Raw genomic sequence first — 110,058 nt, forward strand, 5'->3', positions numbered from 1 at the left:
CACCTGCTCTTAACATACCACCATTCCCAGGGTTATTTGGGAGAGGGGATGCCATGTGCTTTAAATGTGTGGCATGTGACCTCTGTCAGCAGCATTGTGGGAAATATGGCTGGAGACACTTGTCTGTTCTTTGGTGTTTGATAAGTTTTCCAATGTCTTCAATTCTAGGGTGGCCCAGATTAGTTTCAAGCCTCTTTTACTGGTGAAACCAATACCAGCAGGGTAGCCATGTTTGATCTGTTTCAGCAAATGCCAAGAAACGTGCCTTGTCCTATGGCACCATAGAGACCAAGTGATTAACGGATTATCTAGAAAAAGACGAATGTCATTTGTAGATTGTCGCTTTTTTTGCAGGTGAGATTCAATGGAATAACAGCAGATGTAAAATGGATTTGGCACTCTTGTGCAACAAACCTGCACCCAGAATTAGCTCCTGGACTTTCTGCATTAAATGACAGGAAGGTGCACTGGAAAGTGTGCATAGGATTGCGCTCTGCATGGCAAGCGCACTCCTGCACGCGCTTTACTGGTAAGTAAGAATGGCTCCCTGCTTATTTAACTTACCGTATATTGTCTCCCTGCTTATTTAACGTATATGCAGAATTCATCATGCAAAAGGCTGGAATGGATGAATCCCAAGCCGGAATTAAGATTCCAGGAAGAAATATCAACAACCTCAGATACGCAGATGACACAACCTTGATGGCAGAAAGTGAGGAGGAATTAAAGAACCTTTTAATGAGGGTGAAAGAGGAGAGCGCAAAATATGGTCTGAAGTTCAACATTAAAAAAACCAAGATCATGGCCACTGGTCCCATCACCTCCTGGCAAATAGAAGGGGAAGAAATGGAGGCAGTGAGAGATTTTACTTTCTTGGGCTCCATGATCACTGCAGATGGTGACAGCAGTCACAAAATTAAAGACGCCTGCTCCTTGGGAGGAAAGCAATTACAAACCTAGACAGCATCTTAAAAGGAGAGACATCACCTTGCCCACAAAGGTCTGTATAGTTAAAGCTATGGTTTTCACAGTAGTGATGTATGGAAGTGAGAGCTGGACCATAAAGAAGGCTGATCACTGAAGAATTGATGCTTTTGAATTATGGTGTTGGAGGAGACTCTTGAGAGTCCCATGGACTGCAAGAAGATCAAAGCGATCCATTCTGAAGGAAATCAGCCCTGAGTGCTCACTGGAAGGACAGATCGTGAAGCTGAGGCTCCAGTACTTTGGCCGCCTCATGAGAAGAGAAGACTCCCTGGAAAAGACCTTGATGTTGGGAAAGCTGGAGGGCACAAGGAGAAGGGGACGACAGAGGACGAGATGGTTGGACAGTGTTCTCGAAGCTACCAGCCTGAGTTTGACCAAACTGCGGGAGGCAGTGGAAGACAGAAATGCCTGGCGTGCTCTGGCCCAGGGGGTCACGAAGAGTCGGACACGACTAAACAAGAAGAAGAAGAGCGGCGCAGAGCCAGCCCTTTGCGCGCAGGAAGCCCCTCGTTCAATCCCCAGAAAGGGCTGGGGGGGGGAGAGGGAGAGAGAGAGAGACCCCGCCTCTGCCTCAAACCCCGAAGAACCAGCGGCCTGACCCGGCGTAAAGCATTTCCCTGCGTTCCGACGTGCGCCAGAAACCCACCCACCGCCTCTTCGCGGGCAACTTCTCCTTGCCACTTCCCTCCCTCCCTCCCTCAGCGCACCACGTGTCCAGGGCGACGCTGCGCATGCTCCGTGCTCGCTCCTCCCGCCTCCCCCCCCCCCGCATCTCTCCCGCTCCTCCTCCTCCTCATCCCGAACGAGTCTGGCCGGAGTCTGTGGCTCAAAATGGCGGCCGCGGCGGCGGCCGGAGCAGACCGAGGAGGGGGTAGTAGCGAGAGCCGCTGAGGCGGGCCGGCCCCTGCAGCCCAGCCGGGGATCATGGAGGGAGCTCCGGGCTGCAGCTGAAAGACGCGCTCGGTGAGAGCAAGGAGGAGGGGAAGGGGGTCCAGAGGGGCACTTGCGAGGCGTGTGGATGGCGCGGAGGGGGGGGGGGTTGTTATGTAGCCCCCCGAATCTCCCCTCCCTTTCCCCGGGCCCTGTGGGGGATGCCCCGCTCCACCGCCGCCATCCTCGTCCTCCTCCCTCCGCTGCCTCTAGGCACCTCGCGGGGTCCTGCCCCTGCGCTCCTGTCCCCGGTGTTCGGGTGGCAGCGAGTTCCGCCCCGGTGCTTCCCTCCCTCCAAACCCAGGCGAGGGTCTGGGGAGACAGGCGACCCCCAAATGCCCGGGGCTCCAGGGGAGCGCTCGCCTCTCTTCTTCCGACGGCCACTTTACTTCGGCAGGCACACTTCGGAGCCTCGGCGGTGCGCTCCTTGACAGCTTCTTTCTTTTTACACTTGTGGCGAACGCCCGCCCTTTGAATCTTCCCCCTTTTATCCTTTGCCTCTTTATCCCCCGGGGTGACCCACAAGCTCATCCCCCCACTCCCTTTCACGTCCTCGGGCTTTGCTTTTTTGCCCGGCTCCCTTACTTTTTTAAAGGGAGATGGATCCTGAACATTTGACATCCTAAACTAGGGTTTGGTATGCTAATTCTTCTTTCTTTCTTTCTTTCTTTCTTTCTTTCTTTCTTTCTTTCTTTCTTTCTTTCTTTCTTTCTCTTTCTCACTCTCCCTCCTCCCCCCACCCCTCCACAACTTTCCCCTTTTCGGTATCCTTTGCAATAATTCGGGATTCATAGTGTTCGAATGTGGACCCGGGTCCAAGTTTTCTCTCTCTGCTTTGTACTTGCACAGGCTCTTCTTCCTTACTCTTTTAAGTTGGCACCGAAGTGCCAAAGCAGAGAGCTCTTCCCAAAAGGATATCATTTGTAGTGGGCCTTCCATAATAACATCGCAGCACAGGAAGATCCTGCGCCCGCTGCATTCTTTCGTCTGTCTGAAGAAGTCTGTAGCCTTTACACAGGCACATTGGACTAAGCCCTATTGAACGTAGTGGGATTTATTTCTGAATAAACACAGACATGATTGTGCTGTAAGTCTGCAAAGAACTGGCATGGAAGATTCTGAGTGTGATTTGTGTGTTCTGGATGTGTGTATCCAAAATGCATCCCCCCCTTTCTATTAATTTGTTCTCTTTCCTGTAGATTTAAGCTCAGAAGCATTAAGCAACTCATTATTTCTCAGTTCAGGTTTGCTTTTTAGAGTTGTGAAAATGAGTGATAAATTGAAAAAAAAAAGTAGACAGCTCAGTGTTTACTTGGAGCGAGTTTATTCTTTTAACCTCCCTGACAGAGGTAATTGTGTTTCTTCTGGATGACACCTCATTAGTTTTGCTTGTGTATGGTACAATAATGGTCTTGCTTAACAGCTTTGTGGTAATAACAACCATTTCACATCACAGCTTGGGTATTCTCTCTCTAGGGAGGCCAACATCTAAACTGAGAAAGTTTAGATGGCAGTGCAAAGACTGGTAAGATAGTTAGAGTTTATCTGAAAATTGCTGGTGGAGTTTGGAATGGATATGGAAGTTGTTGATCTCTTACTTTGTGCAGTATTTGTTAGGGGTTTTTTTGTATGTTAGCAGACTTGGCCATTACTAATTAAAAGTTGGGATAGAGATTGAATCAATACACCACACCATGGAGAGGAACTGCTGAGTTCAGTGATTAGAAATCATTTAGTATGTACCATGTAGTAAGCAATTACAGTCCAAAGTGTAGTGTAGAGAGAGAATCTTACTTAAAGCTTTTCTGCCTGTTGTGGACTTCAGAAGCACTGCAAAACTGAAGTCCCCTACCCTATTGATGCTTGAGAGGGCCTTATAGAGACTGATTTATTTCTTTATTTATTTCTATGTTTTTTACTATTCTCTCACCGGAGAGGTGCAATATATATGAAGCTCTAGTGCTACAATTTCAATTGTTTCAGGATCTCTTGGATCAGCTAATTTTTCACAAAGGTCACACTGTAGTACAATTATGTCACTGAATTAATCCTATCTTTGTCTATAGAGCTTTCTTGTTCTGTGATCACATAATAATTTTTTCTTCCTTGAATCAAGGTTCTAGGGTGACTTTTCTCATTTTGCGCAAAGTTTCTCATCCGTATCTGAGGCAGACTCTCTGTAGACTCTTGAGATTCTCAAGCATGAAAGGCAATACAGAAAAGCGGGCTATTATGCTGTTAGCATCCAGAAAAGCCGGGAAGGCTTATAGATGCAGACTGCAGATATAAACACCTTTTGGAATAGAATGGTGATGATACAGTTCATTTCTCTTGTACTGGATAAATTTTGCTGCAACATGATTTTTTTCCTGGGTGTGTAGTGGATAACACAATTACCAGTAGCATTTTCCATTGTCATTTATTGGAAGTAGTTAAAATATTTCATTCAGTGGAAGCAGCTGTGCTTTGTGTTGCTGTAATTCTTGCTCCCTTTGTAGTCTGCATTTATTAGTGGCCACTTTGTCTGTGCTCCCTAGATATAGTTTGATTTAAGGTGTTTTTTATATTAGAGGTTTGATATATGGTATTTATTGAAGATGTGGTAGCTCTCTGCAAATGTTAATTAATTCTCTCACCTTCTGTGTAACAGTAATTGAGTGCATTTTACATGGTAGATAATTTTTTTTATCTAGTAACTCTTTTTCTACTAATCAAGTTCTTGTTTGTTAAACCAAATCACATTTGTTTCCTAGGTAGGAATTTGTTGCCATGAAATTATTTCTGATAGTAGACTATACATTGAGAAAAGTGTGTCCAAAGAGCTTTTTAACAAACTCAGCATATCAACTCCGTTCAGAGATAGTGCTTACGCATGGTTTAGGAAACACTCTTGTAGCTCTTTATGCTCCTTCATCCCTGATTTCATAGAATCGTAGAGTTGGAAGGGACTCCAAGGGTCATCTAGTCGAACCACCTGCACTGCAAATCCATGACAGATGGCCATCCAACCTCTGCTTAAAGACTTCCATTGAAGGAGATCCCACAACTTCCCCAGGGGAGACCGTTCCACTGTGGAACAGCTATCAGAAAGTTTTTCCTGATGTTTAGTCAGAATTTCCCTTCTTGTAACTTGTAGCCATTGGTTCGAGTCATACCCCCCAGAGTAGGAGAAAACAAGCTTGCTTCATCTTCCATGTGACAGCCCTTGAGATATTTTAAGATGGCTATCATAGCTCCTCTCAGTCTCTTGTTGTTATGAATTGCCAAACAATGGTTATAGCTTGCCTCCGAAGCACAGTTTGAAGTTTCTATTTGAAAGAGGTTTGCAAACAATGGTTTTAGAGGTTAACATTAACCATAGTTTGCCAATTAGGATGTCAGGTTAACCTATAGAAGGAGAGACTGCTGTTGCATGCAGGTCCGGCTTGCAGGCTTCCTATAGGAATCTTGTTGACCACTGTGAGAACTGGATGCTGGACTAGCTGGACCCCTGGTTTGATTCAGCAGGCTCTCATGTTCTTACAGTTAGAGAAAACTAGTAGTAGGGGAGGTGGGAGAGGAGTAAATACGTGCTCACATGGAACTCTCCTTACCAGACCTGTCCTGGCATTACCTCTGGGTAAAGCTTTTTAAAAACCCTAGAAGAGTGTTATAGGCTTCTCTAACCGACACAAACACCATTTAAACGATTGTGTAAACTGTGATGGGACCACAAAGGAGTACATCCGTATGTCTTCCCAGCCACTTCTTGCAAGGCTGTGTGGTACATACAACAGGGATAGGAAACTAGTTCAGTGTGGCAGATTGCATCAGCAAATTATGCATTGTATATTACTAACTTTTCCTCTGCAATTATGAGGGCTAGACATTTATTTGAAAACACTTATTTTCCCTCAGGATTATATTCCCAGAGGTTATGTGAGGCCTGTAGGCTACAGGTTCCCCACCACTGCCCTAGCCAAGTTCAAAACTATTGCTCTTGCAAGTGGTGGGGGAGGGGGGAGATGAGCTCTGTGCTTGCTGTGAATAGCATTTCTGATAACTTGACTGAAGTGTTGATCTCACTGATTTTCACATGATGTAATTCAGAACATTATAAGTGATCGTTTGCTTGGCTAATGGTATGGAAGTGCAAAGTTTAGATTCATTTCTGTTCGCTTCTATTATTTTAGTATTCTTTTCGGTGCACAAAATGCTTAAAACATTATTCTCCTTCTCTCAACCTCTCTGGGGTATAGGTTAAGCTGAAATACAGTTTTCCACAGCATAATATGTGCTAGGTTTTGCCACAAAGTGGCTGCAGTACCCTATTGAGGGCACAATATTGTTTCCTTGTTGAGTTGATCTTACAGAATCACAGAATTGTAGAGTTGGAAGGGACCCTGAGGATCATCTAGTCCAACCCCCTGCAATGCAGGGCTATGCAGTCATCCCATACTGGCATCGAACCCGCAACCTTATCAGCACCACGCTCAAACCAACTGCACTATCTACGGTATATGATGTGTTTGTAGTATTCACCCTTTGTTTTTTAAGTGTACACAGACAAGTCTGTGACTGTGGAAGATCTGACAAGGAGTTACCTACATATTAATAATTATTCTGGTTTACCTTGATGAGCTCTATATTAAGATTTTTAAATCTCTCTTTGCCTTCTTTTTGATGGTGGTGGATAGGTACAGCACTGGTGATACAACACCTTGCTTACTCCTCCTGGTTGGGTTTCATCAGCATTTTACTCCTGGACTCCTGCAGCTCTGTCCACACCAATGGTGGGGAATACTTTGCCTATAGGCCTAATTATGCCTGACAGGCCTTGGATGATATTATTATTATTATTATTATTATTATTATTATTGATAGACCACTTCATTAAAGCAGTATACATGATGAAAACAGAATAAAACACACATATACAAGCTCTTGGAACAAAAATCAATTCAACAAAAATATCCTCCCACCTGTCAAGGTGGCCCGCAGAAGATTGACTATTTCTGGATCTGACACCCAGTTATACCTCTCCAGGTATCCAATTCTTTATCTCCAGCTATTTTATCTGTTCCTCCCTAGCTGTTCCATCACTATCTCAAACAGCTCACCCAGGCTTCCTAAGCTTTCCTTTCTTCTCTATGCATTGGCATCAATCCTATCCGGACCCAAATACATGGCTTTTGCTCCTGATATTCAGTCTTTTACTGAATCATGTCTCTTCCTCCTGTACAGCACAACAGATATCGACAACTTGCTTTTTGTTCTCTTTGTTGAAACTCTGGTCCTGGCTCTGGTTGTTTCTCACCTTGACTGCTGGAAAACCTTTTCTGGTATTCCTTTATCATATTTCTACCACCTCTATTTGAGATTCTGCTGTCCAGGTTATTTACCATTCTCACTGTTGAGACCATTTTGAGCTACCTTGTTTATTTAAACATTTTCTTTTCTACCTTTCTACTTGAAAATGTACTCAGGGTGTGCACTACATTGCAAACAATGTGTAATACCCCTGCTCAAATCCCTGTACAGGTCTTATTCTGAATCCAGAACAATTTCTTTTGCCTTACCTTTAAGGCTCCGCACTTACTGCCCCACCCTAACTCTTTGTTCTTATTTCCTATCCTGTTCCCTTCAGGTTCTGCCATTGCAGATTCTTCTGTCCTTTTAAGGGACTCTGTCATCTGTTATTTTCCCTCTTGCCTGGTCCACCTTTCCATGTCACTTTTGTCACCTCTCTTCCTTTAGTACCTGTCTTAAAATTCACCGTTTCTGTTAAATGTTTGGCTACAGCCCTTTTGTCCACTATCTGAAACTGTAGTGGTTCTGTAAATTGCCTAGAGTCCATCAGGGAAAAACACAGGAAATATTATTATTAATAATAATAAATAAATAAATAAATAAATAAATAAATAAATAAATATGATGAAGATGTCTCATATTCCTATCCTTTTGCTGTCAAAAGTTGTCTTGTCAGCTATTCAGGGTAGAGGCCAGTCCTTTTGTTTTGTAAAGTAGCATGTACTATAAAAATAATGAAAATGAATCTGCTCTTAATTACTCATGATGAGTAATTAAATACCAATTTTTGTATTTACCCAATTTTGGAAGAGCTTAATTTAGTCGCATGAGGTTGGTGGTTTTCCGTTTGTCCTCTTGGAAGGTAGGGCACCCAGCTTTTGCCAGTCACCTTACTTTCTGTACTGGAGCCCCCCCCCCCAATTCCTCAGGAGTGTCTCTTGGAAGGGGGTGCCACAGTAGATAGGTGAGATGGGAAGAATCTGGTGCCAGGCATTGCACAAGTAGAAGTATACAACCCATGATAACGGACATGTTGCACGTCTGGCTAGGTTTGTGTTCTTTTTGGTATGACAGTAGAAGTGGCAGATCTTTAGATGTTTCTAAAAACAGCTATTAATTTCAGTTGACTGAAATATAATCAAACTAGTTGAGCTAAAATTAATGTTTTAGGAAGGTTCAATTACTTTAAATGTCAGCTGATAATTACATATGCTTGAGAAGTGAAAGTTCACTTTTCGCCAAGCTTGCATTTTGGTACCTTGCCTCAAGTCAGGTAGAATTCAGCAATTTTTTTCCTTTTAAATATATTTTTCAGCACTTCAAATAATATTGCATGTCTGTTAATTTTACTGAAAGCTGTGGCCCAGCATTAATCAGTTGGAATGAATAAAAGACTTGGCACTGCCAAATTCAAATGTTCAAAGGATTGGGTTGTATCCAGTGAAGTTGCCCTGTTGGTGCATGGACTTCTGCTTGCCGAAAGAAACTTCCCCTCCCTCCCCTCCACCAGTTCTGTTCTGAGGGTTCCCCCAATCCTCTATAGCACATTGGGAGAGTAACAAGAAAAGGAGACAGAGGGGATGTTCTGTTCTGCAAATTGAAGGCATTGCACTAATAGGGCAACTTTATTGGATTACAACCCAGGGAATCACATTCTCAGATACATGAGTTGAATTTAAAATCATGACACTATTGCACTGTTTTATTTAGAATATTTATATGCTATTTTCAGCAAATGGTTATGAAGGCAGTTTCCTTTATAAAATTGGGCAACGGTTAAAACATCCCAACATGTATTTACTATAACTTTTCCAACTACTAGGATTTTTGTTTGGATTTCTGAGCTTCACAGATAAGTTTCTCTTTGTTTTGTTCCTTTTTTACTCAGACAACTAACCAGTTGAAATAGGTGATGGAAAAGTCCTCTCTCCTTTCCTAAGACTCTAGGGAGCTACTGTAAGTGAGCAGACAATGCTGGGCCAGACAGATCAATAGTTTGACCTAGTATAAGGCAGCTTCCTGTGTTTCTAGGAGATATGGGCTTGTGATTACAAATAACAGAAGTGATTCTTGATCTGCATGGGCTGTTATCTAATACATTTTTAATGTGAATTGTACTTTCTAACTGTGTGACTTGTGTCTTAATTAACTAGATAATTTAGAGTAGTTAATTGTGGACATCTTTTAAAAACTTCAACACTTGTCAAACAATTAACTTCCAAACTTAGATTGGTGGAATAGCAGTTTTACCACTATGGGCCATAATACAAAGAACCCGTCCTACATACATCTTCAGTGCATGAAAAATATCGTTTGCCAAAGCGCAGGAGAAATTTGTGCCTATCCAGAATAATGGTAAGGTGTGTTATGTGTTATTAGCTATCTGCCCAGAAGTAGAAAACCCATGTAAAAGGATGCTGCTTTTTCCCTTGGAGGGAACGGCGTTTACAGCCAAAAGTGCTAAAAATTATCTGGAGCTCATGGCTTCAGCATCGTATTAAACACACATGATCAAAAAAATAATAATTGTGAACTTGAAAACACATCAGTCCTCTTCATTTGTTCAGTATGAACTAGTCTTGTTCTGTAGTCATCAGCCTTGACGCAGGTGACATGCAGTCAGTGTTGGACTATAGGGGGCCCTAGATAACATGGATGTTTGTGGCTAGATTCCCTTCAGACAGGCACCAAGTGTATAATGGTCAAAGGGCATGGCTGGCTGGCATGCACATTGCTTAGTTTCAAGGAGCAAGACCAGTTGGGTACCTTGTCAGAAGCACCTTCATGGGTTTGGTAGTCATGGGTACTGAATGCCTTCTGTCTGAAGCCGAATTTTCATTTATAAACCAATGTTAGTTATACATAGCAAACTATTTTGAATTACAATGTGGAAGCAGGTCATTACGATTCACATTTTTTTCAGTAATTTGATACTAATATTTATGTATGCTTGACTACACAATCTACAGTCAGAACAGAATTAAAAACTTGATACTCATTTAATGTCATTTTAGCTGTAGGAACAGAACTCTATCCTGAAAGCCTCTATGATTAAATTCTCAGTTGTGCATGGAAGTTAAACATTGGTATCAAATTACTGGGAACCTTTTGTTTCTCTGCCTCTTCTCTCCTACTTTGAAAAATTTCTTAAATATACATTCTTCTGAAGGCAGCTCTGTATCAGGAAATTTTTAATGTCTGATGTTTTACAAATTTTTATATGTGCTGTAAGCTGCCCAGAGTGGCTAGGGAAACCCAGCCAGATGGGAGGGTATTAAGAATAATAAGAATAATAAGAATAAGAATAATATATTATTCTAAAGGGGTATCTGTGAATAACATAGAGAGTTGGAAGGCAACTTGAGGGTGATCTAGTCCAACTCCCTGCAATGCAGGAATCTCAACTAAAGCATCCATTAGAGATGGCCACCCAACGTTTGCTTAAAAACCTCTTCTTAAAAACATGTGGCATTTGTATACCACCAAGAGGCTTGTAAGGTAGACTGGTATGCTGTCCATGTTGCTGATGGGAAGTTGATGCTGAAATAATGCTTTGCCTAAGTGAGTTACTGGTTGAGGGGCCGTTTGTTCTGGGGACTTCCTGACTTGCATCTCCCACTTTTAGCCACTATAATCTGCCATAAAATCCTAATTTGACAAGTATTTGGTTTCTTCTCCTGTTTTCAATTTGCATTCATATTTCATCCCACCTCCAAAGCTACATGTTCAAACAGTCGCCCCCAGTTCTTGACTGGCCTTAGCAGTGTCAACCCAAAAGTTATGGTCAGCTGCCCCTCCCCTTGTTGGCTTGGCTGTCTCAGGTGAGTACTTGAGATGGGAAAATGTGTTGTAGAATTTGCCTAAGTGCCTAGTCACCTCAGTCACGCATTAGCAAAAATCTTCCACTTTCTCTACTTTCCTCTTCTCCAAAGCAGGCAAGGGTGACACAGACTGTACATTTGAGTTTTCCAAGCAGCCTAGTAGCTAAAGAGCTCGCAGCATTCCTCCCAACTTTTGAGCTGGGGAAGAGGCAGGGATTATTGCATACCTGCCAGAATGATCCCTGCCTATCTCTGCAACTTCAAGGCTGGAAGCAAAATGGCAGCAGCACACTTGCCATGGCAAGTGAGTACAGTCAAACCTTGGTTGTTGAACGGCTCCATTTTCGAACGTTTCGGCTCCCAAGTGCCAAAAACCTGGATATAAATGGCATTTAAGTAGCAATTTTTTTGTAGTACTGTATTGGCATATGTGAAAACGTTTCCCGTCAAGAGAAGATGACTGGAAAAAAGAGCTCGATAAGGAACTGCCCCTGCCAAATTAAGCATTCCATGTAAATATTTCTGTTGTCAACAAGCTGATTATATAGCATTTATTGCAAGCATATTGTAGGTGCAGCCAAGATGTTCCATGAAGCTTCTTACACAGTATGTAGAACATGAGCACCAGTTCCTGTCTTGTTAAGAAAACCTACTGATCCATTTCCAATAACACATTCCATTGCTCATTTTTAATCATTTGCAGCTAGCTGTCCTCCAGCCATCTCAGGCATGGAGCGTTGTTAGTTCCTTTTCTCTGCTTGTGGCTTAAATACTTTGGTATGTTGGTTTTTTCTTGATTGGTTGTGTCCAGTTGTGATGGCTGCTGAAAAGCAGCCACATGTGTGCTCAAAGACAGATTTTCCAGCACAGAATATGTGATGGTAGAATTGGAAGAGTGAAGGCAACAGGATGGGAAATAAGAAAAACTTCAATCATTCGTCTACTAAAACTGTCACAATTTTTTTAAAAATTGAAAAATTCCTCCCACTGTCAAGTATGAATAGTCTTAAACATCATGTATGTTAGAGAAGAGGAATCAGATTCTGACATTTGTGAGAAGTGTCTAGTGCCACAGGTTGCATTTCTACAAAATGGGCACAGCTATGCCTGCTGACATGAGCTTACTTTAATCAGTAGGCCAGTTTACCCTGACTAATATGGCTGCAATATTGCTGAGTTGGCTTTGGTCTCTTTGCTAGTCATATGGCATGGTCAATTCCCATTCCTGCTTTCCCACTCCCCACTGCAGTTGCTACTGACAGCTGCCGAAACATCCCATCTTTGAGAAGAGTTTAGTCACCATTATGGTAATCTACATCTTGTAATCTACATCTGTCTTTTCCTAAATGAATCATGACTGAATATTTGGCAATATGCATACCTGGGAGTAAACACCATTAAATTCAGTGGGATTTGCTTCTGAGTAGACATGTGTAGAATTGTGCTGCAAATGCTTTAGAATCTGACCCTTGCAAGATCTTTTGTGAGTGTCACAGGACTTTGTCACTACAGTCCTCGGAGCTGACAGAACTATAATTTTCAGAACTGGCGGAACTCCTCCAACCATTCTGTTTTTGACTTTCGGAAAACATCAGTACTTATAAGTGTCGGCTTTAAACCTAATATACTAAAGGTCTGGAGTTGGTTTCCTTGCTTTAAAACCCTTTAAAGAGAATGCAGACAGACAGAATGAGATGTCTTTGTCAAAACAGTCTAGTCTCTCAACTACGTGCTTCTAAAACAATTCTGACAGATTGTTGTAGAACTGTACGGTGTTTGATCGTAATTTGCCATGTTTAGTTAATGGGCTGGGAGCCCTTAATGTGTCTAGGGATCTTATCTGTTGAGTTTGTTCCTTCAAAGTGCCCTTTATTTGTCTATAAAGTTGCATATTTGTACTGAGAATTATTTTTCAAAGTGACAGGGTCTGAGCTAGTACGCTGAGCTCATACCAAGACAAAACAAAATGAGACATTTGGTATGCTAACAGAAAATGTCCTATTTGTTAAGTTTTTCCTCACTATTCCATTAAGAAAATAGCTACTAGATTGCTCTTTGAACTTGGATAAATGCAATATTAGGACAAGATTACTGAGCACCTTCTTACTGTTTCCGTGTCAGTTATAAGCACCTACAATGTACATGGTGCTTTAAGTAACATGAGCAAAAGACAGGTCCTGCCTCAGCGGCTTAATCCAGATTTTGTGAGTGTGGGAAGCAGCAGGGGAAGGGAAAATCAAGGCAAAGATAGGAATGCAATTATGTGTAACCCTCTCTACTTTGAGGTACAAAACTATACCCAGTTAGACCCCTTTGCTAAACCAGTGTCTGAAGCAATAATGGGTTGCATGAGAACCAACAAACTGAAGCTGAATCTTGGCAATATGGAGGCATTGTAGACTGGTGGTTCCCATGTCTAAGAATTAGGTACAAGATCTGTTCTCAATTGGGTTGAATTCCCCCTGAAAGATGAGGTCCATAGTCTCATGGTGCTCCTGGATTCCACCTTGTCGCTTGAGATCCAGGTGTCTTCAGTGGGGTGGAGAGTTTCTTTCTATTTGTGACTAGTTCACCTGCTACAGCTATTCCTAGACCGGGAAAGGGTGGCCATTGTGATCCACGCTTTAGTAACTTTCCGTTTGAATTATTGCAATTTGCTGTACTTTGGGCTGCCCTTGAAGACTGTTTGGAAGTTGCCCCTACTGCAAAATGCAGCTGTGAGAGACCATAAAACATTGCCCCTTCGACGTTTTTCACTGGCTACCAATTCAAGGTTTTAGTTTTGACTTGCATAGCTCTAAACAGGCTGTGCCCCACTTACCTAAGACAACACCTCTCTCCATGCCAGCAACTTGTTACCTTGGATCTGGTGAGGAGGCCTTGCTGGTAGTGCCATCCTTGGGGGAAGCTCAAAGAGCTATAGTTCATCATTAGGCCTTCTCAGCTAGAGCATGCAATCTGAAAATCTGCCCCCCTCTGCCAGCCTTTTAATATATGCCTGGATTACAGAAATTTGATAACTTACCAATTCTGGTGGCTATGGATGAAGGACAAGATATAAAAATAAAATGAAACAGAATAAACTAAAATAGAATTAAATGTCCAGCCAGAAGTTCACTGGCTTTTTCTGCCCATCTGTTTAACCTATAGGTTAAATAGCCTTTGGCCTGGCAACTTTCTGGCGCTTAAATCAATAAATTGTTCCAAATGAGTGATATATTTTTTTATACTTGCAGTTTCAGCTTAGTTTAATAGCACATCTCAGTAAGGCAAGCGAAGAGAAGAAAAGAGAAAACAAAGTGGTGTTCTGAGTTTCTCATCTCTAGCACCAGTGCAGCTAGGATTAGCATACCTATGAGGAAGTACCTTTAAAGTCAAGAAGATGAGCTTTCAAACCATCACAGTCCCTGAGGAGCCCATGTGAGTATCTTGGGAACTGGATGTTGCTGTTATGTGTCACATTGTGCAGCCCACGCTCCATACATAATACGTTTGTAAAAGATGTGTTTTTTAAGGTGAAATACCAATCTCCAGGTCTCGTGAACCTGACATTTAATAGGCCTTTATGCAATCTCTGTAGCTGTAAAGGACTAATGTGATGGCATCCAGAAAATGACTAGCAAATGGAGTCAAATAAACCATGGAGTCCCAAAGGATCCATATTGGGACCTGAATTATTTAAGTTATTCATAAATGAACTGGAATCAGGGGTGAGCAGTGAGGCAGCCAAGTTTGCAGATGTTACCAAATTATTCAGGATTAATAATAATAATAATTTCATTTCTATACTGCTTTATATTTTTAAGGAGGGTGGGAATCTCACAGCAGTTTACAACCTACATTACAATATCAAATAAAACAATCCAGAATCAAACATTACAGAAGAAAGTCACATATAAAGTACAGGAAATGATGGGGATGCTTTCCTGAACCCCGCGTATGTTGGCGGAGCACATGTAAGCCTGCCCTGCCCCATTACCTTCCCATTTCCACCACTTCCAGGTTGCAGCAGTGCGCACGTGCACAGGTGCACATGCTCTGAATACACATGAAACTGTTGTTGCCTGTATACATTTGCTACAATATTTTAGGAAACTAAATTTTTCACTTAAGGTTTCAAAATAAAACATTACAAAGGAGGTCAAGTGCAGAATGCACATTTAAAACAGCGTAATTAGCAAGAGAATAAAATATTACCTTAAGCAAGTAGTTTCTTAATAAACATAATGTGTTGCTGCTGTTGCCAGTCCTGCCAATGGTGGTTTCACGGTGGGCAGGGCTGTGGTCGCTCAGGTCCAATGACCTCAGTCTTCACTAAGAGACAGCCAAGGTGGTGTAACACAAAACAGACTGTGAAGAGCTCTAAAAGGATCTCTAAACAGTGCATGAATGGGCAACGGAATAACAAATGAGATTAAAAGCAAGTGTGAAGTGATATACATTTGGCCAAGAAATCTTAACTTCACATGTCCTGAGGGGGCTTAAACTGATTGTGAGAAAAGGCTAAAAGAGGCTGTGTTTTTTGTAGTGAGACTGTGATTTGCACTCCTTTAACCTCTGTGGAGGAAAGAAGTTGTTTCTCCAGCTTGTGACGACAGATCTTGGGGTCAACCAGTAAAATCAGTTTAGGGCAGATGAAAGAACACATAATTAATGTACAGAATGCACTTGTAGAACATGTGGTAGCTTTGAAAAAAGGATTAGAAAAAGAACAGTGTAAGATAGGCTTAATGGTAGCTGTTGGCCATGCTAGCTAAATAGAACTACCATGTTCAGAATCTTCAAATTGTAGAGTTGGAAGGGACCCTGAACATCATCTAGTCCAACCTCCCTGCAATGCAGGAATATGCAGCTGTCCCATACAGGGATCGAACCTGCAACTTTGCATTATCAGCACCACACTCTAACGAACTGAGCTCTCCAGGCTCAAGTTTGTTTTGGTGATAATGTGTTGCTGGGAGCCACAGGAGAGAGTGATCGCCTTTATCCTTACACTTGTGAACTCCCAGAACCTTTGGAAAATGAATGATGGATGAGATTGATCTTGCTCTTTCTTCCAGCAATGCCAGCCTATAAACCTCATGGAATATAGTTGCCTGGTTCCAACTTGCAAGACAGCACAATTCCTAATCTGCCACACCTTTAAAAGTGCCACCTCATGTCTAGTCTTGTGAGTTGTATCCAGCGTTAGTCAAACTCAGAGTAGCCCCACTGAAATTAATGTACTTAAGTTAGCCGTGCCTATTAATTTTAATGGGTCCACTCTGAATTTGACCAGTGTTGAATGCACCCCTGAGAATATTTGTCTCACAACATTTGCAGAATCACAATTACTGTGTTGTTGTGACCCACATTTTTTGAAATCCTGAACCTTGCCTGTTTATAGTCTTTTTTTCAAGTATGACTTGTAAATCAATTTCCACCTTGCTGTTTCTGAAGGGGTCTCCTTGACAGCTTGAGAAATATTGCTTTGCAGTGATAGAATGCACAAAGTGGTCAGTTTCTAGGTGTTTATTCTGAAGAGTTTAGCAGCTCCCAAGCCTAAATTCATTGGCTATGCAAGCAAGACAATTGAGATGACTTTGTATTTGAGCTGTACAAGTATACAGCTGTGCTTCTTACATGGACTAGGAATTGTTTTCATTTCACAGGATGGAAGAAAACTAGAGTAGGAAAGTGACTTGAACACTCTGAGAAGATAAGCAGAACTGGGAAGCTTTGTTGGTGGTGATCAAGTGTCCACACTGTTCAATTGAAACAAAGTTTATCTATTTAAAGATCACAGTAGCACTGCAAAAGACAAGCCAGATAATCCTCTGCAAATGGTAGAAATGTCTCTTATTTCCCACTGGTGACCAGTGGTCTGTAAAGAGCCATATGCACAGACTTCAGTGGATTAGCCATAAATCAGTCAAAATCAGCTATGCTTACTGTTTCTAACTTTACCATCAAAAAAGTGGGACATAAAGGGCTTTAATTTTGGTTGCATCAGTTCTGGAATTTTGAGATTTGGAAGGAAATATTTTGTGAACTATGCCATCACAATATTAATGTGAAGCATATAGTTTTACTTAAATGGAAAGTAGATCCATTTGTATGCTAATTCATAAATCATTTTCATTTGAGGTTTATTTTCCCAAGTATATTTTTTCCTTCAAGCTAAGGTTCATTTCAGAATTACAGGGAGGGCCACCTGATGCAAATTGAAAGATATAATTTCCTCTTGGTGGACCAAGAAATTAAACAAATATCCCGAGTTGAATTCTCAACGGGTAAAATTACTCTTTGGCTGCAATTCTATGCACCTTATTTATATGTAAGCCCCATGCAACTCAGTGGAGCTTAAGTAGACATGTAGAAGGTGGAACTGCTAAGTAATTCGTTTTTCTTGATCAGTGAATTCCTTTAGTTTCTTATTACATTGATTGTAAATATAGTTTCCTTTTTAAAGTCGTGTGTTGGACATTTGTTCCGCAGTCATGGGTACTTGAGTACCGAATCACTTACTAGTATATAACAATGATGTCATTTGTTGTCATACAGGCTTTTAAAACTAGGCCAAGATTATCTTTGATAGCTGATGAGCAATTCAAATGCAACAAAACACTGTGGTGCATGTGTAGGGAACCTCTGGACCTCCAGACATTCTTGAGCTACATCTTCTCAGGACATTGACCATTCTTAAACAACAGATATAAATGTCCAACCTATAGAAAATGAGTATGGGGAAATCATATAACATATACCATTACAGGGTCAATGTGCTAGGTAATGTGTAAACTGTGGCATTTTAAACTCTTAAAAACATGATTTCTCATCTCAGCACATTTGCAGCTTCGCAGTATTGAATTAGCATTTGGTAATTCTTGCAACCCCTTTTTGATGCAAGTGATAAACTTTGAAAGGAGCTCTCCCCCTCCCCCCCATGCTTACCATGCTTCTATATTATATCATACATGGTTTTTCAATTTCTGTGTGTATATTTATTTTTGAAAGCCACTTTGTGACCATCTTGGTAGTAAGCGGTAGATAAATATATAAATAATTATAAAAAGGAAACAATAGTCTTATAAGCTTAAAATGCTAAGTGAGTAACCAACTCTAGACTTGCACATTCCGTGAATCCTGCTTTCTGGTTGCAGGAGTTTGTTATGTGGTTAGAGAATAAATAAAGGCAAACTATGATCTGATTGCCAGTTTTGCAGTGTGTTCACATATGTTGTGAGCCATGCAGTTTCTGTAAAAGTTAAAATTTGTGAAGGAATCTTTAGTTTAAGCAATCTTCAAACATAGTTAAAATTAACTACGAGAGGCCAGTGTCTATGGATATCCAGGAAACACTGCATGAACACTATCACTCTGCCAAGGATTCCATGTGTTTAGTTCCAGAAATGCAACTTGAAGAAATGTAGTATCTGAATGGAACTCTGCTCCATATTGTCTAGTAAAGACAATGGGGGGGGGGGATAGAGAACTGGGTTGTAAATAGGATCCCCTGTCTTTAAGTGTTAATGGGTAATAAAAAATGATATTTGGGGGGCTGAAAAGTGAAAGATCACATAATGGAGATAAATGCAAGAATGCATTGGCACCCACATACAGGATTTGCATAGGACAAATTTCAGGAACATTTAGATTTTTAAGCAGAGAAATGGCACCCTCTACTTAAGGAAACTTGGGTTGTATACTGTAGGCATTGCGTGACATGAAACAGTAGAAAAGGTACTAAGATTCATTTCATTGACTTTTTAGTAGGGTGTACTGTGTGTGTGTGTGTGTGTGTGTGTGTGTGTGTGTGTGTGTGTGTTGCCTCACTCTAGCATTAATGAAGTGTTAAAATTGTTTGCTTGTGGGGAATGGGTTTGTTTAAGAAATATTTACCCATTGTACTGCTGTTTGTCAACACATTTATAAATCGGTGTGTTTATGCTAAAGATGTTTCTGCTAAAGAAGCATAGATGGAGTGTCATAGAAATATAGATGGGATGCTATAGAAATAAATATTGGCTCAGTGAAACTAAAATTCCTTTGCATAGATCTTATATACCATATACAGACTTAATGACATTTAATCTTTGAGACAGATAATTTTCTCTGACATGGAAAGTTGGCAGAGCACATGTAGTCGTGCATGTAATTGGAACAAAGTTATAAAAGGTAAAGATGCCTTTTGGCTGGTCTTGCAAGGAAGAAGAGGTTGGTGCTGTTTTATCTTATAGAAAAAATAAGAAATCACTGTCTCTTCAATCACACTAATAATTCACTTAGTTCATGCATTTTCTAACTTTAAAGAATTAAAGTGGATGCCAGAAAATAAAAATTCACATAGTTGAGTAGACTTTGAGGCACATTAGCCCCTAGTATTCTTATTCACTCCAGTGTGTGTCATGCCCTAGCTTCTACTTTGCTTCCAGAAATGTGAATCTTGTAAATGTCAGCTGAGCTTTAGTGGAATGGAGGGACAGGAAATTTTCTGAGACTACAGAGATGGTTTGAGTTCCAAGGAGGAATGAATGCACCTGATTATTCCCCAAGCTTCTTATCCACTTCTTATCCAGCTTTTTCTAGTTTAGTCAAACTAGAAAAATACAATCTTTCACTTTGTTTACACTGATCTTGGTTTTACTCATCTTATTGAATGTACTATACAGGCAGTATTCAACAAAAGTTGAACAAAAAAAGCTTATCTGGCAACCGTAAATTGCATCCATATCCTCACTAGACAGCACTAATTCAGGGCTTTCAAATCAGTAAGTTTTTTACTTGGAAAAATGTGGGCTAGGAAAGATGTGAGGCATTTGGCTCTCCAGAAGGTGCTTGCGACATTAGAGAATATTAAAAGATAATTTTAGATTGTTACCCTGCTGCATTTGGCCATACATTCAAATATACCATCTCTGGGCAATCTTGAAATATCTAGGCAGCTGGAAAAACAAATCTCAATTTATTATAAGCAGTTGAGGGTCAAATTATTCCCTCCACTAGAGAAACTGAACAGAATTTGGAGTGTGGAGGCATAAATCAATTCCCAACTTAAGTGAGGACAGAGACTAGTGGCATCAGTTCAAAACAACCACTATAAGCTAAAGTTATACCACAGTAGTCACCAGCCTTTTGGGAACATGTGTCTCAGGTCTATCGTATGAGAGTGTGAACAGCAAGAACATAAGAAAAGCCCTGCTGAATCAGTCCAGTGACCCATCTAGTCCAGCATCCTGTTCTCACAGTGGCCAACCAGATGCCTCTGGGAATCCCCCAAGCACAACAGCATTCTGCCCACCTGTGATTCCCAGCAACTAGTATTTAGAGGCACACTGCCTCTGATATTGGAGGTAGAGCATAACCATTGTGATGACGAGGAGGTCTTGATTTCCTTGTCCTTGAGTTTTGGCTAATCCTCTCTTAAAGGCATCCAAGTTGGTGGCCATCTACAATACACTTGCAGCTTTTTTCTCCAAGCTCTGAACCATGGAGGAAGCAAGAATGGTAGATCTGACCCTTGTCCTAGGGTCTTGCCCTGTTGGGCTTTACCCTTCTGTGACACCCCTGTATTGGCCAATTTGTGTTGTGTTATATGTACACAACAACAAGCAAAGCCGTGTATGTGTATGGGAAAATGTAAGGCTTGCAGAGCTATTATAATGGATATAGTCTGCTAGAAGAACACAGTGCTTGTTTTTTTGTTTTGTAATTTCTCAAAACAAGTTAATAACAGGAAAAAGTTTTGCAATTTATGATCTAGTGTAGTATATCTGGATTACTTTTCCCTCTCTCCCTTTTTGACTCTCACATTATTATAACATTAAAAGCCAATCTGTCTAAATAACATTAGTTCACACATTAACAGGCTTTGCATACTCTGAAGATTTGGCTGTTTCATTATTCTTCTGAGAATACCCATTTTGGGAAGAAACAGAAGTTTGAAGTATTTGGCTACACAATATTCATTTTTTGTTTTGCACCTTGTCATTTAACCACTTTGAAGTCCTAGTGGAAAATAGTATGAAAATGCTGGTGTTGAGAGGAAACTTGTATACAAAAGCATGGCTGTTACCCAAAGCCCAGTTGTACACAGAGCTTTTGTTAGGCTGGGGACTCCTGGCTATAAGCCCAGATGCCTCAGATTATTGCCAGTTTCCTTAGACATTCTAAAGTTGTGGAATGGTGGGAACCTGAGATGTTTGCTGTATTGCAGACCTAGGTGCTGACATATTACAGTTTGTCTTTCTTATTTAAATTCATCTTCCCCAAATAGAGATTTCTGCTGTTTTGCATGCAACTAATTTTTTTTAAGTACCACACTGAAAAGCTGTTAAAAATTTGTGGGAGAGTAATTTGCATATTTTTTGTGGCACGAAGCATGTACATTTGTTATGTGCTGAGTATTGTATTTGTTTGGGAGGAATTGGCACTTCCTCATGTTTCAGTTAGCAGTAAAAGTGAGCTAAAATGTTGGGTATATAACCATCATCTTGGAAATCAATGGAAAGGTACTAGCTGTGGTTCCCAAAACTGAAGAACGGAAGGAGGATAACTTTTAAACATGGATGCTAGGGCTCAAGAAATATTTCAGATTCCTTGGCTTCAGTACTCCTTGGAATTTTTTTTTTATGCTGCCAGGATTACACTGCACATAGAATTGAGTAAATGGTCAAAATTCCTGGGTGCTGCTGTTGCATTTCTAGGTGATCAAGCACATTTCATTTTTCCAGTGTTGATGTGTGATAAATGATAACTTTGGAGCAGGGATTTTGGAACTGGGGCTGAAGGCAACTTTACAGTTAGGCAGATGCAATTTTTGGTGTTTATCTCCATTTATAGTACTGTATGTCAAAAGCTGGGTTACACAAATTCTGGCTGGCCTTAATAGTTGAGCCAAGATGCTCATCTTGAACCTAAGCCTCACTGTGTTCAATGGGGCTTACTCCCAAATAAATGTCCATGAACTTGCTGCCTTAGCTTAGTCCATGAACTGAGGGAAGGCAGCATGAGCTTGTGTTCCTGCTGGCCAACCAAGCGTAATGTAGAGGGAAAGGCAGGATCTTGTTTGAGGGGTGGTAAGCTGCTGGCTGCCAAAATGGCCAGCACAATCCACATCTCTAACTTGAAGCTGGGGAGGAATGCAGATTGTCTTTGTTGTACTGAGCCCCAGACAAAAAACATCAGTGTAACAGTGTGAGTGATTCCTGCTTGGTCTGCAGCTTCGATATAGAAAGGGCAGCTATATCCTCTTGTCACCCTTATCATGTCATGGGGTGACAGAGGGGAAAGTGAATCGCTAGTCTAAGCTGTGTGTCTGGCGAGTTTCTCTGAAGAATTGCTCACCACATTAGTGAATAGCCACTTTAAGGCAAGCTTTCTGTATATTGTTATAGCGCTGCTATATAACATCAGGGACTAGTTAGTGAATAACTTTGGCCATGGACATATTTTCCTAATTGCCACAGGAATTGTAGCTATTGCTAATGTGACAGTGACGAATTCACTCTGGTATATTAACATTGTTTAGTGACTGGGCTAGATGGACCTTGATCTCGCAAGGCAGTTATCAGTGTGTTTTTTCACAGGTCTTTTATCACCATAATAATAATAATTGAAATAACCGTGCAAGGGGGGAGGGGATCAGCTCATCCGGCACACATAAGAGGTCCTTGTAAGAAGAGCATTGAGTTGAGTAGCCTTTCACCTTTGCTCCTTTTTAAAGTATTCAGACTGTAGCGGTGATAATGCTAACTGACTGTGTTGATTTCTTCCATCCAGAGAAGGGACAAGAGCATAGTTGAGTCATTAGCTTGGGAGTTTTTCTCAAACTAACCATGTTTAATCGGGGAACTCCTATTCTTTATTTAGCAAGAGGGGAAAAAACCCATCTTTTCAAAATGGCAAAAGGAATTTCCACCTGTATGAAATAGAGGTTACAACAGTGACTTTAGTTGTAAGTTAAAACTAAACGCTAGTTAAAACTAAAACTAAACATCTTTTGTATGTCTCCATGCCAACTGATGCTATAGCCTCCCATGTATTTGCAGAGCCTGGCAGGGGTGGTTCAATACATATTTCTGCCTACAATGGAGCAGTAAATGATGTCCTCCCCCAGTCAAGGTGCATAGTACCCAACCAAGGCTGGTCAAGCTACTTTGGCATTTCAGGTAAAAAAAATCCCAGAAGCACCTCTCTCTCTGGCAGTAAAAATAGATTAAATAATGCCCTTTCATGACACCCAAAATCAGCAGCCTGAGGCAAGAATCTCATTCTACCTAATGGGAGGTCTGGCTGTGAGCTGCCTTACCAGGACTTGAGCTCTGAGATCAGTTGCTGGAGGTAGGATGAAGGATTGAGGATGAGTCTAAAGTCCAACAGGCATAAGGTACTGATCTTATCGACTAGGAAATGGGCAGAAGCCAATGCACCTAGTATTTATACTCACACTAGCCATGTCAGAGCTTTTGTACTGCATGCTAGCCTCAGCAGCCGTTGTTATGTACCTGCATTGCCTTCTGAGCCTGAAGAGAGTTCTTAGGCGATGGGCTCTGCGGGGTGGTGAATGCTTGGGCGATGGGCTCTGCGGGGTGGTGAATGCTTCCCTCTGTGAGGGAACATTCCCAGATCCGCTGAAAGAGGCGGTCATCAAACCGCTTCTTAAAAAAACATCTTTAGACCCGGCCAGTATGGCCAACTATCGCCCAGTCTCAAATCTTCCATTCTTGGGCAAGGTGATTGAGCGCGTGGTTGCTGAACAACTCCAGGCACGCCTGGAGGATGTGGACCATTTGGATCCCTTCCAATCGGGATTCAGGCCTCATCATGGGACTGAAACTGCCTTGGTTGCGCTGGTTGATGATCTCCGGCGAGCTAGGGACAAAGGTGAGAGTTGTTTCCTAGTTCTGCTGGATCTCTCAGCGGCCTTTGATACAATCGACCATAACATCCTTCTGGACCGTCTAGAGGGGCTGGGAGCTGGGGGCACTGTTATACAGTGGTTTTGCTCCTTCCTCCTGGGCCGTGTTCAGAAAGTGGTGGTGGGGGGATGAGTGTTCAGACCCCTGGGCCCTCACTTGTGGGGTGCCTCAGGGTTCCGTCCTCTCCCCCATGCTTTTTAACATCTATATGAAGCCGCTGGGAGAGATCATCAGGGGGTTTGGACTGGGTGTCCATCAATATGCAGATGATACCCAGCTCTACCTCTCTTTCAAATCAGAACCAGTGAAGGTCCTGTGTGAGTGCCTGGAGGCGGTTGGAGGATGGATGGTGGCTAATGGATTGAGGTTGAATCTTGGCAAGACAGAAGTACTGTTTTGGGGGGACAGGGGGCGGGCTGGTGTGGAGGACTCCCTGGTCCTGAATAGGGTAACTGTGCCCCTGAAGGACCAGGTGTGCAGCCTGGGAGTCAATTTGGACTCACAGCTGTCCATGGAGGCGCAGGTCAATTCTGTATCCAGGGCAGCTGTCTACCAACTCCACCTGGTACGCAGGCTGAGAACCTACCTGCTCTGTCTCGCCAGAGTGGTGCATGCTCTAGTTATCTCCTGCTTGGACTACTGCAATGCGCTCTACGTGGGGCTACCTTTGAAGGTGACTCGGAAACTACAACTAATCCAGAATGCGGCAGCTAGACTGGTGACTGGGGGCGGCCGCTGAGACCACATAACACCGGTCTTGAAAGACCTACATTGGCTCCCAGTACATTTCCGAGCACAATTCAAAGTGCTGGTGTTGACCTTTAAAGCCCTAAACGGCCTCGGCCCCATTGTTCTGCCCGGACGCTGAGGTCCAACGCCGAGGGCCTTCTGGCGGTTCCCTCATTGCGAGAAGCAAAGCTACAGGGAACCAGGCAGAGGGCCTTCTTGGTAGTGGCGCCTGCCCTGTGGAACGCCCTCCCATCAGATGTCAAAGCGATAAATAACTTCCTGACATTCAGAAGACATCTTAAGGCGCAACCCTGTTCAGGGAAGTTTTTAATCTGTGATATTTTAGTGTATTTTTGGTTTCTATGGAAGCCGCCCAGAGTGGCTGGGGAAACCCAGCCAGGTGGGCGGGGTACAAATAATAAATTATTATTATTATTAGGCCCGAATGTGTACACAGCTCTAAATAACTGGTCTGGCTACATCTGAGCTTCTGGTCATGAGGTTTCCTGCAGACGCAGTAGCCATAGAAATAACTAGGGTAGTTGGAAGTACAGGAACAGGGGCAAGATGTAAACAGATGTGACCTGCTCCTGGAATTTAGGGTTTTTAAATGACAAGTGAAAGGAAAAAAATAAGGTACTTTATGGCTCATGCTGAAAAGAGGGTATTAGTTAAGTGTGTGAAATAGCTCAGTGGTACAACACACGCTGTGCCTGCACAAGGTCTCAACTTCAGACCCTGGCATCTGCAGTAAGAAGTATCAGCTGATTGGAAAGACCTCCTCTTGAGACCCTGGAGAGTTGCTGTCAGTCAGAGTAGAGAATACTTGGCTAGGTGAACAAATAGACTGTCCTGATATAAGGCAGCTTCCAATATTATTACTTCCTGTCTGTTTGTGGTGTTGCATCAGAAGCAAACCCTCATGGTGGAGCCATAAAAATGAAAATTGCACAATGCCAGGACTCAGTTCTAAACCTGCCCTAGCAAAGAAGTATGTTTTTATTTGTTATTCAAAAAGATCAAAGAAAAAGAATATTCATAAAATAGTATTATATAAATTATCTGTACATGAGACAATACTGTACTTAATCTTAAAAAAATTAATGTATTAGATACTGAACTGACCCTATTTATAACTGATAAGTATCAGTTGTGTAAATTGAGGTATATATGTTAAGATATTTTGTATTGCACTCTTGTCAGTCATTTAGAGTGAAAGAGTAAATGAAAATCTGCTATAAAAGCAAAGTTTCATGTTTCAAAACGTCTCCTAACAATTTACTGTATATGCATTTGTTTGTTCTTGCCCTTCGTTATTCCAATAAAATACAAAGAAGTTGTCTTCTATCTGCCTTCCTTCTCTTTTAAGTTTACAAGCTTAGACATATAACCCATTTCCTAAACTCTGGAGAGCCAGGAATTTATTGACAGCGTAGGGAATTTTTCCACTTTCCATCTTTGCTGATGTTACTGTTTCTTGGTTGTCTTTTGAAATTAGTCTTTTGCAGTATCCGGATACTGTTGCAAAAGGGTCTCTGTGGAGCTCTGACAAAGGATGTTCTTTATTTCTGTTAGTGCAGGCTCCCAAATATTTTAATTATTTTACATTTTACAGTTTTACATTTTCAACACCGGTTGCTTATTGCTGGGTGTTTTTTGCTCATGCTAGTTGGGCCAAGTTCCAGCGAATCATGATCTTATAGAAATTTCCCTTGAGATTCATGCAAAACTGTTAATTTGTAAAAGGAATGGTTTCATTTCAGCCAAATGTACCCCACAGATAAGAAAAAAAGATTGGCCCCTGTGGTTGTGGAGGCATAATGCACTGCTTATGATGCAGTACGGTATGTTGCAATTTGAGAAAGGTAAAACATGTTTTTCTGGAACAAGTTCATTTGATCTGTCCCCTTCACAGCATTGCTGACCATGGTCCATTTTAATTGAACTTAAGTAGATACTGTAACTGTTTTTCTTTGCAGACAGGACCCAACAAAAAGTGGCAACCCTTTGTCAAAGAGAGTTCCTACTTGCCCATGTGCATGGCTTGGGTTACTGGGGTCATGTGGCCAGAGCAGCACAGTATCTCAAGATCTGTCTGCTATTTTACTCACTCTCACACACCCAGTTTTTTGTTAGACTCAAAAGCGCTACAGGGAAGGGAGTGCCTCCCTTGCTTCACATACAAGATCCTACATGCAGCACATCTCATTTTGTAGGTTTACATATCACAACTCAGTTACATTGATTTACAACCACACGCATCTCTACTCTTTATTTTATTTCTGAAAATACTTCTGTACTGCTTCATGTGGTTTACCAAAGCAGCATACAGGTTGATCAACAATGTTAGGTTAAAACAAAACAAAATATACCAAATAAGTTGCACAAGCACAATAAATAGAGCCAGCAATTCCCAATCCACAAATTCCTAGGTGAACAAAAGTGTTTTTAATTGCCATCAGAAATATGTTACCGAGGTGCCTGCCTGGTCCCTGTGGGGAGACTGTTCTATAATGCAGGCACCACTGCAGGGAGAGCCCTTTTTCTGGTTGATGCCTGGTCAAGTAGAGCAGGCTGAGGCACTTCCAGGAGGGGTTCCTCTGAAGATTTGAGTGGCTTGGCAGGTTCAGGTGGGATAATGCATTGCCTTAGATAATGGGGTCTTAAGTTATTTGGAGCTTTATAAGTCAATACCAGAACCATAAACTTGGTTCACAAACAAATTGGCAACCAGTGCAAACTGCCAATCAGAAAAGGGTAAAGGTAAAAAAGGTAAAGGACCCCTGGATTATGGGGTGCAGCGCTCATCTCGCTTTAGGCCGAGGGAGCCAGTGTTTGTCCATAGACAGCTTTCCAGGTCATGTGCCCAGCATGACTAAACCGCTTCTGGCGCAGTGGGACACCATGATGAGTGCCAGAGTGCATGGAAACGCCATTTATCTTCCCACCACAGTGGTACCTATTTATCTACTTGCACCTGTGTGCTTTTGAACTGCTAGGTTGGCAGAAGCTAGAAGAGCAATGGGACAGAATAATAGGAGCTCACCTCATCATGCGGATTCGAACCAAGGGTATAGTGTACTAACAGCCTTCTTGGCCCCAGTATTTGGCCCCAGTTGTAGCTTTTGATCAAAGCCTAGGAGCTGATGCCCCCTATAGAGCAGATTACAGTAGTCCAATACAGTGGTACCTCAGGTTTAGTACTTAATTCGTTCTGGAGGTCTGTTCTTAACCTGAAACTGTTCTTAACCTGAATCACCACTTTAGCTAATGGGGCCTCCTGCTGCTGCCGCGCCACCGGAGCATGATTTCTGTTCTCATCCTGAAGCAAAGTTCTTAACCCGAGGTACTATTTCTGGGTTAGCGGAGTCTGTAACCTGAAGCGTATGTAACCCGAGGTACCATTGTATTTGTCCCAAAGGTGCATATTTTTAGGACCCATCTTATTTATATGGGTGCAAGTTGTTTTTAATGGCTTTTAATGTTGAGACCTGCCCTGGACCTTGGGGTGAAGGGCGGGTGATAGACAGACAGACAGACAGACAGACAGACAGACAGACAGATAGATTTGCAACAGCACTTTTTGGGTGTTCATGAGTTGCATAAAACCGCTATACCTTCACATCTGAAACGTTTATAGGAAGTGATTTTTTCCTCAAATGTCATTTCGAATATAAAAATGTACATCTAAACAACAATTAAAGCTGGGGTAGCATCATCAAAGGCCCAGGAGGGCCTGAGTTGAACAGATACCGTAACTTGGTATTAAATGATGGCATATTTTCAGCACAAGGAAAGTGTGCAGTAAGACCTGGTCCCTCATATACAGCACTTCATTGCCTTGATAACCCAACCAGTTAGAAACTTGGGTGTATATAAGCTAGGCGCCAAACAGCACCTTGAATCTAGGTTGTGGTTGCCCCAACAGAATATCTATTCACCAGGTGGTTGGATTAAATGACCCTTGTGATCCCTTCCAATGCTACAATTCCATCATTCTATGGTCTCTATTGCTTGACTGTAGCTTGCTCTTACAACAGTGTACTTGTCCCAGTATGCAAGAAGGAGAAACACACACAGTGGAAATGGAAATGGTATTAACTATGGAGTAAGGCAGAGGTTTTTAAACTGTGGTCGCTAACCTGGAACCCAGAAATCTCCATGTATTTGCAATTGGACACACGCCGATAGCAAAAAGCACCTGGCTAATTTTGAACACGGAACCCAATTTTTCACCAAGGTACTTAAGGTCCTGCATGGCAATCCCGTGTTGGGTTAAGCTGACGGAAATAGTGGCTGACCTAAGGCCATCCATTGAGCTGGGAAATAGGATTGTCTTGAAAATGTCCGTATTGGCTACCACAGATTTTGCGTTTATTTAAACTGCTGTGGTTTAAATGTAATGTGTGAAAACATTTAAAACATTTTAAAGCTGCACTATTCCCCACTGAATACAGTGGGATTTACTTCCATGCAAACATGCATAACATTGGGCTACCAATCTCTTAAACTGTAGCAGCACTGCTGATTTTGCTCTTGCATTCTAAATGTGTTTTTCTCACTCAGGCATTTGTCATAATGAATGTTCTCTTACTGAATTAAGTACAGTATTAAGTACAGCTGTGTACTTGGGAAGACAGCAGTGATTATGATTATTATTATTTTTGTTCAGAAATGGAGGCAAAGAACCTACCTGAGCCATGTCTTGAAGTTTTATAATGGATTATGGAACTGTGTGCTGATGAGCCAGCAAGTGGAATGCCTGAGTGACTGAAGAAAATGGGTGCTAATGCTTCGAACTACCCTCATTCGTGTTCCCCAAGGGTAGGGGGAAATTCTCAGGCACAACAGACATTCATAGGTAAGTTTCTCCTGTCTTTAAGTTTTAATTTCCAGGGCATAGGTTTTCTTGTGATATCTGTAAAAAGGAGAGAAAGAAAGAAAAGAAAGAAAGACTAGCAAGTTATATATATCTAAGATACTAGGATACTGTGAACTTTGTGGGTTCACACAATTTCCATTTATTACGTTTATGAGTCATTTTGTAACAATGTTCTCTGAGCAATGAGCAAATAAAAGGACTTAACAAAATCATAAATACTCAAGTAAACACTAAAAGCCAACAACCAGGGCAGTACAATGTAACTCTAAGCATATCCACTGACATAAAAGCAAAATAACAGTCTTATAAGGTTAAAACATGCATCCAACCAGCAGAGTTTAAAATTCTTTTCGGCACTAAATTAAGGTTATTCAACCATCAAACATCAAAACCTCATCAAGGCTGTGCAAAGTATTAGGCACTGAATTTTTTAAAATGTACGGTTAGGGAGAGCATCCTGTTATTGGGGGGGGGGCACAGTAGTGAAGATTCTCTGCTTGTGTAGCCAATCTCTAAATAGGATTAAGAGGCATTTGACAAAGGGCATTCATTGATGATGTTAGGTGTATATACATGCAGGTTTAATAGGTAAAAAACAGCACTTTGATTTGGCCCCAGAACTCAATCTGGAGGCAACCAAGGTGAAAAAGAACTGGTCTAATATGTTCATAATTGGTAACTACCATGGCAAAATGTGTTTTTATCTGCTTTGGATGTACTTTTTAATTATAACATTTGGAATACTTACCTTGAATTAAATGCATTGTAGTACTTATTCAAACTCCCTGGATGGCAAAATCAAAAAGTGTCCATACAAGGTGACAATGGTCTCAATGTAAAGAGAGCATGCCTAGCCTCTCCCAGACTCGCTCACTAGCTCCTCCTCTCAGGTGCAGCAGGAAGGTGTATGGAAGTTTTCACATCTCTTTTAAACCAGCCACACTTGTTGTGATGTCTGAAGCCTGACAAACCCATTGGCCTTCTTAAGTATGGTTAGCTGAAACACGCCAGCTTCAAGACATGGGTTATGCAGCTATCTTGTTCCAACTAACCATAGTTAAGACCAACCACAGTTTAGAATGTGGCCATAATGCTAAACTGTGGCTAATTGAAATCAGAAGTAAAAATTCCCAGATTGCAGACTTTTGATCCTAGAGATATATCATTCTATTGTTGTAGGTTCCACATGCATGTTACATCTAGGCTCATAAGCAAGCAGCAGGGTGGGCTGGCGCAAGTCCCACTGTAAGTAAAGTATATGTGCATTAGTAATAGGAGTGAACAAGGGTCACTTTAGCTTTATTGGGCAATCAGCTACCCCTTAAAATACAATTTGCTCAGCTGTGTGTGTAAGCTGTGGCATGTGGAAGTTGTTCTAAAGTTCAAAGTGTTTTGCAAGTCAGTTTCTCATGGATAAATTTTTTCTCTCGGCTGCCACAAAATAAAAGGCCAGATCAGATAAGGAGAATGCACTTAACAAAAATGAGTTTCCACCCCCCCCCCCAACACTGTGGGGCTGGAAACAGGTAGGAGACTGCAGATTTCAGAATTAAAAACTAGGCTTCCTGCAAGATTGGTGTTTGAACTCCATGATTTTGTCAGGTTTTGCCTCTGGCACAAACTTGGAATAAGTACACTATTAAAATAACGTCTCATTGTTAGCCCATCAGACTTAATAGCAAGATTGTTCTTGCTCAAGGTAAATCTTGGGTATTAATTAACCCTAAGTCCTTTGGAGGCTTTCCTTGAAGCCTCAATTACTACTTGAATATTTCCAACTTGCAGCAAGCCTGGTTTTTGTTCATTTTTCTCTGGAGCATTTTTTGAAAGTCATGTTAGATCTTTTTTGTTTGAACTGCCTTTTAGGATCCATGGTAAAATGGCCCCAGGTGTGTGTAGCAGGGACAAGGCAGGGTTGGGCTTCATTTTCAAGCTTTCCTTTAAAAAGTTACAACCAACTTGTGGAATTGAACAAGGAAGAGTCTGAATGCAAATCCATATTAAGAGGGTACTGAAAGTAATTATAATAAACTTGCAGAGTATCTTTAAAATGGATTTCAGGACAGTCCGAAAAGTATTGTTCTATGGAAATGTAAGAATTGTTGTTGAGTTGCTTTCTTGGCCCTTAATTAAAATGGAACAAGCATATCTATGTAGGATTTTATACGTAAGCAAAGCAGATTTGTTTCATGCATTCTGTGAAACAATGAAACTGTTGCAACATAACGTAATGTTGCCAAGATTCAGCATACCCTCCATCATAAAGCTTGCAGATTAGTGTAACCTAATCCTCTTTGTCACACAGCTGACCTATCCTCCTGGACCTCCCAGGTGGAAATGTTGATTTGTTATATGTTAATTTGTTACCTGGCAGGGCATCCTCTAAACATGTTCTGTCCTGGACTCACCCATTTAAATGGTAATAGCTGCTGCAGGACAAACTTCAGGAGACTTGATTGCATATGATGTCATCCCTGACTTGCCTAGTCTTGATTGGCGTTTCACATGACCTCCCCCTAGCAACAATTATTGGTTCATTTTGTAGGGGTGGAGCAACAATTTTGTCACATCAGCTGCAGTTTGTTTTAAACAGAGTGTATCATGGGGGAGGGTGCTTTCTTTTTTGCTCCCATGAGCCAGGCACCTTTTGGTTTGCTCCATATTTGAAATAGTTTAGAAAAATTAACGTTTGGAACTTACAAGCTTATATCTCCTGCTCAGTAGTATAATCCAATCCACCAGAGGAAGGATTTTGTCTAAGTGAGGGGTTTTTTTATGTTGTTCCTATTTACTTCAATCTAATATAATCTATTTATTTTAAAGAGTTCTTACTGACTAGTTATCAGTATTAGATTTCACCAATGTTGTTAACACAGTTATCTTAAGACTGCTTGATTATGCCCTTGACTTCATGCCCAGATCAGCAAGAGAGCTCAGAAACTTGGTTAGATGAGACAGGGCCAGAGACCTTGCTTCTCATGCCTTCTGTTTTTGTTTTGTCGCCTATCCAAGACACCATAAGGCGGTGGCAGCTAAGAAAAGTAGTATTTGCTAGTGGATTAAAACTGTGTGTTATACTTGGGCCAAGTATATGATACTTACGCAAAAGCACAAGAGAGTGAAAAGCAATATAGAAGCTGAATGAAACCATTGCATGAGGAACCTTTGCATGGAATCAATTTAATCAGATATAGATATTGTTACGTAAACATGCATCAGTTTGCCTTGAGGTGCAAACAGTTTAAGACAGAAGTGCTTTCTATGTCTGTCATGGGACTACAAACATTTCACATTGTTAGGTGCTAACTCCCTCGACCAGTAAAACGAGATGAGCACCGCAACCCCAGAGTCGTCCACAACTGGACTTAACGGTCAGAGGTCCCTTTACCTTTACCATAACATTCTTAAGAATGAGCCTCAGATTTTTAGATGCTAGGCTTACCCAGAAGATTATGTGCATAGAAGAAGGTTCTGAATTGGTCTGCAAGCTGATATTTTGACCTGACGGGGAGTCCAATTTGTCCCACAAAGTCATTTTCCTCAAACCACCTGCCCATCACCTTACATCACCTGTGTCCTCATTTAAGCAAGAGGGCAGGCGAGAAGACAACGGAGCCTGTACATTGCAGGCATCTTTCTCTTCTCCCCACCAATGCTCTCTTAAAGGAGAAGCATGGAACTTCTACAAAGACCACTTCTGCTAAGTGCCTTAAGGCTCCTGTGTGAGTCTTCGCAGGCTCATGTGGAAGTGTGGGGATTGTCTTAAAGGCCTTTGCAAACTTGCTGTTTGAAGCAGTCTCCTTCCTTTTAAGCATTGCTTGAGTGATGTTAAAAGGAGGGGGGCACTGCTTCAAAGAGTGGTTTTGCAAAAGGCTTTCCAACAGCCCCACCCCACTTCTGTTTCAGGCTCCAGAGGCTCACATGGGACTGCAGGAACTGTCTTCAATCCCTCTGCAGTCAACAGAACAGTTTTGCAGCAGTTGTATGTTCCCATGAGCCAGACAACCAGGGTGCATGGAAATCCCATGCAAGGGATATTGAAAAGTGGGCAGCGGTGCCCACCTGGCAGTTATGTACCACTATAATGGCATGTGATTGCCCGCTTGCCTGTCAGATTTGCCCTGCGAGGCCAATCCCAGTAATGATCTGTCCTGTGGAGCCACTTATCTCTGTGATAAATGATGCAAGCAGGATGCAGTTATCTTTAAAATAAAAAAATTATCTTTTGTAAGATATCTCACTGTACTGGCTTTCCAGAAGACCGTATATGACTAGCAAACATGGATAGTCCTCAGAAACAGGATAATGAACACATAAAATAGATAAAAATAGTGAAACCACAGGAAAGCAAGTGGGATTTTCCCACTTAGTCACATATTCCAGATAAATGATTATAGTTTCAGGCCAGTTCTCCTTTTCGTAGCTGATGTGAAAAGGAGGAAACTCAATCTTCGTGTTTTCTAAGGCATTGGTCTTTAACCAATAGGTTGGTACCCCTCTGACCGAAGACAGGACAACATTGCCAATGCTATTTTCTTTTTAAGAGAAGCAGAAAGAGGGGAAGGGGATCTGATGAGAGTGAAATGGGAACATTCATTGTTTTAAAAAGTGTCTCTGTACTACAGGTTAGGGCTAACTGTTGGTCCTAGGTCTGACAAGTAGAAGACTGCCAACTTAAAATTATTCCTGTGCATGTTACTGCTTTTGTGTCCATGGTTGTTGACTTGGTTGGTCCACTTTTTTTGCTCTACCTTGTGCCTTTATAGAAGGTTTTTGTTTTTATTATTGTGTTTTGGCAATTTGCTATTGTAAGTCACTTAATACTATAGATCACTTAGAGGTGTGCAGTATAATTGTATAGCCGCTAGCATTTATTATTATTATTATTATTATTATTATTACTATTACTATTACTATTACTATTACTATTTGTTGTTGTTGTTTATTTCATTTCTGTACCACTTTATATAACAAATTCATAGCAACATAATTTACAGGAAACTAAAATATTGTCTTAAAGATTTCAGACTAAAGCATTACAAAGGAGGTCATCTACAGAATGCACATTTAATGCAGCAAAGTTAACAAAAAAATAACATTTCAAAAGAAAACATTACTTAAGGAAGTTAAATATAAAATGCACCTTTTAAAAGAGCACAATTAGCAAGAGAATAAAATATTATCTTAATCATAGAACATGCTTGCTGCACACATTTAACTACCATGTGTTCCAGGGTTTTCCATATTAGATCCACACACAGTTCTCCTTTTTGTTTCAGGAACATCCTCCTATTCTCATCAAGGCTATGGCTGTGAATCCAAACTGTATAGCCTTGACCATGGCCATGAGAAACCTCAAGACAAGAAAAAGAAAAGCTCTGGGCTTGCCACCCTCAAAAAGAAGTTTATTAAGCGCCGAAAGTCTAGCCGGTCTGCCGATCATGCCAAGCAGATGCGTGAGCTACTCTCAGGCTGGGATGTTAGAGATGTCAATGCGTTAGTGGAAGAGTATGAAGGAACATTAGCCTTAAAAGAGCTTTCTCTACAAGCTAGTTTGGCAAGACCAGAAGCCAGAACGTTGCAGAAAGACATGGCTGAACTGTATGAGTTCAAATACTGTACGGATGTAGATCTAATATTTCAAGAGACTTGCTTCCCTGTGCATCGTGCAATTTTGGCTGCAAGGTGCCCATTTTTTAAGACCCTACTTTCTTCTTCACCGGAGTATGGTGCAGAGATTATAATGGATATCAACACAGCTGGCATAGACCTGCCCATGTTTTCTGCATTGTTACACTACTTGTACACAGGAGAATTTGGAATGGAGGACTCGAGATTTCAAAACGTTGACATCCTTATGCAGCTCAGTGAAGAATTTGGAACACCAAATTCTTTAGATGTTGATATGCGAGGGCTGTTGGACTACATGTGTTACTATGATGTGGTTCTCAGCTTTTCATCTGACTCTGAACTGGTTGAAGCTTATGGTGGAAGTCAGAGCTGCTTAGATGAGGAGCTCAGAGCGCACAAAGCTATAATTTCATCACGGTCCCCGTTTTTTCGACATCTACTACAGCGGAGAATACGGACTGGTGAAGAAATCACAGATCGAACGCTAAGGACTCCAACAAGGATTATACTGGATGAATCTATCATACCAAAAAAATACGTGAGAGTGATTTTAAACTGTATGTACACAGATTTGGTGGACCTTTCTATTTTGCACAGCAGTCCCTCAGTGGGGAGTTTAAGCGAAGTTCAGGCTCTTGTAGCAGGAAAGCCAAACATGACAAGGGCTGAAGAAGCTATGGAACTTTACCACATTGCTCTCTTCCTGGAGTTCAATATGCTTGCGCAAGGTATGTAGTAATTTTATACCTTTCAGAACCTGTTGCCCTACTTGAATCTGAATGCAAATTTTAAGTTCGTCTCTTGGCTGTAGTTTCCACATATTGAAGGCTGTGCTTATAGCCATCTCACGCTAGCTAGGCAAAAATGTCTAAGGTTAAACTTCTGTGAGTGATGCTGTCAAAATTGGAATTATCAACTGATTAAAAGAATCTTAAAGCTTGTATAATTAATTAACTAAGTTCATTCTTACTTGGAAGCAATTTGCTCTGTCTTTAATGGGATTTGCTCCCAGATAAATGTACATAGGATAGCAGCCTTAATATGTATAAAGTTGAAGAAAAACAATACTTCTTTCAAAAAAGGATAATTTATTTGCATTTAGATCATGCATGCATGTGTCGCAGCAGGCACCAACTTAAGAGCAATTTGTATATGTGTGTAAGAGAGAGGGTTATTATCTCTTACAAGATGGCACCAAGTTTTTAAAGTAATTTCACAAATATGTTTTAATGGTGCCGGCTTCCTGGCTGGAGCTCTTCAACTGATAAAAAGACTAATCAACTAAACAATTCCTAATGTGTACACGACAGCCTCCAATGGAAGATGGGAAGCTACCTTGTACCAAATCAGCCTGTTGGTCCATTTAACTCTATATTTTCTGCACTAACTGGCAGCAGCCCTGCAGGGTTTCGGGGAAGAGTTTTCCCAGCTCTATCTAGAGCAGGGGTCAGCAACCTAAGGCCATGGGCCACAAGCAGCCCACAGGGGTCATTTAACCAGTCCACAAGCCACCTCAAACCGAGCCGCCCACTCAACGAGTCTCGGCGCTAAACCGACGCACCATGGGGACTCACTTCTGCGGCACCAGAAATCGCGTCTGCACATGTGCAGATGCCGGAAATCGTGCGCACACTCACATGCGCACGCAGTCTGGCCCATAGAGGGATCTCTGCTGGAGCGAACCAGCCCAGGTGTGGTAAACCTTGCCAACCCCTGATCTAGAGACACCAGGGATTAAACACGGGAAGTTCTGCATGCTTAGCATGTGATTTAGCAGCTCTTTTGGAGGCATGCTACCTCCAAAACAAACCCTAAGTATGTGTGCTTGGGAGTAAGCTGCACTGAACACAGTGGATTTGCTTCAAAGTAAATGTGCATTGGATTACACTCTAAAAAAAAAACTACTTGTGCAAGGGCTTGCACATACCATGCTCTGTCAGTGTGGAAACAGCACTTCCTTTGACGGTTTTTAACATGTTCTTTCTAAATTACTTTATTTCGAACAAGAAACAGGAGTCTGGAAACTCTTCTCTCCCCTCTTTTTACATGGGCTCAAGAAGTAGTGTTGGGTAAGATCAGGACTGACTTGTTTTTATTTTAAAAACATGAGCCCTTCACAGAAATCCTTGCATGTTTTTGAATATTATCTACCAACATGTCCGTAGATTCTCAGGAATGCAAATTCAATGTCAGTTATGATTCCCTTTCAAATTATCCAAATTATTAGAACATCAGAAAATTATTAGAACATCAGAAAACTTTTTAAGCTTGTGAGGGATTTCCCTGTTGAAAGTATACTGTTTAAAGAAATTTTATAGGCCAGTGGGGAAAAAATGAAGGTAATATTTGCTTTACAGCACTTGTGAATTGCAGTGTTAATTGCTGTTCCAGGGTTAATCATGCTACAGCAGGTTCCCCATCAGGTTGGACAATGTTTTCAGAAGTGAATCTGCTGCTATAGCACAAGAGTGGCGTAGGAGGGGAATCTGTATTTTAGTTGGAGAGATTACAATGTTCATGCATGACTAGGGTTCTCTGTATAGAATGTTTGGATATTACTCTTGTCATGTAATGATTTAGATATACAACTCAGATTAGGAATTATGCCATACTCCAAGTATTGAATTGACCAGTGCTCGGGAATTCAACCCAAAATATGTGAGCAACAACTCAAATCCTACTTGAAAGAGGGTGTTCTGTGGTGAGGGTGGATTGAGCAGTGGTGGTGGTGGTGAAAAGCACTTTGTACAGTGGTACCTTGGGTTACAAACACTTTAGGTTACAAACGCTTCAGGTTACAGACTCCACTAACCCGGAAGTAGTCCCTCGGGACTTTGCTTCAGGATGAAAACAGAAATCTTGCGGCGGCAGTGGGGGGGCCCATTAGCTAAAGTGGTACCTCAGGTTAAGAACAGTTTCAAGTTAAGAACAGACCTCCAGAACGAATTAAGTTCTTAACCAGAGGTACCACTGTAATGATCTATAAATGCTTAGTATATATATTAATGCAAAATATTAAATGCCTTGGGCAACTCACTTGAACATCATCATCATAATTCTTGTTTTTTAGTGGAAGCCAGGTCCACAAAGGCTTTTCAATGATAATTGTTAGTCTTTAAGGTGAAAGTATTGTTTGCTTCGGATACAACAGACCAACCCTTTGGAAATTTTACAGTAGGGAAGCATTTAGGCAAATATGGACCTTGTTCCAGTGCTTTGGGAAAGGCTAATGAGAATAAAAATTATGTTTGAAATATGCAAGGGAGTTCTGTTTTTAATTTAAACATCTGCCACCCCCACCCCAATTTCATCATTTTGAGCATGTTGGTGACTATCTACGAGGGGTGGAGCTTGTTTTGTTTTTAGCCTCAAGTTGGATGAGAAAAAGAATTTATGCAATAGAACAGGGCTATAGTACTCTTTTTTAAAAATGCTTTTTTTGTGAAATGCAGCTTTTTATACAAATCTCATTAAGACAAAGCCCCTTGGCAAACAGGTGTATGTGGCTGTACTGGGAAAACATGTGATCAGCCACAGTCCTGTTTTGGGGGGTTAGTACAAGGAATCTCCAGAGCCATGCACTGTAATGTTGATGGCATTCTGCCAATTGACTATTTCTTTTCTGAGGGATTGATGTCTATTAGTGGAAACACCAAAGGCAGAGGGAAATTTTAGTTGCTATGGGAATAATACCTGAAATGCCCCTATGTTCAAGTCGTTAATTTGTCATCTATAACATCTGCATACTTTTCACCTCTCAATTTTATTTCAAATATCATTCTGCAATGTAATTCATGGAAACTCTTAAATGATTTCTTTCTTTTCTTTTCTTTTCTTTTCTTTTTCTGCACTTAAAATCAACCTTAGCTTTAAAAATAAAAATCACAGCATAACCCCCTCCAAAGAAACGCTGAATGATGTGGTACTTTATTATAGACTAAATCAACATAAGATATTAAAATGCTGTTTTTTCACTTCTGTGCCACAGATTCTTTGATCTGGTTATACCAGTACGGGACTGAACCCCATCCACCATTTTTGGGAACTCTTCCTCCACTACCACTCACTGTGCTTCTGCCTCTTTTCTGAGAAATTTTCAGGGGGTTGGCATGGCGCACACTACTCCGTGGCCAAAAGTGTGTATGTGTTCTTCCTTTAACTGCAAAACATCACCATGTGATCCTTGTGCAGCTCTTCCCCCACCCCCCAACTAAACTCTTTGAGCTCCAGAGGCATTCTTTGGAGCACAGCAGAGATCTTACTGAATATGCAGAAAATTTGGCCACAGTACTTCAGGACTTTGGGAAATGTTTTGGGGAATGTTTTGCAGGAAGGATGAACAACCAGTGAGTCTACAAACAGCCACACACAGATTGGGATTTTTGCAGAACACACATTTACCTTGACCACCTATTGATATTTTGTTTAGCCATGTCCTCCTTTTCCACAGCAAACTGTGCCCAAAATGACTCACAGCAAAACATTTAACACTATCAAAATGCCTACCATAGTGGAGTCGAGGAACAATAAGACAAAACCAACTGTCGATAAATGTTGGGGGGAAATCAATATTACATTGAAATAATCTAGACTTATAACAAATACTAAATCAAAATTATTACACAAGTGAATAATGTTAACCTAGTCCTGATGCACTCCAAGGGGCCACAGTCAGCTGGCTTACATACTGTTCAGAGTAGGCAGGGTCTTCAAACCAAGTGACTGCCCAGTAAGATTTCCTTGAAAGCTTTTATGATTTGGATTGTTCTGTACAGAACTAGAAGAAGCAGCCTGCTAAGGTATCCTGGTACCAAGCTGTTAAGTGCTTCAAATGTCAATAGCCACAATTTTGAACCTGGCTTAGTAGCTCATGGGCAGTCAACATAGATCATTCAGCCCTGTGTACAAATATGTACAAATCTGGCTGCTCCATTGTGCATTTTGTACTAGCTACAGATTCCAAATTATGGCTTATAAAGACATACTCACTCTCTTTTCTCCTTTGCTTCCCTGGGATGAATTATTTCCTCTCTTCCCTAGTTTACCTTAGATTTGATACCAACAATGATTAACTAATGTTTCCATGTTAACCAGATTTTGAAATCAAGGTTTGTCAAATGATGCTTAAGGGTGAACCCTGATAACATGGAAAGAATGATTGTTCTGGTTCAGGTATTTGCCCTGCATCTTCCAGAGTGAAGACAAAAATTACCGTATTTTTTGCTCTATAAGACTCACTTTTTCCCTAAAAAGTAAGGGGAAATGTGTGTGCGTCTTATGGAGCAAATGCAGGCTGCGCAGCTATACCAGAAGCTAGAACAGCAAGAGGGATTGCTGCTTTCACTGCGCAGCGATCCCTCTTGCTGTTCTGGCTTCTGAGATTCAGAATAATTTTTTTCTTGTTTTCCTCCTCCAAAAACTAGGTGCGTCTTGTTGTCTGGTGCGTCTTATAGAGCGAAAAATACGGTATTCAGCTTCTCTGATTCTCTAACCTCTTTTAAAGCACACCTTTGACTTCATTGTGCCTAAGTTTGTGTTCTTTTTTGTTCTCCTCATTTGGGTAGGACTTCATTTTTTTTAAAAAAGGATGTCTTCTTGCCTCTAATAACTTCCTTGACTCTACTCATTAACCATGTTGGCATCCTTGTGTGCTTGGTAGTATCTTTCCTGATTGTTGGTATACATCTGAGTCAAGCTGTTGTGGTTGTGGCTGTGGCTGGTAGCTCTGGACTGGTGTACTGCTAAACCATAATTAGTGCAACCAAGGGAAGAGTTGAGGACGCAGGTGGCATTGTGGTCTAAACCACTGAGCCACTTGGGCTTGCCAATCAGAAGGCCGGCGGTTCGAATCCCCACCATGGGGTGAGCTCTCATTGCTTGGTCCCAGCTCCTGCTAACCTAGCAGTTCAAAAGTACGCCAAAAAAAGTGCAAGTAGATAGATAGGTACTGCTCCGGCGGGAAGGCAAATGGCGTTTCCATGCGCTGCTCTGGTTTCAGTGTTCCGTCATGTCAGAAGCGGCTTAGTCATGCTGGCCACATGACCCAGAAAAACTTGTCTGCGGACAAACGCCGGTTTCCTCGGCCTGTAAAGCGAGATGAGTGCCGCATCCCCAGAGTCGTCCACAACTGGACTTAACTGTCAGGGGTCCTTTACCTTTAAGGAAAGAGTGGAGATTTCTGCTGGGGAAGTTCATTCCCTGTCTCAGTTATGCTGAAAAGTGCTAAACTTGCACCAAGCCTCTGTGAAAAATATGAAGGTGCTGAACATGCTTTTGAAATCAGTAAATGAACTCTTCGTGTCATTTCCCCCAGCCACAGAAGAGCTGGGTGCTTTAAAACAGCCTCATTCACCAAATTTCCATATGGAGGCATTGTGTTTCCTTGAAGAAGATTGGATTCTTTAAAAAAAAAAAAAAAGAACGATTGGCTATGCAGATTATGCAAAAGAGCTGACATAATTTCCTTGACGTATTGAGGACATTTTGGGAAACTTGAGAGCAGTAAGAGGCTTTTAAATCAACAGACACTGGTTGTTGCTACTTAAAATGCGGTGCAAGAAGAACAGTGCACTGGCAGCCTCAAAACTCCAGATGTCAATATCAAATTAGACTAGGGTGGGAAATCAATAAATAATTAGATTTGGGTGAGGAAGCCCTAGCGTTTGCTGGCTATAGCTCCTGAAGACTTCATGGATACGTGCAGATTGGTGCTGCTGATAATTCATCAAGGTGGACACATTAATTCATGAGATAGATTCTGTTTTATGTTCCACTCTGGGGATGGGTTTTGCAAAACCTAGTGCCTCATTAGAAGTTGCAGCGGTTGGCTGGAGAGAAGTGTTGGGCTCTCCTCCTTTGTGACTGTCGTCTTGCCTCTCGTTAATGGAGCTGTTATACAGGGGTGGGGAACTTTTAGCCTGTGGGCCTAATTAGACCCAGGCAGACCTTGAAGATTGGTTCAACAGTCTGTTTAGGGGAAACCATGGTTGCCTTTCCCACGCCTAATGTCAAGCTGTGACTTGAAACTTAAAACCACAGCTAAAGTGGATCGGGTACCTTCTAAGTACACTCCCTTTGAATCCCAAAGTTAGTGCTTTCTGAACTTGGCAACAGAAAATGGTGCCAAATTTTTAAAAATGCCAACTTCTTGATGCAAAGGAAGCATTGGCAGCACTCCCAAGTTTTCCTTCAAATCATTGACTTGAATTTGATGGCAGGAAGGGCTCTCTGGGAGAAGTGGCAGGAGGAGGTGTTGACATGGTGAGAACAGCAGCAGTATTAATTTTTTTTGGAGGGGAGGTGAAACTAAGAAGGGGCTGCTGGAAGGCATAAAGCAGCAACAGTTGTGGCTTTTTGCCACCTAGAGATTTTTGCCCACAACTCTAGGACTTTTGAGGTCTTGGACCACCATCTTGATTGAAGCAAAAAGTACTGAAAACCAAAACCATGTTTGTTAAGAACAGCAGGTATAAATGATGACATGCTGTGTGTTTGAAGGATCAGAAAACACAACTAGAGATTTAACATCTTGCACCATGCTGAGGGCAAGATAAGGTCTATTACTCTTTAAAGGGGTGGGGGCATGACTCAAGCTGAGAGCCCTGGGTTCATTCCCCGCCATCTCCTGTTGAAGTTCTTCACAGTTTTTAACATATTATGGGCTGGAAGGGAAGTTTTCATTGTTGGCAGTCCAGGATTTTGATTGAAGTATAGAATAATATAAGACCACTACAACAAATCTATTAACTCAGGTTGCATTAGAGCATTAAATTAGAATTGTGATACTTGTATCTTACATATATTCAGTTATAAGCTGCCCTGTGCTTTGATGTCTTCTGGAAAAAAAATATCAAGTTAATTTCTCTCTTGAGTGGGGAAGAAAAAATTATTTGACAGGTTTGAAAGAGGTCTCTGCCTGAGACCCTGAAAAGCTTCCATCATCTTAAGGCAGCCCTGTTCAGGGAAGTTTTTAATCTGTGATATTTTAGTGTACAAAAAGGGCGGGGTACAAATAATAAATTATTATTATTATTCCATCAGTCCTAGTTCTGGCATTAGGATTAAGGTACCAATGGCCCCTAGAATTTTTATTTGTATGTCTTATGTGTTTTAGTAAACGAATCTTGTAATCAGAATAACTATGCTATTTGATCCCTTTGTAAACTATCCTGTATTCTAATTTGAAAATCAGCAATATGAATAAAAGTGTCAAATGGCTTGTATCTTGATTATACTAATCAACTGATTAAGCGAGCATCCATCATTCTCTTAATTGTGTGGAAACTTACCCCTTTTCTATGCTAGAGGCCATTTCGGCAGCAGCTGAATGCAGAGCCAACCATTATGAAGCTTTTAGTGACGTTATTTCTTCCAATAGAAATGTCGCCTTTATAATGCCATTTGAGGAAGTGGGAATCCAAAGATCACTTAATTTGGAGACTTTATTAAACTGGTTTACTTGATCATATTAAGGTCATCTTTAGAGCTGCAAATGTAATATCTGTACGACGGCAAAGTTTACATTTGATATTCAGCCCACTTTTGCCTCATCACTGCATGTGGGCCCCAGAAGGCTGCTCAGGAGGGAACGTGGCCCTTGGGCTGAAAAAGGTTTCCTCATCCCTACCTTATACAGAGGGACGCGGGTGGCGCTGTGGGTAAAACCTCAGTGCCTAGGACTTGCTGATCATAAGGTCGGCGGTTCGAATCCCCGTGGCGGGGTGAGCTCCCGTCGTTCGGTCCCAGCTCCTGCCCACCTAGCAGTTCGAAAGCACCCCTAAGTGCAAGTAGATAAATAGGTACCACTTTATAGCGGGAAGGTAAACGGCGTTTCTGTGTGCGGCACTGGTGCTGGCTCGCCAGTTGCAGCTTCGTCACGCTGGCCACGTGACCCGGAAGTGTCTTCGGACGGCGCCGGCTCCCGGCCTCTTGAGCGAGATGAGCGCGCAACCCCAGAGTCGGTCACGACTGGCCCGTACGGGCAGGGGTACCTTTACCTTTTACCTTATACAGAGTCAGATCATAGGTCAATAGTGTGGAGCCTGTAGCCTTTAGATGATTGTTAGACTCCAACTCGCGTTGGTCCCAGTCAGCATGCCCCATAGTAAGGGATGTTGGGTGATGTAGCCTAGCAACTTCTGGAGGGCCACAGTTTCACCACCCTTGCCATAGGTCTGTGTGGTCTAGCATTGTCTACGCTGACTTGTAGCAACTTTGCTATGTCACTGGTACTGGCCTTTCCCATCACCTTTTACCAACAATTTAACTGAAAGGGCTGGGCGTTAAGTGTGAGACCTTCCGCATGTAAGATATATGTTCTGCATCTGATGTGTGGCCTTCCCTTTTCTTGTTTGATCATCCATAAAGCAATCAATGTTGTGTTTTCACAGTCTTTCCCCCCAGCTTTCCTCAGTTAGATAAAGCAAGTGTTCTAAACAAGTTTATTCAGACGTAAATCCTTCAACATTCAATGGCACGTACTCCCAAATAACTGAACAAGCTAGAACAAGGTCCTCAAGCTGACTCATTGTAACCCTACCAGGAAATTCCCAAATGCTGCCTACTCTTGTGGCCAATGAAACGTTATGGGGGAGACCCGGAGTTTGTTATAACACAGTGTCTTGAAAGATAGCCATGTTGAAATAAGGTGTTCTTTCCTGCACAGTTTCTTGTGTACCCTGAGAGAAAAGATCATATAGATATCTGTTTCTGAAATCCTGAGGAGAAATGAGTCACTTCCAACATAATTCAAAGAAACTAGCAATGTTTGTACCCAGCAATTATGCAGCCGAAAACAAATGACCTAACCTACAGCCTGTCCGATAAGAAAAAGGAAACTGCTGTTTGGCTTCTTAGGAAGGCATTTTATTCCTTCACTTTGCTTTTGTATTTTTTTTCTGCTGCAGTAAATATTAGATTAATTCTCTGCTCCATGCCTAAATCTATGGTAGGAAATGCTGCTTTGAAACAAAGGCTATGAGGCCAAAAGAAAAAGTAGAGCATAAACAATTTGCAAATACAGTACAAGCTTGTGTCTTAAAGTTGCCATAAAGAGGGGACTGGAAATGAGGTGAAAGAAAATGTGACAGTAAAAAAGCAAAGATTCTTGGTTTAAATATTGTCCTGCATTCTTCCTTAGAGAGCTGAAATTGGAACTGTTATGGAAACTGTGGTAGCAAACAAACTTGAAAGACTTGAAACATGACCTCAGTCTTGGAAGATCAGATAAACACTGCTGAAATATTATGGTGCATTTCTCTAGCTCTGCTGCTGAATCTCTTTCCTGTTCCCACTCCTAGACACACTGTCAAACTCCTGCCTTCCTCTCCCTCCCCAGCCATTCCATCATCCAGTTGTCAAAACAGTTGTTGGATGGCTACCGTTGAAGGACAGATACTGTATTTTTTAAAGTCTACATTAAACATGTTTGGGGTGTGCATATATTATACACCCTTCTGCAAATTAATTGAAACAAACAATGTAGTTTATTGTACAAAACTCACATATACATACATTAGTAACAGATATGGCCTCCGCTATTTTTAAGCAGCATTTGAACACGATTTGGCATGGAGTCTACAGTGGAACCTCATGTTACGTACCGTCCTCCTTGCACACGCTGCAGGTTACGAGCTCGGCTAACCCAGAAGTAGATGCTCCCAGTTGTGAACTTTGTCCCGGGATGCGAGCGGAAGTCGCACACCGGCCGCAGTGGAAGGGGCCATTAGCGGAAGCGCGTCTCGAGTTATGAACGGTTTCGGCTTAAGAACGGACCTCTCGAACGAATTAAGTTCGTAACCGGAGGTACCACTGTACTTGTTTCGAACAGTCACTGTTGATTTTCAGATCCCTGTACCACACTTGAATCAGCTCCTGAATGAGTTTCTCCATAGTTGTACAGTCTACAGCACGGAGGCGACTTTTGCATATAGCCACAAATTCTCAATGGGATTTACGTCTGGGGAATTCCCTGGCCAATCAAGTACCTGCATTTGCTGCTCTGTCATGAATTTCTTCACCACTTTCGATGTGTGACAGGGGGTAGGTCCTGCTGCAATATCCCAGTACCATCAGGATACCTATTTTCCAGCTCTGAAATAACTCTCTTTCGTAGAACCTCAATACTGTATTTATCGCTCTATAACACGCACCTGACCATAACACGCACATCGTTTTTAGAGGAGGAAAACAAGGGAAAAAACATTCTGAATGAAACAGTGGATGTATCATTTTTGGGCTTCATGCTGTGGCCACAGACATGTGATCTGATGGTGAATTTGGGGTGACCCAATGCAAAGATCCTGAGAATCCCTGTGGATCCATGCTTTGTAACCACATTTTTGCACCATTGCAGCCCCAGGCAACAGTGGGTGCGTGATTTTTTTGGTGCAGGCTGTAGCCATGGACATGCTATGTGATCTGATGGTGAATTTGGGGTGACCCAATGCAAAGATCCTGAGAATCCCTGTGGATCCATGCTTTGTAACCACATTTTTGCACCATTGCAGCCCCAGGGAACAGTGGGTGCGTGATTTTTTTGGTGCAGGCTGTAGCCATGGACATGCTATGTGATCTAATGGTGAATTTGGGGTGACCCAATGCAAAGATCCTGAGAATCCCTGTGGATCCATGCTTTGTAACCACATTTTTGCACCATTGCAGCCCCAGGCAACAGTGGGTGCGTGATTTTTTTGTTGCAGGCTGTAGCCATGGACATGCTATGTGATCTGATGGTGGATTTGGGGTGACCCAATGCAAAGATCCTGAGGATCCATGTGGATCTATGCTTTGTAACCACATTTTAAGTGGGGAGCGAAGGAAAAACAAAGAAGGGACATGAGAGGGGTGTGCAGAGAAGCAGCTGGCTAAGAATGCAGGAGAGGGATTTAACGGGAGGGAGGAAAGAAAGGCAAAAGTTTCCCCCCACCCAAGCCAGCCATCTCTCTCTCTCTCTCTCTCTCTCTCTCTCTCTCTCTCTCTCTCCCTCCCTCCCTCCCTCCCTCCCTCCCTCCCCCTCTCTCTCTCCCTCCCCCCTCTCTCTCCCTCCCCCTCCCCCCCTCTCTCTCCCTTCCCCCCTCTCTCTCCCTCTCCCCCAGCAGCACAGAGAGGAATTCCCCTCTGCTTGCCTGGAGGGGAGGGGCTTTCCCTGCTCTTTGTTCCGTTTCAGCAAACACAGCAACGAAACAGAGGAGGGTGGGCAGTAAGACCCTGAGGCAGAATGCAGGAAAGCAGCCACTTCCTCTTTTCAGGTTTCGCTTCTCCGTGCAGCGCCGCGATTTGATTTTTTGCCTGATTTTTGCCTGATTTTTCGGCTCCAGGGACCACACATTCGCTCTATAACACGCACAGACATTTCCCCTTCCTTTTTAGGAGAAAAAATCTGCGTGTTATAGAGGGAAAAATACGGTATATTGTGGCAAGTGCATCATTCCTTCGATTGGCTGCAGCCTTCCGACACCATAATGATCAACTGACTTTTCATGTTTGTTTTGAGCACAGGATTATGAGTAAAATAGAAAACATCATTTTTTCAATTAATTTGCACAAGTGTGTATATTATCGCAGATTGCTAGCTATACATCCTATTTTGCTGTCTGGGTCCCTACAATAAGAAAATATGCATTAAGCCATGTTAGGTTCCATTTTGCATAGTTAGACTGTTGCTTTCAGCACAGTAATGTATACTTGTTGCTGACCCAGTTTTCTCAAGGCAGGGTTTCTGTTTGGGGTATTTACCCAGCACTCAAACTAGTACTTGGGAGAGCCATGAAAACATGATTCCATCCTCTCCTCCAGCTGCTGCTACAGCTTTATCATATGAGGGGAAAAATGCGCTTTAATAACATGTTAATGATAGTGAACAATCTTTTTCACTCCAGAGCAAGGCTGTCCCCTCTTCTCCCTCCACCAGCCCTGTTTTATGGAGCTGAGAGAGTATAGTCCTCCCCAGTGCTTTTTTCTTAAAAAAAAATAAAAAAAATGGGGTACTCTCATTTTCCTACTCATATTGAAATACTGCCCCTCAGTGTGGCCAAACTTAGATTCACAAAATGTTTAGGGGTATGCATACCCCTGCATCCCCCAGAGAAAATAACAGCTCCTCCTTTAAAAGAGAGTGGCAGGAATATTGTGCTGAATCCAAGGAGAGCTGGTTCCAACTTCAATTTCAGTGAAGTTTTTCTGGAGCTATAATTCTAATGGGGAAGCTGCACTACATCCAGGAATTCCCAGACATGTCCTCTTTTGGGGGTGCTACATCCCCATCTGGGGGGAACTTTGCATTTTAAAGCAAATAGTCTGGATTTTTGGTTTCGTTTTGTTTTTTTAAAAAAAATTTTGTGTGTGTGTGTGTGTGTGTGTGCGCGCGCGCGTGTGTGCGCATGCAGCTCTGGTTCAGGCTCGGGATCTGGTGGGGGCTACCTGGGCTCTGGCTCAAACAGTAGTGGAGGGACTATCGGGCAATTGCCCTAAAAAAAACTCAACAACTTTTTGTGTCCGGATTTTCACCTCTTGAAATATGGCAACCCTAACTTCAGGTCTATAAAAGAATGTAAGTGGACCCATTCTGGATTAGACCAAAGGCCCATCTAGTTCAGCATATTGTTCTCACAATGGTCAGTCTGATGCCTATGTAACTCTCACATGCAGGATCAGAGTGCAGGAGCACTCTTCCCCACTTGCAAATCCCAGTAACTGGTATTCAGAGGCATACAGCACCATATAAATGCCTTAAAGTCCATTTTGATTAACACTCTACTCATAAGACTATTTACACAGAGTATATTAATTTCCAGTGGTTTCCCAATGAGTATGTTTAGGATTTCAGCCTAAAAATGATTGTATCGATTTGAGAAGCTTAAGTGTGTTTTGTGTGTGTGCAGAGCACACACAACGTAGTGGTCATGGCTGTAGCTTTGCCCAAGCGGGAATATATTTGCATTGTGCCACGTTAATGGAATTTCTTTTGACTGTCTGTGAGGTTTTGTCTGCGCTTGCTTTTGGCAGTGCCCTGTATGTGCTGCATTGCTGAATACAGAGGAACACAGCAAGAAACTCTGCCCGTGATTCAAACTTGTCGTGTAAAATGGGCTATGTGTCAAAAACACGTACAGCAGTGATTGTCACCATGGTTTGGCCCCCTTCTTTCTTAGCAGAAATCCTAAAGAACGTCTCCTGAGATCATTATATTCCAGAGTGGGCTTCTGCTTTGTTAGCTTCAGGTGCCAAATCCCAGCCTCCCACCGCATGCAAAGTGTTTCTTTGACAGTCCCTGCTTCTGTAAGTAGCTTATGCCTCATCTTGGATGACACAGAGAGGAAATATTTGTAACATGGTCTGTATAAATTTTTGAAGTATTTGCATTGCACCACTTCTAAGCAGTAAGTTTCTTTTTAGTATTCCAAACATTAAAATGAATTCAAAATTGGTATTCCAATGTTGTTTGCATTAATCATTCTTCATGATTTTCCTGCCGTATCTGTTTCCTCTGAGGCATTAACAATTTCAAATGTTCATTTGCATGCATGTATTATCTTGTACCCAAAAACTCACTGGATTTCACCGTGATTGAAACATCCAAACGTTAGATATCCCAGAGCAGAAAAGCTTATAGACTGAATCATTGTGCTGGCTTCAGAACAATGGATATATGCCAAAGTTGTAGATCACTGGAGCATGAATACTGAAATAGTCAAAGGACACATATCACAAGGCAGTTGTTTTTCTGTTTATTCCTTTATTCATTTAGTCTCAAGCCAGTTGCTGGCTTTAATCGTTTGCTTATCTTTTGAGATGCAGAAATAAATATGGTATACAGTAAATACACTAATGCAGTGAGAATGGAAGATTGGCCTGTTACACAGTCAAGTTATAATTGACATTTCAAAGAAATTGAACTCCAGCAGGGAAGCAATTTGAAAGCAATGACCTATTTTTTCCCCCTGCAGCAGCCTGTTTGTGTTCTAGGAATGCAGGGCTTCAAACAAATACTAATGATCATTGACAGACTGTGTCCCTGTTTGCTAACTCTTCTGCCTTCTTTTCTGCCCACTTTTAACATTTCCATAGAATCATAGACTTCAAGAGTTAGAAGGGACCCTGCAATGCAGGATTCTCAGCTAAAGCATCCATGACAGATGTCCTTCCAACCTCTGCTTTAAAACTTCCAAGGAAGGAGAGTCCACCACTTTCCAAGGGAGTTCATTCCACTGTCAAACAGCTATCAGGAGGTTCTTCCTGATGTTTAGTTGCAATCTCCTTTCTTGTAACTGGAAGCCATTGGTTCAGGTCCAGCTTTCCAGAACAGGAGAAAACAAGCTTCCTCCATCGTCCATGTGACAGCCCTTGAGATATTTGAAGATTGGTATCATCTCTTCTCTCAGCCTCCTCTTATCAAAGCTAAGCATACCCAACTCCCTCAACAGTTCCTCATAAAGCTTGGTTTCCAGACCCTTTATCATCTTGGTCACCCTCCTCTGCATACGTTCCAACTTGTCAATTTCCTTTCTAAACTGGGGTGCCCAGAACTTGACACGGTACTCCAGGTGTGGTCTGACTAAGGCAGAATAGAGTGGTGCTATTACTTCCCTTGACCAGGACAACTATACTTCTGTAGATGCAGCCTAGAATAGTATTGGGGGGGGGGTTTGCTGCTGCTGCTGCTGCTGCTGCTGCTGCATCACACACTGTTGACTCACGTTAAGCTTGTGGTCTACTAAGACCCCTAGATCGTTTTCTCCTATCTTACATTTGTGCAGCTGGTTATTCTTCCCTAAGTGTTGAACCTTACAATTGTCCCTATTGAAATTCATTTTGTCAGTTTGGGCTCAGTTCTCCAATCTGTTATCTGCAGCACTCCTTTAATTCTTTCCTTCATGTCATTTATAAAATATGTTGAACAACAATGAGCTCAGGACAGAACCCTTTGGCACCTCAATAGTCCCTTTTTTCCCAGGATGTTGAGGAACCATTAGTGAGCACACTTTGGGTTCAGCCAGCTACAACTCCACATAACGGTTACCTTGTTCCAGCCCACATTTTACCTACTTCTCCATGAGAATATCATGGAAGACTGTCAGAAACCTGACTAAAATCAAGATACATCATGTCCACAGCATTTCCCTGATCCACCAAGCTTGAAACTCCATCAAAAAAAGAAATGAGATTCATCTGGCATAACTTGTTTTTGAGAAATCCATGCTGGATTTCTTAGTAGACGCAGCATCCTTTTCTAAGTGTCACAGACCGACTGTTGAATTATCTGATACCTTTCCCAGTATAAACATCAAGCTCATGGTTTGTAATTACCTGGGTCTTCTCCCCATCCCCTATTTAACTCATGCAGAGGGTGGTGATCATTGTGATGTTGGAAACTTAAGGGCTTGCTCTGTCACACCCTTTCCTCCACAAGGGTGTTGTTGCAGTGATTCCAGAAGAGTGATACACGTGGAAGCTGTGCAGGAACTAAAAATCTGAATGCCTTTCTTAGAAAGGGCTCCTATTCATACAAGGTGCAGCAGTACAGTTCTCAAGCTAAGGCCTAATTTAGACACAACAACTTTGGGCCCAGAAACCATTGTCTATTGACTTGAATATGAGAACTTTCAAGTTATTGGAAAGGAACTCACAGCCACTTTGCTTCTCCCCAGGTCTTTTTGTCCAACCCCGGGCTTGTGGTTAAGTTCTCCCCTCACTAACCATGAGTTGTTAGTGGCTAAAGAGCTTTGGCTTCATGTGATGTGTAAACTAGCTCAGTCTCTTGTATGTTGCATTCTATTTTGAATTATTGCAATCGCAAAACTCATCTGTGGGAAAGGTGTTCTACTGAGTTTTTAAAGGATCAAAGCAACTTCTGGGTCTTGCAGATGACCAAGATGCTTCAGAGCTACATGTGAAGGGCTAACCTTTTTTTTAAAAAAAAAACAACTACATAAACTTTTCTCCCTCACCACTGTCATTACTTCATGCATAGCTAAAAGGCATAGCATGTTAAAGAAGCCAGTTGCTGAAGTCTGCAGTAACTGGAGTTCTAAACAAGTCTACTCTGTTTTGAATTTGCCATCATGTAATATATCTTGATATTATACATATATGAAGGGTGCTGTCCTGCTTGATTATTTAAAATTGGCGCCTTTGCTTTTGTTTTCAGAGGGTTGTAGATTGCACATTTGTTCCCAGCAGAGTTCATTAAGTTCATGATTGGATAATAGAGGCTTCTGTTAGCAAAACAAAAGCCTCAAAAGCTGAGTTTCTTTTAGCAACAAATGTTTGTCAAGGATGTACAAAGCATATGCTAAAAACATTAAAATTATGTGCCAGTATGAATTACGAAAGTGAAATAAATGGCCTCCCTCCCTATACTCATTTTGCATACTCTAGTCTATTTGGTTTCCTCTGGCTATGGAGAGAGGGAAGGGGCTCTGATGGACACTGATACTTTAAGGCTCTACCTAGTTCTCCGCACCACCTCCTGATAAGTCATCACATATTGGGTGAGTGCATTCAAGCCTGCCATCACAGCCATAAGATCTAGAAATTTATGCTTAAGAAGAAACAAAGCTGAGGTTCTCAGGATGCTGAATTGGGGTTCATCTATCATGCATCTTCCTTTTTGGGTGTTATTGTCAACGTGAGCCTTGCCACACATTCTTGGTTACTAAAAACATATTAGCTGGTTAGTAGCTTTGCATTAGTACAGATTTTTCCCTGTTAGCAATTGATTGTGGGCAAAGGCTTTTTCTTGAGGCTTTTTCTTCAGCAGCTTTTTAGCACAGGAGAAATTGCCACCCCATTTTAATCACTTCAAAACAAACATATTTAGAACAGTTGCAAGATTTCTCTTTTTGACCAGCTGTTTGTTCCATTCCTTGTGACCAAAAATATATGTTTTTCATCTGTCTCCTTCAAGACCTTGAGAGTTATTTGCCTGTAAACACGACAGTTTTACAACCAGCTTGTACACAATTGCAGTGGAATTAAGCAGAAAGAGAATCCTTATGCAAGATTAGATGCAGCATCGTGCCTTTGATGAAAATTCATTTGCCTTGTTTAGAAACGTTAAGCTGTTCCTCAAACATACTAGCACAAATCTCCTCCTGGGCCATGCTGGTCTAGTATCGCACTTGCCAGTAGAGCTTTTCTGATATTTTCCCTCTAAAGCTGAAAGGACTGTTACAGTGGAGGAGCGGGTTGTGTAGTTTGTCATAGTGGCTTCTTGGGCCTTATGCATCATGGTTAGGATTTTTTTTTTTTTTAAAAATGAGTATTTTAGAATAAAGTTGAAGAGCCTCTTTTTCAGAGAAAATGGGAGACGAGCCAGAGATGACAACTTGAATAAAATATTGAGTGCTGGGCAGGTAAGCCCCACCCTGATCATTTGCCCCTGCAGACAGTCCATTTGCCTCCATTGGTATCACTTCCCATCCCCAAGCCTGGCAAAAGAGCAGCGGTGGGCAGGGGAGGGAGGGAGCTGGGGAGTGTGCGAATCAGTGCTGGCTGGCAGCAGTGTTCCTTGAAGGCACTTTCTCACAGAGGAGGGGCAATGGCAATGCCCATAAACTTGGTGGGGGGCTGGCACTCTCAAATATTTCATTGGGGGGCAGAAAGGATGTGGACCCCTTATGAGTTTGCTCCCTTGAGCTGAGCTTCTATATCAGGGATGTCCAGCCAGATGATTGTGATCCACCTGTCGACTGTGGGGTGTCTGGGTCATGGTTGATCGTGTGATCCTGATCAATCCCCCCCCCCAAAAAATGCTTAATAACTTTTGCTCATCCTCCCCCCAAAAAGCTCAACAACTCTGGTCATTCCTCCCCCCCAAAAAGGAAAGGTCAACAACTTTGATGAAGCCTCCCCCCAAAAAGCTCAACAATTCTGGACAATCCAATGGGTAGATCACTGCTAGTTTTCTTATAGTGGGAGTAGATTGCTGTCTCTTGGAAGTAGGATTTGCCTGTTCTATAGGTAGCAAGAGGGAAGTACTTTAATTAGTTGAGGGTTAATAAATTAGATGCAACTATTGTCAGATTCTCCCCCGCCAAAAAATAATTATCATGAGAATTTAAAGTTGAAGGGATTTCATATTTATAGGACTTATGTTGATCTGTTGAGCTTCACAACCAGTAGACATGCCCTTGTCAACTGAAATTAGCAAATTCTAATGTCACTCTGCTCTAGTCCATTGTTCTTCAACTGGTGGGTCATGGCCTGATCTAAGGTGTCACAACAGTGGCACTCCCACCATGCAAATAGATGGTAAAGAATTAAGAAACAAATCCCATGTTTGTGTTTGTGTTAAAGATCTGAAAAGGTTAAAGGCTACTGGTCTAGTGGACCCAGGTTATTCTTTTAGGCTCCAGCCCATCTATGAGGATTAGAACTCATTCTATATTCATCATGAGGTATGCTCATTCTGGCAGTTTGTACCCAGAAGTTGGATAGGTTGGATGTAGTCTGGAAAAAGCAAGTAGCAGGTGTAGTGGTGTAGCGTGGGTTGCCAGGGCCGTGCGGAGAGTGGGAGGTGGGAAATGGATGGAGTACACGTGTGCATTGAACTCCCTAATGGCATTTGCATCAGGAGATTGCAGCTGTAGAGATAAGAAGAGTCATTCCATTGTCTGGAGAGGTCACTTCCTAGTTTGCATGGAGAAACCGTTTTCAGTGGAGTCCGATGATGGAAGTGTGCAGCTGTATTGAGGCAGCGCTGGGTGTTGAAATTTTGCACCCCTAAAAATTTTGTGCCTGGGGCGACTGCTCCCTGTGCCCCCCCCCACCAAATGCTATGCCACTGAACAGGTGAAACCTTGAGTTGTCAGCAAGCTTAATGCTGAAATGATCCGACTGTGAGATCAACATTTCTACAGTTTGACAAGCTGTCATGTGATTCTTTACCGTTGAAACCCTGCTATTCTCTTATCATATTTCTGTGTTGTGCAGTGGCTTAACTTGTCTAGAATATAATCTCTGTGACGGATGGATGGGACTCGAATTTGACTTTGAAGCCCAGCATGTTTGTAAGCATCCCACTGTCTTCATTGATAAGAGGTACATTGGTAGAGGCATAGTCATTGAAGGTATATACAGTCAAACCTTGGCTCCCGAACACCTCCGTTATCATGCGTTTCAGCTCCTGAATGCCGAAATCCCAGAAGTAACTGCTCCTGTTTTCAAACTATTTTTGGAAGCCAAATGGCTTCCAGGGAGTTTTTTCTTCTTTTTTCTCCATTGACTTTGCTGACCGCCCTTTGATCCTCAGTTGTCGAATGTTTCGAAAGTCGAACGGGCTTCCGGAATGGATTATGTTCAACAACCAAGGTTTGACTATGCTATATTGGTTCTTGAAAGAAGGAAAATAACAACCTACTGCAGTCCATTGTGTTTACAAGCAGCATTGTGACTTTGGCTACTGTAATGTAAATTTGCTGGGTAGACTTCTGATGCTCTTTTGGAAAGATTTTGAAAATGAGGTGGCTTGTAGGCAATTGATGTGCCATATGTGATTAACATAGATACTGATATGCTTATAAATAGTTTTAGAGGGTAAGCATTTATGTTGACTCTTTTTTTCAAACTCTGACTAATGTGTGTAAAATATTTGCATTCTATTGGAGCACACCATTCCCTATGCAAAATCTGCGTGTGATTTTGCTAAAAATGTGCTGCCTTTCTATTCCGCTTAATTCATTATACGCCAGCCCAAATGGATTAAATAAAACAGTATACTGTCTTGTTCTCATAAATATATTCTGTGTGTCTTTTGAACAATCTCCTGTATGGTATTCATGATCTCCCTGCTTTTCTCACAATTGAGTCCTTTTAAAATACTTAAGGGATTGAGCTTCTTTGATTTGCAAAATTATTGGCACTTTTCAAGGCTGCAATTGAAGAAAATGATGCGGTCTTCTGAATAGTATTCCCTGTTATCTAAAATATATGCATAATGAATGTATAGTAATCATGTTTTCTTAGCTGTGAATTCCAAATAACAATTGTCTGGCAAACTATTTGTGGCTGAAATATGTGTTTAATAAAAGCTTTCAAATGCTTAAAGTTTACCATTAGGATACTGCAGGACTGACAACAAATAATTAGATTAGGCATAATTCTAAGAAGTTTAACTGAAGTTTGGACAGAAATAGCATTTAAAACAGTTTGTGACAACATAGGTACTTGACTTCATTCCAGAAAGTACCAAAGCTGTAAGCTTTTATACAAAATAATTAAGGCAATTCTGAGTTCTTTGCACATGGTATGTGCCACTTTAGCACAAGTACCTGAAGGTAACTTAATTTACACTGAATGCTTAATTCAGTTCCGTGTAAAGTGAACTGCAGACACATTTATTGTTAAAAGAGAAGTGGCACTTACAGCATAGAGTTCTGAAGTGTACATGAAGAAGCCATAATTCGCTGTGCAGTCTCTGAATGTATGTAGCCCAGATTCAGTTTCAGTTCAATAAAAGGATCTCTAGTTATAAAGACCTCTGGCCAAGAGGCTGGGGAACTGCTGCCCACATAATTTACACTACAGGACGACACATCCCATGAATTGGATTCTTAGGCTGAAATTTTGTACCCCATTCACAACTGTGTTAAACACTAAGTAGATGTTGGTAGTTAAATCCTTTTGTAATCTTGCTTAAAAGGCAGGCGTAGTTCTATACACAGTGGCACTTCGTGTTCCTTCCTGAAGAGCTGACCTCACTGAACAGTATTTGGTGTTCTGCTCTTTGTAGGCTGTGAGGATATTATCGCTGAGAGCATCTCACTAGACACCTTTATTGCCATTCTCAAGTGGAGTTCTCAGCCGTACGGCTCCAAGTGGGTTCATCGCCAAGCACTGCATTTCCTCTGTGAGGAATTTACACAGGTCATGACTTCAGATGTCTTTTATGAACTCGGCAAAGACCACCTGCAAACTGCCATCCAGTCTGACTACTTACAGGTAATCATTTCTCCTTCTCTCTGTGTGTGTCAAATTGTACCCAATTATGTCCTGAACCCAGTTTTGTTAATCACTTACCAGTAGTACAGAACAGAAGCATGCTGATCTTCAATCTTAACTGCTGGGGGGGGGGGGGAGAGAGAGCCGTGTGTGTGTGTGTGTGTGTGTGTGTGTGTGTGTGTACAGAATGGACTCTTTCTCTCTTTATTCTGGCATATGTACACACAAGCCTCTAGCAGAGGTAGTGATTAAGAAAACTATTCTGCTTTCTTGGCACATAACCCAACCCAAACTGGCAGTATAAACTATTTCTTGAAAGCCTAATAATAGTCTAGAAGCAGTTGCAAATTACTTTAACTGAAACTCTTCTTGGTTTAATTTTTGCCTTGCCTGTTCAGAGGTTTATGGAAATTATATAGTAGTTCTCACGCTAAAAACGTATGTCTTGGGGAAGAAAAGGGAAAATCTAGCTCATCATTTAAACACTTTTCTTGCAGGAGCTGTACAAAATCCCTTTGATTTCAACTACTCAGTGCCCGCTCTCCCTCCCCCTCCCCCGGCCCCATTCTGCAATTTAATCAATGGAGGAAACACCATTAGTGTGTGTTACCTCATCTCAAATGAGCTTTATTTGCTTGCTTGCTTGCTTACTTACTTACTTACTTACTATTGCAGTTTCAATACATGCTTATGTGATTTGGGTTCTAGGTGTGTCATGGGGGTGGGAAACTGTTTTGGTCCATACAACTAGCTTATGCCAGAAGAGAATACCTGAGCATCCTTAATTAGAAAGGCAGACTGCTAGTAATATTTCCACACACATGTCTTAAAGTAGAGTTAGGGGCCCACAAATCTTTACTGGTCTTAGTAGACAGTCATTATCTGTTGTCAGTTCTTGCCCTTTCCCTCCCTGCTGTCCTTTGGCACATTCAGAATATTGGGGGGCGGGGGCGGAATCAGCTTCATGGTGTTAGCATGGTGTAATCTAGCTGTAGTGGTCTTGGCTTAGGATCACTGAGGTTAGTGACTAAGGTTAGTGATCATCTTATGTTTCAGATCTTCCTCATTTACTATGCCTTTCAGATACCCCATGAAGCATATTTTGATGTTGAAATTTTTGGTAACAGTATAATCTTATTTATAATCTTCAGTACCTATTGGCAAAAGTTTATAGTCTTAAGGATATGAGCAAGGATATGCTTTAAGATATCTGTTGCTTTATTTTTCCAAAAATTGTCATTTTGCAAATTGTAAGTCTAAATTTAAATTGAACAATTTGGTGTTGTATACCACCCACATATAAATTCTTCTGTGTTATAGGAATAATATTTTTGCTGCATTTTTATACAGTTTATCTAGAATTCTGAGAGGTCCCTCTTGTTGTGAGCAAGAGTAATAAATGCTGTTTGCTTTGAGCAATTTGGTTGGGTGTAATTCATTGATGCTCCAATGTTCATTTGTTGAATGTCTCTCTGAAAGGCGAGTGAGCAAGATGTCCTGAAGTATCTTGTTAAATGGGGTGAACATCAGCTGATGAAAAGAATAGCAGACCGAGGTAAGTACGGTACTTCTTAATGGGCATATCTAAACTAGTAATTAAAAGAGAAACTGATATCTGTAAGTTAAAAAGCTGAACAAACCCTGGATCCTTCACTGTAGAGATGTATAATACATATGAAGCTGCCCGATTTGTACTACCAGCTTTGTCCACACTAACTGGCAGCAGTTCTCCAGAATCTGAGAGAGATTTCCTAACTCTTTTACTTGGCATCTTTTTCACTGGAGATGCCAGAGAGTGAACCTGTCTGGACCGTTCTGCATGCAGAACATGTGCTCTGCCACTGAGTTATTTATGGCCATTCCTGTCTCTATTTTAGCATCTCTTCCCCATTTCGGGAGATGTTCCTGATGGATTATGCCTCGGTACCGAAATTCATGACATCTCTCTGGCATCTTGAGCCTTAAACTCATTCGCCCCGATCGCGCAGATTCCTCGCAGACATAAGAACTCCAGTGTTCACATAGAGCTTCCCTGCCCATTAAAACTCCTCCATTCACTTTGATGGGTGGTGATGGAGCAGCTCAGATAAGAGCACTGGAAAGTGCCTGCTGCACTCAGATGAATGAGGCAATCCACTTGAATAAAACTGTTCTTATCAAAGGCAGTTCCTCAAAGCAAGGCATTGTGAGCATGGTCGCTCAGAGAGCAGAGTCTGTGTCACTGTTCTCTTGGTGCAGCAGTGGCAAGATATTTAAAATTACCTTTAAAGGTAAAGATGCATTGTTGACTTGCACTCCTTTTCTTTTCCTAAGCACATGGTAGGATTTCCTTTGTAGAAAAGACTATTGTTTCTTAAAAAATCCTGGGATGATGTGCGAATGTAAAGCCCTGAAGAAGCTGCAAAGAATGGACCTACAGCTTCAGTAACAACCCCAGTCAGATAGAAAAATAGTTTTGCAATAAATGACTTTCTGTGAGATATGTGTCCTTGCTTTTTAAAATCCTGGTAGACAAGCCAGCTATATCAAACCGTATGGGAATCTCTCGTTAGCTTTCATCCCTTGCTGTAGAAGAGATATAGATTTTTTAAAAATGCTCAGGTGGAACTGTCTGCTTATTTCCCCTCCTGCAGAGCCCAATTTGCTGAGTGGCACAGCTCACAGTGTGAACAAGCGAGGTGTAAAGAGGCGAGATCTTGACATTGAGGAACTGAAAGAGATCCTTTCTCCTCTCCTACCGTTTGTCCGTATTGAGCATATTTTGCCTATGAACAGTGAAGTCCTGACTGATTCTGTGAGTGTCTCTTTAAGGTCACTGTGGGGCATTATATCACACAGATAAATGTCTTGTTTGTTTTTGAGGATGTTGCAGATGACTCTTACTGCAGACCTTCAAATTTGGTGTAGAAAAAAAGCTTAATTTGGGCTTGGTTGTTATTCACCAGCTTGCCCATATATGTTGCAAATGGTTTATTGTCTACAAAGAACGTAAACATTCCTGAACTCTTTTGTAAGATGCCACCTTTTTCTGTTAAAGATGAAGAGAGGTCTCATCAGCACTCCTCCTTCGGATATGTTGCCGACAGCGGAAGGTGGAAAGTCAAATGCCTGGCTGCGACAAAAGAATGCGGGCATTTATGTGAGGCCAAGGCTGTTTTCACCATATGTGGAGGAGGCTAAGGTAATAAGACTTACTACTTAGTAGGTTCTGATAATGTGTGCCTCATAACTCACCTCACAGTTAACAACCTTGCTTTGTAATGCGTCTGAACAAAGTGCTCTGGATGCATAGGTAAAGGGTAAAGGGACTCCTGACCGGGGGCCAGTTACGGACGACTCTGGGGTTGCAGCGCTCATCTCGCTTTACTGGCCGAGGGAGCTGGCGTACAGCTTTTGAGTCATGTGGCCAGCATGATTAAGCCGCTTCTGGCGAACCAGAGCAGTGCACGAAAACGCCGCTTACCTTCCCACCAGGGCAGTACCTATTTATCTACTTGCACTTTGACGTGCTTTCGAACTGCTAGGTGGGCAGGAGCTGGGACCAAACAATGGGAGCTCACCCCATCGTGGGGATTCGAACTACCGACCTTCTGATTGGCAAGCCCTAGGCTCTGTGGTTTAGACCACAGCGCCACCTGCGTCCTTATGCTCCGGATGCACAATGGTGTTCAAAAAGAGCTGAGTGTCTAAAAGCACTCCAGTGCCTTCCAGAGGTTGTGGACTACATGTCTCATAAAACCTGACCATTGGTTCTGGGAGTTGTGGTCCATCATCTGGAAGGCACTGCATTGGCTGCACCTGCAGAGAATATGGGCATCTGGCCAAACAGAAGACAAAAGTCCTTCCATCTATGTAACTCACCGATACATTAGTGCAGTTATCCCCAGCGGAAGAAGGTTTCAGCTCTCTTTTCCATGCCTGTTATGCTGCCCCCTTGTACATACATTGAAAGGGCTTACATTCTTTTTCGTTTCCTCTTTGGGTTTCCCTGAGTTTTATTCTCCTGGGCCATAAGTTCATATTTGCTTTCTAAACAAAAAGACATACTTGCTGTGACTCATGTTTATATGTTAGGTAACTCATAGGTGAACAAAAAGGGGCTGGAAGCAACAAGGGGGCTATTCCTTGGGCACAGAGAATGAAGTTAGGGTTCCCTTTTCCCACAGTAACTGTATGAACATGCTACTTGTGGTCTTGTATGTAGATGATGATGGTGGTGGTGGTGATTTATATCCCTCCTTTCCTCCCAAAGTAGCCCAGTGTGGCAAACATATCAATGACAATATCAGTAAAAACATTATAAAAGCAGCTAAAAGCAATCATATCCTCTCAGTCAGTGGATTCAGGTTTGCCAGGAACATTACCTTTCAGCCATCAAATGCCTGTATAAACTAGAATATTTTTAAATTCCCCCTGAAACCCAATACATGAGGGAGGCAGATGCAGTTCACTAGGGAGGGCATTCCACAAATGGGGGACTATTACTGAGAAAGACCCTTAGATGATTGTGCACCCCTCTTCCTTTCACAGAGAAGTATTCAGATGTGTTAAAGGCAAGCATTGCAGCCTCCAGCAATCTTTGTACTTAAGAGCTGCTTCAGGTTTTGCTCAAGTGGGAATGAGGTGTGGAGTTTTGCAGCAGTAGAAGTGGATCGTTTTTATTACTATTATTAATTTGTTTTTAGTACTAGTGCTGGGCTGAGGCTTTTGGAGTTTATGTCATTATTCTGATTAAGTTATGAGCATGGATGAGGATCAGTGACTGAAAAGAACACAATGTTTGATGTTTTTAAAGGGAACATGTGCTCCTGAACATGGTCAGGTCATTTTTATGTGTTTCATATCTGGAAAAGGAAGATAATGTAATGTCACACTGATGGCATTTATTGCTTTATGTTGACAGGAAATCAGAGAAAATGTTAAGTAAACTCTCATGTTTCAACCTGTGTTGTTTCAGTCGGTTCTAGATGAGATGATGGTGGAACAGACTGACCTGGTTCGTTTACGGATGGTTAGAATGTCCAATGTGCCAGATACTCTCTACATGGTAAACAATGCCGTTCCACAGTGCTGTCATATGATAAGTCACCAGCAAATAAACAGTAACCAATCCAGCGCTCCTTCAGTTGTAGCCAATGAAATCCCAGGTGAGTATGTAAGCTGATCCATAATAAATTGCTTATCGTTATCAATATTAAAAATGTTGTTAAATAGCTCAGAATCCGCATGATCAGAGTTTCACGAGCAAGTGATAAGATGCTGTCCAGGACCTTATGCAGAACCTAGTCCTCATGCTGTCAAAGGAAGAAACTGAGCATTTTGACTGTGGTGTAGAAACCAACAGAGCCCTGTTGATAGTGTTGACATGATGAACATGCTTTTGTTTCTAACATCTAAAACAGGAAAGCAGTTCTGGTGGGTGGGTGGGTGTGTTTTGTGATGAGGGGTGTCAACATGCTGATTTGTGAATCTTTGATGTGTGAATCTGTGAATTCTTGTTAGTCTGTCCAAGCGCCCAGTCTTAAAAAAGCAACAGCAAACTAATCCCACATATGTTACACGAATAGATTTTGAAAATGTGATGATAAAATAACTGATCCCCGTGACCTGCAAGGTTTTATCAGTGACAGATTTAAGATTTTTTTGCTTTCAAGGGTATCCATTTCCAAATAAAACCTTTGTAGAATAAAAGATACATGAATACCAGTTGGATCTTGGCATCTGACACAATAATTGAAATGGACTGCAAATTGCTTTTAATCACAGCCATCTAAATTACAGGAGGGGGGAAGACACTAGTGGAAATGAAAACAAAAGAACACTTTAGATCAAAAGTGCTGCAGTGATTGTTACCGTGAAGAAGTGAAGCTGTGCTGTCCTGGTCAATTGGCTTCAGCTTTGATGTTGAAATAAAGTGTGTCCTCAAAATCAAGTGTCTTAAAAGTTACAAATGCTTTAAAGCACTTAAAACGAGAGCTATGTCAAAAAGAGGGGGGAAAGGACACATTTTCTGGTCAGTAGTTGATACCATTCAAGGGCTCTAATGATGTCAAAAAAATGCATAGAGGGGTCTTCTTCCTTTAATTTAATTCATGCCATTTTCAGCTGCGTTTATTTATTGCATTCTGATCAATGTCTCTTTCCCCACAGTACATAGGACCTAAAAAGAACTGGTAAATGACCTGTCAGCTAAGCTGTATAGGCTGGTTATTGCTCAGGGCAGGTGTGGGGAATCTTCGGTTCTCCAGAGGTTGCTGAGCTGCAGATTCAATCATCCCTGGCCTTTTTGACCATGCTTATGGAGGCTGTTGGGAGTTGTAGTTCAGCAGCATCTTGGGGGGCAAAGGTTTCCCACACCTGGCCTAGGGCAGCTTGGTTGGTCTTTTTCTATTGTTATTTTTGTTGCTGCTGCTGTTGTTTACTAAAGCAATTCATAAATGAAATGCATATTGAAGCAATTTTTACAAAAGAATCAAATTTATGTACAACAATTGTGTGTGTATTTTTTATATAAAAAACCCCCAGTTAAAACAGTTACACATAGAAAAACAATTCCATTAGATACTGACTAGGATTAAAAATCTCCACCTTGAAGGCTAGTCGAAAGAGGAAAGTTATTTTCCAAAGGAACATTGGAATGTGTTTTTTAAACATTACAGAGATAGCTCAAGTCTCCAGTTTCAGCCGGGAACCTTCTTTTCTGTTCATGAATTAGCAGCACGGTCATTCATGGCCTCTGTAACCCATTTGCTATGTGCCCTATGGGAAACTGCTCTCGATGACTATCTGGAAGTTTGCTCTTTTCATTGTATTCTCCTAGAGTCAATTTTTAATGGCAAGGGCATGTAAAGAGACATTTAAGTAGCATCTCCCCAGCAAGAGATCTCCCTGCCCCTGGACAGTTGACATAGCCTAAACTTGAATATTTGATGGCAGTACAGTAAAACCAGACTCACTTTTCATGGTTGGGAAATAGGCAGCTGTATAGTCATTTTAGTTTCTTTCTTCTCTGATATATTTTAACTGGATATTTTAATCCGCAATGTCTTGTTGGGTTCTGTTCTTGCTTTTGGTGAAGGTGGTTTGGGATTAAAACAAATAAAACAATGCATACACAAATACTTTACTTTTGATTTCTAATTCCACAACCATAAATATTCCCTTTGGCCCTTCTGGGTTCAGAAATGCTGCTCCTCAAAGCATTGATAAGCGCTTGTCAAGAATTTTCCTGGGACATCTTAATAGAGTGTCTAACTAACTTTTCATGTGATCTCTTCCAAGGAGAGTCAAAATCAGATGAGTTCTCTAACAAGAGTGGAATTTCCCCAAGCTTCTGTTGGCTTAGAAGTTGCATGTTCTTTAAAAAAACAAAACCTAAAATTTCTGAAGTTATTACTGACTCTCCAGTGGTCTTGTGATTTCAGCCTTCAACCCAACCTATCAAGTGTGTGCCAATAAAACCAATCTGGAGATGGCTGGTTCCATCCGGAGGAAGTGTAAATTTGAGATTTTAAGATACTCTGCATCAAAACATTTGATAAGGACATGATAAGCGGGATTCACAAAGATAACTTGCTGACATAGAAGCAAATAGAATATTGCTTTAAACAGATGTTGGGTGGTCATCTGGCTTCTTGAGCTGTGATTCCTGCTTTGCAGGTGGTTGGATTAGATTATCCTTTTGGTCTTTTCCAATTCTACAGTTCTACAATGCTATTAAATCAGCATTCCAAGCAAATGGTTTTTCTGCTGCTGGTGTGTTTTAAGGAATAAGTTATCAAGGGGTGTTTGTGTGTGTAGAGGGGAAATGTGTCTTAATGAAAGCTGCGACCATCAAATATAATTCCCATCCTCTCAGCAAACATTTGAAAGTAGTACATACAGAAGGCAAGATTGGCTGGAGGGGTTAACTGGGAGGTTGCTGAAGGAGGGGAGATAACTCTTGAAAGAAGGGCATGCTAAATTATTATGGAAGGACAAAGCCAGAGGACTAGGAGCAAAGAGGGCTCTTGGGGCATGTTGGCAGGCAGAGGGAAGGTGTCAGGCTTTCGCTGGGCTAACGCAGCAGCTAGATTGGAAGAAAGAAGTGCCTTGTTGAATTAAACCAAAGGCACATCAAGCATCCTGTACTCACAGTGGCCAACCAGATGATTGGTTGGCTGGTTGATTTAGTTTACTTATATGCCTCCTTTCCACAGTTAGATGTGCCCAAAGCGGCTTACAACAGGCACCCACTTACTATGAAAATACAAAACAGGTTGCGAACGGGTAGTTCACAAGACACATCAACAATTCAGCAAACATGGGATATGCAAGGCAGAGGAAAGTGGAGTGCCTTTCCTTCAGCATCAGTTATTCATTGTTCACGCGGGGCTGGTGGAGGAGATAGGGTCCTGCTGCCCTGCCTTACCTACCTCTGCAGAGCTCAGTATCCCAAGCACTTGCGCTTCCTAACCCACTTTTCTGCATGGCTTTACTTAGCGCAAACAAGTCCCGGCTCAGTTCCTTAAAAGCCTTATCTTGTTGGCCCATGGAATCAGCTGCTGCTCATTCGAATAGCAAAGGAAGTCATTTCAGCGTGGGTTTTCTGTCTGTTGCTGTTTCTGCAGTTCCTCGTCTCCCTGTTGTGAAAGAGATGGTCAAGCGGCTGCAGGAGCTCCGCCATACCGAGCAGGTGCAAAGAGCTTATGCTCTGAACTGTGGAGAAGGGGCCACTGTCAGCTACGAGATTCAGATCCGTGTACTGCGGGAATTTGGACTTTCTGATTCTGCCGCTGAGCTCTTGCAGGTATGAAGCATGGACAGTAACCTCAGCAGACACTTGGCCGTCCTCAAGTTGATCGGCTATCATGATGATGGTGATTTATTTGAAAATGGGACTGTATATGTAAGCCTGTTTTAAGATGAAGTGTGCAGCAGTTTAGGCGTGAGTGGAGGAAGAAATAATGGGAATGTTAGGTAGCATTGCTGCTATATTTTTAGGCAAGGAAAGAGGAGGCTATGTTAGGTGACAGACACCCACCAAATTTCCTCATGTCTAATTAGAAGCCAGGAGATTATTCCTCGTACTTCTTGGTGCTGCTCTGCCCTGGATGTTCCAAATGAATTAGCCCCAGAAAAATAAACCCCACACCCAGCATGCAAATTGCTGCTGATCATAGTAAGTCTACTTTCTAGAGCTTTTAAACCACAGGCCTGCAAAAGGATAACAAGCTTGAGAATCTCAGTCTAAAGCCTGCATTGTCACATCAACATTCTCCCTGACCTTGCCAAACAAAAAAATTTGGTTCTGGAGAGGGGGGGAAATAAAAGTTAAAATCTAAAGATTGCTGTTCCAAGCAAGAAAGTGAGGGAGCTTTTGTTTTTAAGAAAACATACTTTATAAAAAGAAATCATAGAGGGAGCCACCCAGTGGTGCTTTGCAAAATAGAGATTTGTACAGAAGAGTTTTGTGCTGTTTAAAAACGGAACAGGAGCACCACAGCCGAGTATATTTTTGCACTCTCCAAAACTGTGGCCATATGCTGCAGAATGATTGCAACTGACATGTTGTGTATTTTTGCTTGCAAAATAATTATATAGTGTAAAACCTCTATTTCCATACCTGACTGCTGACGTGGAAGATCTGTAGCTTAGGAATTCAGCTGCATTAGCAAAAGTGGTCATGTATTAGGATGCCTAACTTAACTTTTTTTGCTGCTGCAATATGAGCTGAAGACTAGGACTCCAGAAAAGCACATTTATTTGTTTGTTTGTTTGTTTGTTTGTTTGTTTGTTTGACACACGCACGTGGCAGGGTCAGATAATGCAGAGTAAGCAATGCCCAGGCCTTGTAGCAGAAATTCCTATGGATTTTTCAGCCTCTTTTGTGTTCTCTCTTACTGTTGCAGAATCCTCACAAGTTCTTTCCAGATGAGCACTTTGGGGATGAAAGCCCGCTCTTGACCTTGAGACAGCCGGGGCGGTGTCGCGTGAACAGCACGCCCACAGCGGAAACCATGTTTACAGAATTAGACTCTTTTGTGGCCTTCCATCCACCGCTGCCCCCTCCCCCGCCTCCTTACCACCCGCCGGCTACTCCAATCCACAATCAGTTCAAAGTCGGCTGGAAGCAAAGGGCGCAGAGCCAGCACCCCTCGCGTTCCTTTTCTTACCCCTGCAACCATTCCCTGTTCCATGCCAGAACAGCACCGAAAGGCCCCCCTCCCATCTACCTGCCTGGTGTCAAAGCCACACCTCCCGATTGCACTAACACTACAGGACTGGGAAGACAAACAGTTGCTGCTGCAGCAGCTGTGATGGCTGCTGAAAAGCAAGTAGTAAGTATGCCACAGACATACACAAACTCCAGATGCATGGATGTTAAGGTAGAGTGATGCATTGCCCTGGTGAAGCAAACAGGCCTTTGTGTTTACAGGAGCTGTTTGGAATTTGCCGGTACAAAAGGCTTTCGGCTTTGTCACTGAGCAACTAGGTAGTTTTCTGGAAGTCTACCCATGGGTTATTCCATAGCGGTCACGTGCAACCATGATGCAGCTTCTGTCTTGTTTTGTGGGTTACAAATTCGCCCAACAAACCATCCGGTTGGGAATATCTTTGTAATAAACACAGGGGCATTCAGACCATTGGCTTGGCTAGCTCAGTGTTGTCTACACTAACCAGCAGCTGCTCTTCAGGGATTCAGACGGAAGGCTCTCCCAACCTTACCTGGATCTGCTGAGGATTGAACCTGGGAGCGTCTGCCTACAGAGCACATGCTCTTCCGCTGAGCTGTGGCCCTTTCCCCTAACAGCGTAATGCATTTCCTCTGGCATTTGCCATGCATGGTGCCCGTATGCGTAAAATAAAGCAAATAATTGCATAGTAAGAATCCACCCTTGGTTTAAATGGAAGGGGAAGATAGAGTAGCATAGATGGTAATGAAAGGAGTTCTTGCTCTCCTTTTATAATTTATTTTTTAAAAGAAACCATCTTCTTAGGGTTTCATTCTTTTCCAACCCCCTTTAGATGTCAAGGGACAAAAAACTCTGGTACGACAGAAGTCGATTTTTCCTACGGCACGTATCAGGTTTTTTCAAGCTTTGGAAACCAGCATAGATGGCATCCAAAGCTGAGGATTTTTGTTTCATGATCATACTTTTAAATCAGCTTGTGCTCAGCTGAATAATGCATGGGAAGGTTCTAAAGAGATGGGATAGGCTTAAGAGAAAATGCATAGCTTAATGAGTCAAGGTTAAGGCCTGGTTGTTGTTGTTGTTGTTTGTTTTAAACAGACCAAAACTGAGCTGTAAGTAAGGAAAATACAGTGTCCAATATAATCATTTAAAACTGGCTTGTTTTATAAATATGTCGCAGTGGCTTTTGGTTGCTGTTATATAAAACACACTGAAGACAACAATAATGGCTGGTCTGGAACAAATTAGAAAAGAAAGGCCATTGATACATTAGCCAGCTGAATCTGGTAACATTTGAGCAAAATGTGAATTTCCGACACTGAAAGTAGGATCTGTTAAGTTAACAATTCGTCTTCCATAATGGAAATAGGTCAAATTCACTTCCCGTCTGTTCCTTGAAGAATTGTCTCCTTTGTAATTATTCTTTAGAAAGCTGTGTACTAGTCTAGATCATTTCCTCCTGCTAAATCCATATTGTTTGCTTGGTCTGAGTAACAAGATAAATATTTTATTGGACAAGGCTGACTGTGGCTGCATGTTTGTGGTAGCCGGCTTGGAATCCAGCTGTTGTTAAATCATTTGGAGAAGGAAATGATCTGTCGTTACATGTTTAGACCTTCTGAGTGCATTGTGCACCCTGCAGCTGAAAAGTCTACATTGTCCCCTTTCAGGAGTCTGAAGGTTTAAGTATTGCTTAACTCGGATGACTCCATAGCTTTGGTCAAATCAGAAAGGAATGGGAGGTGATTAACCAGGATTGTTTATTTCCATGGATTTATTTTGCACTTAGTTGATAGTGTTTGGAAAAGAAACATGCAGAGGTCTACTCTATTAACAGCCTGGTGAGTGTTTGCTCTGTATCAGAAGGACTGACATTCTGTTTCTTATGCTGAAGCAAGCACCATTCCGTTCAGTGGGATTGACTCCCAAGTAATTTCGTATAGGATTGCAGCCTAAATTTCTAACAAATTGCGCTGAAGAATTTTTTTACAGAACTTGATTTTCATATCTGAGTTAGCTAATCCAGTATGAAACTCCTACCAATAATAATAAGTCCGAAATGCATTGCTACAGCAGGTGGAAATAATTCTAGACAACAAGCCCACACATATGAAAACAGTTTCTCTGATGACATTGACTCCTGCTTCTTCCACTAATATAAGGTTTGTTTATTAGATGGCCCAGTTGCAAAAGTCCTTCATGGAGTTAAATTCATCTGGCTTTGAGTCTTGTATATGCTTCAGTTACATAGATTTCTTGAACTGATATCAGTGTCTCTAGATTTGTTGTCAATCGTCTCTGATAACTATGTCACTGAAGTTTAAATGTCCAAAATAATTGGTTTTGGAAGCTAATCTGTATAGCAAACTGCTCTAAAGTTGGCCACTGTAAGCCCGAAGAGTGGCCTATAAAGATTTTGTAGCTCAGGACCACAGCACCTCAAGGACTGCCTCTCTCCATATAAACTGACCCGGACTCTGCATTCACTGTGCACCTTCATTATATAGCGCCTTCATTAGATAGGCAGCACTGATTTGTTGTGTGATTGTTTGTTCCCAACGGCGGGCAGGCCGTAGAGCGTTTGGTGGTGGTGACCCCCACCCCCCCAAAAAAGCTCAACAACTCTGGGCAATCTCTCCCCCAAAAAATGTTTGTTGCAGTTCCATAAAATAGGGAGTCTCCTTATACATGGGTGTGTGTTATACACGGGGAAATACAGTAAATAAAATAAAATAAAACTCCTTTTGTAGTTGGAAATGCTCTTTAACCCATCTGTTTATGCTGATAGTACAAAAAACCCACGTAAGAGTGTGTGTGTGTGTGTGTGTTTTTAAGGGAGCATGTTCTCTTAACATGTAGCTGTGGCCTGTGGCAAGCTTGGACTTTCTTAAGCTGAAATAGTTCTGGGGGAGGCGAAAGTATGTTGCTTATAGCTGGAACACAGGGGAATAAATAGCACAAGTAGAAATGGGTGTTCTCTTCTCTTTTCCAGGGTACTCAACCTGTGCTCAATGAACTGATGCCAGATATCGCTATGGGTGTGTCGACAATGTCTCTGAAGGACAGGAGGCTGCCAGAGCTCACTGCTGACACAGAACTGAGCCAGCCTGTTCTGGAGGTTGGGCCAGGAGCAGCCCAGCACATTTCATGCCTTCAGACAAGGCACATGCACAGTTCCCGGAAAAAACATTCAGTTGAACAAAAACTGGATTCGAGAGAGAATCCGCAGGAATACCCAGATTTCTATGATTTCTCCAACGCTGCATGCAGACCGTCTACTCCTGCCCCCAGCAGGCACACTCCTTCACCTTCTCAAGGTATCTATTTTGGCCCAGATTTGTACAGCCACAATAAAGCATCACCCAGCGGTTTAAAGGCCACCCACTTACCTAACCACATCTCTCCAAAAAAGCTTGAAGACTCTCGGAGGGAGTATGCACTTTCTCAAGAAGGGCATCCGCATAGACAAAAGAATGAACCAATACACCTTGATGTCTTAGAACAACCTCCCCAGCGATTGGACTTGGCATTGGCTGCCCAAGAGAATGCTGGAAATGGCCCAGTTCACGCAAGGGGGCGAACAAAAATAGAAACTGACTTAACCTATGGGTTAACCTCTGGCCGGCCTTCTCTGCCTGCATACAGCTCAGAGATCCATGAAGAGCAGTCCGGCCGGAGGCTGGCAGACCTCGAGCCCTTGGAGCATGAAGCACAGAGAAATGTGGATTTGGAAAGGGAAGAGGCAGTAAGCAGAGGAAGGAGGTCTCCCAGCAAACCAGACTTCCTGTACAAAAAATCTGCCCTCTGAAAACCACCTCCACTTCTTCTCTGTGCCTAAGAGTCATGAAATATCCAGTCTTTGCCACCTCTGGCCTGACTTTGGTTGGGCAAGTTCATTTATTGCCAGCTGCCACATCACTTTTTTAATTATTATTTTTGTACATACATGGCTTCCTTAGAGATGGCATGCTACCAGTTTGTTTGGAATGCCGCTCCAGAGTTTGTGTCCGGAACAGATTTTGTTAAGCCTCTTAAAAAAAAAAAAATAGCCGGCACCTTTAACAAAAAATGAAAGGTAGCCTTTTGCACCTGTACATTAATTTTATTTAGTTTTTGTACTAGTATGTTAAAACTTGCTGTTATATTTAAAGGACAATGTTCATGCTCTCTTGGGTGGCTTTTAAAAAAAGAATTCACCTTCCGGCTTCCTGTGCGCATTGGGTTTGCGCACTGAGATATGTATTTTCTTATCAAATGGTGACAATGTCTGTCTTTATTTTTGAATGACTATAGGAATTCCAAAGAACAGCACATCTAAGTATCTGCTCTGGTTCAGTCTCAAGCCTTCCTGGTCTACCACTAGTGCAAGAATCCAGCCTAATACGTTTGTTCTGTTTACCAAGTCCATGGCAGCTGGCCTTCATCTTGATGTAGCAAGCCCTCACTGATTTTTGTGGCCGAGGTTTTCTGTGGAAGTGAGGAGTATAACTCTCTTTGGGTTCCTTGAAATCTCTCTCTCTCTCTCTCTCTCTTTTGCAGGCCTTGGGGGCTGACATAACACCTCTGAGAAGCACTTAGTTAACTCCTTTTGTTGGAATACACCTGGTACTGCAAATTGTGACAGTACTGTAAACACTCTCATCAATTTTTCCTTTGAGTAAGGATATGCAGGTATGGGGGAAGGTTTTGTACCAACCCAGGACAGTGAGAAGATGCTGCATAACACCTGACTTTGGTGTTAACGCTCCATCTCCTTAGAGGAAGCTGCCTGTCTCCAGTAGAGGCACCCAAAGGAGTGCTTTCTGCCTTCTTTCTTCCACCTGTGATTAAGCAACCACAAGGGCTTCAACCTTAGTGATGTCACTGAGGGCTCCTGGACCCCGTGAGTCTCTTGCTTTGTGGACGGAAATCACAAATTGAAGAGGAACGCCTAAGGCTGAAATTAGCTGTAAGCAATTTAGCACTTAATTTCTTCATCCCAACCTCTTCCGTGTGTGCACGTTTGGTTTTGTCTTTTTTAAAAGACTCTGGGGACTCCGTGCTTTTATGAACACAAAGTAAAGAGACGGGGCTGATTGCTTAGAAACGCCCATTGCTGCTAATGATGGCCATTTGGGCTGTCAGCAGTTGTATGCACCCACCATGTCTTTTCTCATGCAAGTATTGGGGAAAGCTCCAGTGCTACTGTGTGGCATCTCCTAATACAGGCTTGACAGGGTGGCCAGCTCTAAAATGCAGATCTTCCATCACCAGAAGACCTCAGTCAGAATATTAACTAAAGGCTGTTCTAACCTTAAACCTGACTCTTGATTTTAGATACTTGACACTGTTTTAAATGTACACTTTTTCAATGTTTAATCACACTTTTGTTTTCAGCTCTAACAAGAGGACCAGCTCCTGCCTTTCAGTTGCTGTGTCCTATTTATTTTAGGGGGCAAACACTGTTAAAGCAAACAGAAGTTCTGGATCCTTGATGGATAGTGTATATGAGTGAGAGAGTATCTTGTCCAGAATTTTCACACTACATTAATTTTGCTACAATGGTGCAAATGCATAAAGTCTTCTATCCTCTGCCTTTTTAATTTTGAGGACAAGGGAAGATGAGAATCTACTATATCATCTTGTCTAGTGCTTTTTAGCTGTCTTTCATGGTATTGGAAAAGTTTGTGAGATTGGCTTTGCCTTCCAGAGAGTTTTGGGACAAGACTTACCTTTGATCCACTTACTCATGCACACCGAATATATCTTTAAACCTACTCTCCCAAACAAGAGCACACAGAAACATCCATATTGTAGGTTTTAGATATTGTGTTATTTCAAGTAGGTCATTTTGTCCATGTCTGAAACAAAGCCTGTTTGCTTCAGTACGTTAGTAGTGCAATGTGTGCCTAGCTCTGTCTGTGAGTTACCCGAGGGGTAAATTCTTGATCTCAGTAGTGGCTGTAGAGTTGGCTGAAATAATCCACCCAGGTTTAGTTTACACATGGTTTTTACTGTGGAATAAGCTTTGTGAGAAGCTATTTAGGTGCATATTGGCTCCCAGCGAACAACACGTACCGCTTTTGAAGTCAGGTAGTTGCCATTTCAGACCATGGGACGGCGTTCTAGATGAAAGCAAATCCTGGTAAGAGACAGAATTTTGTAGCATACCTTAAGATAACAGAGTTATTTAGACAATGTAAAACAACTTGTATTAAGTCAGAAGGGGGGGGGGGCAAATGTTCCCAGAGAAATTTTTGAGATGGCAAGAAACTGGCTTCTTTACCTCTATGGCTTTGATTAAGAACTTGCTGTTTCTAATGTGTCAACAAAACTCTTCTCAGATTCTTTGGCTTATTAAACTAGATCCGTTTCCCAGCAGTGGTCAGATTGAGTTTGATCAGTTTGGTGCAGTTTTAGCAGGACCTCTGGGTAGCTCATTTATTCATCCAGTGTCATTCAACTCCTCTTGCACTTCCTTAGGAAAAGGCGTATTTTGATATCTATATTTTGTAAACGGCATATGAGCAACTGGCCAACTAAAGCCAAACTTTAATATCCATGATTTGATTGAGCAGGAGTCGCCAACCTGGCGGCATTGGGCACCGTGTTGCCCACAAAGGCTTTCGTTTGTGGCCCTGGGCTGGTTCCCCAGACTCCAAGCTTTCTTTTTTTAAAAGAGGCAAGTCTCTAGTTATGGGGCAAAATGTGCTGGTACCTTCTAAGTGATTTCTGTGAAATGAAAGTGAACGTGACGTGACCACCTTGTATATTTTATCTTGACACTGACAAATGCTCCCTGTTATTAGAAAACAACAGCACCAGTTCACGTGTGATTAGTAGTATGATCTCCAAGATCAGGGCATAGCTGACTGTGGTAGGTTGTCAGAGTGCTTGTCTAATTTTGTGTTCTGCCATGACCCCCACCTTAGGAGGCACTTTGTGACTCGAGCCACCAGCACTCTCCCAAAATTTGAAGTGGACCCCCCCCCCCCGTTCCAAAAAGGAACAGTGCAATGCAACGGTTTTGTCTGGGTGTTAACTTGGCCCGGCAACAAATTGATCAAACATGTATTGTGCCATAATTGAAATTAGTTTTACAATCTGCTGGGCAGATGATTTACTCAGAACTTCAACCGCTTGGTCCCTTTGTCCTCCAAAAAAATCAGGACTCATGAGCAAATCCCAGCTATTCAGTGTTTCAGTAATTGACAACTATGCTGTGTGTTTGGCATCTTCAATGCACAATACAGTTTTAGCAGCTTAAATAATCTTTTGTTTGCATGAAGCACTTTTGAATACATTTTAGGAAATTCCAAGGATTCAGTAACCATACAGCTGTGGCTTTGAAAGAGAAATAATTGCTTACTGAACAATTGGTAAACCAATGAAAGATGCTTCGGTATGGAAATTTAAAACTATAATCTTGGCTATTTCTGCTGCAACAGAACAGTCGCGTCCAAAACTGGTTTGGTATCCATCCTGCTAGGAAAAACTGTGTGTTTTAATCCATGATTGGGAACTAGAAGTGTGTGTGTGCATGTGTGCACACAAACACATTGTGTTTCCATGCGTCTACCTTGCGTGGGTTCTTCTCTTTTTTTAAACTTCCAGAGGTGCAAAGGGCTGTGTGGGTTGGGAAGTGACAAGGGTTCTCCTGCCAGGAGAAGGAAGTGGAAAAACCACCATGTAGACATGCCACTTTGTATCCCAGCCAATGTGTTTACAATAAGTCTTCTGAAAGTATACTGTTAAGAGTTAATTCTTCAGTTATCCTTGTTATCCTGTAAGACTACCGTACAGTGACCATCTATGTTTCCTGTTTTAATTCCTGTCTTTGATCTCTTTTTTCTGCCTTTAAAAAGAGAGAAAATGAAGAGACTGGCTCTTGCTTGTTATTCCAAACCATATTTTCATCTCTTATGTAACTTATTTTGAAATGGGCTATGGATGGAACAATTATTCTAGCTTCTCCCAATGACTGTGCTTTTAAATGGTGGAGGGGCTGTGTGTGGAATGCTAGAGGAAGCTGGAGGGGGAGGGGATGCTGTTTCCGTACATGTTTGTATTTCTGGAAGGTGTTAAGTGTCCATGATGTTGCGTTGTTTTGTGCTGTTACTGGTATAAAGTCAAGTGCCTTCAATACTAAAGGCTCAGAAATTTTCTTACAACAACTTCATGTCCTATGCAAGTGTTTTTTCTACAACCTGCATAACCAGTACTTTGTAAAACTTGTTTACGCTTCAATTGTACATATTGGTTTTTTAAGAAAATATAGTATTTTTATTTAGGTACCTCTAGAATTGAATTCTAGTCTTGTGTGATGCATTGTAAAACAATACATTTCTCTTTTGAGTACCATTACAGTTGTAAAAAGGTTTTCACTGGTTCTATTTTTCTACTGTTGCTGAGAAGCATGTTAACACTGACTTTATCCTACATATAGTTGGCATTTCAAATAAATGGCTTGTCTAGAAAAATCCTGTGTAAAATTTATTTGATTCAGTCACGATAAAAGACTACTTCTGCATGCTGCATGCTAACGTATAGTAACATTTTTTCCTCCAGTTACAGGTAGGTAGCCGTGTTGGTCTGCCATGGTCAAAACAAAATAAAAAAAATGTTTCTTTCCAGTAGCACCTTAAAGACCAACTGAGTTAGTTCTAGGTATGAGCTTTCGTGTGCATGCACACTTCGAAAACACATTACTGTGCACAGCTGCCAAGCATACTCCTTCCAACTATATTAATTTCCTGTCTTGAAAGAAGTACCAACTTGTCAATAAAATCTCAAGGCTACAAGGCAATAACTTTTATTAGGAACTAAAATGTTGCAAAGTAGCTTTGGAACTCTTCTTCAGGTTAGGTATAAAAAAGAAACAAAGGGGTAGGCAGGAAAGTTAGAAAAGACTGGATAGGATAGGAATACAGTTTATAAAAGATGGAATACAGGAGGTGCTTTGCAGAATTAGACTGGTAGATACAATACAGATGTTGGTGGCAGGGAAAAGATTGGTATATAAAAAGAGAATTCCTGGATGCCAAGGTTCCAGTTTGGGGCAAGTACTCTTTGGTGAGAGAATCCCAGCAAACGAAAGTGTGGAAGTCTATGTTGTTAGCCCTTTAAAATATGCCCTTGTGAGTTCCAAAAGTTCCCTCTTCCCTTAGCATAGAAAAAGACCACACATTTGGTAGGTTAAAAATGGTTTACTTACAAACTTTCCGAAGGTCAGGTTTATGTGATTTTTCTATGCATCAGTCATAAAACACAGGCAGTAAAACTTGGCTTAGTTACAGTGGTGAAAGTTCCTAGGTGACTGGTATAGGAACACAAGAAAGTCTTGTTAGAGCCATGGGGTGCAAGCTTGGAGGAATCAGCTCAGACCTCTTTGCACTGAGCTGCTCAGGCAGACTGAGGTACAATAGGCTTGATTACTCCCAAGGTGAGCAGGAGTGACATAAGCCTGGCAGGACAGCTTACTCTATGGCATTAACTACTTCATTCATTAATGAGACTTGAAATATGTTGGTTATCTGAGGCTGGTTATCCCACAGGTTTCAGGTTATGCCAAAGTTTGCTCCGTAGTTGGATACATTTTACTTGATTCCAATAAGGCTGTTACTCTGCTGTATCTTTTTGACCCCCCCCAATGAACTAGCATGGCTACATCAATTGATTTAACAATATCCTTAAGCCCAATTACTATTGGATATGCATGTGAAACCTACACTGAAAGTTTGTTGGGCTCTGTCTTCAACAAGACTGGATAAGAGCCACCTGCAGCTTAATCCAGCCAAGACTGGAAGGATGGGGTTATACCCCCTCTGAAGCAGCAAGTATGTAGCTTGGGGGCAGTTCTGGATTCACTGCTGTTGCTCAAGGCCCAAGTAACCCTGGTAGAGTGGAATGCCTTCTGTCAGTTCCATCTGGTGGGCCCAGCCTTACTTCTGTTGTCTAGGCTCTGGTAACCTAGTTGTACATGTGCTATACATGGGGTGACTTTTGAAGGTTCAGCATCTGCAGGTGGTGCCAAATTCAGCAGCCAGATTGTTGACCTGGGTAGGACAGTCAGTCCATATAACACCAATTCTAGCACAACTACACTGGTTGCGTATCAGTTTCCAAAATGCTGGTTTTGACCTGCAAAGCCTGATGTGGCTGAGGACCACCTCTTCCCCACATGAACCAACCCAAACCCTGTGAGTATTGTGTATTAAATACTTAGTATTATCAATTTTCTCACTACCTCCTACAGTGCTTTTCGAAATGCAAAACCACAATCTGTCAAACTAGATGGATCTGACTCATGTATTGTACTACTTCCCTTGTTTACAGCAATGTGGTTGGGTAAAGATGTGCATCCAATGACCCTTTGCTGAACAGAAGTTATTTATTTCATTTAGCACATCATGGATAGGTAGTGTAACAGCTTCAAGATTAAAATCAACCACAGTGCAAGTTACCCATGTAGTCCTGAGTTTTGGCTAAGGGAATATGCAAAACAACACACTGGCACCCTGGTTATTATTAATATTCTGTTGGGAGCCATCCAGAGTGGCTGAGGAAGCCCAACCAGATAGGTGGAGTATTATTATTATTGTTGTTGTTGTTGTTATTAAACCAGGATGTGTGCTGTCCATGGGAAACATTATGGTTACATGCCAGTGGAAAGGCAAGGCTGTATCTAAAAACGAGCAAGGCCACAGCAATTCCACTATCACTAGCATGTACCCCATTCTCCTACTTAACATTCCTTTGAATTCTCTCACAATGCAGCCTAGTCACCCAAAGCAAACTGCTCTAGTATGGACATATTACCCCACCCCACTGTTGCCTCCCATCTTTGAGCATAGACATTCCAACAGCGTGCTTGGGCAAGGGAATCTTCTCAGGTATCCATGGAAGGTTGTTGCCTACATATTTGGAAGGGGGGAGGGTTAATCCTTTTCTCCGCATCTGCCATGCTTCCTGCAGCAGCTACTGGGGGGGGGGTGTGTGGCAGAGCCAAGTGAGGGAAGCCACAAGCCACATGCAAAGACAAGTGACGTTGGCATTAAACTAGCTGATACAGTAATAGCATACTAACACTGATGAGACTAGAAGCGTGGCTATCAAACACCTGCTTGCTCTGCCATAAGCAAATCTTGCATTATGTCTCTAGGAGCCCATAATCTCTAGAGCAAGCCTACCATTATCTTGTTTCAAACCAGACTGAGTAGGAACTATCCTCTTCGGGCTGCTGGAACAAAAATGAGGCAACTCTGAGTAAACTACATTTGCAAAAGTTTTTGAACAGGCACAATCATTCCAAAATTTAGCAACATCACTAATGGCAACCAACTGCTTTATTGAGATTTAAAAAACCAAATGGTGGCTGAAGAAGACATCGCTTTAAGGGTTCTGAATACACACATTTAAGATTTGCTTGAATAATTAGATCATTAAGTTGAGCACTAATAAGAAAACTGCTTCTGCACATTGGTTTTAACATTATTTACAATATTCTTGCCTTGGTTTTATTATCTAAAATTATTACAAAAAGATCACAAGTTCATTATTTTACAGGTGGGTCAATACCTTTGTAGGCTACCCCTCTGAAACATATACAAACTAGAACAATTACATTATATAAGCTTCCAAACCAGAGATTCCTTGCAGTCTAAAAAGTACAATGATAACCTAGTAGCATCCTGCAGCAACCAATGTATTTACATTCTGTGGGGGCAGGAAATTAACATTTACAGTAATTTCATTGTAAAAAGCTGCTATACAGTAGGCGTTATCAAGGAAATATCTAGAATTTGCATGTGTCAGTCTGTTCATTTCAAAGTTTAGCTAGAATTTATACTTCATTCAATGAGAGGTTCATTAATCCACATTCTAATCCTGTATTCACTCTCTTAAACAAGCAAAATGCCTACAGAACATGATTTGTACTAGAAATTAATAAGAGGGTGTACTTAAATTGAACAGGTATGAATTCTTATTTTAAAAACAGATCTGCATGAAAAAGGGGTACCCTGATTAAAAACATTGTTCTGTAAACTTCAGTCAGTGATTTAGGTTTTTCTTTTAACCAATTGAAGAATGATTCATCACCTACAGCTGTTTAGAAGGCTTGTTAATCTTTTTCTAAGTATATACCTTTGGACACTAACCCTTCAACACAAATTAATTGGCATTTTTATGAAACCATGATCTTGTTAATTTTCAGCACAGTTGCCATGAAATTGGAGCACATGTTTAAGCTGTAAAGCAGCAAGCATTGCCTTATAGGACAAAAGCCAAGATGAACAGGTAGTCAAATTAAATCAGAAGGGAGGGAAGAATGAAAAGGGGTAGCAAAAAACTTGTCCTTCGATTTCCAGGCCAGTCTAGCTACAGTAGTACTGCATCCGGTCTGTTCTCCTCCTCTTCCGAGACTGAAATTCTTCAAAAAACTGCTGAATGTCTTCTCTCTTAACAACCTGGTGGCAAGTAAAAGTTGATGGAAGAAAATAATGGAACTGACACATTTTAAATGTAAGTTAAGGCCTGGATGAAAAGCATGGTGGTCACTAATAGGGCAGAAATCAAGGCATTTTATCTGGGATGCTAAACAAGGTTTTGAAAGTCAAACTACTAAAGGTCATTTTGAGACATTACACTTTAAAATGAATTATTGAGTCTGTTCTGAAAAATGGCTTAATTCCTCCTAAGGGCTCATGATAGCTAATACACAAATTCCTCTTACCTCCATTAACATCCTTAAAACAATTCTATGAGGAAGATATGGCCCAAGGTCACCAGTGAGCTTTATGAGTGACCTGAGAAACTGAGGACCTAAGCCTAAAAGCCTTATTACCTTCCAATCCTGTTACAACCGAGTAGGATTAATCTGTAAATCAACAAAAGAGAATCGCTATGGAGTTATATACTTACTGTTCCGTCATTTGCAAATCTTCTCAAATAGTCTGTCAGTTCTGTTTTCAAGTCATTGTATTCTAGATTTAAAAAAAAAAATTGTGTTACTGTAGTTGTGAATTTACTTAATGGATTGTTTTTCTCCCATTTAGCTGACTAATTGCAACCAAATATGGTCCAAGACTCATACTGCTCCTCTACCTCCCCGCTCCTCTGATCTGCTTTTTTGCTCAACATATCAACTTAGTTTAGCATGGATTTTCCATTCAAGGGAAGTAACAGTACCAATCTATTGAGCATTGGCCAGACTACACAGAGTACTGTGTTTCAGTTCTGTGCACCACAATTTAAGGAGAATATTGACAAGATGGAACACGTGCAGAGAAGGGCAAGCAGGATGATCAAGGGTCTGAAATACCAAGCCTAATGATGGAGCAAGTTTCCTTTCTCCTGCTCCAGAGGGTAGGATTTGAACCATGGATTCAAGTTAAAATAAAGAAGATTCCAACTCAACATCAGGAAGAACGTTCTGACGTTAAGAGCTGTTCAGCAGTGGAACAGACCACCTCAAAAACTGGTGGATTCTCCTTCCTTGGAGGTTTTTAAGCAGAGGTTGGATGGCCATCTGTCATGGATGCTTCAGCTGAGATTCCAGTATTGAATGAGGTTGGACTAGATGACCCTGGGGCTCCCTTCAACACTATGATTCTATGACCAGCATTCTGAAACCAAGCTGCTGCATTCTGCACAACATTCTGCCTAAGCATTCCCCAACCTGGTGCCCTCCCACCAGCTGCTCATTGGGTAAAAAGTATAAAAGCTCCATCACTTACCACTGATTAGCTCCACCTGCTGGACTCTATTCATGCTGCTAAGTGTGTCCATTAGAGGATCTCTTCTGTCTGCTTCCTGGTCACTTGTCCCTTTATTCTCATAGGCTAAGACGGTATCACATTCCTCTGTTAGAAATGGGACTTCCAGGTCACAATACATTTTCTAAAAAACAAAGGTTTATTTTAAATACAGAAATGAATTGATCACCTTGGCCTCTTCTCCCTCAACTGGCACCTCAGGGCAGCCATTCTATCAATGGGATACATAGGAAGCACGGCTCACTCTATCACCTCTGCTATGACAGTCCAGCTCCATTTGTTTTACTCTTCCCTTCCCGACCCGTTTATGCAAGCCACTCTGGGAGCCTCTGGTGTACAAATGCAATCTATCAATAATATACACTTCCCTTCTTGGGAAAAAAAAGTTACTAAGTTTTACTCAGACTGGACCCACTGAAATTCATGAACCTAAATTAGTTATGCTCAAACTTATTTGACTACCACCTTAAATATTTCCAAATACCTCAAAGGAAGAGGTAACAATGTGCAGCTGGAGCCTGCAAATTTCAACGCAAGCCAACAAAAGGTGGAAGTGACAAATGGAGCCAGGCAAGGAAACCTAGGTAATGGGATACAAGGCCAGCAAACATTTCTTTTGCAAAGCCAGCAAACATATCCAACACAGGATTAAGAATTAAAGGGCAAGAACAGCGGTAGAAGAGGAAAAGCAAAAATGGGACATTTCTCCTCTACTTCCTCTTCCCCAATGTATGCATAGAGCTTTGAAATTTGATGACTAGAAAAGAGACTCCAATTGTGAATCAAATGAATAGACAAATTACAAGCAAGCATCACTCTTTTTTGTAACCTGCCCGAAAAAATTCATTATATTTTTTCAAACAAAAACAGGTTAAGTCTCGCAGGTTTACGCTTTCCCACTCCTTCCATTTTTATTCAGCCACTTGCAAGTTCATAGGTGAACTCCATTCTAGATAGTTCTAAAGCAAACATGAAAATTGGAGATTTTCAAAAATACATACCATACATTCTTTGCAGGTGCACAATTTGCTTCGCCAGTTGTGTGGCCAAAAGGTGGCCCTGTTCTTCTGTACGTACTGCTTGGCTTTAAGTTCTTGGAATCTGCAGGTGGATTCTTCTTTCTTAACTGTCTGCTGCAAAATGAAAGGTCAGTTTCTCTTCCATATCCATAGGTGTTGTTCATTCTAGCCTGTGCACTTCTTAGCTTTCTGCAAAGTTATTACAAAACTGCGATCTGGTAGTAGTAAGACGATAGTAATGCCATAACTAAAAAATGGAATATGTACATGAGGCTCAGACTTGAATTGAGGTCTAGGGAATCAGGAAAGCAAGCAGAGTAGCAAATACCTCACCAAACCTAACTCCATTTATTCCTCCTGAGGTTCCCAAAATACATTAGCCTTCACGTTCTTCCTAGACATTGTATTGAAAAAAACCTCCTCTGGATAAATCTTGCAAAAAGAGCTCACAGTTCTCGTTTTCGCAGCCAAAAAAATGCACAAACACTGTAGCACCGGAAATAATCCTTCTAATACTTGCTTTCTGACTCTACAGGCACATTTGACATGAATCTTTCTGTTCACTTCAGTCCCACTTGTGAAGGTAGAATCATAGAATCATAGAGTTGGAAGAGACCACAAGGGCCATCGAGTCCAACCCCCTGCCAAGCAGGAAACACCATCAGAGCACTCCTGACATATGGTTGTCAAGCCTCTGCTTAAAGACCTCCAAAGAAGGAGACTCCACCACACTCCTTGGCAGCAAATTCCACTGTCTAACAGCTCTTACTGTCAGGAAGTTCTTCCTAATGTTTAGGTGGAATCTTCTTTCTTGTAGTTTGGAACCATTGCTCCGTGTCCGCTTCTCTGGAGCAGCAGAAAACAACCTTTCTCCCTCCTCTATGTGACATCCTTTTATATATTTGAACATGGCTATCATATCACCCCTTAACCTCCTCTTCTCCAGGCTAAACATGCCCAGCTCCCTTAGCCGTTCTTCATAAGGCATCGTTTCCAGGCATTTGACCATTTTGGTTGCCCTCCTCTGGACACGTTCCAGTTTGTCAGTGTCCTTCTTGAACTGTGGTGCCCAGAACTGGACACAGTACTCCAGGTGAGGTCTGACCAGAGCAGAATACAGTGGCACTATTACTTCCCTTGATCTAGATGCTATACTCCTATTGTCACGTAATTTCAACACAAACTTTTCTCCTCAAAATTGCCTTTGTAAGGGCAAAACAGGCCACTTTTTCAGAGGTGTAGGAAGACCTGTCCCTTAACAGAAAGTCAATGTGTGAAGCATTTTATTCCGTTTTTATATTTTATCTTTTGTAATGACCAGCTAGACAAAATAAATAAATAACAATTATTCTCTTGCTCTGAGCACAAACGAAAGAAAGATTTTGACCATAAACCACAAAAGAATAAATGCAAAGCTTACCTCAGAACACTCAGAGGCAGAGCTGGTGGATGGCTCATTATCGTGTGCTGCTTTTTCTTCTTCGGTCTTTATTTGATTATCTATACCATTTTCTTTTTTTATTTCTTCAGTTTCTTCAACATTCAGCACAACTTGATCTTCAGCTGCAGGAGTAACTTTGGTCACAGTGTGAACTGCAAAAGACAGACACCCACACCTAATATTGGCATGCCTGCGCTACAAAATGTTACTTCATTCTCAAAAACCTGAAATGTTATTTCTGTCTCGGTAGTGGCGCCCTCCCTGTGGAATACCCTCCCTTCAGATGTCAAGGAGATAAAAGAACTATACAACTATTAGAAGACTTCTGAAGGCAGCCCTGTATCGGGAAGCTTTTAATGTTTCATGCTTTATTATGTTTTATATATTATGTAAGCTGCCCAGAGTGGCTAGGGAAACCCAATCAGATGGGCAGGGTATAAATAATAAAATTATTAATTTTTATTAAATATCAAAATGGCTACCCACAACAAAAGGTGAGGTGATACACTATGCCTAACATTAAGAAATCTCAAAGCGCAAGAGCATAATTCAATCAGCCAAAATTAAGACTGCTGCAACCTAAACAAGTCGAAGTTGCAGTAATTTAAATGAAACTAAGATGGGTTAAATCCAAAAACTTGCATTAGCGAGGCTGAGCTGCTGCTCCAGGTTAAAAATATTAGCACAACAGCTGCCCTTATTCTCCTCACCTGCTATCTGTGAGGCATATGCCCACAGGAAAGGGCAACGATCCATGCAAGCCTGACACACCATTTCGTGAAAGTCCCCACTATCTGGAGGGATTGCACCAAGATGCTGGAGGTAGAAATGAGAACACACGGGAAACACATATTAACAAATTATTGGGAAACCAGTGATCCTCAAGCACTGGAACACATCTTTTTTCTTCTTTACACTCTAAACTAGGTACGAACAGAGCCCAGACTTATGGAACCTTTAGAAGTTGGTGTTTTATTAGAAATGAACTTGGGTACAAAACAGTTCATAGGAGTGAACTGGTGGCATTCATCTGTCTCGGGAAAGAATGGAGGAGTGCGCCTCTGGGGGTGACGTCAAACTGTTGGGAGAGTTGTAGGACTCCAAATTAAGTAACAGGGTGTCTCTGAGCAAAGAGTGGCTGGGGAAACCCAGCCAGATGGGCAGGGGTATAAATAATAAATTATTATTATATTATGTTCAGCTCAGGAGTTTGTTTTAATACCAACTGAGTTCATAGTCCTTTCACACAAAAATCCACTCATAAGTTTTCCCTGGGAGGGATGAGGGAGAAAGAAGAGATTAGCTTAGAATACAGAAATTCAGCAATCTAATTAGAAATTGAAAATCAAATATTCCTTCATATTTAATGTAGACAGCACCCCTAATCTTACCTCTGCCCATGGCATACAGTGTGACCCAGGCATTTGTGTAAATAAAGGGTTAACTTTATTTTACAATCTTTCATCCTTATAGAACATGTAATGGCTAAACTTCATCTAAACGTTGCCTGTTCCAGTAAGGAGGAGATTTAACTATCCAACTGTAAACAGTTTTAAGTGTATAGGTTTGCAACATAAACTCAATTATTCCAGAGTATTGCTTGAGGGATCTATGCAATTATTTTGAATTAAGGAGGCTGAGGAAGCGAGCCCTGTACAAGTTAGAAAATCTGGTCTGACAGGTTAAATTTATCACTTTAACATTTCCAACCCTTTCCATTTAATGAAGTGATTTTATTACATGGGCTTACCCTTCCATGAAACCAGTCTTCACAAACTATGCACTGGATCATTTCATCTGGAATCTAAAAATAGAGCCAAAATATTACAAAATTATCTTTGTCAGGCTACCTTTGAAGATGGTTCAACGAGTGCAAAATGGTGCTGTAATTTGCTTATTGAGAAGCTTGAAATAGCAATCTCCTCAATCACCTATATTAAAACATCTGCCCTGCCTGCAGATTCATTTCCATGGTTTTAACTTTTAAAGCCTTAAATTGTTAGGGTCCCAATTACCTTAGGGGACACTACCATCACTACATTTTCTAATACAGTGGTACCTTGGGTTACAGACGCTTCAGGTTACAGGCTCCACTAACCCAGAAATAGTACATCGGTTTAAGAACTTTGCTTCAGGATGAGAACAGAAATCGTGCAGTGGCAGCACAGCGGCAGCAGGAGGCCCCATTAGCTAAAGTGGTACGTTAGGTTAAGAACAGTTTCAGGTTAAGAATGGACCTCCAGAACGAATTAAGTTCTTAACCCGAGGTACCACTGTAGTGAACTCCGTAATTTAACTAAACACCGTATAAGTAATACTTATTTTGTCTGTTTTCAATCTTCCAACATTTAGCTATAATGGATGGCTCCAAGTTCCAATATTATGAAAAGTCAAATTGGCCACTGGGTAAGCCTAGAGAACACGATGAAATACCCTGCATAAAAAAATACCCTGATGTTGCCAGTTTGTGCAATTTCTTGCGTCATGGCACATGATCAGTAGCACTGTACATATTGCAGAGCTTTGTTTTCCACCAACTACCTCTGCCAAATATCTCTTTTTGCTTATTTTAAAATGGATAACAAAACATAGTAAAGTTACTAAAACTTACTAGAACTGCACGCATATAAAAATATTTGCATGTACAAGACGTCAGCATCTTACCTCATCATCAGGATCTGGGTAAGGTCTTTTACAAACACAATATAATCCAAAGAAGTTATCGTTATATTTATTTGCTGGATTCACCGTTGCCTTCTCCTAGAAATAAGTCAGGACATATGTCTTAAACAAAAAACAAGAGGAAAACAAATACTCTAGAAATAAAAACTGTTAAATCATGGTATGTATCTTACTTTTAGTCATCCCAGAAAGCTAAACTTTGCTGTTATGTCCAGTCATATTAAATGCATATCACATGTCCCTTATTGAACCTCACTTCAAGCCTGAAATATTTATATACTCTATAAACCTTTGAGATTTTGGAAGGGAAAGAAATTGAGGTAATTAGAAGAGAAAGAGGATGAACTGTTTTTTTTCCTTGAAGGCAGAGTCAAACAACAAAAGAAAAAGAATAGAGTTCCCTCAATTGAAGTTAATGGGAGACTCAATGTGCCCATCTGAGTCAGATTATCATGTTTACAGACAACACTGTACACACTAGGGCTGGGCGGTATTTGGTTTTCAGCATCACAATATATCATCAGCTAAATATCACTGTATCTCGATATATCCCAACATATATTGGCGATGGCGGAGGACCTTGCTGGCAGATGGTCCCGCCATACCTCCCTGCAGCAGCGGAGGATGCGCCACGCTTCCCCACAGCAGCCAAGGGCTTTGACAAGACTCCCTGTTGTGGTGGGGGGCCTTAAAAAGTAAAGAAGTAGTAGTTTTAATAAAAATATTAAATAAACATCCACATAATTTTCAACTAATTCAAGTGATTTACTACTCAGGTTGCATCTGCTTCCCCACTCAGAGGTCTAAGTGGAATCTATGCATGCATAAGCCCCACAGAATTCAACTGAACTTACTTCTACTTTCCTGGGAGTAAGCCTCATTGAATTCAGTAGGGCTTGCTTGTGAGTAGACAAACATGTGCTTGCACTAGTTACTGAAAAACACCCTCCCCACATTCTCCCATTTCAGCACAAGGCAGCCAGCTAAATCTTCTCCCCTCTATCCCCACCCCCCACACAGAAGGGCCTCCTCAAAAGCCCTCATCCCACCAATCTCTCTCTTTTTATCAGAGGGAGGGAGGGCAAGCAAGCAAAAAGATAGGTTCCTTTAAATAAAAAACCCCTTCCTTTTTGATATGGAGGAAAGGTATTTAAGGGGGAACCAACAACATAAAAACCACCAAAAAATAAAAATGAAAACTCTTCTGGGGGGGGGGGAGTTTGAGGAAAGGAAGATGTGCTTTCCAGTTCTTTGTTTACTTTCTTTGTTTACTTTGCAGCTGGATCTTAGATTGCTGGATCTTCACTGTCTAGGCATGGGGGGGGGGGACCCTCCTGGATTGTTAGCAGGCTCTGCATAATTAGCTCAGCTCTAAGTGGAAAGAAGCGGGTGGCACTGTGGGTTAAACCACTGTGCCACCTGGGCTTGCCGATCGAAATGTCAGCGGTTCAAATCCCTGGGACGGGGTGAGCTCCCATTGTTCAGTCCCAGTTCCTGCCAACCTAGCAGTTTGAAAGCACGCAGTGCAAGGATAAATAGGTACCGCTCCAGCGGGAAGGTAAATGGCGTTTCCGTGCGCTGCTCTGGTTTCGCCAGAAGCGGCTTAGTCATGCTGGACATGACCCTGAAAAACTGTCTGTGGAAGCGGACAAACACTGGCTCCTTCAGCCTGTAAATTGTCAGGGGTCCCTTTACCCCTTTACCTTTAAGTGGAAAGATACCTGTGAATATGAAAGAGTTTGCTGGTTTGTGTGAGGGCTTATCATCATTTAGGAGGGAGGAGGGCGAGAGCAAACAAAGCTGGGGAGATGGTGCCAGCAAATTATTTGCAAAGTATCTGTTCAGTTGAGCTACCCCCTGGGAAGCTGTTAAGTCTCCACCTTTTGTTCACCGGTATATTGCCTTGTTGAAACACATATCACAATGTTATTTCAATACACTGTATTCAAGAATATGGCGATTTATAGCACAGCCCTAGTACACACCATTTTTATAAGCCAGCAAATGAAATCTGCATTTCCATGCAGAGTCAATCCAGATGTGAAGGGGCATCTGGATGTGGGTCCACATCTGCAATGAACTGACCCATGAAGGTCACTGGACACTAAATAAAGCTAGCCTGGGCCAACAGCTATGAAGAACTTTGCAAATTTCATTTCACTCTCACTTTTGAAATGCATGTTTGAGAGAGGGAGGAGAAAAGAAATTACAAGTAAAAGTTCTCACACTAAAGAACAAAGAGTTTAGCTATGATTACACTCCAAAAAGGAAACAGAATTATACTTACTGGAAGTAGTTTGCATTGCAAATTTTTGAATTTGCTGTTTCCACAATCACAGCGGAAGTTTCTAAGAGAGAAAAAAGAGCCAGAGTCCCAACAGGGCTTTTTTTAGTTTTAGGAACATCAGTTACATCTCAGGAAAGTTAACTGTATTAATAAATGGATGAAAAATCCCTACTTCTGACCAGGATCATTCAACCACACCCAAAAAGGTTTTTATCAAAGCAGACATTTGATTTACAAATTTGATGATTATTATACTATCATGAACAAGAACATGGCATTTTGGTGAGCCCATAGTACTGCTTATTTTGGTTGTCTCATTGGAGGCTCATAAACAAACAGCTGCAGCCAAAGGTTTTTCTTTTAAACCTAACATATCCAATAGTTTTCTATGTTTGCTAAATCTCAGTAACATTTTTCTCGCAGTTACAATCCTGAGTTTCAAAGCATTCCTGTATACACTGGCAGAGGAAGAGGAGTGTGGGGGAGCGCACCAAGTGATCCTGGTGGGGTGCCATTGCAGCTGCCCCCCCCACCCATGTTGGGCGTCGTGCCCCCACAGGTGGCACGCCACGCCCCCAGGACGCACCCCAGCCCCGCCCCCACCTGCTCTCCGCCACTGCTTGTATAAAAGAGTTACAGTGGCAACAAAATGGCAAATCTAGTTTAATAATAATAATAATAATAAATTTTATTTATACCCTGCCCTCCCCAGCCAAGACCAAGCTCAGGGCGGCTAACAACCAATAATAAAAACAAGTTGATTGAAATACAACTTTAAAACAAGATTAAAATAATTAAAACATTAAAATGCAGCCTGCATTTAGTTTAGCTGCATTAATGTTGTACAGTAGAGGAAATAAATTTGATTTTAGGTAAACTTTACTATTGCTGGCAACCCTGAGATCACTGGATGGAATAACTGATTTTAGAAGGTTTTAACTGTAACTGGTTTTTTTAAAAAAAATTAAACTGATGTATAATGTTCTGGTTTTTAAAACTGTAGATCTGTTTGTCACCCTGGGCTCCTTCAGGGAGTGGGATATAAATTCAATCAATCAATCAATCAATCAATGTTACCTTTTTGTATACAGCTCAAATAACTTGTGGGTGCCATGACATTCATAACTGCATGCTAAACAGATCCCTGCTGGTTCTTCTCCTGGCGGCGTGCACGTACTGCAGGCATACAAGGCTTGCCTCTTTACAGCTCCCTGGAAAAGAGACAGCAGCATAAAAATGGAGATGTTAGGGAATGCCAGTCTGGGAATTTGAAGTTGAGCAAAATTGAATTCTGTGTACAGAAACCAAATCCAGCTTTCATTTTCAAAGGAGATGCCATAATGGCTCCCATGTTCTCAAGCAGCCTACAACTTAGAACTGATTATTCCAGATTCAGCCAACAATATGTCTCCACATTAGAAATTTCACTTAGGCAGCTAAAATAACTGGCAGCCAGAAAATGCTGTATACTCAATGCCAAGTTTGTTTCTGAAAAGGGAACAAAAGGACCAGGGTGCTACATGGTGTTGAATAAGAGCACTGCAGTATAAATAAGCTTCCAAATAATCCCATATTTTCATTATCTAGATAACAAGCTACTGATATGGGGGGGGGGGGGGGGAGTCAGACAAAATAAGAGGAAAGGGACAAAATTGCCCTTGCCTAAGCAACATCATTCACTGCTGTTTTACACAATTCTTCCTTGTTTCACAGGCAATGTATAAGCAGAAGATTTTCATATTTCAGCTGTTTTCTTCCCTAATGAACAAGGTATATAAAGAGTACCATGCACAGATGAGGATCGCTGTCCAGTGTATTTCTGTACCCCTTAGGTGTATGAACCTTAGTCTAAAGCTATCCCAGTTTATTTTCAAACATACCAAGACACCCACACACCCTCCTCCTTGCTTCAGCTATTGCAAGACGGCTTGAGGTTACTGCAAGATATTACTAAGATATGTGATGCCTAACTTTTTTCCAGGAGCATGCCGATAGGAGGAAAAACAAGAGGTGCAGCCAGATGATCAACAAACTTCAGAATGATCATCACTGGCCAGAATACACTCCTGGAGCAGTGAGAACGGAGTTACGTCAAAATTGTAGCAAAAAGGGAGTAGGCAAAAGGGGACATTTGTAACTATGATATTAAGTACACTGTATTGTAATCTTTTAGAAGACATTAATAAGATTCCAGTGACCATTCCATGCCCTTCATTTCATTTAACCACACTAAAGTCTGATCACCATGGGACCACAAGAACAAACCAAAGTATGGAGAAAAGATCCCCCGCAATTGGTTGCCCTGCAAGAAACTATTGCTCTGCAAGACCTTTTTTGGGGTGTAAAAGCCTAGCTACCTTTTCCATATACGTATTATGCTCTTTGACTTTATAATCCACGCACATCTGTTAACAGAGTCCTATCCCACCCACCTTTCCAAACAGCGTTTCAAAAAGAACAAGCAAAACTAACAAAAGCACGAGGTCAGCTGAAGAGAAAAACACCAAGACGTTCGGCAGCTGCTGAATGGAGCTCGGCCGCCGCGTTGCCATCTTGTTGACCACGGCGGATGCGTTTCTACGGATGGTTTTTTTAAAATTGCATTATAGGGTTTACGTTGCACTTGCGAGGCTCTTGTTTATTGTTTGTCAGCCACTTTGGGATTCATTTGAGCGGAAAGTCCATGAATCTTTAGTAGGCTGAGCAGAGTGGCTGGGGAAACCCAGCCAGATGGGCGGAGTATAAACAATTAAATAAATAAATAAATAAATAAGATGATGATGATGATGGAGCGGGGTTACTTCAAATAATGACTAACGAAATAAAGAGGAGCGGGCATTCCTCTTTCCTTCTGCCCCCGCTTCCCCTCCCCCCCCCAGCCCCTCAGGGGTCGCCAAGGGAAGCCCCACCCGGCGGGGCACCGCCCCCCTCTCTTCGCCCCCTTCGCGGGGCTCACCTGAGAGTAGCTGCAGCGCTCGTGGTCGCTCCCGCCCAGCACGGCGCGCGCCTCCTTCTCGAGCTCCTCGCTCTCGGCCAGCACCTCGGCTAGCGACACCACGGGCTCCTCCGCGCTCCGCTCGCCTTCTTCGCCCTCGTCGCCAGGTAGGCCGGCGCCAGACGCCGCCGTCTCTTTCTCCATCCTCAAGCAACGCACGCAGCTCCCTTTCCCTCCCTGGTCGGTGAAGGGGAGGAGGGGGAGGAAAAGGCGGGAAAACGCCAAACCGCCACCAGAGAGCGCCCGGCGCACGCCGGAAGCGGAAAGCGAGGGGTCCGCTGTCCTGCGCCGCCGCCGCCACCCAGACGCTACGAGATAAAAGGCGCTCGGTGGGGAGGAGCAGGAAGGAGAAGTAGGGCGTGGCGGGGAGGGAGGTTCACGCGACGCCAACGAGGCCCACGTGAGCTCCGGAAGCCAATCACAAAAGGGGGAGGAGACGAAGGCGGGAGGAGAAGACAATGAAACGGCTCGTGAGCTGTTGAGTGAGGCGCGTGCGCTGGGTAGGCGGGGCCAGAGTGGCGGTTGGAAAAGCCGCCTCCTCGGTTAGGGATTGGCTGTCTGTTTCCAGGGCGGGGGAAAGGCAGAAGAGAAGCGGAGCGATGGAGTTGCGGGCGGAATTGACGGGCCGCGACGGGCGGAAGCGGCCGCTGAGGGTCCGTTGCGAGCCGCCGGGAGAGTTGCGGGGCCTGCTCAGCGGCCTAGCTCAGCTGCGGGAACAGGTCTCGGCGCTGCTTGGCCCCCTGGTGCAGCAGGAGAGCGGCGCCGGCGACCGAGCCGGGCCTGGAGGTGAGGAGGCCCCGGACTCGGCCACGAGTTCCCGCCTCGCCCGAGAGGAGAGGAAAGAGGCTTCGTCCTGCTTCCTAGCAGCCAAGTGCCCCTTTGGGTACTTGGAAATCAGCAGCAGGTGGAGCCTCTTCAGATGCCACGACAAAGCCTTTCGGTTCTTATTTTGGCTATTTTGAATTTACTGACATGTCTCCATGTTTGTATTTGTATATTTGTCCTCTGTTTTGAATGTCTGGGCACAGCTCGTTGTGGGAAAGAGGCATATAAATAAAATCGGTGAAAGGGCAAAGGGTTGGTTGAAGCGTGGTGCTGATAACGCCAAGGTTGCAGGTTCAGGGCCTGTACAGTAATGGGACAGCTGCATATTCCTGGGTTGCAGGGGGTTGGACGAGAATATCCTCAGGGTCCCTTCCAACTCTACAATGCTATGACTGTGAAATCAAAAAAATAAAAATGTAGAATAGGCATAATTAGCTAATTTACATTGATGTCCCTGGGTTTACCCTGAGCTTTAAGTTCAATACCATTTGAGAATTCCAATAGTCTATACCACTTTATTCTCAACATGTAATTCTGCATGTGCAGACCAGGTCTATGCTTATATACCTCTTGTATGATCTGGTGAGGACCTAAAGTTTTGGACTAGTTACCATAGTCTCAGAAAACTGTCTTATCAGTGGGGTTGATCAGAGTTGTAGTCCAATATCTGGTAGGCCACACAAGTTTCCCATCCATTGTATACGAACACTTTGCATATACATTTCTAACTCTTGAACATGCCTCTTGCAAAAGTACACTCAAATGCTAGTATCTCTTGACTTATTATACCCAGTTCAAGCAACACCAAAATAAAATTTAAAAAATTTGAAAATCATAGAACGGTAGAGTTGCATGGGGCTACAAAGCTCATCTAGTCCAGCCCCCTGCAGTGCAAGAATCTTACACCCAATGTGGGGCTCAAACCCACAACCATGGGACTAAGTCTCGTGCTCTACTAACTGAGCTACCCAGCCTCATAAAATGTTAGTTAAACTCAGCAAATGGAATGAGAAGTTAAGTGTAGGCATTCATGGGGAAATAGTTTAGCTATCTTAGCAGATTTCATATGAAATCTTTTTCTTTTAGGTGATTATGATGATGAACAGGATGATGATGATGATGATGATGAAGAAGAAGAAGAAAATCATGTCATTGCCAAAGCATGTGCTGACGGACCACCATTAAAACGAATAAAAACACAGTCCTAATGAAAACTACAAACATTTACTGAACTTGAGTTTAATCATATGTACACACTTTCCCTCTGGGAAAATTTCTGGGATGTTTTGTTAAAACAGTCCTGATGAAAACAGCAGGTTTTTTTCTACGGAATTTGAGTTTTGTTTTCTAGACACTTTCCTCCCGAGGAAACTTCTGGGCTACTTTTTAAACTAGAAATGCACTGTCCTTTTTATTATTTACCGTTACCACAAATCAAAAGGAAAGCTCATTTGTGGAGTATTATGTGAAATACTGAAGCAACCAAGTAAAAGACCATGTATATAAGAAAGAATGATCTCCCTTCTCTGAGGGGAAAGGGCCAGTAGTGGTATTGAAATAAATTAGAAAGAGTTGTTTATTTTCATGACTTTCTTCATAAATAAACTGGGAGTAGAAAGTGAGGAAGTAATAGAGGGGAAAGATTGTTAAAAGAGAAAGAAGTGAATGTAAAAGGAGCAGGCAGGAGGAATGGAAGTGATGACACTTCGGAACAGGAAGCGGAAATAAGGTATGAACATGAAAGAAGAACGGGAGAAGAAATTATGAGTAAAAAATACTTTGCAATATATGGGGTGGAAAGGGGGAAAATAGAAAAGAGCCTCTTCTATTTTAAGTCACTTAGAGCAAATTCTTCCTGAAATGGGGAAGCTGAATCACAGTATTTCCAGTAGCTGCACTTAGCTTGAGAAAAGTTGAACTATAGAATTCATTTCCAGTAGGAAACTGCTGTAGCAAAGAATCTAGCAATTTCCCAAGATGGATTAGATACCAATAGAAAATGGTGTCCACAATTGCCAGCTGATTGTGCTAAACTGCCTGCATGTGGTTATGTATATCCTAATCCTCTCATTGGAGTGATAAAAAAATTAAAACTTCTTAACAATTCTAGTGATGTCAAAAGTGATGCCAACTAAGATCGATCTCTGAATGCTTTCTGAAAAAGTATTCAATGGAGGGTGAAAAGACAAGCAAGATGGTACATGTGTAATAGTCAACAGGCTTATATGACTGATTCTGTCCCTGCACCTCCATTTTGGCAGCTTTGTTTAGGAAAGTTTTTAATGTTTGATGTTTTATTGTGTTTGTTGGGAGCTGCCCAGAGAGGAAGCCTAGCCATATGGGCAGGGTATAATTTTTTATTATTATTATTATTATTATTATTATTATTATTATTATTATTATTTCTCACTGATGGACCTCCGTAATTGTCACCTTTTAATTGAACCCTGGGAGTAGAGAGTTTTGAGAGCCTCCTGTCTTAAGGACAACTTCTAATGTGACGTTTGTCTATGGCATTACCTAAAAATGAAAGACCATGAGAATTTTACATTTCAATAATACTTTGAGTTCTTTCTGTGGTAGATTTAAAAAAAATTTAAATTAAGTATCCTTTTAAAAGAGCCTGGGGCAGAACAATAACTCAAAAGTAATTCAAACAAATGTATCAAAGACTACACTTGTAATCTATGACTAAATCAAAGACATTTAAATGTGTTTCCCATGTTAATAAACAGTTGGAAACCAAAAAAATGTGCCTGGGCGTGTGCGTCAAGCATTCACAATACAACGAAGTAGAATATATCATGAACTGTATGCTGTCAAAGTGTTTACTTTCCATGACATGCATTAAAACTGCTGTCACTCAGATGCAATGCTAGCTACTGTTTAGTATTACACAACTATGCTTCATGCCAGTCACCTTCCTCTCTGGAAGATGAGATAAATGGTTTTGCTTCTGTTTCTATACAACACTTTAACATTATGTCTGAACCTAGGCAAAGCTATGGTTTACAGAAAGAAGCCAACTTCAACCTGGCTTATAAAATCTTGTTTCAATAAACCATAATTAAAATCAGTCACAGTGCAGGGTTTGGACATAACCTTAAATTGGGGTGCCAATCATTTTGGACCAGTATGCAAGTGCTGCGGGTGCCAGTCTCAAAATGGCTGCCATGGGGTCATGCTACTCCCCGCATCCTGGCCAAATTCACGCTTGTTGTGGGAAGTCAACTGTGTCCCGCCTGTCCTCATTGTGGAGAACACATAATACTGATTCCACACAAACACCATCATTTTGTTGCTATCTAGTAACAGGAAGTCTTCCCCAGTACCAAGAAAAATATCCAAGATGGACACACAGCATGCTTGAGCATTCCCCCATCCCAAAAAGCCCCTCCACAGGTTAAGAAAGTACCTATCATTTAAGAAAAAAACCTTTCCCCCTCAAAACATATGGATCACCAGCCTGGCACCCACGGGCACTGGGTCTGTACATACATATAAATAGACAAATTATGCATAAAAGCATGTCAATTGTTTATGCTCCTTGGTAGCATAAAGGCTCTATTGAGTTGTAGCAACCAATTAGTAGACCGGTTGTCTAACAAGGCACGGGCTTGTAACCAAGAAAGTAATTATTTGGTGCAGTTCAAAAGAATCTGGACAGTAATTTATAAGACTTGTGTGAATGTTCCAGCAAGAGATTTGTTTTTGCGTTGACAAGGAAAAAACGTTGGCTCAAACAGGCCAAGGGGACTTCGCTTTCCTCCTGCCTGGTTCCAGGGACGCCTGGCTAATAAGTGAATCTGTAGAGAATTGACCTACCATTCCAAAGTTTTTCTCACAGTTCAGATTATATAGGTTGGGTGGCTTAGTATTATTCAGAGTAGAAATAAAATAACTTCAGTGAAGAAGTGATATATAAATAGCTCAAATACTAGTCTTCAAATCCATCACAAAAGCTGTCAAGAATCTGCCATGGATGATAGAGGTAGCACTGGTCAGTGTTAATGCAAAGGTTTCTTAAATTAAAGCTGAGCTTCCAGTTGCCTTGCAGTCACACCTTGTTTCTAAGAGGCATGAGTGCTTCCATTTGGGCTATTGGGCATTTCTTATGTCTCAGTGAAGTAGCAACCAAGTTTATTAGATGCTGGGGCCTGGGTTTTCTCACCAGACTACTGTATGTTCCATAAAACAAGTATGACTGCCATGTTCAGTAAGCCAATAGCAAGATTAAACAGATTCAGATGGCCCACCTGACAAAACAGCACTCTTTTGACACAGTCCATGTTCATGGATGGTATTACTAGCATGTAGGTGCTATAACAAAGATGTAGCAAGAACCTTTTAAAAGTTATGCCTGTGATGAACTGGCTGCTGCATATGGGAGTTGTATTTAATGGAACAATTTTTACAAGCACACTTATAGTGACTGCAGGCTTAATTTTCTAACTGCTCTACTATTCAGAGGAGCTGATTTCATGTGAAATGTATGAAGCAGCAATATTAAAGGGCAAAGTCCACAGAAATGAAAACATTGTTCCCGTTACATCCAAATCAGGTCCACACGAAATCCAATTTAGAAAACACTTTTCCCCCTGGAAATCCTTAGCGTCACATATCGCTCTAATAAATACCAGCCAGAAAATGCCATACATTTCTGACTGTGCAATGAGTTGCACTGCATATAAACTCTATATACTAACCTAATTTTTCCCTAAAATTGTAGAAAATGTGGGGGAAATATTGAGTTGGACAGAAATGGGGAATGTGCCTGACTAGGTCCACAAATTCAAAACCCACCATTCTTGCTTACTTGAACGGCTACCTAGCTACACTGAACTTTAGGTACACAATTGATTCAAGCAGCCACAATGGATACAACAGAGATATACAGCCATTCAATATTTCCCTGTTCAGCTGTAGACAGAAGAATTTGATCTGCCTGGACAGCCAAAAACAAGATTTTACTAGTGAACTGTGCGCACATATATATATATATATATATATATATAATGGGAGAGTAGACAGGGAGGTTGCAAATGTCTTTCTACTAATCTGTAAGAAGTCATGAAATTTAAAAAGGCAAAGGATTTTTTTCCCACTGCTTTTTTCCCCATTATGCCATTACTAGTGATTTTGTAGCAAGGAGCATGCAATGAAGAGAGAGTAGAACACTTTTATGGCAGTCATTAAATTAGTCAAGCAAATAAAGTGCTTAGACTTAGCAGGGCTAACATCTCTTGGGATTTGTTGCTAGTAATGTACTCATATTTATACCAAATGAAATGAATAACCTCCTCTGGTTTGATAGAAACCAGGCCACAGGAGGATGCTAAAGTACATCATCTCAGTTGCAGTTAACTGCATTTCCCCTCAGATGCCATGCAATTAGAAGGACAACTGGTATATCTGAAGTACTTTACTAAAAGGGGGGGAGAGACTTAGATCATGCAGATATCTATACTCACATTAGGCAAATAATGTAGATAAAACGGCTCCTGCTGAAACATTTACATTATAAAACTACTTTCTGTATTAGCAAATACTGAGAATTTTCTACTTGGTAAATTGGTGTTGGTTTCTGGGTTTATTACTGTGGTTTGGATGTTGGTTTTAACGTTTGATGGCTGTTTTATTGGATAGAGCAATGTACATAATAGAATGAACATTGAATTACTATGTTTTAATTGCTGAGCGCTGCTGGGAGGAAAATGCAGTGAGTGCCATAATTTCCTAACACATGAACAGCAACTAATTGTCAGTTCACATGCATTTTAAAGCAAAACTGAGAGCGGCTCTCTCTGTCTCTTTCCCCTCTCACACACAGCCTTCATATTTGACGTATAGCACATGTTGCATTTTTGCATTTTTGTTCCCATATATGGAAAATTAGTTTCTGAATAACTGGCCTAACAACTTACACTGAACTGGAAGTCAAAAAAACAATAAATGAACAAAGGGCTCATTTTCTTTTAGTCGTGTGTGAACGAAGCCCTGTTTTATTGAGTGCAACATTATTTAAGGAGAAAGCACAATATCTTAAATGCGAGTTTATGATCATTCCAAACTTTACACATTATAACAAAGGAAAAGTCTGTTTTCAATGATCCTCCTCCTGAGGGAAGCTTGAAGATAAAGGGGGGGGGGGTGCACAGTGAAATAAGGTTTCAAATAGGTTTTCTCCACAAAAACTTCAGGAGTGTAGAAATTCTGCATTATAAGGCAAATATGAAGAATGTCATCCTCGAGTCTCAAAGAAAGCTCAGTTATTCCACCAAATAGAATGCACCCATACTCAAAGTCAACTTATTCAAAAAATAGGTTGATGCTCTATTCAGTAGTTAACGTGGAGAAAAAGAATTTCACATTCCATTTGTATGTTCAACTGATGCAGCCAAGATCCTTCAGGTTATCTAAAAGTGTTCATCGGGAAATGCAGATGGGTTTAAGTGTCAATCAGTTGCAATCTGCTAATTTGGTTGGAGGCCTTTGCAAATGTTTGGTGACGATTGCAAACGACAGCCAGGCAAATCGGAATAATACAGTAGCCCACCGTTTTGGGATCAGCTCTTGTACAGGAATAAAGGAACAGGAACATTTGCAAATAAGGGATCAAGAAGATAATAGTCCACAGCCAAAAGGGTACGGACAGCAGCCGTGTTTTTAAGGAGTGCATCCAGGTCGTTTCTTCTCTCAGTTTTTCAGGAGGTTGCTGGATATGCTCCAGTGCTAGTCTGTTGTAAGTCTCATTGATTTCAAAGACATAGTAAAATGCTGCCGCACTTGCTATTAAGTATAATCCCACACCAATCCATCCCATCCTCTGACGGAAGTTCATCATTCTCCATGCTCTGAACCTTAAAAAAAAGGAAAAAGATAATCAAAGCACTTAAAGAAATATCAGCTTGCCATGTTACAGGAAACAATTTTCTAAGTGTAGCTGAAGTGTTACTGGGCAAATGCTGTTTCTGCTCCCCCCCCCCAAAAAAAAATCTCCCAGTAGATGTCAGTAGGAAATGTAATGTGCAAAATGCTAAAGACAGGGTGTTAAATTTTCAGCAGAAGTGAAAGAGATGATGAGATGGTTGGTTTTGAAGACTGATCCCAAGTGGATGTAAGCTGCAATCTTCAAAGATTTATTCTGCAGTGCAGCCAATTTAATTTTGCTTATTAATCAGGTTTTTATCCCGCCATGTTAGGCTACATTATTTCCCAACATTCCAGTTTAATCAAAGGGGCTGGGTGTGCGAGATGTTAAGTGGGTGGTGGCCCCCTCCCTCAATAGATCAAGCCGGGGTTTAGAGGAGAGAGGTTAGGGAGGGTATGGTGGCAGAGAAGAAAAGCAGCAAGCTGGAAAGCCGGAGAGGCAGAGCAATGATTGGTTTCTGTTCAAAACCAGGGTTGTGGCTATGGGAGAAGCAAGACCCTCTTGGGGTGCTGAAGCTGCGGACCCCTCCATCGTAGGCTCAGGCTATGTATATGTGTAAATAAACCATATATCATAAAGACAACACAGTCTCCACTGTGCCTCATTTCCAAAAGGAAACACAAACCCCAGGTAAGTGCCTGGAAATGATGGAATCTTGCACCACTCAGAGATTGGGGTGGCATGCAAAAATATGAAGCACTGTTGGCATTGGTCAGCAGTGGTTCTCCAGGATTTCAGGAAGAAACTTCTCCAAGCCCTACCTAGAAATGCTGGAACTGAACCTGGAACTGACTGCATGCAGATTAGATGCCGTGCCCCTGACCTAAGCCCCTCCCCAAAAACCTGAGAGTTACCAGCCAACCACAAACTTGACGGTTTCAGTAGCACAGTTCACTCTTTACAGAGTGGAAAAGGGAGTAAGAATTGGTGTAAGCGTCCTTTGAGAAAACCGAGTGGGAAGCAAAAGCCTGTGTACATAGATTGCAACACTGGCCCTCCAGCCCAGACAGTTAACACAAGTGGGGAGGAGGTAGGAGAGATGTGAAGACCAAGGGGAAAAGCCATGCCCCCACCCCACTCCCATTTTTCCCTGGTTTTCCTCTGGGCCTTCACACCTCTGGGAACTTGGAGCCTAAACTTATGCACCTTGCTCTGACGGAGTGGGGCGGATTATACCATGTAAGGAGTACCATAGACACAGCAGCTGTATTCCTTAACTGTCACTTTATGAGAGTTGCATAAATCTCAAAATATCACTTATGAGATTTAAAACGGACTTACATGGCTTTCAGTAAACATCTGCAGTCAAGAGCATGCACCCCTCCAAAAAATCCATGTACATCAGGGATGGGGAACCACATGCCCCTTAGGGGCTTATTATTTGGCTCCTGGAAGTTTCCCCGGGTCACATATATTCCTAAGCCACACCCTCCTCGAGTGTTTGGCATGGCTGGAATGTGTCCTAATGCTTCTTGTTTCTCTGGATAGAGGAGGGGCTTGTGTGCAAGGACAAAGAAACTGGCTTACCACTCAAGAGTTAAGATTTACATTTTTTTGCTCTGCTCACTTTTACTTTTGGCTTTGCCCACCACTGGCATGTGGCCCTTGAAAGGTTGCCCAGAAGGAAATGTGGTCCTTGGGCTGCAAACGTTTCCCTGACGCTGATGGGCATGCTTACAAGTGAATGAAGAAGATCTCCAGTTGGTTTTGGACTACAATTCCTGTCATCCCTGACCACTGGCCCTGCTGGTATTAATACACTAACAACTTCATCAACAGTTTTTTTTTAAATTCAGGGCAATACTTGTTCCTATCCAGCCAACATGGCTCCATGGAGCCCCTCAGGGCAAATCTTTCATCACTTCATTGAATCATTGCAGTCAAAAAAACCACAGCAACTCTATCTTTGTAGCGTGTGGTTCTCACCAGTCTTTCCACGCCCATGTGCCTGATCCCATATTGTGGCTGCTCGCATGTAGAAGAAACAGACTACTGGGTTAGTGCTTTGAACCTTAATGGTTTTAGGCTGGTAGTTACCCAGAAAAATCTGCTTTCTTGGCTAAGTACAGTACTGTTAAGAAGGAAGTTTAAAACTGTTCTCCATTCTGCTGTGTGCTTCCTCTTGCTTTCTGATTCTCAAAATACCACACTAGACTTCCAAGTTTATCCAGTCTTCTGCAAAAATGACAGAACAATGAAGTTTGATGCCTGTGATAAGAACAGTCTACCAATTACCTCTTTCCCCAAGGAGAACAAGTTGCAACTTTTCCTTTCTCATTTTTGACTGAAAGAGGAACAAGTAGCAGGGAGACATCCTGGCTGGTCCCTAAGCCTGCAACAAAAGCAGGATTTATTGTAGCTAGAAGATATCCCTGGTGCAAGGTTATCTCATTTAATTTCATCTTCTGATCTAGACACAAAGAACTGGACTGCATCAGACAAGAAAAGCAAAATGCCCACTGTAACATGTGCTTGAAATAGTCACTGGTTGAGGGGGCAGAGAAGGAAAGAGGAAGGGGAAACCATCCATTATGATCAGTTGTTTGATGACTGGAAGTTTCTTCTGACCTTTCTTGGGCGCGAGGGGGGAATGACACGCCTGTCTGAGAAGTAGGGAAACTATTTGTGTAAAGTCCCAATTTGGACATGCTGTGGTATTCAACTTAAGTTTTACTCACTGAAATCAATTGACCCAGCTTAGTGGTGTTCATTAATTCCAATGAGTCTACTTGGGGTAAAATTTAGTTGAATACCATGAGCCATGAGCTTTGCTAAAACTGAAGCACACCTGGCATGCAGTCTGCTGAATTTTTATTACTCTTAAAACTTCTATGCCCTTGAGGCCAACACCTTTCTCAAAGCGGTTTACATGAAGTGAAACCATGATAATAATAAAACACAATTAGAAAACACAAACATGGAAGATAACAGTCCACAACACAGAACCGCATCTAAGGAAATGCAGCAAAAAACCAGCAGGTATACAAAGGTATTCATCGACCAATGGAAGGGGATAAAAGGGGAGACTGGCTGAACCTCCAGAGCAGACAAGACATTCCATAATGTAGCTGGGTACACAAAAATATTAACACACACATCTCAGAAAATTATTAGAACTTAACTCCCTACCTGTCAAACACATTATAAGGGGGAAATATTTAATACATCATAAAATAACTTGTTGATTAAAACAAGAATAGCAAAACTATAATATTTGTCAACTAACATGAATAACAAAAACTCCCTAAGTCTCCATCCAAAATGAAACTACTGTAAATCCAAAATGAAACTACAGTGGTACCTCAGGTTAAGTACTTAATTCGTTCCGGAGGTCCTTTCTTAACCTGAAACTGTTCTTAACCTGAAGCACCACTTTAGCTAATGGGGCCTCCTGTTGCCTCCGCGCCGCCGGAGCACGATTTCTGTTCTCAACCCGAAGCAAAGTTCTTAACCTGAGGTACTATTTCTCGGTTAGCGGAGTCTGTAACCTGAAGCGTCTGTAACCTGAAGCGTATGTAACTTGAGGTACCACTGTACTGTAAACTCTGTAGTGCAGCTCACTTCTTGCTCTTCAGTATAATGGCAATCCTGAAACAAGACTAGCAGCTTTGTTGCCAGTCCTGTTTACGAACAATTCAGTTTACGAACTCTGCAAAACCTGAAGTAGTGTCCCGGTTTGCGAACTTTACCTCAGTCTAAGAATGGAATCCAAACGGTGGAAGGGCACTGGCGGCGGGAGGCCTCATTAGGGAAAGTGCATCTCGGTTTAAGAATGGTTTCGGTTTAATTCCAGAATGGATTAAGTTCGTAAACTGAGGTACCACTGTATTTGTAAATGTGCGTATCACAAAGGCCCCATAGATCTTCAGTGATCCATCTTATCAAAGGGAAACTAAAGTCCAGGGGCAGAGTTATACAGTTATGACCACTCAGGAAAGTAAAGAACATTAAGTAACAGAGTTTTACAACTTATCTGTACTTGAAATAAAGAATTAACAAGTGCAAGCTGCAGAACTTGTTTTACCAATAATCTACACCACCTATCCCCTCTCGCCACAAAAGTGACATACAACTGCCAGCTAATAATCATGTGACTGTCATTATCATGAGATCTACAAGCACATTTTAGTCAGAAAAATAATATGTAGAACCAAACTTCCCCTCAACCACTGGCCATCCCCAAATCTTTAGGAATAAGCAACAGGATTGAGCAACACGCTAAAGACCAACACACTAAAGGCTGCCTGTTACCTACAGTATAAAGTCAATTCACATATTTGAGAATTCCCTGCCAGATTTTTGTAAATGTCAAAACCAAAAGTCTTTTTAGAACCTTGTTTTTCAAACCATGACCACAATGAACTTGGAGCCACGAATATGCAGCCAGCTTTTTGCGACTGAATGTTTTTTGAACTCTTCCTTTTTAAAGAGTTAAAGATAGTGTGTGGGCAATAATCAAAGCAGGTCTGGTAGAATTTTGGAAGACATGTTTTAATTGTTTTAGTTCTGGATTTTTTGGGAGGGCAGATCTATCAATGGCTATTAGCAACAATAGCTGTGACACCACTATAGACAGAGGCAGCATATGAATGCTAAATGGAATTGGCGGAGGGGCGGGGGGTGACCAAGACAGCAGATCCACCACCACCCCTTGTTTTGAGCTCCCAAAGACATCTAGCCAGCAACTTTTGGAAATTGAATGTTGGGCAAGATTAATCTTAGCATGACTAATAGCTCAATTCCTATCTTCCCATGTGTCTATTTATTTAGACCTACAACAAGCTGCTGCGAAAGGATCTCATTACCAAAGTGGACACTGTTAACACAAGATGATCCAGTGAAAGTTCACTTTGGCCATCCTTGCTCTGCAGTCACCACCCCAGGACACAAGACATTATGAAACCTGCCCATCAGGCCTCTTTCAGTTACCGGTATGCTTGCATAGCTGCAAAGACCATTTACAATTTTGCAAAAAATGTTGTTTCAAGGGCAATTCTGAAGCGCAACTAATTAAAGAAATATACTGGGAACTCAGGCACTCTGATAAGTTGCAGTGCAGGTCATGCCAGTTTTATCTGCGTAGCAATTCTAGGCATACATCTTTCAGTTGCAAAGGTTGCTATAGGAATGAGAAACACATTTAAAAGGCAGCATTTCAGATAGGCCACAATGAGAAATTCATTTATGTGCATGATGCTATTTAGTGCAACCTGTGGCAACTTGTTTATCACAGTGTGGAAATGGTATACTGCAGCAGCCGAATTTGGAAACTCAACTTAGCCCTACTGACTAGAGCTGAAGTGAGCAGGATTCAGTCCTTGCATGGTACACTTTTCTTTCTCTACTAGAAACTTTGTCTTGCTAGTATTGTTATTATTAATCTCTTTCCATGCATGTCCCAAGATAATGTACAAAAGGTAACAAAACAGTTACAGAACAGTTGCAAAAGTAACAAATGAGTTCTAAAAAATACATAAGGACACCTATGGCTGAGACCTATCCATTCAGCTGTGTTCCACTGAAGTGTTTTAGAGTACATACTCAGGATCACTCATCAGTTAAGGTGTGACAAATCTATTAAGTGACCTGAACTATGCACTCATCCTTAAGATTGTAAGTACTTTGTTGGATCAGACCCAAGAACCCTAACAACCATGAGCAGCAGGAAGTTGACTGAAAATTGGCCAGCTGTCCACAAATGGAAAATTGTCTTCTCCCCACTTCTGTACTGGGGGAAAGGGTCAGTGTCAGCCCTGCAACTACTGGCACGTTTACAGTATCATAAATACATAGCATAATCTTACAACTCGAGCTGTTTCCAATGGAGAGCAAATGCTTAGGAGGCAGCACACTGCTCATTTCACCAGCACAACACAAAGCAAACATGTTAGGCCAGCACTGCAGGGACTTTACAGGATATCTGTCCCTTGAGCAGTTTGTCCCTGGGCAATACCATTAGGATGCTCACCTTTTTAACAAACTCCTGCCCCAATTGGGTTCACCTACAGATCATTTTGTCTCCAAGATTGGACTAATGAGAATATTGTTCAAGTTATAACACCGGTATCATCAACACCAGACGTCAAAGGAATTTTAGAATGCAGAAAAGAAAGGCAAGAAGAAACATCATGACATTCTTAATTATCCTGGTTTTACTTTCGTTGTTCTGCAGCTGACACTACCCTAACCAATACCATCTATTCATGATAAAATCAGTTATGGGTCCTTGGCGGTCCTTTACTTTTATTACACGTGCACCTGCATTCTTTCAATAAAGCTTAAAGCCTCACGTAACAGGCAAAAGTAAGAGACTGAGCCATCTATGCTAAAAAGTTTGATTTTCACCTTGCCCACTGACACTAGAATAAAACGTACCACTTTACCATATTATGTGCCCCCTCTGCCCATCAGGTCAACAGCAACTGCATTCTGTAATAGTGCCAGAGCAGCCACATTCTTCAACCTACCTATTTTGAAGTAGCCTTTCCATATGAATGCTCACTGAAGAAGACAAATACTTATCTAAAGAACTAGAGCTATATTTGATATAGCAGCATCTTTATCTTATCTGTCAGACAGCTTCTCAAGTCTGTCAAAGTTTTTTCAGTTTAACCCAAGCAAATGATTCCACTTCCTAAAGTGAGATAGTAATCTCCCCTCACTTTCCTCAATGTAACCTAACTGCCTAAAATTATTCATATCCCACACCCATTTCTACTGCATAGAAAGCTCATGGGTATCACTCATTCAATACCCAAATTACAATAGGTTTTTTAAAAATTTAAAAATCGCTAACCACAAACACAATGCAACCCAAGCATTAAGAGGAGGAACGGTCTGCGCAGCACTATTCCTCCCCCAACCCTAGAGAGTTACTTCTCCCAATTTTGCCTTCCTCAAAAGGCTGACAGTACCTCATCCCCATACTTCCTTCTAAACCTTTCCCAAGGGCTCCCTTCCTCTTCCCCATAACTCCTCAAAACTTAAATCTGACCTAAAACCCAGCACGGATATGGACTGAGATATAAATAAGAGTGCCTCTGGGCACGTACAATGCAACCTTTTGGATGTTTTTATTGTTTAGCTGCTTGTGCGTTCACTACCCTGGCCTCCTATGGGAGAAAGTCAGGATGGGAATATAATAACTCAAGCAAAACTGCTTCTAAACAGAGGGAGGGTGTGCAAGTGTCGTTGTCCTCGCCCCCCCCCCTAATTTGCAATGGGGGTAAAGAGCTTCCAGTAGGGAACTTCAAAGCAAATGTAAGCAAAGTGGCCTCTTTCTCTCTCAGGAATGGGATTTTTATTAGGAAGTGGGGGCAGGCTTTTGTTGTGGAGGGAGGGGAACAGAACCTCAGATTTGTATTGATTTTTGCACACGGGGGAGGAATGTGCCCCTTGGCTACGTCCCTGCTCTCAGACTGAATTCGAGACAGGGCTGCGCTCCGTCTTCCTCGTCAGGCTGAACACAGAATCGTGGGATAGGGAGGGGCCCCCCGGGGTCATCTAGCTCAGCCTCCTGGCAATGCCCTTTTGCCCGACGTGGGGCTCGAACCCGCGAGCCTCCCGCTCTACGGACCGAGCTGCCCCGCCAGCGGCTGCGAGCGTGTCCCTGAGCCGGTGCAAAGCGCCGGGGAGGAACAGAGCAGCAGCCTAGAGCCCCGGCCCCTCTCCGGCGCTCCCCGCCTCAGCCTCCCTCGCCCTTACCTTCCTCCGCCGGAAAACACGGGAACGAACAGCCAGGAGGAGAGCGCGCGGGCGGCCCGACCCTCCTCGCCCCGCCGCCTCTCCTGCCGAGCCGCTCTCAGAGCCCACCCCTTCCGCCGCCCTTCCAGGGCCCGCCTCCTCCGAGCTCTGCTTCCGGTGCCGCGCGACATGGCTGCAGTCACGTGAGGAGGGTCGAATTGCCTTAGCCGACGATTCCCGCTTTTACGGGCTGCGGAGGCGCCGCCAAAGGGGCGCGGCTCCTTTGGTCTGCGCACCGTGTCTTCCGGGATGTTTTCGACACCCTTGCCCCCCCCCCCCCTCAGGTGTGTTAGCTTCGTATTGCAGAGGCGGCAGCTGCTGGGAGGCAATGGAAAACAAATCCAGGCGCTTTAAAGATGCCGCCTCGGGGTCCCCCCCGCCCTCTTGTCAACCACCCAAGGGGAAAGTCTGGAAAGAGTGGGGTGAGGGGAAATAATTTTTGTTTTGTTCTTAGCATTCCCCCCTCCCATAGCAATTAAGGCTGCTGCAGGCAAAGAGCAGGACCGTTGCTCGCTAAGGCGTGCAGATAAATAAACAGAATAAAATGTCTTAAGTCCCCCCACCCCATTCTCCCATCCCAGGAATGGGAAAGGGGTAAAGAGCTAGTAATGCAGAGCTCCATTTCCGGGTTCTGTTTGAATGCTGCCATTTGCGGAGTAGGAGCGAAAGGCTGGAAGGGAAAGCAGCCGTAGCCTCACTTCACTGTAATGCATCAGTTTGAGAGAAGAAAAGTGTCGTTAGTGCTTCATTGAGGCAGACTCGCTCTTTATCCAAGCACACATACATACACATACGCGTTCCTGAGCAAGATCAGTAACCACGGGCTTAAGTCACTCTCTACCACCCCATCCCATAATGTAGAAGAAAAAGTGGCTTCTGTTTTTGTACAGTACTGAATAGGAGAGTGGGAGACCATTCGAAAACTTTCAGTTTTAAATACCTGCTGGTTCACAACAGCGCCAAGCCGCCAAGTTGCGATCAGGCCACAAATTTTGCCTGTTTGCACCAGCATGCGCTGGGCGCCATGAAGAGATTTTTAAAAAAATCCTGATTCAGCAACACTTACTCTTACAATGTAGAAACAGCAAGCAACACTTCAAACTCAGCACCTGAGCCACATACCAAGCAAGCCCAGCCCAGCTCAGATATCACAATTTGAGCAACTGGCTTGAAAAATTACCAACCAAAGGACTGCAACATCACACACAATTTTATTGTTTTATCTTTTGTGCAAAGTGTTTGAGGTGGTTTTAAAAAAAGAAAAGAAAATCAAGCTGTGCATTAAATTTTATGAAATACATAAGCAACCAAAACTCCTTGCCAATTTCCCACTGCAGGGGAACTTCCAGCCTAATTAAGCTTACAGACCTCATTATGTCAGCCTAACTACACCTGCAGGCGTCCCCATTTGACGCACAATGCGGCTTAGCCCAATCACTCCCACCTGTCTGACAACTGCTGTCAGGTGGCATGGCAACAGAAAAAGCTGCCAAATTTTAAAAGTGTTGAAGGCAAGCTGCAAAGGAAGAGGTAGAGTGTGCTCTTGGGTCTTTCATTGCAGCCACAGGCTTACATTTGAATTGTCTTATCTCATATGATACCCCACCACCCACCCAAGGAGAGTGGACTGGATCTAGTTCCTTGTCTCTGCTTCCCCCCCCGCCCCCAAGTACATAAGAAAAGCATTTCTTCTTATTGTTATAGGTTTGTGGGCGCTTAATGCCTGGGTTTAGTAAACGTTAGGATTTAATTAGAGCTTGTGTGTTAAAACGGGATGCCAGACCTGTGTATTAGACAGTCTTAAACCCTCTGAAACTAGCATGTGTTAAGAGCTAATTAGGCCAAGATGGTGCTAATTAAATCAGTCTAATTACCTTGGAGGGACGCAGGTGGTGCTGTGAGTTAAACCACAGAGCCTAGGGCTTGCTGATCAGAAGGTCGGCGGTTCGAATCCCCGTGACAGGATGAGTTCCTGTTGCTCTGTCCCAGCTTCTGCCAACCTAGCAGTTCGAAAGCACGTCAAAGTGCAAGTAGTTAAATAGGTACCACTCTGGCGGGAAGGTAAACGGCGTTTCTGTGCGCTGCTCTGGTTCGCCAGAAGCGGCTTAGTCATGCTGGCCACATGCTGGCCACAGGAGCTGTAGGCAGTCTCCCTTGGCCAGTAAAGCGAGATGAGCGCCGCAACCCCAGAGTCAGCCACGACTGGACCTAGTGGTCAGGTGTCCCTTTACCTTTAATTACCTTGGAGGGGTTAGCCTGTGGGGTAGGCCGCCCTGGGTGTCATCAATGAAGGGGGTGACAAAATGGCCAGCCAGCTGGGAGGCGGGTGCGCCGCTTCCCCGGTGCCGCGCTTGGCTCTGAGCGGGCTGCACACCCGCCTCCCAACACTAGCATCCTGAGCAGCGGCTGGGAGCCATGGGGAGGGGGACGAAGCCTGACTCCATCCCACTGGATTTGTAGGGTGGGGGCCAAGTGGAACTTTCCACAGGAAAACACAACACGCACAAACAGGCGCCCTGTTTCAAAACACAAGCAAAGCAACCGAGCTAAGTGACTTTCATTTACGCCGCGTCCCCACACCGAGCAGCCTTGCTAGGCTGAGATCTGGGGAGCGAGGTGCCAGAAGGGCGCAACAGCCTCCGCTCGGAGCTGGGGTCGCCCCAGTGGCGGTGGGGGTTGGCTGCGCAATGCCTTTGTTCTCTGACCCTTGCCCCGCCCCCTTGCGCCCAGAGGGTGTTGGAGTCATGTGTGACTCCTGAGAGAGGAGTGAAAGGGAGGGGGAGGGGGGGCAAGGAGCAAGGCTTGAGAATAATGCTTGGGTCTGCTTAAGCAATGGAAGAAGCCAGAACCTCTCAGGCTAAGAATGCTGTGGACTCCTCCATATTAGGCTCAGTTTGTAAATATATGTGTAAATAAACCATATAGGATAAAGAAAACGACACCCTCCGCTTCGCCTCATTGCATCCTTAAATTTTCATGCTTAACAAAAGCAACACCAGAGACAATGCTGGAAAATAAAGTCCCTGGTATTTCAAAATCTGTTGAGGGGCCCTCACCCCCCCACACACACACCATAATAACAAAAAGGCCTTCTCCTAT

General features: G+C 42.1%; 4 protein-coding genes across 7 annotated transcripts; 2 read left to right on the forward strand and 2 right to left on the reverse strand.

Moving 5' to 3' along the window:
- Window positions 1-1,784: 1,784 nt before the first annotated feature.
- On the forward strand, window positions 1,785-75,741 carry BTBD7 (BTB domain containing 7). 2 transcript variants are annotated; one of them, XR_014155924.1, is made up of 12 exons: window positions 1,785-1,950; window positions 29,328-29,516; window positions 34,817-35,896; window positions 56,899-57,107; window positions 58,587-58,662; window positions 59,741-59,901; window positions 60,145-60,288; window positions 62,065-62,254; window positions 65,717-65,895; window positions 66,998-67,426; window positions 70,275-73,307; window positions 73,532-75,741. XR_014155924.1 is itself a non-coding variant. In XM_081859014.1 (11 exons), exons 2-11 carry the CDS (start codon window positions 29,435-29,437, stop codon window positions 71,088-71,090), a joined length of 3,366 nt encoding a protein of 1,121 aa, XP_081715140.1. In that variant the 5' UTR covers window positions 1,785-1,950; window positions 29,328-29,434; the 3' UTR covers window positions 71,091-75,741. The 2 variants fall into 2 exon arrangements, 1 of the variants encoding a protein (XP_081715140.1); XM_081859014.1 differs by having other exon boundaries at window positions 70,275-75,741.
- Window positions 75,742-78,588: 2,847 nt separating this feature from the next.
- Window positions 78,589-91,810, reverse strand: UBR7 (ubiquitin protein ligase E3 component n-recognin 7). Of its 3 annotated transcripts, none has more exons than XM_081864154.1 (11): window positions 91,422-91,810; window positions 89,543-89,676; window positions 88,466-88,526; window positions 86,161-86,256; window positions 85,247-85,300; window positions 84,207-84,312; window positions 83,476-83,648; window positions 82,038-82,166; window positions 80,998-81,160; window positions 80,183-80,244; window positions 78,589-79,728 (listed from the first exon to the last, which is right to left on the reverse strand). In XM_081864154.1, exons 1-11 carry the CDS (start codon window positions 91,602-91,604, stop codon window positions 79,636-79,638), a joined length of 1,254 nt encoding a protein of 417 aa, XP_081720280.1. In that variant the 5' UTR covers window positions 91,605-91,810; the 3' UTR covers window positions 78,589-79,635. The 3 variants fall into 3 exon arrangements, with proteins under 3 accessions (XP_081720280.1, XP_081720281.1, XP_081720279.1); XM_081864155.1 differs by having other exon boundaries at window positions 82,038-82,169; window positions 83,476-83,618; window positions 91,422-91,809; XM_081864153.1 differs by having other exon boundaries at window positions 82,038-82,169; window positions 91,422-91,807.
- Window positions 91,811-91,966: 156 nt separating this feature from the next.
- GON7 (GON7 subunit of KEOPS complex) lies at window positions 91,967-93,870 on the forward strand. Its single transcript, XM_081867289.1, has 2 exons — window positions 91,967-92,246; window positions 93,372-93,870. Exons 1-2 carry the CDS (start codon window positions 92,060-92,062, stop codon window positions 93,491-93,493), a joined length of 309 nt encoding a protein of 102 aa, XP_081723415.1. The 5' UTR covers window positions 91,967-92,059; the 3' UTR covers window positions 93,494-93,870.
- A 4,399-nt stretch (window positions 93,871-98,269) lies between these two features.
- On the reverse strand, window positions 98,270-107,105 carry LYSET (lysosomal enzyme trafficking factor). The gene is made up of 2 exons (XM_081866593.1): window positions 106,921-107,105; window positions 98,270-99,145 (listed from the first exon to the last, which is right to left on the reverse strand). Exons 1-2 carry the CDS (start codon window positions 107,088-107,090, stop codon window positions 98,734-98,736), a joined length of 582 nt encoding a protein of 193 aa, XP_081722719.1. The 5' UTR covers window positions 107,091-107,105; the 3' UTR covers window positions 98,270-98,733.
- Between the last annotated feature and the right edge of the window lie 2,953 nt (window positions 107,106-110,058).

This window comes from Podarcis erhardii (genome assembly GCF_964252035.2).
Source record: "Podarcis erhardii genome assembly, chromosome: 1".
Classification (NCBI taxonomy): domain Eukaryota; kingdom Metazoa; phylum Chordata; class Lepidosauria; order Squamata; family Lacertidae; genus Podarcis; species Podarcis erhardii.

Coding starts and splice junctions, on each gene's coding strand:
- BTBD7 (XM_081859014.1), top strand. CDS start 29,435: ATGGGTGCTAATGCTTCGAACTACCCTCATTCGTGTTCCCCAAGGGTA. Junction 58,663..59,740: donor GAAAAGAATAGCAGACCGAG/GTAAGTACGGTA, acceptor CCCCTCCTGCAG/AGCCCAATTTGCTGAGTGGC. Junction 62,255..65,716: donor TGTAGCCAATGAAATCCCAG/GTGAGTATGTAA, acceptor CTGTTTCTGCAG/TTCCTCGTCTCCCTGTTGTG.
- UBR7 (XM_081864153.1), bottom strand. CDS start 91,604: ATGGAGAAAGAGACGGCGGCGTCTGGCGCCGGCCTACCTGGCGACGAG. Junction 86,257..88,465: donor TGCAATGCAAACTACTTCCA/GTAAGTATAATT, acceptor ACTTATTTCTAG/GAGAAGGCAACGGTGAATCC. Junction 82,170..83,475: donor CTGCCTCTGAGTGTTCTGAG/GTAAGCTTTGCA, acceptor TTCATTTTGCAG/CAGACAGTTAAGAAAGAAGA.
- GON7 (XM_081867289.1), top strand. CDS start 92,060: ATGGAGTTGCGGGCGGAATTGACGGGCCGCGACGGGCGGAAGCGGCCG. Junction 92,247..93,371: donor CGACCGAGCCGGGCCTGGAG/GTGAGGAGGCCC, acceptor TTTTTCTTTTAG/GTGATTATGATGATGAACAG.
- LYSET (XM_081866593.1), bottom strand. CDS start 107,090: ATGTCGCGCGGCACCGGAAGCAGAGCTCGGAGGAGGCGGGCCCTGGAA. Junction 99,146..106,920: donor GTGTTTTCCGGCGGAGGAAG/GTAAGGGCGAGG, acceptor CTTTTTTTTAAG/GTTCAGAGCATGGAGAATGA.